We start from the raw sequence: 109,485 nt of genomic DNA on the forward strand, positions 1-109,485 counted from the left end.
TCTCCCGTGTCTAAAACGATGTTGTTTCCCGCGTGGAAAAGCGAAAAGTAAATGATCCACGGCACGAGCCAACCACGATCCTTAGAAATTATCAACGGCTATCAATTCGCCACGTCATCAATGTTCCACACACATCCTAAATCATTCACGGCTAACCTTATTCGTCGACGATACAAAAAAAAAAAAAACAACCTCAAATATTTCCGACATTCCCCATACTACCCCTGCCACATCCACCCATTAGTCGGTTCTTTACATGCCCATTTCCGTCATTCTATATAATAATTTCACACCAATATTATTTTCAATATAAAATCCTTCTATTTGGCTCTCTCTTTAGCAACCTACCAATAATCAACTCTCTCTTTGGTTTCCCAAAAGTATTATTATTCATCAATGGCAACTGGTTTAATCCGACGAGCTATCTCTAGGGTTACGTCATCATCATCACCAGCGGCAAGGCTACTCGTTACCCGAGCCTACGCTTCGGATGCCAAACCAGAATCCAAACCTAACCTCAAGTCATTTCAAATTTACCGATGGAGCCCCGACAACCCGGGTAAACCCGAACTCAAAGAATACAAAATCGATCTAAAGGAATGTGGGCCTATGGTTTTGGATGCCCTAATCAAAATCAAGAACGAAATGGATCCATCACTTACTTTCAGGAGATCATGTAGAGAAGGGATCTGCGGTTCATGTGCAATGAACATTGATGGTTGTAATGGATTAGCATGTTTGACTAAGATCTCGGAGGATAACGAATCGACGGTTACACCGTTGCCACATATGTTTGTGATTAAGGATCTGGTTGTTGATATGACTAATTTTTATAATCAGTATAAGTCTATTGAACCATGGCTTAAGAGGAAAACACCTGCATCTGAGCCTGCGAAAGAGATACCGCAGAGTAAGAGTGATAGGGCGAAATTGGATGGGATGTATGAGTGTATTCTGTGTGCTTGCTGTAGCACATCGTGTCCTAGTTATTGGTGGAATCCTGAATCTTATCTTGGTCCTGCTGCACTCCTTCATGCCAACAGGTAATGTTTTTGATTCTTTGTTTGATTATTGATGTGCTGTATTTTGTTGGTTGTTATATTCTGGTTGGTTTTGGATGGAATATGAGTTAATGATACCTATAGTCGGGGCATAGAGTTAGGTAAAAAATGTGTTGGTAGGAGGTACCTGTGGAATTAGTCTAGGTGTGCAAGCTAGTTGGGACACCATGGTTTTTTTGTTAAAAGATACCTATGGTTAGTAAAGATTGTAACTTTGTTGGAAGTGCAACAAAAATAGGGTACATATGCTTACATGTAATAGGTTGGCCATAAGTTTATTTGAATCGACTGTATCAGATTAAGAGTGTCGTGTTCCCTTTAGATACGAAATGAATCTCATTTCTATGAGGTGAAGGTACATGGTAAAACCGTGAAACTTCCATGGAAGGTTTGGTCATTGGATCTTATTATGAGTTATCTTATCATTAGACAACTTTTAAACATATTAATTTTCTCTACCCTCCCCAGACCCCACATGGTGGGATTATACTGGGCTTCTTGTTGTTGTTGTTGTTGTTGTTGTACTAATTCCGAATTGGTTCATTTAGTTATTCTTGTTTCTAACCCATGGCATCTCTTTAATTTGACTCAAAATTTGTGAATATCCGTTCAACATCTCGTTTTACACGTTACATACATCCCTCAGCTTTTTGACTGTCATGTGATTATTATTTTGGCCGTGCTCTTCTTCGGATAAAAACCCTGACTAATGTGCAGAGAAAACTTAGGTTTTACTCTCCTTTGCAATAAACATTACGCTCAGCACTCTCATTCCCGCTGCTGCCTGCACCATCAATTGACAACTAACTAATCTTCCTCGACCACTCCACCCCTATAGTGCTGATCCTTCCTTTCTGGAACAATCAGTTTTTCAACTCTCATATTAGCTGCAGGGGTAGGCCTTCGTTAAGTCTGGTGGGTGCTCAAGCACCCATTTCTCAACTGATAGTCTCTGTTTCGTATAGGAAATTAATTATATGTTGTGCACAGAGACGCAGTGAGCATCCAGAGCACAAAAGAGGGGTTGGGTGCACTGGTTTAGAGAGCGGAGGAGAGGTCGCCGCATGTGTTGTGTCTGGGGATCGATCTTACTATTAACAGGATTTTGTTTTGTTGTATCTTCCTTTTATATTTTCGCATTTTACTCTCTTTTTCCCTTAGTACTCTGTTCATACTTCTTCTTCTTTTTTTTTTTTTTTTTTGGGGGGGGGGGGGGTCCTTATAGACTTTTTCCCTTTCTTTTTCTGCTTTTTGCGTATCCATATTTCTTTTTTCTGTATCACTGAATAGGAGGGGGAATCCTACTATTGAAGTAGGAGTAATTAAAAAGATTCTCTTTAAGAAGCGTGAATTTCTTTTCTATAAAAATATACTCGTTAGGAGTCATAAATTTACTATTCTGTGTACTCGGTTTTGTTCGTTCGTTTAAATATTGAATCAAATCAAGTCCTTCTGTAAAATTTAAAACGAAACCAAATCAAGTCAAAGAATATGTAGACTGTTTTTTAATCGATTCGTTTTGGTTTTCGTTTTGGTTCAATCTTTTGACTTTTTTTTGAATCACTTTAGAATTTAAGTCTTGTGGCAACCTACATTAAGAGGCATTAGAGCACCCATGATACTAGAATCCTGGGTGCGCCACTCATTAGCTTGTAAGGTTCAAAGTTTAGTAAGTGTTAGAGCCCTTTGTTATTCTTTTTAAGTGTGGAAATTTCAAGTAAGGATGGAAAAAGTTCAAATCACGTTCTGGGCTTCTTGTCATTCAAAAAAAAAAAAAAGACAGAAAAAGTAGATGAAAGGACCTTTTTCTATTAAGTTCTACAAACTTCGGGATATATCATGTCAAAGGGAATATTAGAGGGATGCTAATTCCTAAGGCCCAACTCAAGTGATGTCTTAGGTTAGCATCTTGTCCAAAACTGCCTTTGGAGTTATATGATTTATGTGCTCAGCTATGTAGAGCATTGTTTGCCTAGGTCATTTGCATGATGAGGGAATAAGAGATTTGGATTTCTGAAATTTCAGTACTTGCTTGACCCTCTTAAGTGTTTTGGAATGGTTTATACGTTCAACCACATTAACCCTAAAACCCATTGGTATGTATGTTAGCTGCTGCTTATTATAATCTATACTGAAAGGGGTTTTCTTCCCATACTTGCCATATTTGATAGAGGTTTATCTCTTATTTTGAATGTAGATGGATCATGGATAGCCGTGATGAATTTACTCAGGAGCGCCTGGACGCAGTTAATGATGAATTTAAGCTTTATCGCTGCCATACCATTCTGAACTGTTCTCGTGCTTGCCCAAAGGGATTAAATCCTGGGAAGCATATTCAGAACATCAAGCGTCTGGAGATGGCATCTTGAGCCAGCAGTTGTAGTGTTCCAGTCTCTTCTGATAAGATTGATTTTGAAGGACCAGTAGGAGGTTGTTTCTCAAAATAATGTATGCACAGATTGTAATGTACTCTCTCAGATCTTTTTTATACTTGAATTGGAGATGAAAGGTGCATCTCTCCTAAATATAATACAGTACTATCATTTTCAAGTACATTTCTCCATAGTGCATGAAAGGTGTGTTTTTGTGTTTCCTTATAAGATAATTTTACATAATGTGTATGTTCTTTCAAGGAGGATTTTATTTGGGTTGTTCATCTGTGCTTGTCTACTTAATAGGAGCACTATCCCTTCTGCCAAGGTGGTGATAACTTGAATATATAGGGGTCGTTTAGTTTGCAGTCTAGTAGGGAATAGTAATGCAGGAGCGTTAGGCATTTGGACTTTGAAGCTAACAATTGTTATGCGGTGAATAATATAAGAGGAATTGTCATGAATGCCCATGACAAATGCAGTCATTGTTATGTGGTAAGTAACAATACATGGATTGTTATGTCGGAATTGCCTAATCTAAGGCCATTTTGGTCTCTAGATACTCTTTTATATGTCTTGCTTATACATGCACTTTTCTCACTTTTTATCTTGTAGAAAATAATGCATAATATTTCCTATAAATTTTACCGGGATCAGTAATTTGTCTGTTGGGAACTTGGTACGTGAGAGGTGAGTATGCCTTGCAAGTTTATTTTTCTTGTTCGGGTTTGCATGTGGGGAAGGTTTTGCTTATTTCTGAAGCCAAGTTGAAAAGTAAACGTGAGTTCAGACTGTTGGTAAATCCTTTTATAAGTATATGATATGTATATATTAGCTCAATTTTGCCTGCAAAATTGAAGAAGAAAAATCAGCCGCAAGGTTTAAATTTATTTATAGTTTATGGCTTAGCAATTAAGAGACCAAAGCAAATAATCATAAAACTGTTGATCGAATTTCGTTCGTTTCCCAAGATTTGAATTTTTATAGTTGAAATAGATGCAAAATGGGTGCATTTTTTCAGACCTGCATTGAACACCAATCCTAATTTTTTGGACAAACAAGAGACGAAAAGAAAGGAAACCCCACTCACATTTAAGAAAAGAAGGAAAGGGCCTGGCACTCGCCAAAAGTTATAGTTGCTCATATGAGAAGTATGACGATTTGAATATACATTAGATTGAAGATTGAAAACAGTAGATGTAATACTTATATTTGCACAAGCATCGGATGATCTCCAATTAACTCAATAGTTTTTATCTTCACGAGGTTTGCTCAAACTCCTAAACTAGAATAGTATATTTGTACTATATAACAACCTCGCTGTAATGAGAACCAAAATCAGATGCTATATTGTGTGCGCCGAAAGAAGAAGAAAAAGAATGAAGTTGTTAGTGGTAGCTAGCTTTCTGGTTTCTATGGTGATTATGAGTACAATTGTTGGAACAAGCACTCGCCTTCCCTTTCTCGTAGATATGCAAACTGTGGAACCATCTCCATACATCACAGTAACAGGTCACTTAGAGCAATCCATTTTCTTTTACCCTTTTTCACATTTACCATTATGTAACTGATAAACTAATAATCTTACCACTTCATTCTTCCATATAATATAATAGGCTGTAATAACAACTGCGATATAGCTTGTTGCTATTGTGATATCACAAAGCAGCCACCTCTCTGCGTCCAGTGCTGCCGCGAAGAGCGTTGAGTCCCTGTATTTGCAGGTAATATTACTACTCTCTTCACGCAAATATTGCTCTCAAATTTGTATTGGCCTAACCTAATGGTGGTCAATTGAATCTTTTTGCCGATAAGTTACACTGTGCATAGATGGAAATATTTCAGTTTTATATACTATCAAATCAAGGAAAGCTTTTAACTCAAGTTTGTATTGGCCCAACCTAAAGGTGGTCAATTGAATCTTTTTGCCGATAAGTTACACTGTGCATAGATGGAAATATTTCATTTTTATATACTATCAACTCAACGAAAGCTTCTAACTAAGTGAAAAAAGAGCGTTGAAAAAGAAAAGTTTTAATTCATGGGTTCGAATCCAGCTGTGACAGTTTAGCATTTTCGTTAAAGTAGCTCATCTCAAATTCAAGAAAACATGGTGATTTTGCACCACTAGTTATATGACAACCAAATCAGTGGATCTTAAGGCATGCGAAGTTAGAGCATTTCTAATTTTCTTTTAGCTGATGAAAGAAACATAATGTTTTCATTAATTTGATATGTTTCATGCGATAAAGCAGAGGCCTCATTTTTTAGCATTTGCAATTTTCTGACAGGAGCTCTGCTCTGAAGTTACTCAAGTACAGCCAAAACGGGCAGAAATCTATTGGCCAACGAGTGGAACCAACTCTCTTTTAAATATGTTGTTATATACGTCGGACTTAAAGACTGCATATAGGAGATGTAAAAAAAATGTAGTACAGGATTTGCTTGCTCTCTTTATTTACAGCATTCCTTCTTAGGAGAGCATGAAGCTCCCGAAGTTAAGGCATCAAGGAAACCCTGAATATGACAAAAAATTTAAGAACGACCTTAAATTATTCCAGATTACTTGCCTCAGATTTGTGAAATGAGGAGGGTATTATGGATTTCCAATGTTTCTCAAAATATAAGCAAGAGAAAAACGAAGCTAGAAAGTAGGCTATCTCGCTCCATACAAGGGACCAGCTAAAAAACATTCACGACAATACAATAGGCATTAGGTACTAATAAATTAAAAACAAAAGAGGCAATTGGCTATCTCGCTCCTCCTAGAAGCAAAAAAAAAAAAAAAAAGGTTTCGGAACTACATCCTGCTTCTCAAAATTGAAGGGTATTCCACGTTAAGTATATTCGGTTCCAGAAAAACAGGCTCATTATTCATCATCATCTGGTTATCCCCAGTAAGCATCTTTCATCCTTGTGAAAACAGTTAAGTTTGATACAACTGACCCAACATATCAACATCACCTCATTGATGACTTAAAACTTTTTGAGTTTATGAGATACGCTATAAGTACTGAGCTAATGTACTAAAGATACACAAGAAGGTAAAACTCACTAAACGATTACCAAAATTATATCCTCCTTGTAAGTCCAAGGAACACAACAGCCGAAGCAATCTGAACTTTTAAATCTGCAAGATCAATATCATGACCGCCTTCAACAAGACCCCAACGGTCAACCTGAAAGAAGCCAGAAAAAGTCAGCACCTAAGCTTGAGCTTGGGTAGTGCAAAGTGCAAACATCAATTATGTAGAGAGATACAACTAAATGATAGATAATAAAGGAAATTGACAGTGTACAAACCTGCAAATCTTCCTCAAGCCTAATCAACTCAATAGCCTCTTCAATCCCCAATCTACCACGGAAAATTCCAAGTGCAATGACTAACGAATGTGCAGCTGAGGCGATTGCATCAATTGTTGCCAATTCACAATCATCTGTTTTCTTGAGAACGCTTTCAATGGCACTAACAAGACCATCATCTTGCTTGCCACCAAAAAAACTGGTATGAACGGCTGGTTTGAAGCCAAATTCTGACTCTACCCACTTTAGAAGAGGATCAATTTTCTCCACTTGTCGCTCTGTGAAATTTCGAATTGTCAGATTAATATTAGGAAAGTGCTAATATTATGAAACCTGAATGCACTGCCAAAAACAAACAAAAGAGTACTGCAGGCTTGCTGGTAAGCATATGAGTCTAAATCTTTTGGCTCTTGTGATAATAACAGTGCTAAAAGTAATTTGCTTCACAGTTGGTCAAATAGATGGAACTTCGGAGCACAAAGCTTCTACCATCTTATAGGAGGACGTTACAAAATCCTAGGATCACTAGAATATGTAATATGCTCTATCGGATACTAAAGTAATTTGTTTTATATCATCGTGGGAAGATTTCTAAAGGAGAATTCACTGGCTTTTAAAATATAAAAGACGAGGAGACTTGAATAGAATGACATCAACATCGGTACTGATATTCATGCTCCACAAATTCGTTGCCCAGCTCCATCAACACTGAAGTACAGCATAACTTTAAGCAACATTGAAAAATATGTGGCCCTCAAATGATGTTTCGTTTTATCTTTTGTTTTGGGACTAGAGTCACAACATTAATTCCTTCGAGCAATGTGAAAATTGTGGTGAAATCCTCATATTCAATCTCCCCCTTCTCCTGTGCTACAGCCCTTTCCTGAGTCACCTCATAACTCTGACCTGTGGATCCTGTTAGGTCTTCATTCTTCCTACATAATATCAGATCCTTCAAAAGTCAGAAAACGACTGGAAACACAACCCCCTGCCAAACCATGTCTGATCACTCTCCTCCTCACGCTACCCTGTAGTCCCTCTTGGTAAAACTTACAGTTCTAGGCTTCTAGCACCCTTTGCCCCATCACAATTTTTTTCTGTTGATTGAATTAAACCTTGAAGAGAGTTCATATTTCTACCAGGAAAGTAGTGTGCTTTGTGGGCCAGTAGTATACTGTTAAATGAATCTCTGGTATGGTGGGCGGTTCACGTGTAAATGGAGCAAAAGAAGAAATTCCGCAGCACAAAAATCAGCGCTATTATCCTTATTGTCATGTCCTCCAATATTTGCACTAGCTCTACTATGGGGCAGAAGAATTCTGCTTTCACAAAATGCTCCTAAATGCTAGTAAGATAATTTGCACTATCAAAGATTGAATCGTTGATGGAAAAAAAAAAACTAGTGGAGGTGCATGCAAGCTACCCTAGACACCACAATTATTAAAAAAATATATTAACCATGTAATCTCAAGATGCATGAGGTCTAAGATGTTTCTTGATTAAGATAAGCAGACAGAGAGCATTTCTAGATACCAGGGTTAGGAGCAAAATCAGAAAAGTTCACACAGAGATTAACAAAGGCTGATATAAAATTTAGACTCCCATTACTTCTTGATGTTATAAACCATTTGCTCCTAAAGACATAAGTTTGGAACAGTTTTGATAAGGAAAGCAAAATATTGAGAGCACATTCTGAGAACAGATAAAAAGAATTGCATTGCAAAAATAACATACCAAGAACTCCGCTCGTCAGATCATTATCCCCTGGAGCACGATAGAATACTAAATCTTGAGGGAATTTCTTCATCAAATGTTCAATTATCTTTTGACGCGTCAGTGGAACTCTTTCTAATGCAGTACATGAAAGTTGCATTAATGGCATAGTAAAGGGCCTGATCCCATCTGCTTCCTACACCAAAAGACATTTCAGGACAAGGTTGGCAAAACACATATTTAAACACCAAGTAAAATGGAAGTATCATATTCCCTGGATACTCCCTCCATCCTAATTATGTGACGGTGTTCTGATTTCGAGAGTCAAATGAATTATTCTTTGACCGCAATTTTTTCATATGTCTAATATATTTTGAATTGTCAATTATTGGAACTTCTATTACTCTTTACGTAGTTCCAAAATATGTCAATTTCTACAAACACTGAATCAGAAGCTTTGGCTCTCTTGGAGGCTGCTAAGTACTGTTTGTCTTAGCATATGTACTCTTTCATACTGGAAACAGACTCAATGATGATGAAGAAGATAATAGATAGAGAGTGAAGACCACCATGGAATATTGCATTTGTGATAAAGGAATTGCTGGACACAATTGACAATGCTGATGTGGAGGTTCTGCATATTATGAGAGAAGGAAACCAACTAGCAGATTATCTAGCCAATGTTGCTCTAGATGATGGAAAGGAGGTGGCCAATAACTTGGCAGAATTGGACTCAAAGGGGAGGAGGATTCTTAATAGTGACAAACTACTATGTCCCTATCTGAGAATCAGGACTAAAAGAAGATATTGATGCTGGAGACTGTTGTAAGGATGTGGAGAATCATGTCTCATCTTGCTCAAGTCCTGTGGGAGGAGAGTAAGGTGGGAATTTTTTGTACTAATCTTGTTTTCTTTTTTGCAGGTTACAGAAATGGAACTTGGATAATGAAAGAAAGAAGGAACAGTAGGAGCAGTCTTTTCTCTGCAGATATCTGTGTCATTGATCTTGCTCATCATGGAAATGATATGACCCAGTTGTGGCTCATTAGACTTTTTAACAATGCTTCTTTGATCATTGCACATGAAAGGATAAGTGAGCAGGCAATTCAGTGCATCACCTGGGTATTAGAAATAAGTCAAGACTGGCTATCAAAGATCATATTTTATCAGGACACAGCTTGGCTATGGTTTACTAGTGGAGGTTACTGCAAATGGAGTAGCATGGTGTTACAAGGATACAATCTTACCAGAATCTTTGATGAGGATGGCATGATTGTACCAGAATCTTTTAACTCATTGCTATATGTTGCAGGTATCCATACAGGATATATATTTTGCAGGATTGTGTCAGAAGATGTTGAGGTTGAACTATCCATCAAATCAGACATGATCTGTATATTGGCAGATCCTCATGTAGTGGTATTAGCACCTTGTGCTCATTCTACAGAGGAAATGACAGTACATGGACCATGTTCTGATGGGGCTGAAGATTTGGTTCTCAGGCTTGATACAAGATACGTCAATACATATGGAAGATATTACATGCTGATCTACACAGAGATCTCACTCATATACAATATTCAGCTGGGGTATATTGTGCAGTATATTCAGAAGTACTCGAAATTCACCAGGTCTTTCGTGCTGATGTTCTTCAATGAAGATTCCAGTACAAAGGCTCTCTACATGAAGCATGACAGTGGCAGAGCCACATGCATTCCAGGAGTGTCAACCGACACCCCTTCGTCGAAAAATTACACTGTGTAAATACATAAAAAGAATTTTTTTATGTATATATACTATGTGCTGAACCCCTTAATTTCTTCGTATATTTACTTTTTTTATAGTTTGACACCCCTTAGTAAAAATTCTAGTTCCGCCACTGGTGCATGAAATATGCAAAGATGAATGGAATATATACATGCACACTAGTCTTTACTTTATGTACATTTTTAGTCCATTTGTTCTAGATTTTAGTCCATTTGTTATAGTTGTAAGTAATATCAACTTGGGACATCTTTATCCTAGGTTGATCACTAGTCTACCTTTTTGCATTCTATTAGCCATTTGGACACTGCTGTAAACACTGTGGTTTGAGGAAAATCAATAAAACAGCCCTAGGCCTTCAAAAGCCTAGTGGAATTGCCCTTAAAAAAAAAATTGTAAATTTTGTTTCAGAAAACTACTTCCTCTATCCCGTAATACTTGTCATGTTTCACTTTTAATTAATACCAACATATTAAGATATATTTTTTCAGCACGTTGATATGAGAAGAAGTGCAATAGATAGCACTTCCCGTATAGTTTTTGAATATCTAAATTGTAATGTTGAAATATTAACTTAATCTAATCCAATTTAGTTCCGAAGATTAGTCAAATTGACCCTTGAGAAGCGAAATATGACAAAAAGATTCTATGTCCAATTGTAGGGTCAAAATTAAGAAGTTTGAAAAACGAAAAGCGTCACATAAATTGGAAAAGAGGAAGTAAACAGTATCCAGGTATACACAGAGAAATCACATGAATGTTACTTCCGGTCATCCTAAATGTGGTAATGAACTACAATACATACATGAGAAAATGGAAAGAAATCCTGGATTTCTGACCTGGTATTCCCATTCAGCAGCAATAGCCTTAGCAAGACTGAGTGTGGGGCATTTAAGAGGGCGTTTAGAAGGGGTTTTAAGAGTACGATAATCAAGCATTACACTCCATCCATTTCCATCTTCAGCTTCTCTAGTCGTCACTTTCTGATAAAACCTCTTCCCAACAATTGATCCTGTCATAAACGACATTGGCATCGTCACTGATTCCGCTTCACTCTTTTTCGGACCCTTTATAATAATATTATCATTGGTCTGAGAATTCGGGTTGGCGGAGAAAGTGAAACAGGATGATGGGTCATCGGATTCGGGTTGTGGGGAGGTTGCTAACTTACTCAAATTGCGAGTTTGGAAAGGGGTTAGGGTTCTACTATGGAAGGTAAATTTTGATGCTGTAAGAGTTTTTCTAATGATTTGAGCCGCCATAGATTAGCTCGGAGTGAAGATGAAGCTTTACACAGAGTTTGGCTGATGTTGAATTTGCTACTGCTCTCAGCACAGCACGAGGACGATTCTGTTTTGGGCTAGGCTCAATATAACATTTAGGCCCAAATTAATTCTTGAGATGGTAGTCATTCACAGGGCTATTCACAACCAAAACCAAATCGAAAATTTAACCAAATTGAATAAAAAAATTGACATTTGGTTTGGTTAGGTTTGATTTGGTTTTAAATTTTAAAAACCGATAATATTTAGTTTGGTTATGGTTATATTAAAAAATAACCGAACCAAACCGATAAACTATATACATAAATTTTATAATTATTTATATGTATAATATTAGTTTTTCATAAATAATTATAAATATTTTATACCTTTTAATCATTAATTTGATTTTTGGTCTACTTATTTCACGTGATTGTTAAAGGCCCATGTGTTTTTAAGAATATGTCCAAGCTCATGTCTTTAAGTCTTTTTACTCTTTTAAGTGTTAAGTGTAAACCTACTAACAGAAGCTCACGCTAGAGTCTAATATCTTTAACTTAAATTTTTAGCCTTTCTTTGTCAGCCATTTGATTTTAGGTTGTTTTTTTTTTTTTTTGAATTTATATCTTTCTTTTTTCTTGTCTGAATGGGTCCTAAACTTCTAATATTTTTCATATGAAAAGGACAGAGGTTGTAGATTCGGAGGTTCCTATAGAAGATACTTCAGTAACATCAGCATTTGCTGCAACTCAAGCACATGGTAATGCCTTAATATTTCTTCCGTAGGTAATCCTCCTAAAAAGCAGAAAAGAACAACTCCTTGTAGTCGAGACCCTAGCCTTTGGGATAATGATAAAAAAAACATCTGAAGTTTTGGATCATTACACTAAGTTTTTTTAATAAAATGGGAGAATTGAGGGCAAAATGCAAGTACTGCCCCAAAGTTTGGGATCATTACACAAAAAAATTTTATTTCATATATTTTCATTTTAATTTTAGGTAGTCTTTATGTTTAATTAATATGTATGTTTGTAACAACAACTAAAAGCTCCTATGCTCTACTTTATTTCCAGGTATGTGTATTAAGATGATAAAAATGGTGCAATCACTACTTAGTTTTTAGCTCTATATGTAATAGTTTAGTAACTTTGGGTAACTTGAGTACGACACTATCACTAATAGTGAAAATGTTTCTATAATGTATGTTCCACCTTAAACGATAAATAAAAGTTATCGTTTGAACAAAAAAAAAAGACATGTCTTTTTCAAATTTTTAATGTTTTACTGATAAGTCTCATGGCTGCTAGTCATAAACTGAAAAATCCAACCAAACCGACAATAACCAAACCGGTGGTTATTATTTTATTTGGTTTGATTATGGTTTTAGACATTTAAAAACCGACTAAATTGGTTTGGTTATGGTTTTAATCGATAACCGACTCAAACCGAACCATGAACACCCCTAGTCATTCATACATTTTTGGACAAGGTGCTGAATAGTCACTTTTTAAAAGATATTACTCTCTCCGTCCCAATGTAAGTGTCTTACTTTCATTTTTTATTCGTCCCAAAAAGAGTGTTTCTTTTCATATTTAGTAAGTTGACACTTCATACATCCTAAATAACAAGTTATAACCACGAGATTCAAAGGACATTTTAATATATTATACACATCTTTAATTTAGAACCACAAGATTCAAAAGTATCTCTTTATTTCTTAAATTACGTGCCTAGTTAAACTAAGACAATTGAATTGGGACGGATGGAGTAATATTTAATTACTCTTTTGACAAGGACATAAACGCCCCCAAATAAAACACAGAACAACTTCTGGAAACGTTGTTGGAATTCGGAAGATTGACAAGAGGAACTCAAGAAACGATGAATGGAGTTCAAACCTTTATAAGTTTCTGTGTTTCAAGTAGCAGTATTTTTGTTGAAATTTTATTTTTGCATTGAAGTGTGGCTACTTTTTTATTATTTGTTTTAAACGATGGCTAAAAATTCATAATAGAGATTACCTAGGTTGGTTGTTGAAGTTTGTCATAATTTTCAGAGAAGTTGTGGAAACCTCTGCTCGTTATCCAAAATCCCTCGATCACCTCTAAAATAATGGGTATAAAACCACGTGTATTTCCGTGGTTGGATTGAATTAAATGGATTTTTATGAGTTAATAAGTTTACCATTAAAAAAATAGAGTTTACATGACATGCCAACTAGGAGAGAAGAAGAGTTTTATGATGTTTAGTATATTCTGAGGAAAATAGTGATAGTTTATTTTAGTACTAAAAGAAACAAAAGTGATTTTGTAAGGCAATTCTCAAAACATGAGTAACCATTTAGGAAGTAACCCAAGAAATGGAATGACAAAGTTCCGCGAGATCAATTTCTTTTACCCTAACCTTTATTTGTTTAATCCAACAAAAATAAAATAGTTAATCTCTCTTAAATTTATATACGTGTAAGCAGGGGAGAATCTATGTAGAAGCTTCACGAGACCAATATGCATAGGTATTTTCTGCTCGTACTCTGTCAAATTATAGTAAAGTTTAAGATATCGTCCCACAGAGATTGGAACCACCTAGGCTACAAATTTGTATTATTTTTGTTACTATTTGAGAGGATCAAATTGATGAAAAGAGAGCTGTTCAAAAGTCTTGAAAATTATAATAATAAAATAAGAAATATTTTGGATTTTTCTAATAAAAGATAGAGGTTAGGATATTTTGAATCGACAAGATAAAATTATTCTAATAAAATCAAGAGTTTATTATTTATTTCTCTGTTTAAAGAATGATTGCTTATTTCTAATATAATCACTCCACATAACAACAATATGTTAATAGCACCACTCTCGCTTATACTATTAATTTATTGACAAGTAGTTAGTGACATTAAACAATAATTAATTAATAACACCTCTTTCGATTAGTGTAGTTAACCAATTAAAGTAATGGCTTCAAACAAGAATTATCTTAGTTGAGTGCACCAAGTAAACAAAAGCCTCTTCCGATTAGCTTTTGCTAAATCAATAAACTTATTTGAGTCAATCCCTCCGTGAGAATTAGGACTTAAAGAAATGAGACAAAGATCCCTTAAATCAATAAATTTATTTGAGTCAATCCCTCCGTGAGAATTAGGACTGAAAGAAATAAGGTAAAGGTCATCTACTTATTTGAGTTAATCCCTCCGCGAGAATTAGGACTAAACGAAATAAGATAAAGATCATTTAAATCAATAAACTTGTTTAAATCATTCTCTTCTCCCGAATAAGAAACAAAATAACAAGATAAAGATTTTTGTAAAGAGATATAATCATATCCAATAATAGATATAATTAATATCAAATACCTTGGTGTATAAAGATGATAAAGAGAAAATCCCAACATAAGAAGATAATAAAATAAAGATGTTTATTATAATAGTTTCATCAAACTTCATCTAGTATCCCAACCAAGGAAACTTACTCCATTATGGAGTAGAAAAACTAAATAGAAATAAAGACTAAGAGAATATTTTTACTACAAAAAAGAGCCAAGAGAGACACCAAGACTAGTTCTTGTGTCCTCTTCACTATTGGGTGCAAATAGGATGAAAGATTGGTTTTTTTCTTCTACAAAACATATGCCTATTTATAGAAAAATTCCTAGAAGTCTTGGAGAGACATTGCAAGAGAAATTCAATATAATAATATTTTCTTGATGAGAAATTGGCATGGCAAATTATCATGCAATCTTGAGAAATTGGCATGGCAATTTATCATGAAATTTTGGTGAGAATTTGCCATAACTTTGTTTCTCTTGACTTTGTGTAGTCTTTGGTGAAATTGTCACGGATGCATCCTCCTTTCTTGGCTTTTAGTTCTTGCTTCTTCTCTTTTTCCATGTATTCTTTTCCTGCAAGATTTATTAGAAAAGTGTGAGAATATGATATAAATTATTCATGTTTTATTTTTAAAATATTATATTTTTATATTGAAATTACATGAATAATTTATACCCATCAAAGCTCGGGGATGCCACGCCACCCGAACGTCTCGGTTGAAACTATATATATATATATATATATATATATATATATGTCTTTATGCATGAGAAAGCGTATACATGTCTATCGTGCCATCCGAAGTAGCATGGTGCCACTGGTAACTATTCGGGTTTTACTTTCCTGTGATGCGAGTTCAAACCCTATTTTGGTGCATTTTATAAAAAACTATACTTTAGCCTTTGCAGCATCCAGGACATTAGTAAGTGGGCTTTTTAAAAAGAATAAAAGAAAATGGTTAACTAGAATCGAACCCTTAAACCTCTCCGACCTTAAAAGTGAAACGAGCCAACAGACTAAGGTCTTTCTTGCTTACAAAATTGATGTAAATTAAATGTCACTTATTTCGTTTTAAATACTTTAAAACCCTAACTTGAGACAATAAAATACGCTTGAGTAACACCAAATCAAAAGGCTAAAACAAGCATATAAAATATGAAAGAACAACAAAAACGTAAATATTCGTCGAATAACACACACCTTAGCCAACAATTAAAAAAAAAAAAAAACCCTAAATCCTAACTGAAATTGAAGAAGAGGAAGCAAGTTCTTACTTGAACAGAGTACAAATCTTCACCAACGACGGCAGAGATTCACCGACGAGGGGATTTGGCCGGAAAAATCGCCACTGAAAAGAGATTATTTGTGGGCATTTTGATATGGAAGGTTTATGAAATGGGTTGTCTGTATACGCTGCGGTGGGGAATTAATTGGGGTGGGTCAGGTATTTTTTGTTAGAGCGGGCTAAATGGGTGGGTGGAGTGGGGAATTAATTAATTTAAGTTAATTTTATTAATCACCAATGAGAGACTGTCACGTGTTTAATGAAATGGGTCTGTGAAGAGTAAGGGTATTTTAGAGCCCAAACATTAACGTGGAGGATATTTTTGAGTTAAAAGGTGGATGAAGGGTATTTTAGGTCCTTTTTCAATAGTTGAAGGGTATTTTAGACCCTTTTCCGTGAGATATATAAAGTTCTCAATTATTGTGGTTTATAGTACTTTCACGTAGTTTTCAAATATGTAAATTTTATTTTGAAAAAAGCTTAAAGATTCCACATTCGAATTCACGTTTAAAATTAAAAAGTTTGACTCTAAATCCAAACAATGCCACATAATTGGGACAAAGTGAGTATGTTATTACTAATAAGTGTGATGAAGTGATAAGGTTTCTCTATCCTTGACTAAGGGTTTCGTTTTTTAGCCTGAAAATAATTTATTTTGTAGTAGTGTGCGCTAAAATCTACATAGTGGATTATTTGTATACACTACCTACACACTTTAATTGTATAGATAGTGCATAGATATGTATAGATAGGTATATTATATGTAGTATATATATGTTTAATATAAATTATACACTACTTATATACCGTGTAGATATACTGTAAATTAGACAACCAAAAGGTTTTGGCTGCAATTTAATAAACTACGATCGGTTGTTGGGAATCTTGTATTTTAGGCTTGGATGACACGCACCCAAAAGAAGAAAAGAACATGTCCTCAGTTGACTAATCAAAACACCTTGCTTCCCAAGTTTTCCCACCTCCAAAGCTCTATAAACTCCTATATATAAACATGGTCCATTATCATTTCTAAAACAAATTCAACCATTTAAGCTCACAAGATACTCAACCAAAAATGAAGAGAGAAGGTCGTCAACATGGTATGGTTCGCACATACCCAATTTTACCCTCTCCATGGAACCCAAAACCCGAGGTCAGGTACATCAACAAGTCCAATTCACCACCAACAGCTGGGCTTTTCACAAAGGTCCCAACTAAGCCCTCTAACCATTCCAAGTTTACAGGCAAGTTTCTATTACTTTTTTTCTTTTTCTTTTTTTGTTTGTTTGTTCGTTTTAGCCCTCCCCATGAATTTTCTTCTTGTCTCACTTTTTTGGCGACTCGAACTCCCGGGTTGGAGGTGAAACATACTTATCATCTGAGTAACCCTCTTGTCAATTTACAGGCAAGTGTGGTAGGCCCAGGTGCATCAGTTGCCATATTCATCTAGCTGGAAAATCAAAGGACAAAACTAAAGGCACTCAAAAGTTAAAGAGACGTGGCGATGTCGTGTCGTTGGTTACGTGGAGGGTTGTTGATGCTAGGCCTGGGTTGAATTTTTCTGGGTTTTCGGCTACTGGGCTTTTGGATCATTTGGATAATACTGATTATTATTCTTATTACATGGATAATCATTATGATCATGGAATTTACTATGATGCCCCTGCTGAGATTGATGATTGTGAAGATAATGGGGTTGATGATGATGATGATGGTGAAGAAGAAAAAATGAGTTTCATTGAGGTGGGATTTTTGTGGGAAAATGTTGAAGAAGATGGAGATTGGTGTGTTGTTGAAAGAATCTAATTCGGTTCCTTTCAATTCTATGTAATTTGTATTTACTATTTAAAAAATGTACATTTCTGTAATTGTATTTACTGTCAAATATATTGTAACATTGATATGGCATTAGTTTGTGTGAAAATTGCAGTTTCTTGAAATATGCATTCACCTTAATTGTTAGAAAAAAAAGACAATTTGATGCTTCAGCTTTAGAAGGGAATCGACTGAATTCATGCGTCCTAGTACTTTTTATTTAGTAGTAATATATAATTAATTCATTCATTGTTAAAAATGTTTTAATATAAACTTTAGTGAATCCATCTGTTGATATAGATTTAGAAACATGTTATACGAGATTTTTCATTTCAGTTGTAGAAAGTTGTAACCAAGGGCGAGGGAGGAAGGGTCAAGGGGTTCATTTGAACCGAATCCTCTTATGCGAAAAATTACATTGTTTATACATATTTAAAATTATTTTTATGGATAGATATTAGACGTTGAACCCCCTTTAGCTTATTCGTGTATTTACTTTTTCATATTTTAAATCCACTTAGTGAATATTTTGGCTCGTGGTAACCATATCTCTGGCTACACCTTTTGTTGACTAAATATCCGCCTAAAATCTGCCAATATTTTTAGTCAATGACTTAAAGTTTCAGTTTCATTCAGAAACAGAAATACAAATCTCCAACTATAAAGTATTTTTGGTTTATCTATGTGCGGTTAAAACTTTATTACACTATCAATTTAAGTAGACTTTCCTTTCAGAAACATCCGAAAAATAAGTACAATCTGATTTAGTTCCAAATTAGGCATCCTATTTTCTAGCTACCAATTTTATAGGGAATTCTACATAGCATAACTAACTCTACTACATATTTATATATAGTAGCTATAGTTTAAAATAATTACATTCCATAGCTAAAAGTTGTATGTTAATGACACTTATTAGCAATTAAGGTAAAAATACAGAACTCTCTCCTCCTCCTCCTCCTCCTCCTCCTCCTCTCTCTAACGTCTACAACTCTCTCTCTGTCTGTCTCTCTCTCTCTCTCTAACGTCCCTTCTGCTCTCTCTTCCATTTTCTCTCTCCTTACCGCCACCACCATGGCCGACGTCACCACCATCCTCAGCTCCTTCCCCTTCTTATCGATCTCAAGAAATAAGGATGGAGGAAAAAGAAACAGAAGTTGGGGAAACTTACCAGAACATCGATCTCAAGAAATAAGGATGGAGGAAAAAGAAACAGAAGTTGGGGAAGCTTACCAGAACATGGAGAAGAGCAAAATGAGCCATTATGTATCAATTAAAAATGGTCGAATTAAGACACACCACCTCATTTTTCCTCCAGATCTGTCACCACCATCGGCACTGCTCCTTCCCCTTCTTTCTTCGGTCATCATCTTCTCCAGATCTGTTGAATTTTATTTTTTGTATTCAGTATTTGAGTGTATTCGTTAGTTGTTGTTGAGTGTATTCGTTAGTTGTTGTTGAATACAGTGAATTTTGAAGTGTATACAAATGAATATAGTGAAATTTATTTCTTTGTATTCAGTTTTTTAGTGTATTCATTAATTTTTTTAGTGCAAAATTCTGTGTTTTGGGGTGTATTTTGAAGGATTTTTTTTTTTTTTTTTGTATACAATCGGTTTTAAATACAATGTAAAAGTAGCTATAGATGAATACATTTGACATGAATACAGTTGAGTTAAATACATATGACTTGAATACAGTGAAAATAAATTTTGAAATTTTTTTATTCGCTGTATTCATGAATACAGCTAGGCCGTTTTATGAATACAGCGAGTCATTTTTTGAATACAGCGGGGTAACTGTAACTACGAAATGTAAATATTAAAACTATAGCTATAGTAAAATTTAAACCCCAAAATATAGTCATTTACGTAAAACTCCTTTTTATATACTGAACATTACAATAACGTAAAAATATGGATGATGGGAGAAAGGGTTATGAATATGGACGAAATATGGGGCACATTCATTAGAAGTAAATGTTTTGGGTAATCCTAAAACGTGACTCTTCCAACTGCAATTCTTGGGACTAGCATCTCAATCCTCTCTGTCACCATCAAAATTGTTGATGACATCCCATACTCTCGTCTTATATATATCCTATAAACAAATAGCAATAGGTCATCAAGCAGAAAAACCCAAAAGCTTGTTTTTTTATGGCTTCTTGGAATTCAGTTCCGCTGGAAGTGTTGTACAATGTTTTGGGATGGGTTGCGTTTGTCTCGTGGTCCATTAGCTTTTATCCTCAGGTCATTTTGAATTTTCGTAGGAAAAGGTAATTTTGTGCTTTTCTTCTTCTCCCTGATTAATTTTAAAATTCTTTTATTCTTGGTTGCATTCAGTTTCTGACTATTTTTCTTCTTTTTTTAGTGTGGTGGGGTTGAATTTCGATTTCGTGGTGTTGAATTTGACGAAGCACTCGTCTTATCTCATCTACAATGCTTCCATGTTCTTTAGTTCTGCTGTTCAATGGCAATATCGTCATCGATATGGCAATAACGAGGTTAATTAACACCCCCACCTTCCAATCATTTTCATATGCTTGTGTTTGATACTATGTTGAATTACCTTAACTGTGACACTGTTGCTGAGTTATAATTTATTATATTTAATCGGTTACAAAAACTGAATTGGTCTTTGTAATATTTGGCTAAACACATTGAGCTATTAATTAATTAAAAAGATGGCATTTTTTAGTCTTTTTGTATAGAAAATACTTTGTTAAGCCAAAATAGTTTATGTACTATATTAACATTGACCAAAATATGGAGTAACAATATAAAATTTAAGTAATACATAAATTTCTAAAGATTCACAAGGTGCACAATTTAACTAATTCATTAAAGGCTTAATGTCAAGTTTCCCTTCTACTTTATTTCTTTGTTTTAAATGGAACTCAATGGCTTTTTTGCTGATTAACCTTCCTTGTTTAACTTCAGATGATACCTGTAGCTGCCAATGATGTGGCTTTCTCTACCCATGCTGTTCTTTTAACAGCGTTTACCTTGTTTCAGATTTCTATTTATGATGTAAGTGTAACTTTCTGGTTTACTCTTTTCAGCTCAAATGTATTTTATTTTTGGTTCTAATAAACATGTATTTCTTTTCAGCGTGGAAACCAGAAGGTCTCGAAAATTGCTTTAGCAATTGTATCTGTTGCTTGGTTAAGTGTTGCTATTTGTGTGTTTGTGGCTTTTCCTAAGCATTCCTGGCTATGGCTAGTGTCCTGCTTCAAGTAAGACACCTTCTTTTTAATCCACAATTGCTTGTACTTAACATTCATTTTTCATGTTTAAAATTTTCATAAGCTCTGTACTAAAAAGTTAATTGATCGATTATTACTAGTTTTTTTTTTTTTTTCAGTCTCTTGGCACTTGGGTTGGGGGGGGGGGGGGGGGGGGGGGTTAAATTTCACGTATGGCCACTTAACTCTACCTACTATTACATTATAGCCCTGATAAAATTATTTTTTGCCAAGTTAAATTAATTGTACTTTATCTAGTATAAAATAATATCTCACACTTCTTTCTCTTAATTGCAGCACATTGCAGGTTGTTATGACAGTAACCAAATACATTCCCCAGGTAATAAGCTTAATCCTTTGATATTCTTTCTTTTCTTTTCAACAAAACTCACACTTTCTTATCAAATGCTTCCAATTTTGTTATGTTCTATTTTAATTATTTAATGATATGTCTATATTTCCTTGATTAATTTTTGGCTGTGAAAAATCGATAGGCTGTTATGAACTTCCGGCGAAAGAGCACTATTGGTTTTAGTATTGGCAACATTTTGCTGGATTTGTTTGGAGGTGTAACAAATTACGGGCAGATGGCAGTGCAATCTATAGATCAGAGTCAGTTTCTGTATTTCAATTATATAGTCTTCGTTTATTTACTTTGCTATTTCTATCTTTTTCCTAATATAGTATTTGAACTCATTTTTGTCACAGATTCCTGGGTGAACTTTTATGGAAATATCGGCAAGACTTTGTTGTCATTGGTAAATGAAATGGTCATCTATTATTTATCTACGTACCCTCGTGATCAAATCCTCTTGTTTCTAATTCTTGCACCTAATTACTATTTATATGAGGCTCTAAGAATTATGTGGTTTTGATCAAATGAATGTTGCAGGTGTCGATATTCTTTGACTTTCTCTTCATCGTGCAACATTATGTGCTATATCCTTCAAGGAAAGAAGTTGCTTCTCCTAATGTTGATGTGGTAAGCGAGCATCCAATACTCAAATCTTCCGATAATACATACACATAATATGTATAATTCATGATTTGATGAATTAAAAAATGAAGTGTTTCTACATTTAAATATTTATTGTAAAATTCGGTTTAATAGGCATAAGTATGTTGAGATGATGTTTATTTCACGTATTACTCAGGAGGAACCAAGGGACATTGAGAGACGGTGATAGCTGCTCTATTTTGTACAACAGTTATTAAGTGGAATTTGATTTTACAAATTTCTCCAAACACAGTTCCTTATGGTATTATATATGTGGGACATTTGGAGAGAAATGACAATATATAGATGTTTACAAGGACAAATGGAACTATAGAATGTGAAAAATATACAAGTCACTTTGGTGTAAAATGCACAATTTGTATGATTCCAGTACTCTTACTTGAGTCAAAACACAGTTAAAGAAGATGTAGTCTATGATATTTTGTAAATTCGCAGGCTTAGCCGTTTTGCCATCATTAACAGTTGGAATGTTTGAAATCTTTAAGCGTTTTTTAAGGATTTGGTCTATTATTTCAACTTTAAACGTAAAATAGAGAGACCGAGCTAGGGCTTTTTTTGCGTGGGGGGGGGGGGGGGGGGGGTTGAGGGGACCTAGATGGGGCTTTTCTTATGGGACCCGTTCTGGTTTTGGTTGAATGCGACGCCTTAAAAATCTCCTATTTGTATATCAATTTTTTAACTTCACAAAATAAATTATCGCTATTATTTATATCAGAAAATTAATTCAAGTTAATAAGCTATTAATAATGTGATTGCAATCAAATTAGTTGGATATTGTTATATAAAATTTTATTTACTAATATCAAAATGTGAATAGTATAATTCAAAAATTTAAAATAGTTCTACTATAAAAGATAGTCAATTTTTATTTTTAGTTTTATAAAAGGTACTGCTAAAAATACTTTAATCCATATATTTTTTGAGAATGATATAAATACTGTAACCCATCAATTTTCTTCTCATCTGCCATATACGAGTCTATTAATTTAATCATTTAATGGTATTTCATTTCCGACCTATCAATTATTTTCCCGCTATATAAATAAAATATTCTTGGGGTCACTTGTTTCAGTAAGGAGTAGATCAGGCACGGAAGTGAGGCAAACGAATTTTTATTTGACCGCGGTTTTTTCATATGTCCATTAGATATATAAAGTTCTCAATTCTTGTGATTTATAGTACTTTCACGTAGTTTTTAAATATGTAAATTTATTTTGAAAAAGCTAAAAATTCCATATTTGAATTCACGTTCAAAATTAATAAGTTTAACTCTAAATCCAAACGATGCCACATAAAATTGGGACAAAGTGAGTAAGTTATTACTAATAAGTGTGATGAAATGATGAGGTTTCTCTATCTTTAGTTAAGGGTTTCGTTTTTGAGCATGAAAATGATTTATTTTGTAGTAGTGTGCGCTAAAATTTACATAGTGGATTATTTACTACACGATCTAAAATAATCGTCTTTAAATTTCGTGCACCAGATGATTGTATATACATTTAACAAGCTATGGAGAACTTATATAAATGCTTCCTTCAACCAACTAGTTTATCAAATATGACTGAAGTATACACTACCTACACACTTTGATTGTATAGATAGTGCATAAATATGTATAGATAGGTATATTATATGTAGTATATATATATATTTAATATAAATTATACACTACTTATATACCGTGTAAATATACTGTAAATTAGACAACCAAAAGGTTTTGGCTGCAATTTAATAAACTACGATCGGTTGTTGGGAATCTTGTATTTTAGGCTTGGATGACACGCACCCAAAAGAAGAAAAGAACATGTCCTCAGTTGACTAATCAAAACACCTTGCTTCCCAAGTTTTCCCACCTCCAAAGCTCTATAAACTCCTATATATAAACATGGTCCATTATCATTTCTAAAACAAATTCAACCATTTAAGCTCACAAGATACTCAACCAAAAATGAAGAGAGAAGGTCGTCAACACGGTACGGTTCGCACATACCCAATTTTACCCTCTCCATGGAACCCAAAACCCGAGGTCAGGTACATCAACAAGTCCAATTCACCACCAACAGCTGGGCTTTTCACAAAGGTCTCAACTAAGCCCTCTAACCATTCCAAGTTTACAGGCAAGTTTCTATTTCTTTTTTTTTTTAATTTATTTTACCCCTCCCCAGGAGTTTTTTTTTTTTTTTTTTACTCTCTTGATGACTCGAACTCACAACTTCCGAGTTGGAGGTGAAAGGTGTTTACCATGTAAGCAATTCCTCTTGTCAATTTACAGGTAAGTGCGGTAGGCCCAGGTGCACCAGTTGCCATATTCATCCGGCTGGAAAATCAAAGGATAAAACTAAAGGCACTCAAAAGTTAAAGACACGTGGTGATGTCGTGTCGTTGGTTACGTGGAGGGTTGTTGATGCTAGGCCTGGGTTGAATTTTTCTGGGTTTTCGACTACTGGGCTTTTGGATCATTTGGATAATAGTGATTATTCTTATTATATGGATCATGATGATGATCACGGAATTTACTATGATGCCCCTGATGAGATTGAGGAGATTGATGATTGTGAAGATAATGGGGTTGATGATGATGAAGAAGAAAAAATGAGTTTCATTGAGGTGGGATTTGTGTGGGAAAATGTTGAAGAAGATGGAGATTGGTGTGTTGTTGAAGGAATCTAATTCGGTTCCTTTCAATTGTACGGAACTTGTATTTACTATTTAAAAAATTGTTACCTATCTGTAAATTGTATTTACTGTCAAATAAATTGGAATGTTAATCAACATTGATAAGGCATTTATTTGTGAGAAAATTGCAGTTTTTTGTCATATGCATTCATTCGCCTTTACTGCTAGAAAAGGTGACAATTTGATGCTTCAGTTTTTATTTAGTACTATATAATTAATTCGCACTCATTCTAAAGTCACCAATTATAAATTTTCAATTAAGATTTAGTTTGTAGTTGTTGGCTGATTCATATAAGCATCTTCCTAATTCTTTTATGCCGACAAGTAAAGATGATGGTGTCGTATAAGTAAATGATCGTCCACGACTACATTTTTATTGTTATCCTAAAAGATGCACCGAATAACCGATTCATTGCTTCGTCAGAGTTTATACATGGCGTTTCTATTTTGTGCGCCCCTTCCGTCAATTAGTGTTATCCTCGAGTTGTTTAACAAGCAATCAAAGTATGACCAAAGCGTACAGTCTAGCAGTAACGGTGACAACTCTGAGGCCTGAGATTACTAGTGCTAGAATTAGCTGACATTATTTGTTTTCGACTGTTTAATGAATAGAGTATATTCAGGGGCTTCTTGAGCATTAGGCCGATAAGGCCATTACCTTAGGCCCCCATAATTTCGGGGGCCCACTTTTTCCTATTTGTATATATTTATTATGTATTAATTATTTTTAATTTTGATTCTTTTTTAAAAAGGTACTACTACTGTTGACACCCAATTTTGTCCCGCCTCTCTTCCAAAATACCTAGTTACGCCTCTAATATTTTTAGAAAAATTAAAATATATATATAGTCATTTTTTACTAAATTATCAACTTCTCATCAATACCGGCACTTTATTATTCTGTTGCAGTTACTATTATTATTATTATTATTATTATTATTTATTACTATTATTATAATTCACAATTTTATCATTTTTTTTTTTTAGTATTTTTTTTACCAGCTTACGCACACGCATCGCATTTATCTTTTTTGTGTAATTAAATAATAGTATTTATTTTACTGTGGATTTTCAAAATATTATTGCACGGCTATTACAACGCCATCTTTTTTTTATATCCGAGCATTAATGATTGCATATCTCATATTGAGCAATATTTTAACACAAGTTATTTAAACAGGTCTTTATTTAAATTTAGAAACCAAACTATTTTTTGTGCACGTAGTCCGTATTTTTGACTTACCGGACCCCAAATCAAAGTCCGATTAACTCCTAATATTTTTTGGACTAGACCATGTTTTTTATCTCAATTTTTAGACCAGTACATGTTTTAATTCACTAGTCCATCCTTTTAAAACCCGGTCCACAAATGGACCGGGTCCGATATATTTTCATCAAAATAAGGGAAACCTAAAAAGGGTTCCCCTCATTTTTTTTCCTCCGCCGCTCCCTTCCTCTTTCTCTCTTCTCATTCATCATCTTCATCATCTTCATCATCTCCATCCCCCACCCCGCCGTTCCCTTTACCCCACCACCGCCGCTCCTTTTCATCACCTCGTCCCCACCTCGCCGACGACCCCCACACCGCTACCCCACCACGCTCCTCTTCCTTTTTCCCCCGCTCCTCTCCCCCTGTTTTTTCTTCAACACAAAAGAACCCCCCAAATCCCCATAAATAGTAGGGTTAGAATCGCAGAAAGGGGGAAGAAACACAGTTCTTGAACCCCCCAAACCCCCTACAAAATAAGTTTTTTTTTTTTTTTTTGTTATCACCTGAAACCCTTCTGAAAAATACCAGTCTTCAGACGCACAGAATTTCCCAAATATCAATTTGTAGTTCGTTGTAATAATCGAGTCAAAAGATACGTCAAACATATTTTTTTTTATTTGATTCTGTTGGTGTTGGGAATCTGAGCCTCGCGAGCTCAGATTTGGTAGTTTCGAAGGTAGATCTGAAGCCCCGCACCCTATTCGCTGCACCCGAAGCAAACGAATCCGAGGGACTTGTCTCCTTCTTCCGCATTCGGTGTTGGGCCAAAAGCCCAGCTTAATCCCCGGGGTCGTTTCCTATCAGGCCTACTCACAGCCAAATAAATGAAAGTGAAATTCTGGGTCAAAGCCCAAATGAAATAGCAGCAGCAGTCTCGAATGGGCTGGCCCATTTGATATTGTTGGCCTCTTTTATTTTATTTTTCTCGTGCATTTAACTTGTATTTATGCAACTGATCCTTTATCCTGTTTTATTCTCTTAACTTAGATGGGCTTTAGGGTATTAGTGGGGCTTAGTTTAGCAATGGGTAATTTAGTTTAAGAAAGACTAATAATTCATTCCATTAGTTTATTTCTCTTCCTTTTCACGTTAAATGTCTAATATTTTTCCTTTGGGAATGATTTATTTGCAAAATGGTATGACCATATATATCCTAAGTAAAAGGAATCATACTTTTGTCACAAACATTTCAAAACGTTGTTAATACTCAAATATAAACTCTAGTACATTCATAAATAAATGTTCAGTTTGAATCAATCTTGCATTTAATTAAGCATAGTCAATAAAAGATAATTAAAAGAAAAAGAAAACTCATTTCCTTTTGTTTCCCATTGGAAAAATAGTCTAGATTTTCTACATAGTCATATTCACATCATACTATTTTAGTCAAAGTTCAAATTTGCGAAGTCTTCTATTAAAAACTATTACTCATATGCAAACTATTTTTTACAAGTTTTATTTTAAAAAATAGTGTTAGTATTTAAAGATCATATCAACATATCTTTAAGTGTTATTTAGCCTTTCAAATCTTCTTTTGCTAAGCGGCATTTGAAATTTCCTTTCTATGTAAATTATCATCTTTTTCTATCAATCTTATTCTAGCTAATATTTCTCCTTTAAAGCCTTATCAATATCTATAAATATTATTTTAAATAACATTATTACATTTTTTATCTTTTTTTAAGCCTTAGCAATAATTTATATAATATTTTCTTAATATCATATTCGCGTTTAGTCTAACTAATTAACCTAAGTTTGGTCGGATAACCGTAAGTTAACGGATTCTAAAGGATGCCTAACCCCTTCCCTTTAGGATAATATAGAGCCCTTACCTAGAATCACACTGGTTAAGCAGACCATTAACGGAGGTTTAGTTTTAGCTTTACCTTAGTTAATCTCTAGGTGTCCTAATTCACCGTTAAATTAATTAGGTGGCGACTCCTTAAAATAAATAAACAATAAATAGGAATCACCAATACGTCATACTCCCTAAATATAACCCGGGTTAAAATGGGGTGTGACAACTACTTTTTGGCCCACTACACACCTAATATATTTAAAAGTAATATTTTTTACCCCTTTAGAGCTGATGTGGCATAAATAAAATTTATAATTCAAAAATAGGCAAGTGAAGTCAAAATTAAAAAATATATTTTTTTAAAAATTATTCCTCCACCACCACTGCCCCCCCCCCCCCAACAACCCCACCCCACGCCACCCCCATCTCTTCCAGCTTCAAACCACTGCCACCCCGCCCTCCCTTCTCCTCCACTTTCACGCCACCCTCTTCCCCCAAACCCTTTTTCTTCATTTCACCAACACCACCCTCCCCCCTCCCTCCCCACCGCCGTTCTCCTCCCCCTCCCCGGTCAAACTCCACCACCAAAGCAACAATCCTCCATTGGTATACTTGTGAAATTTCCATTGATGTAATTTTTTTGTAGCAGTAATTTATTACTCCGTCCAAAATGGCACCAAATCTCTAATCTGTTGGTGCCATTTATTTCTAATCTGTTGTCCCTCAATCCTCCTTGCCATTCACTTTAAAATGAAGAAGTCAAAATTAAAATGAAGAAGGCGGAGCAGTGGTTCCTCCTTGGCAGTGACGGAGACGACGAGCAGTGGTTGCAGCAGTGAAGCATGAAGGGCTTGGGGAGTCGGGGCGCGGGGTGGGGGGTGAAATGGAGAAGGAGGAAAAAGAAAATAGTGCAAATTAAAAAGAAAAAAGAAAAAGTACTAAAAATAATAAAATTTATTTTATTTCCACGTGGCGCTGACGTGGCATGCGCGTGTGGAACACCACACACTGTGAAAGTGGTATAATACCTTGCAGGGTGGTCTTAAATTCACTTTTAAGATGTTAAGGTGCGTAATAGGTCGCTTGTATAGTTTAGGTGTGATATCGACATTTTGGGTATAGTTTAGGGGTGTTTTGATGTATTTTGCCTATAGTAAATGTTGAACCCCTTTAACTTTTTTAATTTACTTCTTCATACTTTTGAACCCCTAGGTAGTCCTATAATAACAGTGACATTTAAATAATATTTTGTTATTATAGGAAAAAAGATGGACAAAATCTAATTTTTCATTTTTAATTGTCAAATCCTAAGCTTAACTGTACTTTGTATAACGAAAAAAAAAAAAAACTCATTTAATGAGTGTGTGTGCGCGCGCTTTTATTAAGTTAAGGCCTAGCATTAGAGTTTCGCCTTAGGCCTCCAATATCATTGAGATGCCCCTGAGTATATTAGAAAAGAAATAGCAATGAATAGAATGTATTAAAATAGAAATAGTTCTGATATTAGTTATACATAGATTTACTATGTAGAAAAATAGTATTGAATAGGGTGTGTATTATTATACATAGGTTGAACACTAACAAACAAAGAATTAAATAATATTAAAGCTAATGCATGTGTTATTTTCTCTAATACCCTACCAAATGAACCCTCAATGTACGAGTAAGTACCATACATACACACTTGTGATCACATCAGGACAATATCTAAAACTTGCTTCGCAAAATGGATTAAGAAAGTTAACACATAACCTAAGCTGGTCTTGTAATTCACAATGTAAATTGTTGTGAAATGAAACTACGTTTTAAAGGGGAAATACTAGTTACCGTGAACTCCAAGGTTTAAATATTTCTAAACCTCTAGATAGCTTTTATACAAGATTTTGGGGAGATTTTGGAGTTGCTTCTCCTTGATCATATTAAGAAGACACATTCATACACCTCCAAAACAATCTCTAGGAAGAAATGCTCAATTGAAACGATTTGCAAGGAGCGAAGATTTGTGGATTTTTTTAGCTAGTCTTCTTTCTTGGATTCTTGCAAGAGTCGTTCCTCGTCAAAGATGCAGAAGCTGGCTTCGAGACTAAGCCTTGCTTTGAGCTGGGATATGGCATTCTTCCACGTTTGGGCAATTGAGCTTGTGTTACTGGAGTCTGCACCAAATTAAAAACATATGAGCCGCTAAGTAACATATATATAGAAAATAAAGTAGGATTTTATTTGCAGAAAAAAATGTTGATCACAATCAACATTGACCAAGATAGGATACATTTTGACAAAAGGGGACACAAAAGTAGCTTGTAGGAATATCTGAATAATGAAGATAATAATACATACAATGTAGTGGTACCTTTTTTGTGGGAACTTTTGCTATTTCCGTTTCCTTGTAGAACTCAGGCAGCGGGCGAGCTTTGAAGCAAAAGCTTTGTTGAAGTTTTTTCCTAAGATCTGTTCCTGCTTTCTCCTGCAAGCAAAAGTGCGTTGTTTGTTGTTACGAATTTGACTTTATATTGATCATTTGCAATTTAACATGTCACTCCATGTTAGAAATTATGGTACAAAAATCTACACCGGAATGTGAAAGGGGAATTAATTAAAGGTGTGTAACTTTGTCTCTTTCCATAATGCATGATTCACTCTCTAGAAATAGTGATGGTGTACTAATAGGTCTCTGATAATTTCCTGTAGGGTACAATCAGAGAAGGAGAACTTTGACTTGGGAGACGGGGGACATTACATCACATCTAATATTTTCCAGGAAACAAAATACTAACAGAAACAATCTGCATTTGTAAGCCATCAGCATGAGTAAAAAGTTGAAGGACTCGTTGAATGATGATATATTTATCTATAGCAGTGCTGAAAATGGTTAAGAGGCATTTTACACAGAATCTGACTCATTCATGGGGATATATCTGGTGAAAAGAATTAAGATTCTCGGCTAAATGTCGTAGTTTTCTTCCACTTAAACATCCTATACCAATATTGACTCCAAAGCCCAAGAATACAACTTATAATCAAATCCTTTAACTTCTCAAAGTCTCTTACCTAAGTAAAGTGGTTCAAAGTTCACACACTACTTTTCTCTGTTTTCCTTCTTTTCAAAGTAGGTAGTGCAGTATTCATGTAAAGAGAAAATTTTTACAAGCCATAAAAAGGAAGCTTTGCATTAGGAGTTGAACCTTTAATGTCGTTTGTTGTTGAACTTTCTTTTCCTCCTTGGCATTGAATTTTTCTTCAAGCTTCTGAAAATAGTTGTAAGTACAAGATATGAGCAAAGGAGTTTTCATAAATGTAAATGAGAGAGTCCACATAAAATCCTACATGCTATATATTTAAATGTACACTTGCCTGTTTCCTTCGTGCAGCTCTTTCTTCTGTCCTCAGGGAGAAAGGAGTGAATGAAGTTGGTGATTGTAATTTGTTCCGGTAGGCCGTGAAAGACTTGGAACTGAACAGGCAACACCAAATGTAAGCGAGGTCCAACAACGCAATTATATACACACCAGTATAGTCTTGTGGACAAGAACAAAATTATGCCTTTGTGAAGATTGATAATAGAAACAATTGTCTCTCAGATTTTCTTTATAAAGTCTACTTGTCCAGGAGAAGCGTTCAACTGTATCCGCTAAATCCACTTATTTTGAAATATAACTCTTGGCTCAAATCTCCAACTAGCAGATTTTACAAATTAAGAGAATAGCGTTCTACTACGATTCATTCAAACTACGATTCATTCAAACGTACAACCGGGGTCATTATGTAATAGACACTTACACAGAAGACAAAATGTTCCATTTAGGCCCTGGTGTTTTACTTCCTGAAGCTGAGGGATGAATTGGTGTTTTGATCCTGTAAATAGGACTGTGTTAGCGGTTTTGTCAATGAAATGCTTTGCATCAGAAGCTTGTATACAGTTTTAATTAGACAATGTAGGGAAATATACCTTCTGCTTTCTGAAGATGGCGTTGTCATGGGACGATTGAATGCACCATTTGATGTTGTCTGCAGGTGAATAGTGAAGCAAACTTTAAGCATACCAAGAAAGACTATTAAAGGATTACCATTTAGAAAAAGGAGTTTAAACAAAGGGAGAAAATTTACCTTAGGAGTTGCACACTTCTTAGATGCCTCGGTAGTAGGAGGAGCAACCTTTGAACTTTCCTTCTTGATGAAGGGAGGTGGAGGAGGTATCTTGTGTGGCTCTATGGCAGGAGTAAAGTTGACCAACTTGCTCAAAGATTTCGGGGTTGATCTCATTTCTTTCGTCAAGTCCAAGTTAGTACTTGTTGTCATTGGAGTGAAATGGTTCTCTTTATCGACATCAAGAGGAATGTTATGTCTAGCAGGCGAAGGCGGAACTTTATATTTCTTGGAGTAGACTGCTGATTTGAATGAAGAAAAAGCAGACTGCTTTTTCTTGCTTGTCACTGATGCAGCATCATCATCAAGCATAGAGCTGGAGCTCTGCTGAATCAAATAAGATAAATCAGTTCCATATAGTATTGGAAATCCGTATATCGACCAATCAATTAGGCCTAAATCATAAACTAATGGTGTGTTTGGTATGGAGGAAAACATTTTCGGAAAAACATTTTCTTTAGAAAAACAAGTTCACAAATAAGGAAAATGACTTTTGCAGTGGAAGTAGGGAAAACAAGTCCCATAGTGACATTCCACATTGATTGTTTCCTCTCTACCCTCCAACATATCCCACCCTCACCCCGATACCCCACCCTCATTCTTCATAGTGTTTGCTTAGATTATATACAAATGATTTTAAGACAATATTTGTTGCTTACTTACCACACACCAGAAAATAAGTAAGAAACACACTTATTTTCGTGGAAAACATTTTCCATCATACCGAACACACCCTAAATATGCTTTTCACATAGACTGAGTTTCCAAATGGTATTAGCAAAGTTTAGAAAAATTCAAATGAGGCCAAATGACTGTAAAGAACACATTTTTACCTTCCTATTCAGCAAAGGCTTCTCAGTATGAGATGTTTCACTAATCTCAGACCCTGAAACTGTTTCTTGGGTTTCACCATTCTCAATCTGGTTTGATGGTTCATTCTCTGTAGCTTCAGGAGTACCAGGACCCTCCACTGAGCCCTCATTTTCTCTCTTCTCCACGTCAGCAACTGAAACTGAAGCCTTAACTATGGAATCTGTTAGACTATCAGGGTTCTTATGGACCTGTTCTTGATTAGCTTCTACATGGGGTTTTACAGAATAAGGGGATGATTTTTTGGTGATTTCAGAATTGGGGTTTTCTTGATTGGCTTGTTGTTCAAGCAAAGCTGCAGCCTTTTGGGCAGCAATTTTCTTGTAATGAGCTTCAAAGAAAGCTTTTTTCTGGGCAACAGAACCTGGCTTAGCATACCTCTCAGCCTCCTCTACATATCTTTTATGAGAGGAAAAAGTTGACCATTTTTCCCAATCTAATGACTCTGACACAAATCTCCCAAAAGAAATTGACTCACCGAGTGCATGAACAGAGTTTCCCTGTACACACAATTCCATGCCCAAAAAATCAGTAAGAAAGGAGAAGAACACTCTTAAGTCTGTTGAACCTTGAAAAAAAAAGTGGGGTTGTTTGTTTAGATACCTGTTTTACTTCATTGGGTATGGCAGAAGCATAAGAGAAAGCATGCATAAGACAAGCTGAATCTTCCATCATTAGTCTGCAAGAATGGAACCTGAAAAATCAGCACAGTTATTATTTTTATTTATTGTTATGCCGTTATTTAAATTGATTTTTTATGGCATGCAATCTTTCCTATCTGGCTGTCTGTTTTCGATCTGAGGATTTAAATTTGAAATTCAAATGAAAAAAGGGGATAAAATATACAGATACACGTTGTTGAAGAAAAACCACTCATAGAGTAAGAAGAAGTTAAAGGTGTCATTTTTTAAATTTAGGCCAAGTGCTTTGGTTTGTGGAGTTTCTTTAGACTTCGGCTAAGGGAAGGTTGTCTTTTTCAACTGGAATATGGGCCCCACATTTTTTGAACTTAATTCCAGTAACGTTCGAATTCTGTTTATTTCAGTCTCGTTTTATGTGATGTTATTTAATTGAATATATATATATATCCCAAAGTATTGAAATTATCTTCATGTTAAATTTCCATACGTGAATTTTTATTTCTTTCTCCTAATGAGTTTTTATTTTTAATCAAATGTGGTGACAAGAAATCCTTTTTTTTTAACCTCACTTAAGAGATTGCAATAGGCATGTTGTTGTTGTACACGATAAATTTTGTTAGTAAAGATAAAATTAAACCAACAAGCATTGGGATGGAGTAATGAGTGCTTCTTCATCTCCCTTGTTAGGGAGAGCTTTACCTTCTATGTATGGGGCTTTCCGACGAACTGAAATTTAATTGGATATTAATGGCGAATATAGTACACCGGATGCAAAATTAAAAAAAGAAAAGGGACAAATTCAAGAGTTAAGATAAATAGTTTTTGAAAATAAAGATTGTGTACTGAAATACTAAAACAAAGGGTGTTACGTGAAATTGAACGGATGCATTACAAATTTTGAAAAGGCGTACTATCATCGCTCGATTACGGTGTCTAAACTCCAAAGTCAATGTTTAGTAAATCCTACGTATATTTTACCTAATTGTAGAGCATCCCACTATATGGTGGGACCAGGGAAAAAATTTCAAAAAAAATAGATGGGACGGATTTGACGTTTTACTAATATTTGTAGTAAAGAACACTAATTCCGGTCTTCCACGCCAAATTAATTCCCAATGACGTAACCTGATTCTACAAATTACGAAGTTATTATACGAGATCTAGGTATAAATTTAGAGATCTCATTGTTATGTTCAGAGGCAGAAAAACCAAGTTTTAAATTAATATTTGGTGAATTTGTTAAAAGACTGATACAACATTTGAACAAAAATTATTGAGCTCGACTAAACCCGTAACGCGCATTCTAGCTCAGATCCTGATTGTAATCGTTTTCATTGGTAGGAGAATTAGATGCGTGTTTGTTTGAAGCAACAGTTTTGTTTGAAGCAACAGACTTTTTGCAATGTAAGATGCTACAGGCTGAACTACCAGCTGTTATAACATCATTCTTCCAAGTAAAATAGGAGTAGCTGTTTAACTTTAAGAAATCACGCATAAAGAGCCATATCAAGAAGCTAAATGTATCTTAATCAGCTAACAACACTCTAATTATGTGCTTTTAACAAATTGGGAATTTAGGGAGGTTGCTACCAAACCCCAATATTTTGGGGGAGATCTGATTTTATACTCATACAAATGTTATTAATTGTATGATCCAGTTTTCATAATAAATCAATAAAGAAAATATAAGAAATTGATCTATAAAATACAAAAGTTCTTTGTAGACTCATTATCTTCACTTCAGATACGACCCTACTTTACAAATCATGCGTCTGCCATCGATTGAGACAGTGCCTGAAAAGGGGTTTTCAGCTAATAGTGTTATCTGTTCTCTAAGCATTCAAACATATCCTCGTATTTGGATAGAGAAGATGCTCTTACTCTCATATAAGTAAACCGGTCATCTGTAGAATTAATTGCTAAATATGACATTATGTTGCCATTCCAAACAAATTTTATATAGTAAAGATTCACAATAAGATGGCTAGTTTTATGCTGAATGTCAATCTACCGCAACCTTCCTCCTTTATCCGAGCTTTGATAGCAACAATGAGAGCAATCTAACACAAAAGGGTATGAGATTGATAAATCAACCAAGAAAGATTTTTAGTAATTTCACTGAATATGGGTAATTCTTGTGGAAATTTTACACCCGAACAGAAGGAACGAGTACCCAACAAAAAAGACAGTTCAATCTTTATCACAATTCCTTTTTTTCTGAGGTTAAAGAAGACACTGTCAGATGACAAAAGTAAAAGAAAAGAGAAGACAGATTTGCCACGTTTAGTGTTCCTTTCGTCTCATCAAAGCATGTTCTGCAACACCAACATGCTTCTCAAATCAAAATTACAAAGAGCCTCCTTTATGTTCCTTAGAAACTAATGACCTCTTTTGAATTGCTAGTTCAATCTCTAGATCATGTCGGAAGAATGTTCTCCTACTTAAAAATAGTGTGGGTCAACCATTTCATGGCCACGTCTAATGATCATCTTCGTCTAGGTGGATCCCGGCTTAGTCCATGTTTCTTCAGAGTTCTGATGTAGTTCCTCATGAGGGTAAATTTGTTACTTCCAAGATGGTAAAAGTAGTCCCATGTAAAGATGCCAGTCTTATGCAAGTCATCAAATAATAACCTAGGTTCAACCATGTGAAGAGAAATGAGAAATAACAATAAATGAGACTACATTGTTAAGACACAGAATATTTGTTTACCATTATTACCTCACTCCATAATTTCCAATAGGTTCTGCAGACATAATTCCGACATGACGCCTACCAGATATTACCTAATACACAAGTTGGAAAAATTTAAATAGTGCAATTCTTCTTCCAAGAACAAAATCGAGCAACAACCAGAACATATTAAACGCGGTTTGTTGATGGAACTCTGTTGCCACTATAACTCATGGAACTGCAAATCATCTGAACAGGAAGAAAGATTGAAATTGCTCCTGTAGTTACCTTCTCACCGCAAATCGATCTGATCTTACTATCAACAGCGGGGCTATATATTCTCAAATATTCAGCTGACAACTTATACAGACTACCGTTTTCAAACTCCACCTCCACCTGAAAAGATTCATCAACTGATAAGACAAGTCGAACCCACTATACTGGAAGCCTATTCAGTAAACAAGTTTGCACTCTGAAGAATCCAGATTGATACAACCAGAGATACATTAAACCAGTCTCCAGAATTCACAATAGAACGTGAATATAAGTAGATTCATGATTCACATTTCTTGGAAAGGCAGCACTCTAGCACCACCTTTCTCCAACTATATGTGGAACCTTTTTTCCATTAAAAACAGTCTAACTGTCAGAAGTTTTTCATGAGTTTTGCTTAATTCTTCCCCTATCAAAATAATTTTTCCTCATGAACAAAAATTAGGAATCTCGTGTGCAGTTTAGACAAATGCTACATACACATCATACTTGAAACAGGAAACAGTAGAAGAAAATATTTATCTTCAGTGAAATACACAATTAAGGCCTCGAGTGTCCATATTCCTCTAAACTGCCACCTAAAAAGCTTATAATGTTACTATGAGTACATCACTATTGACAGATTCGCTGAAAGGAGTACAGGTTCTATAATTTCCTAGAATACAGAACATTGGTACCTCAAACACAATCCTTTGCAACTTTATGTATCAATGAGATAAATGTGCAGCAAAAGCAACTCAATAAATTAAAAAAAGAAAAAAAAATGAAGTGTCTAGCATGGAGTATGTTCCTAGACAAGCCCAAAAGATGATGGTTTTGAGTAGTATCCATGTTTGATCTTCGAATAAATTTCCATCAACCCTACTGACCAATAACACATCTAGTATTGAAGAGGCAAGTTGCTCCACCCAACATGGACCAGAATGATTGAAAGCAATAATTCGAATGCAAATTCATTGCTACAAGTGTAAACTAAAAGCAAGGTTAACATTTTTCTGTTCAAAAATAATATAACATGGTATAAAACCATTCATTTGCATAAATCATTTCGTTAAGGGGTCAATCAAATACACATTGGATTGTTCGATTATGAGCTGATACCAATTCAGCAAATGTAGTTCCCCACAGCAATTCCATAAATCAATCTTTGAGACCACAAATTTGGCAACCACACGAATCGATTCTTAACCTATATGAAATTCTTGTTTAACACAACTCAACCCTTGAACAAGAACGCCTATTGTAATTAGACAAACCCAATTTAACTCTTTTTATGAGACCATTATAAGGTAAAGGTAGGAACTTGAAGTCTCCAACATCACAGGTTAAGCTAATATTTTCTTTTAAAAGACTACCAAAGTACTCTTATCTTTGTACAAACCCAATTTAACTCCTCTTATAAGAACCTTATAGGCAAAAATTGGTACTTGAAGAATACAACATCATGGGAAAAGGATTTTAAGTACTCTAAAATTTTCAAGACAATCCATAAGTTGAAGAAAAGGTAAAGATTAGAGAGACATACAAATTTAGGAGGTTGAAGAGCAAATCTGGTGAGGCGAGGACAGTCAACTGTAGTTTGTATGCTTCGAATACCTCTGTGGATCACATTCATTTCTTCTCCCTTTTCTCCTCGTAGACTCCGAACGACTATGTCTGTGAGGAGGATCCGAACATCAACAAGATGGGTCGGGTCCCATTAATCATGATGCTGACCCGTTTGATTGCAAAGATTGGCTGTTAATCAGCCGGCCTTTTAATGCACTTTATTTCTTTTCAGAAAGAAAATTTTGCCTTTCTTTTTCTTTTGAGAAGTATAATACTAATAGATGTAGTTAATTATTACAAGAAGCATTGTTTTATGTGTGTAATTTCGACTGTGCAAGTATAATAAATGTTCTAAATTTTCTGTTACATCATTCATGTCTTCAATTTTTTTTGTTGTCGTTATTTCTATGATTTTAGCTTTTACTTATTGAATTAGGAAATATTGTGTTATGTGCGTAATGTTGATTGTTCATGAAGATATATTTCTTTTTTTTTTTTTAATAAAGGCCACTAGGCTTTTTATCACCTATGGCTTATTTTATTAATTTAATAAAGCACCAAAACAGAGATAGTCTGAAACAAAGCAAAAGAGACAAACTAAAAAGTAAAAACAAATTGAGCTAGCTATATACGTCAATTTCTCCTTTGTCTCTTTATATGTGTCTGGGACACATGGAAAGTGAATGGCAGGTAGCATTGGAGAAGCCAAAAGTTCCACAAAGTTCAAGTAATGCTGAACATTTCACGCTTCTTATTGCCGGTTGCAATTCCCAAGCTTGTAAAATGTGATTCACTATGTCCTCTACGCCAACCCCATGCTTCACCTTGAGCAAAAATATTTATCACTCTTCTCTCTCACAATCTTCATCTTCACTTCTTGGGTAAATGTTGGCCAAGAACCAAATGTAATTTGTTCTCCTTCTTACGACTATTGCACCGGTTTCAATTCCAAAGATGGCATTTGAGCTCCATCTTAAATATCTTCACCGGTTCAAGTTCATTTCTGTGTCAACAAATGTTCGATGTATGGATTCTTGTACTTTTAAGCTGAAAGTTTTCCTCTTGAAATGTCCTCCTCTGGAGATCTCTAATGTAAGTGGTTTTATTTTCCATCTCCGTTTGTGAAGTTTCTTTTCCTGGCTTGAGATTATACTACAATCAATAGGTGTTTGAGCAAGGGAATGAGCATCATTCGACACTAATACCACGCCTTGTTCATTGACCTTCCGATGTATTATATTCCCATGCTTTTATGGTCGATGTTGCGTGGTTTTCCTTGTGCAACCTTCTTGATTTCTTTTCATGGTTTTGCTGCTTCTTATGTAGTATCCGTGCCTTTCTTCACACTGTTGGTATTGTTTCTCCTTGGTTTTGCTGTTATTATACTGATTTGTGTTGTGATCCATTGGGATAATCAGTTTTCTCCATTTGTGTTTCCTTTTTAGATGCTTTTTTGTGCTAGGACCTGGTTTTGCTGCTTCTTGATTTTCTTTCCTGGTTCTGTTGCTTCTTGTGACTTTTTTGCACTGTTGTTGTTGCTTATCCTTGGCTTTGTTAGTGTTGTTCTGATCCATTGAGATAATCAGTTTCCTCCACTTAATTGTTCTCTGCTGCGTACCTTCCATGGGATTGTTTTCATTACTTGCTGAGCTGCAGATGCCTCTATTAACATTGAATTACCTGTAAACATTAACAAACAATTAGTATAAACCACCTTTCCATTCTCCTCCCATAGGATTTGAATGTAATAGATTCCTCTGCTCCAAACTTCATCTAAGACTGTCCGCTTTAACATTTCCTGATCCTTAGGTAAGGCAATTGCAACTTGTCACTGTTCACTATTCTTTTGCCTTGGCAGTCCATCTCTTGAAAAGAATTGAAAAGTACATCTCCATTATCCAGAGCTAAATTAGCTAAATGATCTGCTAATTTATTGCCCTCTATATATATATGCTCAATCACCACAGTTTTACCCTCCATAAGCTTCCAAATTTCTTCTACCATGGTAACAATTTGCCAAGGTACCTCCCAAGTCATCTGAATGATGTTTCTTAGCAATAAAGAATCAGTTTCAATCTTGATTTTATCCAATTGATTGTTCTTCAAATATCTAAGAGCTTGCAGAATAGCCAGCGCTTCTACCTCTGTATTAGTACTCATAGGATCATTCATTTCTTTAGCCTGAGCTTGCACCACATTACCCATCTCATTCCTTACACAAAAGGCCCATGCACTTCTCCCAGGATTTCCTCTTGAAGCTCCATCAGTGTTAACCTTAATCCAACCCATTTCTGGTAATTTCCACTGAACTTGAATAACTTTAACCTTTGAAGAGTATCTCTGTAGAGCTTCCACAACAACACTCCATCTATAAGGTGCATATTTGAAGTTCCTTCTTCTCACTTTCATAAACTGAATCAAAGTATGCATCACTTGATAGATGAGTTTAGTGATTGATACTTTCCCATCATGTCTCATGGTATTTCTTCTTTTCCAAAGTTCCCAAATAATAATAGCAGGGACGGCTTGAAGATATATTTCGAGTGGTTAGTTAATGAGAAATTAAAATTCTACACTGTATGTATTAGACTTGTGTAGCAAATACTGAACTGTATGTATTAGACATGTGTAGCAAATACTGCACTATATGTATTAGGAAATGTTTATTTGAGTTCATGATAGTGTCAACATGTTATATTTGCGGAAGTGGACGACAAAAATAAGAATAACAATAGCAATAAATAGTAAAATAACAATGATAAATATATTGTGATTTATGTTATATGCGAGAGTCAATAAGAAAGAGTTAATTAGGTTGCAGTGCAAACATAAAAATAGTAAAACTCTGTTGAAATTTTCATATCTTTAACTAACATGATTAATATGACATGACTAGTAAGGAGTCATGATCTAATTAAATTTAATAGTTTCAATATATAAGATTCTTAACATTAAACTTATTCTACTTTTAAAATTATGTGTTCCATTCTAATACAGTATGTGTTAGAACTTTAAGGGATTTTCACATATAAATCTATATTTCATATCGAAGCTATTGAGAACTCATTGACGATCTGCTTGCATCTGCACCTAGACCTGACAATCGCAAGAGGCTAGTTAAACATTTGCACCTCATATCGTACAATGGGTTAGAGCAAGCATCACAATAAATTTATAGACATTACGATTAAAATTTCACTAAGCTAAAAGAAATATAAATTATAGCCCAAGCAACGAAGAGGAAACTTGCCTCCCTGTAATTCCTTTTCCTTTTTCATTTTAGGGGAACAATTATACTAATAAGAAAATGAAGAACAGGGAAGGACAAAGAAAAGTTGCGCAATTATCAATTGTATTTTCTCAAAAAGAAGAGGTCTTCTTCTAGTTGATTGACAGCACATGAGAAAATTGAATCCATCCATTGCTGTAGAGAATCTTGTTCTTCTGCTGGTGCAGCTACAATATTACTTGATGATTCAGTAGCAGCTGATGTTGTTGACAAGTTGACAGATTCTTCCAAAGAAATTGAAGGGCTGTAACTATTGGACATAGTTTTGCTGCTTTTGTTCCATAAGTCCACATTAAGATTTTCACACAACATATTGTGGTACGTATTGTTTGGCAGTGAAATATCAGTAGCATTTTCGATGAAGTTTTCTGTTTCATTTCTTTTATCATATGTGTCTGTTCTTGATAACTTCTCTGTATCATCTGGTTGTTTTTGGTATTTTTCCTTGTCAATTGACTGGTGAGTTAAAGGGTCTATTCCCATAAGCTGTAATCTCTTCTTAATTCGGGTGTTCCAATGGTTCTTGATCTCGTTATCTGTCCTCCCAGGAAAATACGATGCTATCTTAGACCACCTGCATAAATTGCATATAATAGTATCAGAATTAGTCGACTCAGTAAATTTCAGATATCGAATGATTAAACAAAAAAACAGTACATGTATACAAACCTGTTACCAAGACGAGCATGAAGTTGTATAATCTGATCCTCTTCAGCTTCAGATAGCGCTCCTCTTTTCAAATCAGGTCTCAGATAATTAATCCATCTCAATCTGCAACTTTTTCCGCATCTTTGCAAGCCTACACCACATATACACGACATGTTAAAAATGACGATCTTTTAGGCTATTGTAGTCGTTATAGTTACTTAAATTTTTAGATAAGATGATCACACATTTCAATATCGTAACACAGTAGGCAAAGGTTCTGGTTTCGAGTTCGCACGTGCTTAATTGACCCAAGAAAAAGAATCAGGCTCGCACATGACAGAGCAGAAATTAATAAAATAAAATACCTGCAAGCTTGGGAACGGTTCGCCAACACTGAATGCCATTGTTGAGTATAAAATGGACAAGCTTATGGTCTTCTTCTATAGTCCATGGACCTCTCTTCAATCCCACTCTATCACAACAAGGCTGCCTTCCCATTTTTAACTCTTTAAGTTTATATGGAGAAAGAAACTAGTAAACAGAGGAAGAAGCCTACATATATAGGGTACTAGTGCTAATTATTACTCCTCAATCGTTTCTCTTACGAGAAGAATTAAGTTTATATTCAAAGCAAAGAAAAGATGCGGACAGATCAGCAAGTGACATATAACAAAAAAGATGTGCTTCTTAGGAAGGGAAATGCATGATTGAATGGGGAAAAAAGAATTGTAAAGGTGATGCGCATGGAGGATGTGTTAAATATATTAATAAAAGTGGCCAGCCACCATCACTATCAAACATTTCCATGGCAGCTCCTTAGCTAATCATATGAGTAGTATACTTAAACAATCGATAAAAGTAATCTTCTCTTTGTGCTTTTTCCTTTAAACTGGGGTGGTTGGTTCGAAGTAGAAGAAATTTTAATTTTTATATAAAACTCTTATGTTATTTATATATAATATTTGTGGTTTTTGATATAAAATTCTGCATAACTAATACGATAACTCATGGTTTTCGGTATTAACGGAAGTTTAATTTCAAAAAGTAAATAAAGAAAAAAGATTTTTGGTGATGAGAAAGTTGTGCTCGATGCTCTCTTTCATATTTATCTGCTCTAGATGGTGGTTTTCTTTCTTTGGTTTTTTTTTTTTCTTTTTGGTTGGATGACTACTATGAAAAAATGATGACTACCGCTACTAGAAATGGAGATTTTTTCCACCGACATTCAGTGGGAAATTTGTGCTATAAAACATGATTTTGCCACCTCATTACACCGAACCAGTTCACCGGGAAAACAAATGATGAGAAACAAGTTCTCATTAAAACGTTGAGAAATTTCTTATTTTTTCCTTGTGAAAATACTACTATTTAGGTTTTTTCCACTGACATTCAATGTGAAATAGCCACCTAACATTTTTCAGTGAGAAATCAGTGGGAAAATAGAGATTTTTTTAGTAGTGCACTCCCGCTCTCTGGTCAATCCATATTGATGCTAGAATATGGAGAGCTATTCCCGCCATGCACCCGAAAGAGATGAGAAAGACTAACCGCTATCCTGCTTGATTAAAACTGAAAACCAAATGTTATTTTACTATTGTTTCGATTTAGCTTATACAGAAATTCATATACCATCTTATACGGGATATAATGTGGGATAATAATACATTTATTAACGATCAACATAAGAGCACCTAAACACAAAAAAGATACCTAAATTATACAATTTCTAAATAACAATTCAGAATGCATAAGTAAATCATTATTATTTATCGCATAACATTCCTTGTATTATAATAGGACACTTGTCTAAGCATATAACTCCCGAAGTCTTCCTTACTAACATTTTCTGATGCTGCTAAGATAGCTGGTTGAATTTTAATACTCAATTGGATGAGATTCCCTTGGTCCCTTAAAAGCTGGCTATTTTTTGTCGTTGTGGCCAACTCCTTTTGTCCGTCCATTCAATACAAATTCAAAGTACTAGTACTAAACTCTAAAGGTGAAGATACAGAAGATACACCATATTATCAATTGCAATTATTATGTTTAGTGCTTTCGTTAGTTACGAATTAATAATTGTATGTTACATATTTTATGACTTGAACCCTTGACTCTCAAAAACCAACAAATCCAAACATAACACGTAAGAGGGTAAGTGAATAGGCCTTCCCAAATACTATAAGCACCAGTTTGCAATTATCGCTAGTTCAAAGTTCAAACAAGAACTAGACAAAGTTAAATAAGGAATCTTTTAGTGTAGAGTTTCTTTTTCACTTAAAAATTGCTATATAACGGGTTGATGAAATCCATCTATTAACGATAATACGGGAACCATATGTGATGATTGATTTGATCCTAAAATTAAAATGAAGAGTTTACACTATCAGTGAAGATTAATAGGTTATAGCAAGCAACTCGCTTTATATTGTAGGTTACAAATTCACATTTGCAATAGTGAATTATTCTAGTTGGCTTTTAAATAGATTAATAGTGTAATGTAATCAGACATCAACATAATATGACGTTTAAACCCAAAAAATAAAGATACTTACAAAAACAAATTAATGCTATACTTTGTTGCATGCCACAAAAGGGGATTTGCCGCTGAAGTAGAAGATCCACAGAAGATAAAAACAAAGCTCTGCTGAAAGTTCGACTTTACTGAGTTTTTTTTTTGGCGGGTTTTCCTATCCGGCTTCTGGAATCTGCTTTGAGGCCCGACTAATTCGACTTCATGCCACGAAGTCTCACTTTGGGGGAGTAAACGCTCCTTATCAAAGATAACTTCATTTTTAGGACTGAAATTCGAAACATCTGATTAAGAATGAGATACTTACCACCCACCACATCCTTTGGTGTTAAAATTTGAAATTCTATATAATTAAGTTAAACTTACTCATTTAATGAGGTGAAAATACATGATAATTAATCATGATTGTGAGAGTACACTGAATATGTTTTTATTGTGTTGTGGTTGTAGTTATGCACAAACCACATATCATGTATTTATTGGCTTAATGTAAACCTTGAATACACGTGAATTTCTACCCAATGCATACTGAGGAAATAAAACATAAATAGGAATATTAGAAGAGATAGGAACAGAAACATGGTGGGCCAAAAAGGAGGAAACGACCCTATCTATGAAGAGTTCATGTATATTATTTATAGTTCTCCTATGAAAATAATCATATTTTGAAATAATTATGTAATGGACTATAAAACATTAAAAAAAAAAAACTTCTATTCTTTTCGTTTGTTTGTCAAGAAAATATAAATATTCCTAGCTACCTTTTCTTTTAATTTCCTTTTTTCTCTACATGCCAAGCATAGCTTAAGAGCAGTCAATTTTGAACATTGCAGCAGTTGGCTGCTTCGTCAAAGGTCCACTCAAGCAAGAGCGGAATCTCAGATTAATTTTTTGAGGCCATTTTTTTAAAATTAGTTGACAATTTGACACATCAAAGGGTCCATTAATGACTCTTTAAAGCAATGTATGTATGTATTGTTTTCAGCGAAAGGAACTAATATCTGTACTTAAAATAATTACTATCAAATTTAAGGAATCAAACAAATATTATTTCAAGACAAACTATCAAGAGAATATTGAGTTCATGTAATATATTATACATGCATGCAAGTTAAATGCATATTCTCTATATCGTTATGAATTACTCACGGCACGTTCAACTAACGACCGCTCGTTTATTTGTGATTTCTGCTCATGAAGTGAGCACTATCTCCCATTTTCTCTTTTTAAATTAAAGCTATGAGATAATTCCTCCTACCCATATAACTTGGCCACATTATTAAAAATATATGTCCCAAATTACTTGTTCATTTATAAAATCAAGATAAAATTAATTAAATATTTTCCATCTTATCCTTAGTATTAAATGTTCTTGAAAATAGTCAATATTGATTAGAATGTATTTATTGGAGAGAGATCGGGGTAAGGTAGTAAAATATATCTTTTATTTATAATTTCTTAAGAGGCATGCAAAATAGAAAGTGGTCAAGTAATATGTGACGGAGGGAGTACTTGTTCATTTACAAAATCAAGACAAAATTAATTAAACTTTTCTCATCTTACCTCCTAGTATTGAATGTTCTTGAAAATAGTCAATATTGATTAGAGTGTATTTATTAGAGAGAGATAGGGGCAAGGTAGTAAAATACATCTTTTATTTATGATTTTTTAAGAGACGTGCAAAATGAAAAGTGGCCAAGTAATATGGGACGGAGGAAGTATTACAAGATTTAAAAGTATTATTAATTGTCTCGCTAAACCCATCAAAGTTTTCCAAGGAAATTAAATGGTGGATGATCTCATGATTGCGACTATTAAATGACATATCCATGATATAACAATTACTCTCTATCTCAATTTATGTGACTTTTCGATTTTTGAAATTTAATCTATATAAATTTTAACCAATAAAAAATGTATTTTTCATCTATTGACATGAAAAGAATTGCAATTATACCACTTTTCGTCTAGTTTTTTATATGTAAATTTTAATTTCAAAATATTAATATGATCTAATCCAATTTAGCTTTAAATATGAATCAAATTAATTCAGCGAAACGAAAAGTATCATTTAATGGGACGGAGGAAGTACCAAAAGCTCTAGAGTAAAAGACTAAAGTTTCTTCGGGCTTATGGTATCGACATGATGATCTTGAATCAAGAATTGCATAGCCATGTTTTTGTATGTGTAATTTGCTAATTGTAAAAAATTTCCCAATTGGCCAATAAGAAAATACCTTGGGCACGGCCGCTAGGGACCCAAAACGACAGTAACAAGATGTAAATTAGTAACAGTGTGAGGAACAAAAGAACAGAACAAGTACACGTGATGGCCTATGGATTCAAATAGGACTGGAGGAATCTTAGGATCGACATTGTCTCTATGCAAACTGCCATTTTCCTGGGAAATTGTTGGGGGAGTTACTCCAAATTCATGGGAACAAAATTAGGACACACCCCTGATGCTTCCAGAGAAAAGCAAGCATCTTTTATTCGTATATCTTCTTTGTTTGTTACACATTGATTGCCTAACAACAGTAAAAAACATAATTACATAATTAAGTTGATTATAAGACAATTCTACGTAAAAATTTTATGATAAAGAGTAACTGACAGCCTAATAAAAAAGATAACGTACTAGAATAAATTAAACTACTTACAATGGTAGTGTAGCAATTAATCTTTACAGTACTCAATGTATATTACTTAAACTAGTCAACTTATACGCGCTTCGCGCGGTCTTAAGAAACACCATACAATTTATATATAACAAAACAAAAAAAAAAATCTAATTGAGATAGAAGAGATAATCTTTTTCATGTATATGCATGCAAAATATGATTCAATATATAGATTAAATCACAAAAAAAATTATCAGAATTAGAGCTTAAAAATGTGAGTCTATCATCACAATGATAAAGAAATAGTACCCTATAATATATATATATATATATATATATATATATATATATATATATATATATATATATATATATATATATATATATACACACACACATCACTCAAAAATTAATTATCCTAATATCTTGGAATTGTTTTTATACAATATCTTTTAAAATAAAAAAAAAATCAACTAAACATGCGTTCCCCTTGAATTACTGAGCAATGTTCCTTTAAACTTCCTCTCGGGGAAAAGATGATGTTGATGAGTATATATACATCAAACTTTTCTCTTACTTTTGTAATACCAGCTTCTCTCCATTTATGGTCCAAAAATCTATCGGTTTCAACAATATGAAATAAATCAATATTTGTTTAATTATAATTTCAAAAACTTGAATTATCATCGTACTAAAATTTTAAGAAAATAGACTCTAGAGAACAGAGAAGGAAAAGTGACAATACCTTTATATACATAAAAATTTATGTTGTGTAGTTTCAACAAATTATTAAATCCCTTGTACTATATCTCAATGACAATTTTACTTAAATTTATCCACATTATTTATATTACTCCACGCGCATCAGCACCTGCAAATTAAAGAAAATGAAGAGAGCAATAAGAGCAAATTATCATGAACAATGGTAGTTAATAAGTTCTAAAAATATTTTAGATGATTGATGAAAAAAGAAAAATGCTAAACGTTACATAACTATTTTGAGCATTTAACCAGGAGGAGTAATCTAACGTGGGAGAGGTAAAGAATTTCCACCTTCCTTTACAAAAAATAGTAAAAAAAAAATAATAAAAAAAAAAGTTAAATAAATTTCTTGGCTAAAAAAAGGTGCAGAGTAGCTTTAATTTTTTGTTATCACAATCCATACTTCACAAAAATACTAACAAAAGCTGAGAAACAAATTGATACAACTGGAATTTTGTGAGATAATCTAATGAACCTTGTTTTGAGATAAAAAGCACAAAAAGTACTGCGCATTGTTATCGATCTCCTTTGGAAACTTCAATGATGTTGCCCCTACTTCTGCTTAAAATAAACGAAATATAGAGAAAGTTTACTAATTATCATAACAGGTCAACATTCAAAATCATGAAATGCCAATTAATAAAATAGACTTTAAAGAAGAGAAGGAAGAGATTCTTGTGAAAAAAAAAAAAAAAAGATAAGGAACTAATTTGTCTTAATCTTAAAATCAAAATCAAAATAATTACCTACCATCTAATCTACAATTTTATTTTCTTTTTTCCTTGACCAAGATGATTCAATGTACACAATAAGAAACCACATAACCAATCCAAACGACCGATTCATGTTGATCTCCAAGATATCTTCTTCTTTTTTCCCCCTGAAATCTCCAAGATATCATCTTTAACCAAAATCTGATTAGTAAGTAAGGTTCATTTTAACTAATCGGAGAAAATTACAAGTAGCTTATTTATTATTCCAGAATACATCTAAAACGGATTTAGGGAGCCACAGAAGATGCCATAATAAGTCTAAATAATTAGCACAATACTAAGCAATGTAATAGATCTAAGAATCAATTGATTTACAGTAAATTATTGACTATCATATCTTTGAAATTTTCAAAACAATACCTGGAGTTTTTCCTAAAGCATTAACAGTTTGAAAATTTTACTTGGATGATAATATTTGCGGGATCCGTACTCAACAATACGACGACTTTGATTCATACAAGAAAATTTATCAATAGAACTATCTAGTAAAGATATTTTAAAATTACCTGATGGAATGTAACGTCATGAGGTTGTCACCAAGCTTAGTTGCGGAAGCTGTTGGCGCCTTTTTTTTTTCCTTTTGTTATTTTTGTATCACGAGTAATGAAGATATCTTGAGTGCATAGTTGGAGAGAAGAAGAGGAAAAATTGGAAGAGATGAAATTGCAATAAAAAGGAAACTAAAAAAATAAAAGAATGCCACAAAACAATACGTGGTCAAAAATTAAGAAATATCAAGAAATGAAATCTACATTGTAAATATGGGAGGAAATAATTAAGTTTAAGTATGGTATATTTGCAAAATTCATTTGCCAAATCTTGATGTGATTGTGATAGCTGCCCTCCCACCTTGTGCAAAGCTTTCTTCGATTGAATGATCCACCAATGTTCTTAGAGTAAGCTTCTCTTCTTGAAATACTGGAGTTGTGCTGCCATAAATTAGTTTGTGAACATTTGTTTGTGTCTAAGCCTGTAAGATTTTATTAAGTGCAAAAATTTCCAGTAGTGCAACATTAATACCTCTATATTAATACCTACTAATAACAATTAATTATAGGGAACGGAAAGAGATTTCACGTCATACGTTTTCTGGCACAAGAATTGGGAAAAGCAAGTCATGCGTCATGCGTTTTGGCACATGAAAATTAATTATATTGAGATGAGTTTTCTGGCACAAGAATTTCACGTCATGCAACATCAACACATATTAATGAAGAGGACAACTATAGCGGGAGGTGAAAAGTTGATTAATTATATTGAATTTAAAGATCTTTTGGGCTGTTAAAATAAAATATAAATAGATAAATGAAGGGAAAATGTCAAAAAAAGGAGAAAAAAAGATAAATGGATTTCTAGGCCATAAAGAGGTGTCACATCACCTTATCTATACCTAGCTTTATATTATATATAGATCCATAAGGCCGATACCAGATTCATGTATTGAAATAGGGATATTTCTATTGTTTGGGTCAAAAGCATAGTTCTTATTGTTTAATTGTATCTAATGTTGTTAGCAGTAGAACACACGAGGCGGCTTTGGTGTTTGCTCAACTGTCAACTTCCTAATCAACTGCGGTTCATATTGGTCAATCCATCTAATGAGTCCAATAGCTGCCTTAGAGCATATTGTATATGTTGCTTAGTCCAACAAATAATAATTGTTCTTGGCTAAATTATTTAAGTTATACACACTCAAATTGTAAAACTCAATAATTACGAGTCTAGTCAATTCTTCGTTTTGATTCGGGTCAATAACAAACATATTCGTTCTTCAAAGATGAAATTGCACAAATTTCCCTTCAAGTGGGCATATAGTTCTTTAAGGAGCAAAAGTCATGTCGAATAACTTGTGAAATATTATGATGCGAATATAAGAGACTTTTACATGGTGTAGCTAATATATAAGAGGTATTTAAGTATAATAACTATTTCCTCTGTTTCAATTTATATGAACCTATTACTATTTGGGGAGTATTCAAGATGACTCTTTGACCACGTTTTCCTTACATTTTTTCTAAATAATTTGAATTAAAAATTATCATGACTTATAGTACTTTTTATGTAGTTTTTAAATATATAAAATTTTATTTTTACAAACTTGAAAAATTTATGTCAAAATTTAAAGTTAAAGTTATAAAGTTTGACCCTCGTACTGCAAAAAGGTTCACATAAATTGAAACGGAGGGAGTATATTTTAATTTTATTTCAAACTGTAGCTGTAAAGTATTTGTATTTACATCTCGTAGCTATAAGGTATATGTATTTGACTGACTTTATTTTTGGCAAACTAGATGTTAGACTGTATGTGTAGTTTGATTGATCTATATAAATATGTAGTTTGGCTGACTATATTTTGGCAAAGTAGAATATTTGACAGTATGTCTTGTTTGACTGATCTATATACATTATTTGGCTGACTATATTTTGGAACTATCTATTTGAAATACACCCCATTACACGTGAATTGTAATTACAAAAATAATAACTACAGTTGGTTAGAAGCCAAAAAACTATAGCTATTTATGTTGTTATGGCCTACAGGTAGGGGTGTACATGGACCGGGTTGGTTCGGATTTTTTAAAGACCAAACCAAACCAATTGCATCGGGTTTTTTAATCTATACACCAAACCAAACCAACAAAAGTCGGGTTTTTCAACCTCGGGTTTTCTCGGTTTTTTCGGGTTGCTCGGGTTTTTCGGATTTTTTCCGGTAAAGTCTTCATACAAAACATATAATTTGTACTTCAAATATTTCTTTAGTCCTAGTAAGATACGACTATCTAATTAAGATATTTATTAAGAAAATAACACAAAACGTGATGAGAGATGACATTGTACTAAAATATTCAACGAAAAATATTAATGAAATTGCATAAAATAAAATTGTCATAATCTAAAAGTACTAAGTCATGCTACAATAAATACAACTAATTTATAACGCATGTAGAAAATGATCATAATCTTAAAGTACTAAGTCATGCTAAAATAAGTACGACTAATAAGTATTAATTACATGACTAGATATTAAAGAAAAAAATAAAATTAAGTTATGTATTTTCACTTTCTAAACTAATATAAAACTAAAGAATAAATATCAAAATTATTATCATTCTAGTGTTAGATATGAATTTCTTTTGTTAGCATTAGTATTGATTTGATTTTTGTTGAGTTTTATTTGAGTTACTAATATTATTGAGCTATAAAACTTATTAAACCATTCAAAATTCTAATTCCAAGCTTGAAATAATATGTTAAAAGACAAAAAACTATGAAAAGTTAAAGAAACATTTATAAATTACATTATAAATAAATATAACTATGTATAAAATATGTTTGAAATTTTATCAATGTAATGTCGGGTTGGTTTGATTCGGTTTGACTTTTTTTAGCTAAAACCAAACCAAACCAATAGTGTTCGGGTTTTTCTTTTTAAAACCAAACCAAATCAAACCAAACCACTAGTCAGGTTTTTTTCTCGGTTTGGTTCGGATTATCGGTTTGGTGCGGTTTGTCGGTTTGCTTTGTACACCCCTACCTACAGGGGACAAAAGTTAAAGACCAGCACCAAATAGGTCCAAAAGTGTCAATGACCCAACTTTAAACGTTTGAAACAACGAATTGGGCTTAACAACAGTTTGGGCTTTTGGCACCAGAGGCCCAAAATGGTATTATCAACAGTCACGATTCATGACTCACCAGCTGCGTGGATCAGCCACCACGAATGTGGTCCCCGATCACGTCTCAAAGCCGGCTGCCGCCTTTTTATTTTTGGATATAATTCGACATAAAACCGTAAAAGGGGCACTGTCTTTTTATTTTTATGTTTTTAATCCTCTTATATAGTTGTTTCTTTCTAGACAACCTCATCAAAATCTCAATCATGACACATGCCACCTAAATGACACTTACTTAATGTAAATCCATTTACATGTCTATAATGACACGTCTAGAATTGTAACCAAACTTTTTACTCTATTACTCCTTCCCTTTCTATTTACGAGTGTGGCTTAACTTGACTGAACACGAAATTTAAAAAAGTAAAAATTATTTTTAATCTTTTAATTTTAAATTAAAAGTGTGTGTCATATAAAATAACTTTTTGAATTTTATGACCTTAAGCATACTATGTCATTCCTATAAGAGAGTGTCAAATGAGAATGTTAGAATTAAAACTTTACTGAATATATAAACGTAACATTTTTTATTTTTATTTTAAAAAATAAGACATAAAAATTAAAACACGGGGAAAGATGTTATGCAACATATGAAAAGCATTTTAAAAGCCTAACTTTGGCCAAGACTCTACCTTAAGGTAGAGTTTGTAACTTTGTCTGAAGCAGACAAAATTCTGTCTGCAAGCCTAACTTTGGCCAGAACAGGCCTAAGTTTGCTATAAAACTCTGCTTTTTTTTTTTTCGACTGAGCCGAGATTCGAACCCCAAACCTCATGATATTAGGCAAGGGCAAAAATTAAAGACCACCAATTTGAGGGGCAAAAAGAAAAAAATCACCCCAAAATAAGGGCAGTCCTGCGAATTGCCCAGCCTTTAATAAGTCAATGTAGTCCAGTCACAAAGCAAAAAACGAAAAAAAGGGCGTTACTCTAAATAATAGAAAACCAAAAAAATAAAGAAGAAGAAAATGCAAGTGAATTACTAACTTATTTAGGTATCTACTTTATTGTTTGTTACTACTAACTTACTATTACTAGGTCTTCTAAAAAATTGAAAATCCACTAGCTAAACTAGCCCAATAAGCCGTTTTCGTCATTCTAATTTATTAGGTTTTGATTATGTTATTTTTCAACGACTAAAGAACGGTCTATAAGGAATTATGTGTCGCAATGATGACACTTTTTTATTCAACAAAAACAGCCATATAAATGGAATTTTGTACGAGCATGAAAGTGAAAGAAACAACTGAAGTGGCAGTTGATGCTATTCCTTTTTCCTATTCCTTTTTTAAAATTCTTTTTTTGTCTATAATTTGATTAGTATTGAACATTCCTTTCTAGGGGGAGTTTCTAGTAAACCATAGAAACTAAATAAATAAAGAGAAGTTTATTGAATACGATGAAAAGGGAATAATAATTGAAATAGAAATAAAATAAATCAAAAGAAGGAAGTTGGAACAAAGTGGTCGACCTCATAACTGGTTTCTAATTGGTAGAAACAATACAGAAAATTGACAATTTGACCAAATATAAGTCTGCTACAAATATGCTCAAAAAAACAATAGAAGAAGAAAAAGATGATGATCATAATCATAATCACCATTTTTGCTCAGAAACAGAGTTTCAGCGAAAGGGGTTGCTAATTTTGATTCATTAACATACTAAGTGTGGCTTAGATTCTTGTCTTGGAAATGCAACATCATCGTAAAAAACGTGCAGTTTTGCCAGTAATACAAATTCCAAGAAAATCTTTGTTCTTGTGTACTCTTCTTCTTGTCTGTTTTGTTAGCGGCTTCATTTTTTCTTCAATTCGTCTCTTATTTCGAGGTAACCACCTCTACTTCTCTCCTAATTCTATGTTTTCAGTTAATTAACAAGTCTTTAAACTACTCTTTGTTAAATTAAATTAAATTCATTTCCAAAAACTGCTCTTTTTTGGTCGAACTACCTGGTTTTTACATTAATTATTTGTTTACTTTGTATGGGAGCGGTTAATATTTATATTGGGATATGATGATTGATTATTAATCAACCTTAAATATGATAATTTGATTATTATTATTAGATATAAAGTACGTACCTTCCATTTGTGAACTTACAGGGTTTCATCCATGGCGGCCTGAGGCAACCACAACCATAAGCCGTGTTAAACCGAATATTCCAGTTATAGAAACCGTTGAATTCCCTGATGAGATTATTGCTTTCCTAAAATACCCTTCTTCAACTCCCTTATTTACCAAACATGACATATACTGTATCTACCTTACTCCTAAATCTTCTCAGCAGCTCAAACAATCACCTGAATTAGTTGAAAATGATGAATTATTGGGCCAACAGCTCGTTCGTTGTCCCCTGATTAAGCCACGTGGAGTGCTGACGTCACTTTCTGTTGAGCCTAGTGGCTACACCCTCTCAGTTGGGCCCATACGCCGGTGGTATTCGTTGGCGTATGAGGCCCTGATCGATCGCGATAACACCACTATCGTGTTTGTGAAAGGGTTTAAACTCCGTGGGGGAAAACAATCTGACCCGTCGAAATTCAAGTGTGTTTATGGTTGGGATGTTAAGAAACATCCCAAATTCGTGTTGCAATCGGATGTTGTGTCCGTTGCTCAAGAAGTTGTTAGGTGTAATACTCCAATGAGCATACTGAATAGTCCACAGAGGTATCATCAGTCCATTAAGGTTTCTGTTAGAATGGTTGGTAAGGAACCTGTAGAGTCGATAGCGAGTCCTAAACGTCGTTTGCAGCTTAACTTGCCAGGTCAAAAGCAGCACCACATGTGTGTGTGCACAATGTTAAGGAACCAGGCAAGTTTCTTGAAAGAATGGATCATGTACCATACTAAAATCGGAGTACAGCGTTGGTTTATATATGATAATAACAGCTTGGACGGTATTGAAGATGTCGTTAAGGTGTTATCAATGGATGGAAACATAAACCTGACACGTCATGTTTGGCCTTGGATCAAGACTCAAGAGGCAGGTTTTGCTCATTGTGCATTACGAGCAAGGGATGTTTGTGAGTGGGTTGGTTTTATGGATGTTGATGAGTTCTTCCACTTGCCTACTGGCTTGTCATTGCTTGACATATTGAGGAACCAATCGAAGAGTCCTCATAATAATGTTGCTGAGTTGCGGGTCTCATGTCACACGTTTGGACCATCCGGTCTCAAACATGTCCCGACACAAGGGGTCACAATGGGGTACAATTGCAGGATGATTGCACCAGAGAGGCACAAGAGTATAGTGAAACCAGAAGCATTGAATTCAACATTAATCAATGTGGTTCACCATTTTCATTTGAAGTCTGAGTTTACCTCTGCCAATATGGATAGAAGTGTCATGGTGATTAACCATTATAAGTATCAAGTTTGGGATGTGTTCAAGGAGAAGTTCTACAGGAGGGTGGCTACTTATGTGTCTGACTGGCAACAGGACAGAAATGTTGGGTCCAAGGATCGTGCCCCGGGTTTAGGGACACGAGCTGTTGAACCACCGGATTGGTCTAGTCGATTTTGTGAAGTTATTGACACTGGCCTTAAGGATCGAGTAGCAGAGATGTTTACCGACCCAAGCACTGGCAAGTTACCCTGGCAAAAATCACTGACATGACTCCACAACATGAAATTATTTAGTATCAAAGGCAGCATAAATTTTTGCCTTTGAGGATACAGGGGGAGCTCATTTCTTTTGCTATTTTATTTGTACACGAAATACTCGATATATTCTTTTTGTACATGAATTTACGTCATAACACAAAGGTAATATGAAAATGAAAGCTGAATGTTCAATGTACCTGTACTTGTATCTAGTGAAAGTCAAAATCATTTTTAGTATCTCTATGACATTGCTTTGTGATGCTATGACGATTATTAAGCCAATAATTGAGCAACGACAGAATGTTAGTAGGTACTGGGAACATGAGATGACTTCTTTCTCATATGATAAGCTTTTCAACTCTTTCATCCAACATTCTCATATCCTTTCTGGAGGCATAATAATAATAATAATAATAATAATACTCCAAGCATTCTTCATGTCCCATATAATAGTACCATTATCTTATTCGTGTCTGTCTCTGCTTGTATAGTAATATACAATTCCTTGGGCCACCATCAACGTAACGGAAGTTGCTTCATTATCTCATCATTGCTGATCCTTTGACTTGATCAGCAAGATGGTGGCATGGACAACAGCAATTCATGAGTTTCAAGTTTCAACCATAAAAATTGATATAACAACATTACAGCTAGCTATGGATAATGGAAAAGAAATTACAAAATTTATGATCCACGGCTACCTCTGTTAATGGCTCTTGATGCCATGGCCCTCAAATTTGCTCTGGCTAGAGCAAGAGAGCTCCTGTACTGCTCATCAGCAGAACTTCTTCTCCTGAAGGTTTCCATGAACTCCTCTCTCTGCAATCTTAGAGCCAATGCAGCATCCTCGTCCTGGATTGGTAACTCCCTCCTCGAGCTAATGTCTCGATTTCTGCTTGGCATTCCAGAAACTCGGACACTTTGTCTTCTCATGGCACGAGAATTCCTTCTTTCTTGACTACTAGGACCAGATTCTGTGCTGTTAAGTGCTAGGACTCTTGTAATGTTAGAATGAGTAGCAGCAGCTCTTACTGGACTTTGACGTTTAGCTTCTCTAGTAGTCAAAGCTCCCGCTGCTTTTCTTGCTTCTACTTCTTTGGGAAATAGAAGTTGAATTGTATTCCAGAGAACTGTGTTAACAGTGCATGATCTACCATTGCTGAAAAAATCAAGTTTAACAGGAATGAAATACTTGAAACAATTGAACAACCAAGTGAACTCCTTTATAAGCTTATTTAATATAACATTTTTATGGTACCTGATAAGCTGCCTGCACTTGGGACATTTCTTTCCACATTTATCAGCAGCAGATCTCAGACACTTTTTACAAAAACTACACACATAATTTTACCAAATTAGTCAGAGTGAATTACTGAAAATGTCTACGCATATTGATTTATGAATCTAAGTTGATGAGGAAGTCGTTAAGATTATACCTGTGACCACAAGGAGTGGTACTTGGTTCAAAACAGATCTCCAAACAAATCTGAAAATTCAAAGAAATCAATTCTAAACCAAAATAGGAAAGGTGACAAAAAATAACCTCTCTATCGATAAATGAAAAGGGTCATGAAGGTTCAAGAACTGATTGTAACTCTTACAGCGCAAGAAAGCTCTTCACGAAGTCGATCAATGGAGGGAAATGCTGAAGAAGAAGATGAAACAGAACATTTCTGTGCCTCCGATCCTTCAGCTCCTTTCTTGTCTGCTTTCTCAATGGATTTTGATTCTATCTTCTTACTAGAGGATGAAACAGAACAACCCTGTTCTTCCGATGTTTCACCTCTTTTCTTGTCTAATTTCTCAATGGATGTTGATTCTGCCTCCTTTTTCTCGCTTTCTGCGGAGCACATCAACATCAGGACAGAATACATTTATTCATAACACAAAGTCTTCCTGAAACTCATGATTTACCTTGTTTTGCAGTGTCATCTTCATCAAGATCAAGAACAGTCGCAGTTATGGGGCTCCTCTTCTGAGCCCTTCTTTTCCTGAAAAGATCACAAATTTTAAGCATTTCCCAACACCCCAACAAAGAAAAGAGTGACTAATAATCCAATCAGACAAAGTTATCCTTCGTTTATACAGATACAGGTGATCCATCCAATTAATTGATTAGCTTCACTAAGACTCATCCAATAAATAATCAGAGGCGGATACAAGATTAAGTCTATGGGTTCCTACAACAACCTCAAGTTAATAAATACAACAATATATACGGGTTCACAGTCAAATATTTATAGGTATTTAAGATATTTCCAAACATATGTACTTAGCAAGAAATTACTGCGATTTGATTTTTAATTCTTGAATCCGCCTATTATTTAATCTAAATGGTGCAAGTACCTTCTGGAATTTGTTGGGGGAGTCTTGAAATGCAGCAAATCAGAACGTTTCTTGTGTTTAGGAGGGCGATCGGGGGTATCTTCAACAACAAGACTGGCAATGAGAAGAGCTTCTTCGTCCCAACCAGCCATAGCAGCAACAGATCGGAACTTGGGGCTGAATAACCCTTCAACTTTCTCTCCATTATTGTTGCCTGCTTCTTCGTTCACCATCCTAATTTTTTTTCTCTGTTTTTTGTGATGAAGCTTGTTCCGAGAAAGAAGAGTCTAGGGTTTTAAGTAACGGTCATATTTCTTTTGATTTCGTGTGGCGTAACGGCTATGTTTGCGCTGATCAGGTGTGTTATGGTACATGCAGTATGCTGTACTCTTCGTCTAATTTTTTTTGTTTCTTTTACCAGTGCGCTCTTGCTAATAATATTCTTGTCGTGCAAACTTAACATGATCTATTTTTATTTTTTTTGTTTCCAGTCGGTATCTGATACCCGTATTAGAGTACGACTATGAGCCCGTTTGGATTGGCTTATAAGTTGCTTATAAGCTGATTTTAGTTTTTTTGAGTGTTTGGCTGACCAGCTTAAAGTCATTTTGTGCTTAAAATAAGCTCAAAAAAATAATTGGGCTCGTTTGACTTAGTTTATCTAAAGCAGCTTATAAGCTGAAAACAACTTATTCGCGAAAACGCTCCCTACCAAGAATTTTTTCATACCCAAGACTCGAACCCGAGACCTCTGATTAAGGGAGATGCAGCCTCATCTGCTCCACCACAACATGGTCTATTTTTAGTATTAAAAAGGCTGTTATAGCTTTTAAAAAAAAGTTAAAAGTTGGTTTTCGAATAACATAAAAAAAGAAAATTATGTAGGGTGTCTTAATAACCATGAGCTTTAAAAAAAAAACACACACACATGCTATAAGCGATCTTTTTCATCCACGGATATTTCGATCTAAAACCAATTAGTGATTCATTCGCACACTAATCCAAGAGGGATCTAGGATTTTAACCATAATAATTATTTATACATATTATGTGAATTCCCAAACCAAATGCAAGGTCTAAGTGAAAGTTACTAGGTTCTGCTACATAGTAAATCCGTCGCGGTATAAACTGGCAAAATGACAATGTTGACTGAAGTGAGCGTGTTATAGATAAAATCAGACTGAAACAAAAATCTCTTGAATTTTATGAACTGTATATTACATATCTGCGATAAAATATGATGATTGAATCACATCAAAGCTGGTGGTGAAATAAAGGAGGACAATAAAGAACCCAGCCAGACCAACCTACAGACACAACCTGATGGGAAAATAATTGAATCACATGCTGATAAAAGACGTGAATACTCCGTACAAGTTGTTCTAAACAGCTTTCTACTCTTCGCAAATGAAGGTGGTAACATTACACATCCAGCAAGGCATATAAGAAATCTTCAAAATTGAGGCATCAAAGCCAGGTCAATTAGTAGATCTAGCAGAACATTCTGCACGTGGCAATATCGTACACGAGAGGGTTCTGTTTGAATCCATAAGAATATTTTCTTTAGTGTTTATGAGAGTGTTTCCTACGATGATGGTACATTTCCCCCTTTTCCCTACTTCTCTTCTCTATGATCCTAAAAGCACATGAAATAACCCCAATGGCAGCCATGGGATAAAATGTTTTGTAAGGAGCCAAGGCTAAACCACAAATATAGGAATAGTATCCAGCAAGAAGATAGGCAAAGCTCAGGTTTATCTCCCATCTTCTGATGCCTGGAAAAGGAAATAAGAAGAAGTTGAACTCCGGCTTTGAGTCACATACACCATGCAGCAAAACACCTATACAAAGTACAGAATCCAAGAACCACGGCAAGCTCTGACTGATCCCCATTCTCTGTGTGCAAGCAAACACCAAAAAAGAGAAATGTTATGCTACTTCCAATCATTTCGAGTGGATACTAAATAATGAACATGAGACGAACGATTCTGACTACCTTTGAGATTACAACGCACGAGATGAGAGGAGGGAGAAAAGTAACAAGGACTTTAATTGTTCTTCCTCCAACTATATCTGGTAATCATTCTTTTCTTTCCTTTTCTGTATATATCTTTCCTTTCTCTGGTGTGGGTTTTTCTTTTTTATTTTTTGTGGTGGCAAGTTTTCTTTTTTGTATTTTCTTTTTTTGGATGGGGAACATTGCGATTCAAGGTACAGTTTTATCACACGACTAAGCAAAATAACAACTTCAGATGATTGAGTTTTGTGGAAAGAACATATCTATATAGTTCAATCTGACAGTACAATTGCTATCAATGAAATTCATTATGATCGTATTAATGAAATTCATCATATATTATATGTTGGCCAAAATTATATTCACCAAACCTCCGTCTTAGCTCCCAGATTCTAGCTAATCTTCATCAAGCCATTGAAGCTAAGAGAGAATTAAATATCTCAGATTTAAGTGTCATCTAAATTATAAGTTACAAGTGCCTCTTCTTAATTACTTCACTTTACAATGAGAGCTTTTGAGGGCGTCGAGATAAATTTTGTTCAGTTGACGAGCAATATCATATCCCTTATTCCATTTTGGCGCACCCATAAGATTCCTTTACGAATAGAAGATAGGTATCATTCGTAGAAAACCATCTCATTTTGTAGGTTTTCTGTATTTTGGTAGCTTGTATACTGGCATGTTTTTAGCCCAAACATTAATAGCGTATATTACTTTATCAAAAAGACTATGAGAACATTTGCTTTATCAAGCTATCAGTGCAATGTAATGAAGTTCCAAACTGACAAAAAAATGTACACAAGGCAGTAAAATCGTTTTGGTCATAAAGGAAGAAAAGAAATACCTGGATCCATGCTATAAGTGAAGGGACAAACATAAGCGTTGCAAGAAAGTGCAATACAAGCAAGCCATGCCGATGATTGAAGATCTCTAATTGGGTATCACCATAGCTTTTTACTGAGTCCAGACTCTTGGTATTACTCTCCTTCTGAGGATAATGCTTGTTGATCTCACCATCATACTGGGGTATGAACTGCTCCAATCCACTCTCACTTCCGTTCCCAGATTCTATTAACTCTTTAGTCTGGGTATGGCTGCGAAATGAAGCCATCAAAAAACTGTTTACAGACAAGAAGAACTGGTTTTAGACTACCTTTGTCATAACAAAATATCAAATTATTAGCAGAGCCAAAAAACTAAATAAACATTGTAGAATAAAAGTGATGAGTAATGCTGCATATTTCATTTATGAAAATAAATGTACTCAGAAAATGCACTACAAGCATAGAATTTGTGTTTTCCAATTTTCATTTTGAATATATGTCTCATTATTCCTAAGTACTTTCTCTTTTTTCCCCTTATCCTTTTCTTTCCAGGGGTGAATTACTTAGACCACCTCTCTGGTCTAGTGGAACTTATTGGACCTACCCTATAGTTTGTGAACTATATTAAACCTCCACTCTAGTTTTATATTTCACCTTCCCCCACCCCACCACCTTTTTACAGTTAAGTAATTACAGACTTTTCCTTACAAGACTTTCCCTAGCGTTTTAGGGCCTCATAAGCAATGATAAGCTTTCTGTCCAATATTTTGCCACCAACATTATTGCATTTACCTAAAACCTATGGGAGATAAAAAGAGAAATTTGGATAAGTTTTATTACTGGAGGCGAATTGCTGCTTTCAAGCTTAACTAGTTTAGCTTAATAATACTATGAAATTCATTTTTATTCTTATTAGCTCTTCTAAAACCAATTAGGTGAAGTTGCCTAAGATTTATTACACAATGGGGCTATTTTGGTAAAAGTAAGTCAGAAATCAATGCAACTAACTTTAATCATTACCGAGGGGAGGTCTATGATATTTCCCAGACTAGATGGGAGGTCTATTAAGTTTTGCTAAATAGAGGAGGTCAAAGTAATTGATTTTTTCTTTTTTTTCACTTCATTTTTTTTACTCCAACCAACTGGCACTTCATGGCTTTTTGTTTGGTTGCCTTCAGCTTTGATCAATTTCCTTGTCACATTTGCTCCTAGTATCAATTTTGATGTGAAAAGTCACTTCTCCCACAACCGCTGCCCCCTCAAAATAAACAAAAGGAAGAAGCAATTATTTTTAATTCATTATTTATTGAATTCAATGACTTGTGGTCAAATATTTTATCTATTCAATGGTTCTGAGAAGGTCTAAATACGGTTAGGAATCAGCACATAATATTGGATACGGCAAAAAACTTTGGTCTAGACAGGAGGGCCAAAATATCAATGGTCAGGAAATGGCCCTCAGTTCTACCAACAGCTCCAACTGAATAGTAATTTCATTTCTGGAAAACCCAGTCAAATTAATACGCAGCACAAGACCGCAGAAAGTGGAGAAATGGCACTACTTTGCAATGTACCTGGACAGGGCATTGTGGCAACACACAGCATGAGAAAGGACCAACAAAAGAAGACCCAATGCTGGATGAGCGAAGCACACTAGGGTCAAAGAGACAAGTGTCATAACAAATAATGGCTTGAATCTTATGATCCTGACTACCTGTTTCAATAATGAAAACTTATATAAAAAATAAGCACATCGACAAAAATTTAATTAAATCAGGAATTTGACAACCACTAAGATTAGAGGACCAGGAATGCAGGATACACATCCAATTTTATTTCTGAAATATAAGTAAAAAGCCAGCCTTTTATAAACTTAGGCTTTTGCAAGTTACAAAGTCGCAAATAAACTAACCTTGGATGACAGGAAAGCAGTGAAAAGAGAAGAGAAGTTATGATCCCGTGTTTGCGACCTGCAAGAGATTATATTGTCGTTAGCGCAGTTGGTATTGGATTTCTTGCATTCATAAAGGTATCTGTTGAATTATGTGACTACCTTAAGAAAAAGTTTAAAATGTTAGAGAGTAATCACTTTTATTTATTTAAATCCGCAACACGCCCCTTACATGAATGTATTTTAACTGTTTATGGGAGGTGGGCAGGGAGTAGGGGAATTAGAAATTGCTCTTAAGATTAAGACTAAATTTCACCAGCACATGCAACCTTGATCTATGACTTGACTAATAAATGATACCAGTCACTTGTATGAAAATCTTTAATAACACAGATATGGTATATATATTCAAAAGAGGAACTAACCGTTTCTTGATGAATACATGTAAAGATGCACTAACGTAGAATAACAATTGGGAGGCTGATACCAGCACAACCACCACTCCATTTGCACAAAAGTAACAGATTGTTGAGACAATGATGAAGCTTATGGCTGGAGGAAGGGGTAGAGAAATGAGGCAGGAAAGCACTAGAGCAAATAAGATAGGTAGCAGGGCCAAACATAGAAAGGGCAACGGAATCCGCAAATTTGATTCCACAGCTGAAAGGAGTGAAGGTATAGGCAGGTCAAGCTCCCATTGCCGTGCTTGCCGCATTAAAGCAAAAAAGACAACAGCAATTGCAAAACCAGTAATCTGCACAGGCCCATGACAGCAAATAACAATGAACGCAATAATCAGAAAATGAACAAAGAAGCAATAACTAGACAAAGGAGCATAGTAAAAAGATCAGCAACAATTATAAGAACTACAGACATCCAAATAAAGAACAAACCTGATACACTACAAAAGAAGGGACACAAGGAAACTGAACCATTGATGATATTTTGATATATTAGTCAGGAACCATGCAAACAACTTAGATATTTAGGCTCTTTGTTTCAAGAGAATGGAATGATAGATGAAGATGTTACTCATCGAATTAAAATTGGATGGTTGAAATGGAGAAGTGTTACTGGTGTTATGTGATCGAAGGATGCCTAGTAAAGTGAAAGGTTAGTTCTACAAAATAGTTATAAGACCAGCAATGTTATATGGTAGTGAATGTTGGGAAACCAAAGTCGATATATCCACAAGATGAGTAATGCAGAAATGTGAATGCTAAGAAGGGGTCATACAAGATTAGATGAGATTAAAATTGACGACATTTGTCAGAAAGTGCAAGTAGCACGCATTGAGGATAAAATAACAGAAGATCGATTGAGATGGTGGTCATGTCCTGCATCGACCGACAGATGGACCAGTCCATAGGTGTAAACCATGGTGAGAGATGGTGTTAAAAGGGGATGAGCTAGACCTGAAATCACAGCAAAGGAAGTTCTCTCGAAAGACCTACATTTTCTTGATATCAATACAAACTTAGCAAAAAGATAGGGTACAATGGAAGAAAAAGATCCATATAGGTGATATCTACTGGTGGGGAACAAGATTTAGTCTTGTTAGAGAGTTTCTAATATTTTTGCTATTATAACCGTTATTATATATATCTAACTTAATTTCCTTTTATTTGGTATGATGATCACATGAGTAGAATTTAAATGGAAATATTGATGATTCATATAGCCGACCCCAACTTGTTTCGGACAGATAACGAGTTATAAATAGCTCAAACAGCAAGAATTGTGAAATGTTGAGGACTAATCTTCTAAGGTATAATGGTAGAAGGTATCCCAACTTAATGGAACATGGAAGAATCTCTTAAATATGAAATATTAGAATTGTTGGGCATCACAATCAAATTGGAGATTCTGTGCCACCATCAGAATTCTATAACGGTTTGAAGCTAAGTCGCAAATGAAATGTAAGAAATATACACATGAAAAGAAAAGTCTCAGACTGCATGGTATACAAAACCTCCAGATACCCTATGAGACGGGTTTAAAATTGCATTCACCTCTGAGAAATATAAAAGCAAAAATCTTTTAGCTGCAGCGGTTACATTAACACCAATACTTGTTTTGTACGAACAATGTGGATCAATCTGCACATAAGATGGAAAAATATTAAAACAAAGTCATGAAAGAGCTAAAGAAACAAAGCAGCAGTCTTTCAACTTTCTAACCGAACAAGAAACTAACGGGTCTGTTATAATACCAGCAACAAAACATTGGTCTTTTCTGACCCTAGACTGGAAGTCCAGAGTGCTGGAGAGGAATCAACAAGAATTGTTTCTAAGAACAAATTAGGAAAAATATGAAGACCAGATGTGGCATCCCAAGCAAGTGCTACAGGAGGGAAACAGCGAAGTTTGCACAGCCCTACATCGAAAAGAATAAGTTACATTAGCAGCACAAATAAATAACAATAACTGAGACATTCAATCTTCTATATGAAACATTCAGTCGATAAGGTTAAAACTCAGCTGAATAAACTAAAGAATTGCTTTTGACTTGGTTACTTTTTCTGCAATTATATATGAAGGTGGCAAGTTAAAAGTGCACCTGATACAAGTGATTTTCCAGTTATTGCTATTATACAACAACTTCTATTTAAAAGTCCCTTTGATGGGGCAGATTGAATAGCAGTTAAAGGGAGGTGAGAAAACATAAACCTTCTTACATTGGTATTGCATTTACTTAGCCAAAGGGATGTGGAACTCACACTTCAAATTCCCTCCAAGAAATTCCTCAAACATCAATTCCACCAAAATTTATGGGAATTTGGAGGGATTGGTGGAAGATGCTGGCAAGTAACACAATACCAAGTAAAATAGTACAAAATGCTTTACTGATTAACAGAAACAGTAGAAGACGCTTTATTTTGTTAAATAGAAGAAACCCTTACTGTCAATTTCCATCTCTCCAGGTTCATCATCAGTGAACTCTGACTTTCTTATTCCACAACCAGTTGTTTTGACAGATAATGTCACAGGCATGAGGCCCAAGCTAACAGAGAATGTCAGATTGAGTGCAAGAGGATGATCCTCATTCAACATCATCTCCTGCAAAATAGAACCGAAAAATAACGTATTAAAAGGTAGATATAATTCAAACTTTTTTTCACCCACTCTAGTTAAGTAAGATCCACCCTACACAAACCTTTAAAGAAAACATGGACCCAATCAATGACCCAGAAGATAAGACTGTTTCCCCATCCTCTGGTTTGAAAAATTGCCCAACTCCCATGGAAGTGGCTGGTGGAGGTCTTCCTGACAGAGCCTGAAGATCATAAAGTTGTCATGAGATGAAAATCCAGGATCTAACCGCAATTAAAACTCGACACAGGAAAACAGAAGTTTCCATCTAAAAGTTTATTCCAAGAACAAATTTGCACTGTGGCACTACAAAAACTCATGAATATATATAAATTACTGCAAAGAGGATCTGTCAGCAACTCTACCATCAAAGGCAGAAGAAAGATGTGATTTCTATTTATAACACATTGAGAAATAAGAGGTTCTCCCAACAGATCCTAACTGCCCCAACCCCTTACTCTACATCCATTTCAAAATTTTAATATGCGGCTCTCTGCAGTGTCTGCCCCACTACCAAGGTGATTAGAAAACGTCAGTCAAAAATATTGAAGTCGATAGACTAGTGAGGATAAATCTAGCGAGTAATGACTCATGAGTCATGACCATGGACAGACAAATGATAGTGAATGTATTTACATAAAATATTTTCCTCAAGAACGATTAAAAAATGAAGCACAAACAACATTTCAATGAGTACCTCCAGCTAAAAGCAATTACTCAAACAAATATTTTTGAAGCCATATGAGCTATACAGGTCAGAAAGTTAATGCTTCGTCAACCACTCATAGAAGATTATACACCAAATAATTGTTCGATGTGGTGATCCCAATGAAAATTTGGTCTCTGTATTTGCAAAAGAACCTTCTAGTTTCTTTTTACCTTGATAAATGATGTAACAAGCATCATTAAAACTAGAAGACTGGTTTAAAAATCAGAAAACAACAAAAAACAGAAGATCCTACTATTAGTCAGTAACCAATTCCGGGGGCTCAACAACAAACAGGCAAAAGGAAAAGTATGAACTGCAACACCATGGAACTTCTGAAGCATTTCAATTTTTTTTATGGCACTATATAGTAAAATCTTTATTATTTTCAATAAAAACCTCTCATTTAATCATGTAAGAAAGAGGAGGAGGCTATATGTTAGTTGGGGTTGCATGTGCAAGGATTTTGAAAAGAACACTAATAATCTCTTATTGCATTGCAGGTTGGCTTCATAGCTCAGGATACTTGTTTCCATATTGTTTAACGACTCATCTATGCCATCAAGTTTAATGAAGGAAGCAACCATGCGCTGTAGAATGCAGAGGAGTTGAACTGAAAGAAAGGTACCTTGTATACATCACTGTTACACTTATATGGAAGGTACTTGTTTCCATATTGTTTAACCTCTCATGGAAATGAATGCAATAGAAATTGGCTTCAAAACAGTGAGAACAACCAGAAAGCTTTAAACATCTTTCTTTACTATTTTTTGGTGTGAGGAGAGAATTCCATGCTGTATAGACAGATGGCAAAACAGGATGTATGAATGTGGTCAGGAAAGAAAGAAGAAGATACTGACAGACGTTTCTGGAGAGGAAAAACTAAAGGTTTGCTTAGCATTTCAGAGAGGACACTGGAAACTGAAATCTTAGGCTGCTTAACATGGCACAAGCAAGTGAAGGTCGTTTATCTTTTATTTATAAAGTACAGAAACTAAAGTCCTATATTGAATTATTAAAGATTTAACGGGTAATAACATCTAGCAGATACAAATTATTACAAAGAACTCCAAAGAAACTAGGTATCATGACTAAACAGAAGCTAAAGCATATTTGAGAAACCCTGTGAACAAGTACCAGGCGAGGTGCCACTGAAATGGTCAGAAATTTGAAGCCACGCATATCCTCTGGGTGCAGCCAAAACACAGCAGAAGGAGGTGCCTGCTCAGTCTGAGTACCTGGTTCAACCTATTGCAAAAGCAACACCTTTAAGAAGCATTTCAATTAAACTAGCTCATATAACATCTCATTTTAGAGCATTTGGCTGACAGTGGACGCGACCAAGTACCTGCTTCGGAGCTGGTCCAGATGGAATTTGCACCATCTTCGATGTAACTTCTAAAACCCGTTTATTAATCGGCAAATTGGAAACTGAAGTTCCTTTCTCGGGCCAAAGGTGCAATCGTACACCGGAACATGGAGAAAGATTTGTAACAAAAACAAAATGGTTTTTGCCATTAGACCCCTGAGTATGCAAGTAAGATAAAGTTATAAACTGGACATACAGCATCAAGTAAACTTTTTATAAAACGATAAAAGGAAGCTGACCAACTTCTCAATGTCCAACCACCGCCTTCTCCCGTCCATTGCTAAAACCGTAACTGTGGTTGTCTCGATGTATAAATCTCTTTCGAGTGCATCATCACTCCAATGGATGTTACTAGGGCAAGCATACATTCTGTGTGTCTGCGATCCTGCACCACAATTCACCTTTTAGAACAACAAATTGGTGCCATATACAAGAACACGTTTAGCATGGAAATGCATTTTCATATACTTTAAACACTGTATAAGGATCATCCCTTTTAATACTGTAGATACAGAGAATTGAATTGAGAATACCAGATTCAGTTTCTCCATTCTCAATTGGTATATGAGGCAGCTGTGGCTGCTTTAACCAATCAAAATTTGGAGGTATTCCACTGTGAAGAATTTTTGTGAAGATTGCCAGCCTTTTTTGAACATCAGATACAGGTTGACCAGTCTCCTGGTCTATCAGACTAAGAAGAGTATGTGATACCTGAAAAAGTTGATATTGAAATTCAAAGCTATTTGACTACAAATTTAACTGGAGACTCTTAAATAAATTATGACTTACTTGGACAACGAGCTGATTACACCACAGGATAACCTGGTGCTCCATTGATAACCACACATTTTTCACGCCTGTGCTACTAATCATAAAGCCATGGGTAGGAGGCACAATACCATCAAGTGATTGTAGCTTTGATCGGACCTAAAATGAAAAGTTATAAAAGCTAAATATTTAGTGAAGCAATGCATAGTTGTTAGCTGATATGAAGGGGAATTGATGGGGCGAGAGAAAGTAAAACAGCCAAAGAACAAAGTACACAGATAGAAGCCGGCGATAGGGTCTGGCCATTGAAAGAAAGTATAACTGTTATACAGAGACAAAGGCAAAGGAGAACTCGAAGTGAAGGTAGGCAAACCAAGAACATTAAAAGAAAAAAACTGCTGTAAACGAACAGTGAGCAAGATGGAGACAAAGCTGTAGAGCTACTTCCCCCTACTCGCTAACAGAGCGGTGCATTCAACAGCAATAGCATGACAGTTACAAAGTTAAACCCCTGAACATAAAAATATTATGTTTATCCAGCTTCCTCTAAAAGTAACTAACAATCATTCACTTCAAAAGTACTTTGATTGAAGAGGAGAATTGAGGCTTCCTACTGGAATTGCTAGGAAAAGAAAGAAGGGAAAAGACATGATATCGGTTATAAGCCTTAAGTTATTAGTTGCCAACTATAGTTCAGATTTTCAAACTTCTGCATATACTTGAACATGTATAAGCAAATAGAACAAGTACCTGGTAATCATGATAACCACCCGAAATGGAGACAACAACAACATGAGAGAGCGGTGGATCGGACAAATGCCCTGATCGAGAAGTTTGGACCTCGTATCCTTTCCTCCATGCGTAATTTACTCGTGCATAGTACTGACCAAGAGATGGCTGCAGAGCCAGAGGAGGTGATCTGGGAAAGGCATCACAAAGAAATAGTTATTTTATAGCATCAGTGTAACCACATAATAGCTTCCAGGAGTAAAGCAACTTACTGGTGTGGAGAAGAAAGTGTCAGAACGGTTTCAACAGCAGATATCCTCAAATGTGGGTGGACAATCGCAGCTCTAGCAACAAAACCACCCATGGAATGACCAACTAATATCACACTTCTCGGAGGACTCCTAGACACAGCAGCACCTTCCTTAACTCGTGCATCGTGGGACTCCTTATAGTGATCCAAAATCTAGTGGCAGGAAGATGTAAATAGAAACACAGACATGAAAATTACAAGGCATAAAATGGGACAGTCAAATGTCCTACACATAGACATTGCATCAGTCAAATGTCAATAAGGAGCTATTTTACTTGAGTAAGAAAAGGTATACCCTGTGAATGGCATATACAACATATTCTGTGTGTTCTTCAAGAATTCGACCATCCATTGCAGAATGTTCACCTTCAAGATCCACAGCAAACCAGTCAAGCATGGATGTATATTGATAGGGTAAATGAGCGCTGGTGACATCAGAATCTACTCCCTCTCGGAGACTTAGAGAGGCTTCTTGGTAAAAACTGCGTTCAAGAGGACCTCCTTGATAAGCCCTATCAGATTCTGCAGCCACAGATCTCACCTGTAAAAGCATTTGAAAAGGATTAGGAACAAAGCCAAAAACAAGAACAGCTAATTCATTAACATACCATGCACTCATATTATGATGCCACATACATTCACATAACAAGCAGTTAGTAAACAACCTCTAGCTAATAGCACGAGTGCAACCTCCACACCACTTTCTCTAGAATAAGTCAATCAATCAACAGTTGTCGCACCAAGTAAACTTTTTATTACGCTATTAAAAGAGATGGTTCCGAACCAGGTTTGTTTAAAATGGATAGAAGACAGCAAGTTGCCCGATTGAAACAACTTGATTTCCAAAAATACAGTCCTTGAGAAGCTCTTGGCTTAGAACCCGTTTGGCTTAGTTGATTGAATGTAGCAGACATTAAGTCTTAAAAGCTCTATTAAGTGCTGAAGTTGGTTAATTAGCAGTTACGTTTTGGGGTAGAAGTGCTGAAAACTGATAGTATGTCGTTGGTATGTTTGGTATCAACACTTATTCTGTTAAAAAAACTTAAATGCCTTTAAATCTGTTCACACTTGAAAGAAGTTGATTATTGCAAGATTCTTAATTCCAAATTGATTCAAATGCAAATTTATTTATGTCTTAATTCACTTTAAGTTTTAAATTGGTAAGATAAGATTATTTGAATAAATATAAGTTATTTTATGATAACTGGAATGGCAGATGAAATTGAAACGCCGTGTTCATTTTGGCTATTAAGCAATTTTGGTGCTTACCTTAGTATCAATTGATTGATGTAAGCCCCCACCAGAAAAGGAATTATTATAATCTTTTACTTGTACCATCGTACGTAAACCAAGAATATTCAATTGGTTCACATAAATACCATTTACTTAGACTTCATAATTAATACTACCTCTGACCGGTTTAATATCATGTAGTTACAGAGCAAACAAATATAACCTTTTCATATCACTTTTGTTGTCCCTAACACAACTAGAATTACTTTTTATAGTACTTATATAGTGTTAGCATACATTAACCAAACGAAACTTGTGTTATGCTTTTAGAGTGCCAAAAGAATATAGAAAACAGTTCCAAGGATATAAGACTTTTTCTGTGCTTTCATCAACATCCTACGTTCTGTATACGCTCATCTGTCATGACGACATGCACACATAATCTATTTGGAATTGGTAATGCACTAAGACATTCCCATATGGAAGATTTGAGACAATAAAGAGAGACATATGATGGCAATACTATTCTGAAAGATTTTAGGACATAAATAAGAAACTTGCCTGTTTGTAGCTTCCACCATTGCCGGGGATAAAAAGAACAGGAACCCCACTAAGCATCTTAAGATGATCGTTGAAATCAATCTTTCTCCATCCTTCATGGTATAGATGTAGTCCGTACTTTGTGGAAGATACATTTTTTGGTATAGGTATGGGAATGTAAGTAGGGTACATGTATGTCATGGTACAACCATTAGATATAGGTTTTATCATGCTATAAAGACCAGCTAGACCTATACATATAGCAAGTAAAACCAACGCAACCACTCTGATTTTCGCTCTACAACCTTCCATGTTTTGGCTAACGCTTCCGCCCATCCACTTCATCTTGCTCCTTCAATGACCCACCTAATAAATTAGCAAACTTGCCAGAAAACTTAGCTAGCGTTTGGCTATTGATTTTGGATCAGATTATGAAAAATTATCTTCAAATATCTATTTGGCCATGAAATTTTATCAGATTTTGAAAATTTATCTTCAAAATATTTTCAAGGTCCAAAAACGCTCGTTACATAGATCTTTCACCCAAAAAGTGAAAAATGGAAATGGGTCCTGGGTTTTTTTTTATCTTTGGGAACTTTCAACAAACAGGTTATGTGCATTGAAGCTTTCTACAGTACAAAGAAGAAAAAAATAGGAGGGGCATAAAGGTGTACCTGATTAGAGATCTAATAGCAACAAGAACCGTACTTTTTACAATCTTGAGACCAAAAAGTGTGCTTTATCTACTCCATAATGCCTTTCCAAAAAAAAAAGGGAATGAAACCCAATTTTAGGAAAGGCGTGTGTCTCAGTGTAACTACTCTGAACTGAAATCTGAAATGACAAAACTCAAGGCAATAAGGAATTAATTGTACTTCATTTATTTCATGTACAAGAAAGATGAGCTCACCAGATCTTGTCAGCGTAGATCGGGAGAGAGGGAAAAAGATTTAAAACACAGAAAGAAAAATGGAAAGGGATAAGAAAAGAAAGTGGAGATCAAATTGGAAAGTGTTTAAAAAGCAAACAATTGAGTGATTATTATCATTTCAAGTCTGTTAGTTTGTGATGTTTTACCATTTTCGTCCTGTCCTGGGAACTTTATTTTGTGTTGTCTTGATACTCTTCTCATCTTAATTTGGTGGATCATCTTAATTTGGTGGATAGTACTTTTCACTTATTGGATATCAAACTTGACTATTTTTGGGTTGTTATTTACATTTAACGTTGTTATAATTTGTTATTTGAGGGTATTTTTAGAAGTATTTGTAGAGCGGATGCTATAGATTTGTATAAAAAATATAAATTTTATTTGCGTCATGTATTTAATTCTTTAAATTGTAATGTTTCTCTTACCGCTGATTTGAGTCTTAGTCTTAACAAGTTAGATTTTTTTTGCTATTACATGTCATTGGGTTGATGACAACTGGGTTATGCAAAAAAAAATTATAAGCTTTTTTATATGATGAAGGAAAAGGTCGTCACGATGAAAAATTTTTAGCGGATTCAATGTCTACTATTATGAGATTTTTTAACATTTATAGAAAAACACTTTGTATTGCTTTAGATAATGATTCTAATAATACAAAGGCGATTGGTCTTTTAAAAAGAGAACTAAACCTTCCGCTAAGAAATATTTTTCATGTAAGATGTAGTTGTCACATTTTAAACTTAATTGTTAAAGATGGTCTTATGCGTTTTGACGATTCTATTCAAAAAGTTAGAGACGCGGTTGCGTTTCTTTTTTGTAATGCTAATAGGGGAAGAATTAGAGATTTTAAGAATGCTTGTGTGGAAAATAACCATAGACCTAGGAAAATTCAAATAGAAATTGAGACTAGGTGGAACTACACTTACATTATGCTACAACAAGCATATGAGTATTGGATTCCCATACAACAAGTTCACAACAAATATAATATTAATAGTGATGATTGGTTAAATTTTACGAATTGGGAAGATGTTAAGGAATGTGTTGAACTCTTAGAAAAATTTTATAATGCAACTCTTGCTTTTTCTGGACAATTCTATCCCACGGTAACCGGAGTTTTAGCCTACTTAGCGGAAATAGCTAGAGTTTTACAAGAATATAAATATAAATCCGGTTATCAAGCGGCTATTTTTGATATGACAACAAAATTTAAGAAATATTTTTTTTCCATCCCAACTTTATTTATATTGGGTTCTCTTTTAAATCTTTGTTTAAAAGTGTCTTATACTAAAGCATTGATTGGTCAAATTTATACATTTTTAGAAATTGAAGAGGGAGTTCAACCATCTTTAGCTGAAGCCGAAACCGCTATTGATGATGAGTTTAGAAAAGTTTTTATTCATTATTCTAGTTTGGAAGAACATGCTATACCCGTTGATCCACACCCTACTACTTCTCAAAGTAGCAAAAAGGACTTGTCGGGTTTAAAAGTTTTACATTCACATCCAACTCCTTCTTGTAATGCAAACTTTGATGAATATCACTTTTATTTAATGCAGCCAAATGTGGATATCAAGGAACTAGATGAGCTGGACGTCTTAGCATGGTGGAAGAAATACAAAGCAAGTCATCCGATACTCTCAAGAATGGCTCGAGATATCCTTACGGTTCAAGTATCAACCGTGGCTTCGGAGAGTGCATTTAGCCAGGGAAGACAACAAATTGGAGACCATAGACACTCATTATCCGGCTTTAGCTTGCAAGTACTAGTGTGCATTCGCGATTGGATTAGATCGGAGCGACGCAACCAAAACTTAGAAGCGGAGAAAGGCGAAGAGGAAGAGATTGAAGATTTGATAGCAAGTGGACCGGACCAAATGGAAGACTTTGAAGATATCTCCATGGCCGAATATGATATGGGGGAAATTAACCAAATGATTGAGAATTGGTGATTTTATTATTCTACTATTTCTTTGCAACTCATGTATTATTTGCAAGTTAAATAAAACTACAACTTGCAAATAAATGTTATTCAAGAATGAATAAAATATATGGATCATTGAGTTTTCTTCTATTTACTTGTGTTCATATTTTTACTTATATTAAGTTAGGAATATACCTAAAATGTACTAAGAATTTACTTATAATATACATGATACATCTACTTAAATTAAAAACTAGAAAGTTATATACTTGAAAAATAACTAAAATATACTACAAGTTATATAAGCTAAGTATATTGATATATATAAGTATATTCTTACTATATTTTAGGTATATGTAGTATAACTTAAGCATATAACTTAATATATATATATATATATATATATATATATATATATATTATAGTATTTATTAGTATATTGTAGGTATATTTACATATGTTATATAACTTTATATATATATATATATACTATACAAAAAACAAAAACAAAAAAGAGGTTTTGGACGTTTTGAACTGGACCGGTTCCGGTTTGGGGTTTCAAACCGGTAAACCAGAATCGGTGTCAGGTTCCGGTTTTTAGACCGGAAACCGGCCAGTTTTATAACCGGTTGCCGGTCCGGTTCAAACCGGTTGACACCCTTATTTTTGGCAGCTAAAATTAAATTGGATTAGTTCTATTTTTATAAACTAAAAATATGTTCCAAAAAAAAAAAAGTGCCGCGTCGTTTAGTTGTTATTTTCCTCATACCAAATTGGTAAAATAAAAAAAAAATCAAATATTAGTTAAAATTTACTTAATTTGAATTTCGAATAAAATAAAACTAATGCAAGTACTTTAGTGTGCGTTATCCCAATGAATGCAAACATTCATTTCTTTCGTTTTTGTTATGTAATTGCTTGGAATGTTAATCAAATTGACATTGAATAGGACTCAAAACCAGGAGATAACGCATGTGGCAATTCGACAAAGACAGCACTGGAAACATCGATCTCCTTTGGTCACTCCAACAGAGACCATTTCTTGGATACAAAGTCATTAGTAGACAAGCTGCGTCAACTGTCACAGGTCAAAGACAACGTAAAATACGAATATTTAAAATTTGGAAAAATTAATTTCAGTCCGATTGAACAGAGCCTTCAGAACTATCTCCTTGAAAATACACACACATGAAGAACTTTAAATATCCTGTCAAAAGATCTTTAATGCCAAGTACTGCTGAAATCCAGCCATAAGTATAACGTGTAACACTAAGCAGAATACATCTCTTCCATTATCTGCAAATGACAGAGAAATCTCTTGATACAGGGAAAAATGTTTACAAGGATAACACATACATGCTTAACTCTGAATAGGAGGAATACGTGGCTCAAAACTCAGCTAACCTATTTTCTGGCAAATCACATCTATTTTACAAAAGAAACATCCCAAAGAAAAAAGAATGTGCGATGAAACTTAAAATCCATATATGGTGAACCTCAAGTCACAAGGATCATTTGCCACAAAGATGCTGCTATACAAGACCGTCTATCCAACTCAATACGAGAACTCGTGACCTCGAAGTGAAATGTGCTTCTTAACCCAGATGGCAATATCCTCAGCACAAGCCTGAGCCTGAGGGGTCTTGAGAAGCATGTCAAGAGTTGCAAACTCATGAACAGCATCCTTATATTCAAGAACAGGAGCATCAACATTTACTTTCCGGAGTTCCTCTGAATAAGCAATAGCCCGATCTCTCATCCAGTCAAGCTCTGCTACAATTGTCAATGTTGGGGGCATTCGTTTTAATGGAGGTCCTCCTCTCCCAGCAACGAGTGGGTTAGCAGCAGGGTGATCCAAATCAAACTCTCCTTCAGGTAAAAATAATTTCCAGGCAAGTATGCACATCGCCTTGTCATAGAAATAAGAATTTGCTAGCTTTATCTCGGAATGAGTTGGAACATTGCCAATGAAAAATGGATACATCAAGACCTGTGCCACCACCTTGACTGGGTCCAAAAGATTACCTGCTTCTACTGCCTTCCGGGCCACATAATCAGCTATATTTCCTCCACAACTCACTCCAAGGAGAACACACCTAGTTGAACATATGAAAACAACAAAAAAGAATTACAAATATAGTAAGTTATTACTTATATTTAACAGAATCACGAAGAAACAAAAAAAGGAGGATATTTAACCTGTCATGGTATAAGCACAAGAAAGTATTATTTTTTTTTTTTTGATGAAGTAAAGCACAAGAAAGTATTATTTAGGCGTGTACAGAAACTTTAGGAAACCTAAACATGAGAAAGTGACTTGATTCAATTATGGATCACATCCAGCACAAGTTACTCATCGAACCAACACAAATCTACCAGCTGTATCCTCCTCATTCCATGACACAAACTGATTGCCTCGTCCTAGAGAATTAGTTCTTAGGTCTTTGCAGGCACCTGCTCCATTTTTCCAAACATATACCCCATGAGGCTGGAGATATGCTACATTACCCTCATAGATTTAGACGAATAACCACTTTCTAGAAGACGCCCCCTCCCCCCCCCCCCCCCCCCCGATCTTAATGGATAACGGAGTTTTCTCTAAATAGACCACTTGTAGGCTAAAAGACATCATCATTATTAAATAACAAATGGGAAGGTAAAAAGGAAGAAAGAACTGGCAGATATACCCTAACTAGCAGGGACACAAACATGAAGGGATATGAATCTAAAAACTTGGGAACACAAGAGAAATATAATTACTAAGGAAATGTCTTGCTTTAGAGAATAGTGATCAAACTGATTCTCTCCAATACAACATAGACAAAAATATTTTTTTATTTAAAAAAATATATATATATAACTGTAGGATGTAGGGAAAATTGCTGTTTTGGTCCCTTATTGTTGGCAAAGTAATTTTAGTACTTGTGATGGGGTTCTGGGTTGGATGCACAAATTCTTTTTACATGGTGCAGAGCCAACATTTGGTAAGGCCATTTCTCAGATTAGTAACTAAACCTGTTAACCGGTTTGAACCAGACCGGACCGGTAACCAGTTAACAATACGTCCAAAACCTCTTTTTTTTTTGTTTTTTGTATAGTATATATATATATATATATATATATATATATATATATATATTATAGTATTTATTAGTATATTGTAGGTATATTTACATATGTTATATAAGTTTATAAGTAAAGTTTATATATTTACTGACTAACAGGCTAACAGCAAGTCAGCAATATAGCATATACGTGTATATATATATATATATATATATATATATATATGTTTAAGTATACTATATATAGCAGCCCAACGGCTACAATTAAAAAAAAACCGGTTGACGGGTTTATTAGTAACGCTTTTCAATCATTGCATTTCGTAGGTTAGTAACTTTATTTTCAAGTCCATATTTGAACCAAAAATTCTAGTTACATGTGAGGGGAGGTGTTTAGTTGTATAATTGTCCCACATGGATTTTCTAAATGAGTTTATGTCTAAAAGGGTTTTTAAAATGTCTTGGGTTACACCCACTTATTACATTAAATCTTAAATTGGATAATCAAATTCTTCCACAAAAAGATGTTACATCAAATTCAACATAATATATACAGTATAAGCATAATTCAATCTAAACTTATAATTTTAGAACGACCAAGAGAAAAAAGGGGTCATTTATAGTAGGATCCAAGATAGTATGACAAACCAATAAGACCACAATAAGCTTACTTCATTAACGTTATAGATTTAGAAATAACATACAATAGAATCAAATTATGCAACAATCTTAAATAAATCATCTTTATGAGAAACAAACTGATAAAGGTTCATAAAGAATTCAAAACAAGTACTGAAAGACAAACCAAAACCAGCAGCATCAAAAACACTTAGTATTTTTTTACAGGAAAAAGAAAAGAACACTTCTATTCAGAAACTGAATCCAGTCATACCTAAAAAAATTAGTAGAATACAGGAAAATCAGCACGTGCATATCCTCCTAGTAAAACATTTTCCCTTCCAGGAAATGATATAGTAGCTATTTAACAGTATAACTCCTAATATTGCCCAAAGGACCACAGGAACAATGACCCATTTACAAGACAAAATGCACCCGTCTCTCAATGGAATTCAACGCATAACCACATGATATCATGAGAAAAAGTTAGAAATTTGGCAGGTAAACATTCCACTAGTCATGAGGCCCACAATTACGCATTTACATAAAAAACATTGCTTGGTATCTTCCTAGTCATCGCTGCAGCTACTTTGAATGAATAGTTCCGCAATGTCCAGTCTAATAATATGGATTCCACCCCATTATTCATAATTAGACTGTGCTATATTAACTTTTCATTCTTCGCAACTATACCTGTGTCCACATTTCTTATCGAATCTCAAAAAATTACTCGTACTGAAACAGATAAAAAGAAATCACATCTAAAGCTTCCACGTGAAAAACTAAAACTAAGGCAACAACTATTGAGTAAGACAATAGGACCAAAACTAACCTCGACGGATCTCCATGAGCAGCCAACCAAGGTTCCGCCATTGATGCTCCAAACGCATCCGCTATATGCCCATGACTATCCGATTTCTTCATATCTCCTCCACCACCACGTCTATTCCCCAACGACTTACTACATTCAGCCAAATTCGCCTGTTTTGCTAACCAATGCAACGCTTTCAACCCATCCTCAAACGCTCCCGGATATCTATTCTCAGGCGATAACCTATACCCGACTGCTAAAACAATAACATCACAGAGTTTGGCAATTCTCCTACAAAAGAAATCGTTCGATACCGAATCATTACTCCCACTCACAAATCCACCACCGTGAAACTGTAACATAACCGGTAATTTCCTACAATTTTTACCCATAGGAGCATATCCTCTATAAACCCCATTATCAGATTTCAATGCTAGATCATCGACATTACATGATCCATAACTATTTCTCCTATGATTGAAACTATTCCTATAACGATTATCATTCACATTATCAGTTGTAGCAGCACCATAGCTGTTTCGACGTGGATCAGATCCTATCAAAGCCGTAACCCTAGATCGTGATTTGGAATCGGGTTCGGGTGACCCGAGACAAGTTTCGGGTAGGAATACACGTATAGATACGGATGTAGTTGGATCTATATGTATGTCTTTGGTAGCTACACCGTCGCTAAAAGAAGGATTTGAAGCTGTAATGGATTCTTCATCGGGACGTGACGTCACGCCGAAAGAGGTGACGACGTCATTGTTGGCGGCGGCATTGTTGTCAATGCGGTTTTGTAAGCGATGTTTTAAGATGAATTTGAAGAAAACACTGTATAATTTCACGGCCACGCTTGGCATTTAGCTCCACCGGTTTATTCCAACTCTCCCTCTCCGTTAGGGTTCCGTCACCTTCCTTTTCCTCCAACCCTAGAGACACCCTTTTCTCTTAATTTATCGAATGATTTGTAATTAGTGGTGAATTGATCTGGACATTGTTGAATGATGAATTGAATTGGTTTTGTTTTTAGGGTTTTTGGATTGTGGATTGGGAAAAGGAAGATGGGGGTTGCTTAGATTGGGAGGAGAGGTGAAAAAGGCTTTGAGATACAGTGAAGCAACAAGTAGTAAAATGAAAGGCAAAAAAAAAAATGGAGTGATATAGCCAATCGAAACAGCAAAAAAGTTTGTGGAGGTATGATTAGGTGGGTGAAGAATAACATAACAGCATTTCTAGAAAATTGGGACAAATTAATCGTGGCGTCTGCGCTAGATTTGTTTGTCCCATATATACTTAATGCGCTGATATAAAAATAATTAAATGCATCCGGTAATACATGTCTTAATTACTCTCTCCATTCCAAAATAAGAAATCACGACAAAAAATAATACTCCCTCCATTTTTCTACTATATTAGAAGCACCGGATGGTGCCCTTTTCGTCGTCTGTTTGTGGATCCAAAAAAATTGTGAGCTCACATATTAAACACAAACCATCCAATATTAAAAAAAAAGAAAAAAATGTGGTCCTCATATTAAACACAAACCAACCAATATAAAAAATAAAAATAAAAAAGTAAAAAAAGTAGAACCCACCATCTCCAAATTCACGGAGAAAAAAAAAGTGGACCCCATATTAACAAAATTAGGCAATATAAAAAAAAGTGAATCCCATATTAAAAAAATAAATAATGTCAAAAAAAAAACGTGCAGACTTTGTATTCGTAGCAAACACTAATATAATAAAGTTTTAGATACGGAGCACAAACTATAATGTTATATTAATCGTGTTTTGAACATTAAAAAAAAAGTAGAAAAAGATGGAACCCGCCATCTCCAAACTCACGGGAAAAAAAGTGGGCCCCATATTAACAAAATCAAGCAACATAAAAAAAAAGTGAATCCCATATTAAAAAAACAAACAATGTAAAAAAAAACGTGCAGACTTTGTATTCGTAGCAAACACTAATATAATAAAGTTTTAGATACGGAGCACAAACTACAATGTTAATTGTGGGCCCACATATTAAACACAAACCAACCAATATTAAAAAACAAAGTGTGGTCTCCATATTAAACACAAACCAACAAATATTAAAAAAAAAAAGTAAAATAAGTCGAACCCACCATCTCCAAACTCAAGGGGAAAAAAAAGTGTACCCCATATTAACAAAATCAAGCAATATAAAAAACGGAAAAGGGCCAAAATTACCCTTAAACATTGGGAAATAGTTTATCCATACCCTTCGTTATACTTTAGGATCAATTATACCCTTACCGTTATACTATGGGGTCAATTATACCCTTATGTCTAACCGCTGCCACGTGGCATCATCCTAGCCCTTCAAAATTATTTTCCCCTCAAATAATTTTTTACCCACTAAAATAACCCAACCAGACCCGAATTTTTTTTCCAGCCAAGGGGTAATGGGTTGGGTCCGTATCACTTTGGCTGGAAAAAAAAAATCGGGTCGGGTTGGATTATTTTAGTGGGTAAAAAATTATTTGAGGGGAAAATAATTTTGAAGGGCTGGGATGATGCCACGTGGCAACTGTTAGACATAAGGGTATAATTGGCCCTAAAGTATAACGAAGGGTATGGATGAACTATTTCCCAAAGTTCAGGGGTAGTTTTGGCCCTTTTCCGTATAAAAAAAAGTGAATCCCATATTAAAAAAACAAACAATGTCAAAAAAAAAAAACGTTCAGACTTTGTATTCGTAGCAAACACTAATATAATAAAGTTTTATATACGGAGCACAAACTACAATGTTATATTAATCGTGTTTTGAACATTAAAAAAAAAAGTAAAAAAAGTGGAACCCACTATCTCCAAACTCACGGGGAAAAAAAAGTGGACCTCATATTAACAAAATCAGGCAATATAAAAAAAAAGTGAATCCCATATTAAAAAAACAAACAATGGCAAAAAAAAAACGTGCAGACTTTGTATTCGTAGCAAACACTAATATAATAAAGTTTTAGATACGGAGCACAAACTACAATGTTATATTAATCGTATTTTGAACATAATAAGACACTTTTTCGTCGTCCGTTTGTGGGCCCAAAAAAATTTGTGGGCTCACATATTAAACACAAACCAACCAATATTAAAAAAAAAAAAAGGTAAAAAAAGTAGAACCCACCATCTCCAAACTCACGGAGAAAAAAAAGTAGACCCATATTAACAAAATCAAGCAATATAAAAAAAAAGTGAATCCCATATTAAAAAAATAAACAATGTCAAAAAAAAACGTGCATACTTTGTATTCGTAGCAAACACTAATATAATAAAGTTTTAGATACGGAGCACAAACTATAATGTTAATTGAGGGCCCACATATTAAACACAAACCAACCAATATTAAAAAAAAAAGTAAAAAAAGTGGAACTCACCATCTCCAAACTCACGGGGAAAAAAAAGTGGACCCCATATTAACAAAATCAAGCAATATAAAAAAAAGTGAATCCAATATTAAAAAAACAAACAATGTCAAAAAAAAAACGAGCAGACTTTGTATTCGTAGCAAACACTAATATAATAAAGTTTTAGATACGGAACACAAACTATAATGTTATATTAATTGTGTTTTGAACATTAAAAAAAAAAGTAAAAATAGCAGAACCCACTATCTCCAAACTCACGGGGAAAAAAAAAGTGGACCCCATATTAACAAAATCAAGCAATATAAAAAAAAAGTGAATCCCATATTAAAAAAACAAACAATGTCAAAAAAAAACGTGCAGACTTTGTATTCGTAGCAAACACTAATATAATAAAGTTTTAGATACGGAGCACAAACTACAATATTATATTAATCGTGTTTTGAACATAATATATAGTGTATATATATATAATCACTATTCAAAGATAACTACATACACATAGATGCACTATAATCTAAAGTGTTGGGCGCACGGGCCTACGCCATCTAGTTTATATTTAATATAGATGAGTTTTTGGAGTGTGAGAAGCCCTTAAGAAAGACACTGGTAAAAGGATAATTTGTATTCTTAGCTTTTTGCTTCTTCCCATAATCAATGTTGGAAAATGTAAAATAGTTGTACAACTCGTTAAGAGAAGGGTTATTTCAGAAAAATAGAAAAATTCATCTACCGTGAAAAAAAAATGCAAGAAATTTATTTAAATTGGGATGGAGGGAGTATTAAAGAACTATTTTTTTAATAGTGCTCAATTTTCAAGAAACATCCAATAAATTATTAAATTAGTAAATTATACCTTATATTTATTGTTTTTCTTAATGAGTGTGAAAATAAGCTAAATTAACACTTATTTTGGGATAATGGGATAAGGTTGCTAAAAATATCACTTTCTATCCTTAATGTTTTACTTAATCATGGTAAAGTAGTATGGTTTGGTATAAAGATGTGGTGCGCCTAATTTTTTACTCCCTCCATTCCAACAATAACAACATATCCAATAATGTAATCCCAGCCCTCAGCTAAAGTAAAAGCAAATGAAAGCAGCTCTATGTCTTAGATAAAAAGGTTTTTATAACCATACAAATATTATGACATACAGTACAAATTTCAAAGTCGGATAATCACCTTCTCTATTTTTATTTTTTTTTGGTTGGTAGAAAGGATATATGTTCATTCCACAACATTTACTGACCCGAATATTAATAGGCGGATTAATACTTTGTACTGTCACTAAGAAGGTGGTCTTTCTATTTCTAGTTAGTATATATTGCTTCCGAGTGTCCCTTTTATCAAGTTAATGCAGCTGCAGGCTTGCAGCGAACACACGCAACAAATTGTATGTCATTACGAGATTGCATGTCATTTACTGCATTGTTTTTCAGTATACAAAGTGTCAACGCTTATGTCCATCCACTTGCAAATGCGTAGGGGAAATCGAAAGTTAAGCTTTAAAAAAAAAAAAAAAAAAAACTTTCAGAGCAACAAGCTGCCATTCACACACAGATCATATGCAGTCAGTCACTCTTTCCAACGGATCAAGATCCATTACAGCAAATGAAAAGGGAACTTCTAAAATATTCATTGCAAGCAGTGTGAGAATTCAAAAGAATTACTACTAGTAACTTCTTAAATATTGCAACTTAAAATTGTCTTGCTTTGAATATGCCCAAGATTATCTACAATGTCAAAGCATATATTAAGACGGTACAGAGATTAACCTAAAAGGAACTTTAGTCATATACCTGAAGTATGATGATTTTCCAATCTCATCACACCAAGCTCCAATAAAGCAAATACCAAATTAACTTTAACCAAACTTAACTCCAGCGACGCGTGGACTGCAGACTTTAAATCTTGAGGTTCTCCGGTTACGCGACTCCATATGTACACAGTCCTTGCCTCAATATATGGTATCCAACTCAATTTGTGTTACCACAAAGTGAGACCTGGGAAAGCAAGATTTTCAGGATGTATCGGACCCCACCTCCTTTTCACAGTTTCCTTCCTAAATTAGCATGCTGGTCAACTGCTCAAGGGAAAAGCAACAGCAACAAAGATATTAAGTCTTTAGCCAGATGGTGGATGATGTGTTGTCCTACGAGAAACTAGCACTGGCTCATTGCTCATTCCAGCAAGCTCCTCTAACCGCTTCCAAGTCATTTCACGTTTCCTCTTTACCTCCCCTTCTTGGGCCTGATCTTCTTCGAATTTCTGCAAACACTCTTCAAAGAGTTCAGAATCGATATCAGAAAAAATCTTGCGGACATTTAATGTCAAGCTTTGCACCGCCTGATTCCAGTGGCCTCTAGCATTCTTCTCCAATGCAGGGAAGATTATCGGCAGTATAACTTTACGATTTTGTTTGATTAGGTTCTCAACATGATCATTATTCCATAGGAACAAAGCCCTCTCAGCCACCTGAAGATACAAAGTTAAAGATAGTTAAAGAAAAGGAGGAAAACGGCATTGGCAGATGTTCCATCACTAAATTGATCCAGTCCATCTTATTCCATTAAACAAGCACACTGTTTTTCCAGTTGATTGATCATTTTTCTATTTGATTCACAGCGATAAGAACTTCGCCAATATGTCCCTTCACAAGTTTTACGGTTATTTAACATCAAGTTGTCCCACCAGGCACAGCTGACAAACAGCAAATTAGAGCATCTCCAGCAGGCTAGATTTTCCCCTTTTCATTTTTAGTATGTTTGGAAGGAGGGAGTTGCAAACACAGGCAGGAAAAGACACTTCTATAGAGAAAAAGAGTTGCTTACTCATTCCTAACTAGGCTGATAAGCAGCAGCAAATTGTCTCCTGCTCAAGAACTAAGGGATTCTGGAGAACTCCATTCCTCCTTTCATGTTCTCCATAGATCATGTTTGAACAAAGTTCAACTAGATTACATTTCAAATTTTTCTGAGTTTCCCGCGTAGACTATGCACTGACATACCCGAATTCTCCAAAAGGGATAAGATCACAACAATGACAATGAACAATATCGACTCATTCTCTATGCTCCATATGAGGACTGGTGCTATTTATTTTATTTTTAAAATAGAACCGGTGCTTATTACATATCAAATAAAACTAGTCCATAATCATTCTTCTGCTTGCATTTACCTCATGAACATTGTTCTTTTTGCGAGTCAAAGATGATAAAATTGGTCATTAGTAAAACTCTATTGCTTTTACAAACATGATTCCATTGCAAAGTCAGGCTTAGGATCGTGACAAGGTTGCATGATTGCATACTTTATTGCTGGTGCACTAATACCTTGCTGTAGAGTTGGTATGCTGACAGAGATTATTTTTCAGGTGCTGAAAGTGGGAGATCAATGGAATCTCAAATAACCAGGTTCACAAACCAGGATTATGGCATTATGGCAATTCTTGACATCAATCCCCAACCTCAACAAGCTTCATTCAAAGTACAAACTTGATGCAAAATAAAGTTTGCACTAGATTTAATGAAGGGATAATCATTCATCTCCAACTTGATATTTCTGATTGATCTTTTGGCATCTGAGCAGCTCTCAACATAACTTGAAAATATTGACATTTATTATTAAGGTTGATCTATTCCAATGAATGGAGCAAATCAATTAAAGATCAAAGCATGATTTACTCAATCACTCCAACTGAAAAATCTGTCTGCTGAAATTGCATATCTCAATGTGTATCTAACTGATGCCACGAATAACCAACGTTAGGAATGGCCAAAATGGAATAGGTAATAGTGATTTTGATGCTTTGACCCTAAAATGGCAAGGAAGATAATACCAATGACGTCAAGGTTCAATGATGGAAGATAACAATACTATTGCGTTTGATCAAGGAGGTATTGATCATCTCAACACTATGTCAGGCATCCATACATATAACATCTCACTCGTGCATGTGCTCGCTAGTGTCACCATAAAGTTGAAAAGGCTTCAAAGGAACTTTTAATGTTATACAGACAACGTAATAAAGCTCCATATGAACTGGGCAGTGGTCACATCTCCAATAAGGTGGTCTTGTAGGGGAGTGATACAAGAGTGGCACACACAAAGGGAGATGGAGGACCATAAACATCTCATGACCCTATTGATGTGGAACATCACAAAGAGAGAGAAGAGTTTGACGACAACATCAATTTTAGAGTTGGGGATGCGATGATACTCTGACAGTGTCCTTCCAGACCTTGTACAACACATTCTTTTTTGAAACTGAGACCTTGTACAACACATTCAGTTAGAAGATATGGCAATTCATCATGTTTAGAGGACACGAGACCGCAGAGCTTATTAGCATAGGAGGTTCAGAGTAACTCTACAAGATGTGGAGATAGAATATTCCAAAACGTGATGGCATACTCTAAAAGCAAAGCATCACATAGTGCAAACAGGGCACCTGGAAATGGAAGGGAAGAGGGAACAAATTGTTCTCTATGAAGTCCTACTACCAGAGGTTACTTGAAAAGAGACGATGCATGAATTGTACACCTGTCATTTTAGATTCTCCGAACGTCAGAAAGATACTCAGTTCACTTGGTTTGGAAGTAAGGGTTAACGACTTTAGTGGCTGAAAAAATGGAGAAAAAGGAAATTACCTTATGTAACCTAGAACTTCGGCCCTTGCAATGTTACTTTGGAGAGAGAAGAATGGAAGAATATTTGAAGGGATGAAAAATGAATTTGCGAGGTTATGGGCATGGCTCTTGATCTTTTGTAAATTTTTGGTGCACTTATAAGTTCCCCGTTAGTTCCCCGTTAGTGTAGATGATTGGACAGAGAACCACATTTTTCTATGGGTTGTCTACTCTTTTGTACGCCACTTCGTATATCCGAGTTTTCCAGATAACATCAATGAACTTATAACTTTGTTCAGAAAGAAAGAAAAAAAAAACAGCAATGGACTATACACCACATTCCTATTTCAACCTGAACTGATCGTGACTGATCAGCAACATGGTCTGAAAGGCCATAAAACCATGATAGATGTGTCATACCAGCACCTGACATCTATTTAAGTTAAACACATACCCCGCATAGCAGGTCTTGTACTAATGAACATTTTATTCAATATCATATTTAGCCAGCATACTGAGGTTCAGTCTGGCAAACCACCATTTATTTCTGGCAAAGAGCAAAGGACGAGGAATAAAATACCAAATAACTAAAACTACTAACCTGAAAGTGTGAGCTGCTCAAACAACGGCTGATCTGACGAAACAAAGGCACCATACAGCGTTGGAATTCCGGAGACTGAGTAGCTTCTAGAACCTCCTCCAGCTCACCTAAGAACATTACTTCCTTGGAACTGTTTGTGATAGGCCAATATTTCAACAAACCTCTTATGACAGTATCAGCAAGCTTGCAGTCCTTTTCCACAAATTGTGTTATGCAGTAAGATAACTGCTGATGATACATTTGTATACACTTTGGTTTATGAAGTGGAATAAGAGCTCGAACAAGGAACAATTTGTGCTCTTCCTTCAGTGGAAGTGCAAATCCATTGATTATGCTGCCCAAAATTTCTAAAAGTTCTGCTATTCCATTATGCTTCTCAGTTTCAAATATAAACCGGTAAAATATATTGTTGATTGATTTCCTAATGAAAGGGCGGTGCACCATGAATTTTCCATATATGCGGTGCAGAACAGTCTTCAAGTACTCCCTTTCTCTTGGATCTTCTGAATCAAAGAGATCTAATAACCTTAGAACAAAAGAGTGATCAACGTATCGCTTAGCCAATTTTGCATCCGTCTCTGGCGATGCTACAAATCTGAGAAAGAACTCATACACAATTTGCAGATGCGGCCATGCAGGATCCATCAGGGGTTCATCTTCGTCTAAGTCAAAAGCTTCCAATACTTTGTTTTCACGAGGTTGAGGAGTAAGAGGCCTGAACAGATTTGAAGACACCATTTTAATTAATTCCTGAATGACAGTTTCTGTGAATTTTCCATTCGCAGAACTAACATAATCAACAAGCTCCACTAATGTCTGCCGCTTGATGTCTTTTTCTTTCAAGTTTTTTGTTGGGTCAGTAAAGTCAAATAATACACAGCACAAGTTCAGCTTTTTGATGAACAAGTTTGGCTTCTCAGCACTTGGTACATCTTTAAAACTAGGCAAGTTCTCAGACGGAAAAACCGCTGCATTTCCATTCACCGTAGCATTTACAGCCTGCGGTAGCTTATTTCCATGATTCGGTCCTCGAGTTGAAGAAGTGACTCCTGAAACAGTAGTGGCACTCGAATTTCCTGACCGTGAACTAGACAAATCGCTGCTTCTAGAACTAGTTGAAGCATTTGACGGTGATGCAGAGCTTCCTCCATCACGATTTTCTGCTGACTTGGAAGGCTTCTTAGGGAGCCTATTGAGTATCTGTTTGAACATCACTTGAAACTAAAATCTTCTGGTTGTAATGTTTTACTGATAGAAACACTCTCGAAACAGAACGTTCATCAATCTGAAAGGTCTAAGCAGCAAAACAAAGATGATAAAACCAATTGTTACCGAGCCAGTGAAGATCTCATACACCCCAAATCCTTATCTTCCACCACCCTCAACCAACATACAAGCTCTATATGAAATCGTGCCTGACAAGACGAATAAATCTCCTTTTCATCTGCAAAAAATAACAAAAAGGCAAGTAAAATGAAGAAATCCAAGGACTCTACTAAAGTCAAATGTCTTGTTTATCATGGAGAAAAGAGCTAAAAGATCAACTCTTGTTAATTTCCCTTCTTTTTTTCCTCTTGACAAAGTAAGTCATTTGTATGATTAACAATTCCACACTAAAATTCCAGGGATCAGCCTATAAAATTCATAACTTTATATGATGCCCACTCTCATTTAACAACATGAAAGGTGTATTCTTGGTTTACTAGGTAGTACAAAAGAGCAAAACCCAGATGCAGAAAAATCATTTACTTAACAAACAAAGCATCAAAACATCTGAATCAAAACTGAAAGTCTTACCTATCATTTAATGCCATTAACCTTTGTTCTTCTTTTAGCTGTTCAGCTAGGTCAAAGAATATTAAGATCTGGACTATGATGTACAAAACTCAGAGAACATTCCCTTTCAAGAATAACCTGAAAGATAGAAACTTGAGGGTCAATAAAGATCAAAATGAGTTGTTAATGCTTACATTAATTATATAATTTTGAGTGATGTAAAGATTGAAACTTTACAGAGTTGGGTAAGTGATTGAAATCTAAAAACAGGCCCAACTGAGTAAAGATAGGAAAAGGGGTTGATGGATTAGAGAAAAGTAAATCTCTGGTTGGTGTTGCTGATGTTAATGATGTGTTTGGTTAGCTAGAATTATTCTTCATTTTTGCTTCCCATTTTCTCCCTTAACTTTCCTTTTTTTATATCCCTTTTTTCCTTGTGTTTCTTTTCTGTGTTAGTTTCTTAAATGTATCAAATCTGAATAAAATAGAAAGGTACACCTTAGATTCATGATCAAACAATACAAAAGATTTACCCCCACTTTATTTTTTTGATTTGTTTCAAAAAGAATATATTTTTTTATATTTAGCAAGTTTTTTAATTTTAATAATCTATATGACAGGTTTAAGACCACAAGATTTAAGAACTACACAAATTTTAACTTAAGATTACAAAATTATTTATTTCTTAAATTTCGTACATATTCAAACTAAAACACTTAAATTATGTCCGCTGAATATAAAGCTAATGCCGAATTTGATTAATTTAGAATTGAAGAGTTATTCTATTGCCATATTCTGTACCCTTGTTTCTTTTTCCTCACAGATTTCAACATCAAAACCACTTTGCCATATTATTCTCACCTTTGGGTTTCTCCAGATTTGGACAATTTTGTATTTTGACAAATCTGGCCTTCAGAGTCTTGTTTTTTAAACAGAAGTCCTAGAAGTGAGGGTCGAAAATGAGATTTGAAAGCACAAGAATAAAGCGTATTGATCGTACACGCGCTTCAAAGTGTGGGCCAAAGGCCAAGTAATTTTTGTAGGAAATGTCCGTGTGTTTATCCCACTTTAAAATGGACTCCATACAAATAAAAGGGAAAAAAAGTAGGAAATTTACAATCAGGTAAAAAGTCGATAATATCTCAATTATAACAAGCCTTGAATTCTGATTATGGTTTGAAACTGATGTAGCTTCTGCCGATTATGCTCCAAACTAATCCCCCACCCAATCCCCTTCCTCTATTTCTTTTCCTAATTAAATTATTTCATACATTAACAAAGTGTTCAAATTTCATTATGCCTAGGGTCGTTTGATAAAGTGTATTAGGTAGAATTATATTCGTATAAATTTTTAGTACAATGTTTGGTTGTTAATTTAAGTATAGTACAATTAATACCAATATTATTTATGCATCATATTTAGCCCCCGTTTGGCCATAAAAATTATTCATTTTATTCCGAATTTTTTTTTCACTTTTTTCCAGAATCAGCGTTTGGCCATGAAAATTCCGAATACAACTTCAATACCAAAACCTCAAAAAACTTGTTTTTCAAAAAAAATTCACTTTTTTACAACTACATTTCACCAAAAACTACAATTTCAAAAACTATGGTCAAACACAACTCCAACTCCAAAATTCCAAAAAAAAATGAATTTTTTTTGATATCTATGGACAAACAGGGCTTTAATATTATTCTTATAAGTATATAGCAATCTATGGCATTTGACAACAGTATTATTCTTGTTCTTATGACATCCTATTCAATAATATTTAGAAATTATGCAATGCATGTTAATTTTAATACAACAAATCAAATATCAGAATAACTAATTCCAACAAAACTTGTATTCGTACCAAACGACCAAGTGTAGAAACATGAGGGCATTACTGCTTGCTATATTACTTGGAGATATGGGAACTGGGAAGAATGTGGATCAGAAATTAATCATCCAATTAGAATCAAATAAAAGGACATGCAAAGGTTTGAGATATGATCGTATCCTCCGAAAGATAAAATCTGGATGGTCCATATTATTACTAACATTGTTAGCTCACGCTTGAAGATTTTCCTCCATGGATTTTTTAACTGTTACTCTATGTTTCTTGCTTTCAATCATTTTGTGAATTTTCCAAGTCACTAGACCTCCAACTTAAAGTGGAGGCACTCTATTTCTTCCCATAATGTCATCATATTTTTGATAAGGTAAGGTTCCGATAATGTCATCATATCAGGCTGGCTTGTGCTAATATGTAAAATTGTAGGACATGAAAGTGGTCACTCCTCACCTATCAGAAGCAATTAAGCAAAAGGAGCATTCACTGAAGATAATGACAATTAGAGGAAACCAGATAGAGAAAGGGATCCTACACATGGAAGTCGGTGGAAGTTACTGTCATTGGCCCCATTATCCAGGAAATTACAGACCGACAATACCGGCCCTAGCACTCAAAAGTCAACATGTCAATATCCAAACATATCTTTTGGAAAAACAGATTTATGTAAAAGAAACAGAAAAAGAAAATGAGAGATTCTTTTGGTAAAAACAGATTTAAGTAAAATAAGCACAAAAAAATCAGTCAGATTTATCACCAAACAGCAATTGAATGAATATATACCATATTATAGAACAAACGAACACATAGATTACTTCAACAGTAATTGTAGATTGAATTGTTACAGAAAAAAGAGAGAGCCCGGAGTACGAAGCATCCATGTTCAAGCAGGGTCCGCAGAAGGGCCGCCGTCCAAGGGAGTGTAACATAGGCAGCCTACCCTGACGCAAGCATCAATGGGCTCGAACCAGCACGGAACCAACTTCACATTACTGTAAGGCTCCCTTCGAATTGTTACAGAGTAAACAAAAAAGAAATCAATCAGGAGCAAGAAATATTGCTTTTCCCATCGGTATACGGCACACAAATGTCTGAAGCAGTCATGCCAATCTCCTGCAGAAGAGCATTATGCCTATAGCCCACGTTGACAAGCCGGGTAACCACATCAAAGTCTTGGCTCGGCCGTTATCCCCCTGGCTGAGCAATGTTCTGGTGCTCAGTTCCCTCTGCTTCCCCAACTCAAATGAAATGCAAAAGATAAAGAATGATACACTTGAAGCATGAAGAATGCAGGAAATCACACAATCAAACGGAAGTTAGTACGAGGAGGGTATTCCAACAACAAAAAGGTTGACAGTACAAGCTTCTGAGCAATCTCTTCAAGACCAAGCAGACATATTACCCAATGTTTGATCTCAATGCTCCATCAAAGCAGTTTCAGTTTCTGACAATGGTGCTGCAACGGAACGACTCTATTAGAACATTAAATTATAGAAAGTCTGGTAGAGAAATAAAGAAGGCATTGCGGAAGATATCATAGGCAAATGATGATGGGTCCCAGAAAGGGCTTTTACTAACAGGTATAAAAACAAACCTGTTCTTTTTTGAGAGTAAGTATAAATGAGAAACGGTAAGTTTGTCGAACATGCATGTGGTAGTTCTACTTAGACAAACAGGTTGCCTTTGTGGATCAAGAGCAAAGAACAGAGCATGGATCTTCTAGAAGAACGACGATTTAAAACTTCCACACAAATACCAAGGAACAGCCTGAATAAATATGCACTGGGAAGAAAGCAAAAAAACCTGACTCATTCTCAACAAATCTCTCTCAAAGGGCAGTGAACCAAAGAGAGTTATTTATCCAGTAAGAGTTTAACAGAGAACATGTTTAGACACCACACAATGTCCAGATTAGGACATGATTTCAAAACCTCATCATCCAATGTTATCAGTTACAGCATAGAACCACCATTCAGGGATATAGTGCGAAGGTCTAAGCATCGGAGAATCAGCATGGGAAACTAACTGTTGAAAAATTAATTTAAAACTACATCAAAATTGTCAAACCGATCTATTAGGTAAAAGATGCAACAAACATACCAAGTAAATCCTCATATGAATCTGCTAACAATGATGCATCCATAAGAAGAGGAGGTGAAAATACTTGATCCTGAGCTTCCTCCATATCATAAAATGACCTATGTGCATCAGAAAAGGAAGAGCTTGAACCCATAGTTGACAGAAAACCATCATAGTCATCCACAGACTGCAGATCATTTAATAAGTCAGGTATTCCATCAGACTTGATGTTCATATGATTATCTGGAGCACCAGTCCCTAAAAACGATGAATCTGGTTCTGATACAAACAACTTTTTTCTTCTCAACAAGTTTGCCCGATCACCATGCTGTGAAAACCCAAACCCTGAGACAGGCTCAAAGTAGTGCTCAGAACTATCATCAGAACGACTGTCTTGAGATGATCCTTGATGGTAAGATTGGGAGCAACGTGCAGCTTCTCTGACAGATCTCTTCAGATTTTGAACAAAGCTTGTATCATTATCTGCAAAAATACAGAATATATTTAAAAGTCCAGCAATTAAGAAATCAATGTATGCATTCGGAAGGCAGAACAAAAACCTTGTGCAGGATTGTCGAACGAATTATTTAATAATTGCTGATCCAGAGACTTCCTCTCAGACATATTTTCAATTTGGCTGGTTTGGGCCGAGATCTGTCGCTTCTGTGCACCACCTTTTCCTGAAGAATTTGGTGTTACACTAAACAAAGGTGGGAGCTTCAAAGTGGAGGGACTGGCTGATGTCTTTTCAAATTGCATGGATGACAATCTTAAGCTCATCTCAGCTACTTCATCAACATTGTGTTCCTGTAGAATTATGTTGTTTAGGTTTTTCTATTGTTTCAAAAGGTAAAAGGAAGTCCCAAAAATGCTTCACAAAACATTACCAATGTCCTCCCACTGCTCTGTGCTTGGACCGGTGAATGTGATCTACCCTGAAGCTTGGCCGTTCTAGAAGAATCGGATGAAATACTACTGACTTCTTCTGTAAGTTCTAAAATTGAATTCTGTATGGATGGAGCAACTTCCTTCAGTTGATTTATGAGTACCTAGAGATCAACGAATTTACATCACAAACTTTCAACAGTGTAATTGTAAATATTTTCAATTTAACTGTTTTATATGCTGAGAATGCCAGGAAGAACTAATTCCAAACGTCAGGTAATCAACTGAAGTCGTACAGGAGCAGTTCGGCAACATTTGAAGCTGAAATTGGAAAAACATTGTTTGAAGTTGAAGTTGGAATAAAATGGAAGTTAAAGTTGATTTTGAATAGTAGTACGTTTTTAGGAAACAAGCTTCCAGAAGTTGAAAATTTGTGTGGATGTTAAGGATTTGAGCACCTTAACTTGAAATATAGGTCCAGAGGACAACTTCAGCTTGAAATACTTTTTCAAGTTGAAGTTCAAGATTTGCAAGGTTTACAACTACCAAAAAAAATGCACATTTTCAGCACCTCATGCAGGTGTGAAATAGATAAAGGCCACTTTCCAGATTTGACAAACATGTCCAGTACACAACAATTAAAGACAGGGGCATACGGATATCCCTCTGTCTATGGATAATAGAGTAAAGAGACAAGAGTGATAAAATCAACATAACTAGGGGAATAAGAAAATTTTAAAAAGTTAGGACAGGGGACACCACGGTGCAATTTGAAAAGAACCATCCAATCCACAAAACGGCCCCGCTGGAAAAAACAATGTAACCCAGTTTATTTGTAATTTTGTACCAACGTGAAATTTAATTTTTTTTTTATTTTTTTTTTTGAGATGGTAACAAACGTGGAATTTAATTTTCCTTATGAAGAAACAATGATACTTAAGGGAAAGATGCTTCCCACCTCAAAAAGGAGAAGAATATATTCAATCAAAAATGTGGAAGATAGAAGGACTTAAATTGAGAGTGTCTAGTTGACAAACCGATACTAGCAATTATATATTTGAAGCTTGACTTGCAAAATACTGCTAGGTCAAGATAAATTATAGCTTGACCAATTCAAACTGTTTGTTTTTCTTGTTGGTGGGGTGATTAGACGGGTACTTTAAATAAATACCCAACTATCCAACTATATCAACCACCTTGCTTTCACCTGAGTCCGTGTAAAATAGTTCATAAGTGCAACCAAATTAGACTGAATATCAAACCTGTATACTAGCTAGGTGCTGCTTATGTTCGGTAAGGGTTGCAGCCAAGGACTCCGCATGACCACCAGTACCACCATCATGTGAACTCCTCAAAAGCTCTGGACCCTCTCCATCATTTGCTTTTGCCTGCAAAAAGTAGTGGTACCAGAAAGAAAGTACGAAATGAAAATCAAAGACAGATTCAAACTGTTAAATTAGTTACAAACTGTAAGGTGTAAACTTTTTTGTTTTGTTTAATGTGTTGAGAGTCTCCCGTTAACTACTTGTAAAGTCCAAAATATGAACAGACATGGTGCTCGACGACATCGCAAAACAGTGGATGCATACTGCTTCGGAGCATTGAAAGCTCTTGCACCATATTTATACCCACCCTAAAAAAGGTTTTGCTTCATCTGGACCACTTGAATCCATATAACAAGAAACCCATTCCAAACATTTATATAAACTGCCTCACAATATTTTAAGCTTGAAATTTATGGAGAGAAAAAAAAGAGTTCTGACAGGACTTATAGAATCTTGAGTCGAAGAAATCAGCATACCAGTTGAAGGGACTGTTTATGAACACGTTGTAGGGCATGTGTCCAACGCCTCAAAACTTCTGCTATATCAACAGTCGGATGGCCTCTTGCAATTCTCTCATCAACTCGAGAAAATGTATTATCGTCTACTTGAATATGAGAAGAATCTGAACTCTTTACATGCTTTTCTCTATTCACATCTGCTTGTGATCTTTCAACTTGGTCTTTATTATCTTGATGTGAAGAAGCCAAATCGGTTGGGGGAGCTACAGAGCTTTGATCCATAGCTGCGAGCAAAGCTGAACCAGAGATGCGATACCTAAATGATAAAAATTAATAAAACAGTATGAAGGCAAGGCCAGGTTTTAAAACCAAGAGAATATGGAAAGTGATCTTACCTATGCTCACGATGAGCAATAAGATCTTCTATTGGGCCAGAGGCGAGAATCTCATGCTGATCTGTATAAATATATATACATAATACAAGTAAGTGCCAGGTATACAAGACTCTATTATAATAATTGCAAGCTCAGTGAGAGTAGCACTCTGCAAAAGCACACTAATTGCATAGCTTTATTAGGATATAATTGACAAGTGAGATACTGATTGAACGCACTCTTGCGAGACAGCAAAGAGTCCCACAAACGGGTAGCTCTTTGAACCATATGCGAGCTCTGGCTTGAGCTTGATACAAGTTCATCCCACAGTTCACCTTCCAGCTTTACTTTATTTCTCACATCCTGCAGCTTTTCCAGTTCTTGTTGCAAATAAGCCTGAGACCAAGGAGATCCAAGATGATCCTCAGAAACGATTATTTACCCCCGTGAATAAGGGGCTAAAAATCCAGCGCCAAGTCTTCAAAGAAAGATAACAAGATTATTTCACCTCTTCGGCACAAAGCCCTCGAAATTCAGCTGTCAATTCATGAGCCAAATTAGACCACAGGGCCTGTCTACGAACTGCTGTTTCTGCATTACTCAAAAACCTTCTTCTTTCAAGAGCAATCCTAGCCTATTCACATAGAGGCAGCAATTAGATCCATCCACTAGAAATAATTTCTCATATCAATCTTGATAGTGTCTACACTACATATGAATTTAAGCTTCAAGACTAGCAAAGCAAACAATCATAATAACAATCAATGCCTAAGCATAGACTACTGGTAAGCTAATTTGCCAATGTGATACAAGTAAATAGCTTCCACATTGGGAAAGAAAACCGAGTCAAATCATATGCTACCTTATATCTAAAATATGCAGAAAACTAAAACCTTGGCTTCAGGTGATTAGGCGGTTAGATTTCAAGGTCACAAGAACCCTAATATTGAAAATGGGTCTGTTTAAAAGCCTGGTGAATGGAAGGAATCAGAAGAGAGACCTTGGTTACAGGAAGTAGTGTGGCTGCATGTGAGAAAGCTACGTCTGTTAATGATGCAGGCAAGGGGTTAGAAGCAACATCACCAGCAAACATTCGCCTATGAACCTCCCTCAAAGCATGCAGTGAAAGTTGCCATAGAAGTTCAACAAACCTGCAGTAAATATGTGAAATATATAATGAATATTAAGTACATGAAATGGCTATAATGTTACTCTTTACACATCAGCATGCAAAGTTCACCTTAAAGGGTATGAATCAAATTTATACGAGTATGATAACGGAAAATGAAGCAGGTATTATCTAGCTCTGCCACTTACAAGAGGAATCATTTCCCCCTCCAAAAGTACTGTGAAATTCAATAATTAGGTAAAGGCACCAAAAAGTTCATCAACATTCAATAGAATTATTATTCAGGCAGGCCACGGCCTAGAATGAGGGCATTTCAGTGCTACGCAGGTGCAAGAACTTGCTTATGGGCCCTTATGAAAATTCAAACTTCAAAAAGCTCATCTACACCCTTAGAAAAGCTATGGTGTCTGTAGGACCATTATTTGCAATATCTAACCAAATTACTTTCCGAGTTTAATCAACTTGCACTAAACTACCATTTGCAACAATAATACCAGGACACAGAAAATCAAATGATAGCTCAAAATAATTAAAATGAACTAGAACCAGAGTGGTCTATCAATTGAACTTGGTATCAATGAGCCAACCTTGGTCCACAGCATGTGGCAAGTGATGAGACCCTCGAATTACTTCTAGGCAGTGCCCCTTGTGATTCCAGCTCACTTATTATCCCTTGTACAACCTACATTTTCCAATAAATAAATAAGCTTTCACTAGAAAAAGACTTACTCTAGACGAATCTATACAAATCATTTGTATGCATTTCAATTTATTCAAACTGAAAAGACCTATCTGCTTAGGAAAAAGGGCAAATTTTCAAAAATATACAGCCCAACATAAAATATCACGCCACTTAGCCCAATATACAATATCATACAACATTATACCTGGGGGAAAGCATTATACATAATGTATCAACCTTGTATAAATGTGTATAAAAGGTGTTTATACAAAAATATAGCCTAAATCGGATAACAAACTCAAAATATGCGCTACATGGCGTGAATATTTTCTCCCAATAAAGGAACTTCCACTAGAAGAAGACCTACTCTATACAAATCATTTCTATCCATTTCAAACTGAAAACACCTTAGGAAAATCATATTGTAGAGAAGGTAAAGCATAATTACCTTACGAAAATCGCGAGATTGTGCCGAATCAAAAATTGGCCAAACCTTATCAAAATCCTGTAAAAAAAAAAAAAAACAGTACAAAACATAGTAATTGTAAGCCTAAATCACATATGAGCTAAGAAGTACATTTCGATAAGTCTCAAAAAAAAAGAAGCAATTAATTTACCTTAGCGGATTGAGTAGGACCTCTAAGAGAAGATAAGATAAAGTAGAGAAGCTGTTCGCCCAATTTAGGGTTTGAATGGCGAAAAAACCCGACCCGAGGTGTACCGTTACCCGCTCCGATTCCGATGATGGATGGATCCAACCCTAATAACAAACAGTTAGTGTACATTGCACTTTCCAATTCAACCTCTCTTTCCTTTTCTCGGTCCATCGTCATTCCAATTTTGCTTCAACTCTCCGTCTCTCTTGTCTTTTTGGTTTGTTGGATTTGAATGTTTAATTTTATGTGATTTTTTAAAAGAGAAGTCCTTCTAGATTAGTCAATTTAACAGAAGGGCCTGGCTGTTGGATCACATGGGATAGTTTGATTCTAAAATTTGGGGTGTACTTTTAAATTTTCTGGTTCTTTTGTGGTGGATAAAAAAAAAAGGAAAAAAAGAATTCGTCTGTGTCTTTTTGGTTTGTTGTGGTTTGAATGTGTAATTATGTGAATTTTGAAACGGAAGGGCTTGTAGATTAGTTAATTTAACGGAAGGGGTCTGGTTGTTGTTGGATCAAATGGGAGAGTTTGATTCTTAAGTTTGGGGTGTACTTTTAAATTTTTGGTTCTTTTGTGGTGGGGTCGGGTTGGATTAAGAAAAGGACGGATTTGCGTTTTTAGCCGATTGAAGAAAATTTTGAAAATCCGTGGGAGGGATGCTTCTAACGTGCGCCGTTGAAATCATGAGCAATTATATTATTCTAAGCTTGCTGGCCGACGCGATTTCGTCATCCGCTACTTCAGTAAAGTAATCAATTAATCATATGATAAACTAGATGGCCTGAGCCCGTGCACGGGCCCAACACTTCGGATTATAATGTATCTATATATATTTAGTTGTATTTAGATAATGATAATATATATATATATATATATATATTATGTTAAAAATACGATTAATATAACATTGTAATTTGTACTCCGTATTTAGAACTTTATTTTATTCGTGTTTACTACGAAAATTTATTAATACTTTTTAAAAGAGAAGACTTGTTTAAAAAGAAACCATTTTTCTCTCTTTGAGATAAAACAATAGCAATATTTAAGCATCAGTTGACACTTTCAATTTTAATTCGATTAATTTAACGATGTAAAATACTTATTATTTTTTATCAAATTTTGATTTAGATAATTCTAATTCAAATTATTAAATTAATTTTACATGTTTAAAACGAAACAAAGTAGAAATTGATTTTTTCCTTATTCTAAAAAGTCCATCATTATTGATTTAATTGTTTGATTTTCTAAGCATTTATTTTTTAACATTGTTTGTTTTATTAATATGGGATTCACATTTTTTTTTAATATTGCTTGATTCTGTTAATATGGGGTCCACTTTTTTTTTCCCGTGACTTTGGATGTGGTCAGTTCCACTTTTTTTTCTTCCTTTTTTTTTTAAAGGTACAACGGACGATGAAGCATGGGTCTAAACCCGTGCTTTATATAGTTTCTTCTTTTTTTATTTTTATTTTTTATATTGCTTGGTGTCGTTTAGTATGGGGCCCACCCTTTTGGACATTATTAGTTTGCATTATTTTTATGTATACAATATATATATATACACTATGTTCAAAACACGATTGATATAACATTGTAATTTATGCTCCGTATCTAAAACTTTATTATATTAGTGTTTGCTAAGAATACAAAGTTTGCACTTTTTTTTTTACATTGTTTATTTTTTTAATATGGGATTCACCTTTATATATATATATATATATATATATATATTGCTTGATTTTGTCAATATGGGATACTATGTTCAAAACACGATTAATATAACATTGTAGTTTGTGCTCCGTATTTAAAACTTTATTATATTAGTGTTTGCTACAAATATGCATGGTGTTTAATATGGGGCCCATAATTATTTTCACATTTATTAGAGTAAGAAAAAAATGAAAAAGTAATTAAATTCTATCTTATTTTAATATATAAGTATTTTAAGTATGTTATTGTACAATAATTTCATTTGCTCCCACTAATGGATTGATACGCACGCGGTAATGAATTCATCATTATTGACTTAATGAGATACTTTGAAAATTACATGAATATTGTTTGATTTTTTAATATGGGGTGCACTTTTTTTTTTGACATTATTAATTTGCATTATTTTTATGCATATATATATATATATATATATATACACTATGTTCAAAACACGATTAATATAACATTGTAGTTTGTACTCCGTATCTAAAACTTTATTATATTAGTGTTTACTACGAATACAAAGTCTTTTTTGACATTATTTTTTTTTAATATGTCAAAAAAATTGTTAATATGGGGTCCACTTTTTTTACCGTGAGTTTGGAGATGGTGGGTTCCACTTTTTTTTTATATATATTGCTTGATGTTGTTTAGTATGGGGTCAATATATATGGGGCTCACAATTATTTTTTTTACAATTTTTTTTTATGGGCCTGTTTAATATGAGACCCAATTTTTTTTTCTTATATATACTATGTTCAAAACATGATTGATATAACATTATAATTTGTGCTCCATATCTAAAACTTTATTATATTAGTGTTTGCTAAGAATACAAAGTCTGTATTTTTTTTTTTTTGACATTGTTTATTTTTTTAATATGGGATTCATTTTTTTATATATATTGATTGATTTTGTCAATATGGGATACTATGTTAAAAACACGATTAATATAACATTGTAGTTTGTGCTCCGTATTTAAAACTTTATTATATTAGTGTTTGCTATGAATACGCATCGTGTTTAATATGGGGCTCACATTTTGTTTTTAACATTGTTTGTTTTTTAAATATGGGATTCACTTTTTTTTTTCAATATTGCTTGATTTTGTTAATATGGGGTTCACTTTTTTTTTCCCGTGAGTTTGGATGTGGTGGGTTACACTTTTTTTTAATACTGGATGTTGTTTAATATAGGGCTCATAATTGTTTTTTACAATTCTTTTTAATACTGGATGTTGTTGAATATGGGGCCTACAAAAATCCAAAAATCCAAAAATCCAAAATTTTGATATCCAAAAATCCAAAATTTTTATACCTTATATCTAGCCCTACGTATATCATATGTGTCCAGTACTAATAAGTGTAGTTTCTAAAGGTCTAATAGATTAGTACCTAAGGCCCTGCCCATAATAATATTAAGTCAAATATACAATTCTCTACTAAATCAAATATAATATAGGGTTTTCTTACTTCTCAAATCTCACGTTAGTGTCACCCATGGCAGAGTTCTTTGTTATTTTTCTAGGTGACTACTTAGATTTTATTTTGTTCATTTTCACTTTTCCAGAATGCTTTTATTTGGTATAGATTTACTATGTTGGACATGACTTGGATTTGTTAATCCTAATTTGAACTGGAAGGCTTTTTCTACTGAGCAATTAAGATTTTGTAACGACCCGTTTGGTCATTATAGTTCTTTTGGCACTTTCGCCCGCTCCCGAGTACTGATTAGCTCCTTTTGATCCGATGGGACCATTGACACGCTTTCCGAGGTGTCTAGACTGGATTCGGGTAACTTTGGTGAAAATATAGGCTTAAAAGCGAAAGTGGTTGACCCGAAGTTGACTTTTGGGCAAACGAACCTTTTTTGGAATTCCGCCAATTCCGAGAGGTCCGGTCATTTAGAACTTGTGTGTGTGTTTGGTTCGATTCCCAATGCATCTAGATTCACTTCGGGACATTGGATGGGAAATGGGAATTAAGGCATCGGTAGTTGACTCGGTCAACGAGACCTCCGTGGGGAATTCCGAGGCCACAGGCGCGTCCATAGCGCGTTTTTATGTGAGACTAGTTATCTGGTATGTAAGCAGATAGCCTCGGGAGTTAGTTGAAAAATCGGATCGAAACGAAAAACTTAGGCCAAGTTTTGGTGTCTGGTGTCCGCTTTGGCGGCACCAGCACCGCTGGGGCGGTACCCCTGCCGCTGAAGCGGTCCCAGCCATTTTGGCTTGACCGCTGAAGCGGTCAAGTGGCCAATGGGGTGGTCCAGTTACCGCTACAGCGGTGACGAACAGTAACTGTTCATTTAATGGGTTTTAAATGAGTCTTAGACCCTCATTATTTCATATCTCAATATTGGGGCTTGGAAAAGCTGTTCTTGGAGACAAATTGAAGGAAATCTTGGAGGTAAAACCTTGTCTAATCCTTTACTTCTCTTTAATCACAAACATTTTAGACTTTCCCCTTCCCTTTTTAACCCCTTAGAAATGGAAATTGAAAGGGGGTTTGGGGAGATTTTTCTCTAAGAGTGTACTTGATAAATTGATGATGTTAATGTTAAAATGTGATGAGTCTAAGCTTAGTAATCATATATCTTTCACTTTTAACGTTGAATTTCGGATTTGGAGAATTAGGGTTCATACCCAATTTGGGGGTTTTTACTAGAAATCAGATTAGGGGATAATTCTTGATCTAAATCAACAATTAATGAGGGGGTTATGATTACCTAGGATTCAATTTGGTATTTTACCCGTGAATTTCCCATCTCGCCCTTTGGGGCCGTTTCCCTAATTTTTAGGGTTAAAATTGACCTAATTGATATCATAGCAATATTAGTATCATTATTCATGATTTCTAATTTAGAATTCGATTGTGCTTAGACTACTTTGGTTCTGAGCTTCAAAGAAAGGAAAAGGCGAAAAAGTGACTTGTTGGTGTTGCAGTTCGGCAGTCCATGTAGGTTATGGTTTACCCTTGGTGAGACTTAGTATAGTGAATCACATATTTAGACTATGATGTCGGAGACAGCATGTGAACCTTTGGGTGTGAAGTTAGGATGGACATTGCCTTAGGTTGGGCCCTGATATGTGTTGGGACTAGCCATTCCGTTATATGTGTTTGATTGTTTAATTGTGTTGGCTTGATGTCATGTGTAGTTGATAGATAGCGAATGTCGCTTGTTGTCCTGATTCTGATAGGATTGACATACCTGTTGTTGGTACTTGTACTTTGATACATTAACTCAAGTACCCACTGTGGGTACTTGAGTTATTGATATATATATTGGCGTACCCACTGTTGGTACTTGAGTTATTGATATATGTTGGCATACCCATTGTTAGTATTGTGATGTGATACATCGTTGGCGTACCCCATTGAGGTACTTGTGATATTGAGCTTGCTTGTTGATGATTTACATATGCATTGCACGCATTCTCTCATATTATCATGCATGGCCGATATCCGGTATCGTTGATTGAGCGAAATTGATATTTGATAAACTTTTTTACTTGAGTGATTGTGAAAAAGGCCGATGTCCGAAGATCAATTCCGAAATCATTGTTTATATGAAACTGATATTTGATACTCTTTTACTTGAGTGATTGTGAAAAAGGCCGATGTCCGAAGATCCATTCCGGAATCGTTGTTTATATGAAACTAATACTTGATAAACTCTTTTACTTAAGTGATTGTGAGGCGGCTGATGTCCGAGGTTCAATTCCGGAATCGTTGATTTATGAAACTGATATTTGACAACTCTTTTGAGTGATTGTGAAGAGGCCGATGTCCGATGGTTATATTCGGGCATCGTTGTTGCGTGGCCGATTCCAATGTTATTTCGGAATTGATTGTAGTGCATGGGCTCCGCGGGTCCCCCAGAGTGATGCCGGTGAGACCCCCCTGTGAGCAATTAGCCAGGGTCCCGTCTGTCTGTTTAGCAAAGATCCGGGACGGGTGGCACTCAGAATTAGGGCTGCATATCGGTCGGTTCGGTTCGGGTTTCAAAATTATAGATTTAACTTATTGGTTATAGGTTTGTAAATATATTAAACCGTTAAAGAACCGTTAAAATATCGGTTAATGGGTTATCGGTTAATCGGTTTTTGTATGTTATCGGTTCGGTTATCGGTTTAACCGTTAAGATTTCACACAACAAAAAAATGGCTTGACCACAATATGAACGGTGACTGGTTAAAATTGAGGTAATTGGCAGGTTTATCCCGCTTAATCATGATTTATAATTGACAATGGGTTTCAACCCACAAAAAGATCAAGAAATTGATGTAGTTCCATATATGACTTTTCTTCATTTGAAAACTAATACTGTTAAAAAAAAGGTTATTTTGCCACCATCTTTCAAAAGGTTATATTAAAATCACTCCTAACCCATAAACAGAACATAAACAAGCAACAATTGAGTTTAAATCTTAACATACATCATATGCAAACACAACCTGAGACTTCTACATATACAGAACATAAACAAGGCAGCAGAGCATCTTAAGTGTATAACCAACAAAACACAATACTATGTTTCAGCCTTAATACTATCAAGAAGGCAGGTTGTTAATTATCTTTACATTTCTCCATCATTCTACGGTCTGCATCTTTACAGGGGTTAGTAAACTACCTATGAACGCCAACCCTACTGACAGGACCATAATTAAGCTATAGATTAGAACTTAGAAAATAACCCATAGAACAGCTTCTAGTGGGCACTGGGCAGCAGCGACAAAGGCAAAACAGTGCACAACAACTTAGTTAAAGGGTAAAAGTGTAATTAATTAAATTGTTATCGGGTTATCGGGTAACCCGTTAACAAAAATGGTCAACCCGCGACCCGACCCAATAAGCCAATAACTCAAAAACACCACCCGAAACCCGAACCGGTAATCCATTAACCCGAACCATTAACCCAATAATCAATTTGGGTTATTGGTTTAACCGTTAACATGCACAGCCCTACTCATAATTCGCGAGTCTCGCTGGGTTATGCTGCCGAGACGTCGATATTTCCGTCCGGAGTACATGTGTACATCTCATTTGCATAGCATGGCATGGCATCACATTCATACCATTATTGCATTGCATTATGACTTGAGTGAGATGTCGTGATGATTGTATTGTGATGGATTGTGTTGTTAATTCGATTGTGTTGATTGTTCCAGGTTTAGATATACTTAGACTTATTATATTGGGGTTAGATACTTATATAGGTGTTGATGGATACTCGGTTACGATTATACTGTTCCATGCGTGATTGGTTTACTTGTTTATCTGCATTATTTTCTGAATTGTGTTAACTATGCTTAGTTGCCCTACGATGCCTACCAGTACTGTTGTTTGTACTAACCTGCACTTGTTGCATTCTTTTATGAATGCAGAGTATCAGGCCGGATCTACTTCTCTGACTCGTGGTTGATCGACTCCTCGGCTTCTACTTGAGTTTTCCAGGGTGAGCATGGCGTCCGCTGACCTCAAAGACTCTTCTATTGTTTATGTCTTACTTTTCGTTCAAGACATGATTTGAGACATTTTATGTATTATTATTCAGACCAGAGTTATTTGGATTTAGATGCTCTTGTATGACCAAACCAGATATTGAGGTGGATTCGTTTACTTCCGCACTTATCTATATTATATTGTGAGACTTACGTCATTTACTTCTTCCGCTATTTTATTATATTTATTGATTGTGAACGTTGGGTTAATGGTTCGCCTACCGAGGTGGGAATGGTAGGTGTCCGCATGACCTAGGCTAAAATGGGTCGTGACAGATTTAGATTTACCTATGTGGAACTAACATATGAATTTCGTTCCTAATAAGTTTGCCTCAAGTCTCAAGAGTCAAATCCGAACATCCAGAATATCCAAACCGAATAATCGAAAATCGAACTTACAATATCCAATCCAATCTGACCTATTTGGATTGTAATTTCTTCAATCCGAAACCCGAATATCCAAACCGAAAATTTCATATTCAATCCGATGGCCTGAATGCCCACCCCTAATCATGCATGTATTGATAGTTATAACTTATAAATATCTGGTACTGGTACAAATAAGTTTTTAACATTAGTATTGCGTATGAATTACTTACTTTACAAATAATTTTTGTCTTTAAATACTTTTATTTTTGTAATTCTTATTTCATATTTTTGTTGCATAATAAATAAAGTATTGACGATGATTTACGCATCACATTAAAATGGAGTAGATGAAAGGGAGGTTCGCTTCCGCTATCTTGTGTGATAAGACTGTATCACCGAGACTTAAGTTTTATAAAGTAGTTATTAAATCAGCTATGTTGTATGAGGTGAAGTATTGGCCAGTCAAGACCTCGCACATCCAGAAGATGAAAGTGACAGAAATGAGAATGTTGAGATGGATGTAGAGGCATACTAGGAGATATATGATTAGAAACAAAGATAATCGGGATAAGGTTGGATTGACCTTCGTGGCAGACAAGACAATGGAAGCAAGACTGAAGTGGTTCGGGCATGTGAATAGATGATGCACAAATGCCCCGCTAAGTAACCGTGAAAGGTTGGATATGATAGGTCCGAGGAGAGGTAGAAGTAAAGATAGGCCGAAGAAGTATTGGGGAGAAATGATTAGACAGGAGACGACACATATGTAGCTTACCGAGGACATGACCCAGGATAGGAGAATATGGAGGTCGGGGATTAGGGTAGAAGGTTAGTAGGTAGTCAAGCGTTGTCTAGTTTCCTTATCAGTATTATTATTATTGTTATTACTCTCATATTATCTTATCCTTCAATTTTGTTGTTACTTGTTTCCTTTGCTTCGGTTATCATATTATTTATCGTTGCTAATGTTCCTTTTTGATGAAATGAGATGTTGTCATTGCAATAGGGCAGCTGTAAGGTGCCTTATTACAGAAGCAAAAGCCTTCCGGCCTTTGAAGCAAAAACATGTTAGTCTCCATTACATTAAAGCTATACTAATACCATAGAGCTAACAAAGTCCAAAAAAACTGACAATGCTATTAACAGGAGTAAGAAAATTCCAGCTAAACAAACACTAAGCATTTAGCCTTCAGCGAATGTGGAGTTGATATCCCATCAAAACACTTGCGGTTTCTTTTATTGCTACTGTTCCTTTCTCTATTATTTTCTTCTCTACTATTTTTCCGTTCCATACATGATTTCATCCGCCTTATTAGAATTTACCGGAAACAACCTCTCTACCTTCACAAGATAGGGGCAAGGTTGCGTACACACCACTCGCCCTAAACTCCACTTGTGTAATTACGTCCGATATATTACTGCTGTTGTTAGTCTTGTCAATCCTACGAGCTTATGAGCGAATTGAACAATATAGGAAGATTTGCCAATGTGATAGAACAATATGGCAAGAAATATAGTATCAAGTGTCGTAAGTATGAGAAAATTCGTGAATAATTTAAAACACACGTAAAATTTATTTATCTAGCAAGATTAGTGAGTAATTTAACAAGATAGATAAAATAAGGATTGTATTAAAATTATGACCCACCACATAACTTGTGAACAATGTAATCTTTAATAAGACATGTGAATAGTTTAATAAAATATATAGAATGAAGATTGTGTTAAATATGCCTACCTAACATAATTTTTGAAAGCGTAGTATTCTGTTGTTCAAGTTATGTAATACCGAAATTATTTTTGTGCATATTTCTTGAACAAGAACTTTTTAAAAGCAACAACGCAAAAACTATTTGTAGACCGTTACTTTTCTAGAGAAATTAACTTAAATAGTCGTCCACCAAACTGTTTAAACTAAAAATAATTGACAGAGGCATAATATATGTATACCGGTTAAAAATAAAAAAAATCAACTCGACCGGTTATCTATGAAAAATCCCTATTTCGGGCAATTGGCGCGAATGCCCTTCAAATGCGCTGGTCTTTAATTTTTGCCCTTGTAATGCGTGGTCTTTAATATTTGCCCTTCTGAGCTAAAAGATAATAAGAAAAAGACGTTACTACCCCTACCCATAACATATAAAAACCTGAAAGTCTGTAACGAACCCCAAACATCCAATTAAACCTATCCATCATTCCAACAACAAACCTTTCAATCGTTCCATCGTTCCAACATTTCACCGGAGAAATCTCCATTGATTTTGCTGCTACAACGTCGGAAAAGGTAAATACATAATATATAGCGTTTCAATTGAACGTAATTCAACTCAATTTGATGCTTTATTAAGTTTAGATTTGTTAATATTTGAAAATAACAACAAATCATCTTCTATGAACTAAACAACTGATATTCAGTTGAGATTCAACATTGCGAATCATAATTTTACTCAACAACATAGAATTGATCAAATTTATTGCTTTGTTCTGATTTTGATTAGTTTATACGTTCCATTTGATTAGTATACAGTGCTCAGTAACTTAGACTTGAAATTACAGTAACTTCAGTTGACAAAAAATAATCAAGCAAAGTTCTGAACAAGTATGCCGGAGGAGGCAGAAGTTCGCCTTGCAAAAGAACAAAGTATGCCGTTAGAGTCAAACTTTCATTTTCATAAGCAAAACATCAAGTATACAAGTGTTAAGAACTAGAAAATTATGCCGGAGGAGGCAGAAGTTTACTTTACAAAAGAACAAAGTATGATGTTAGAGGCAACTTTCATTTTCATAAGCAAAATAAAAAAAGTACACAAGTGTTAAGAATTAGACAAGTCTACCGGAGGAGGCAGAAGTTTACTTTACAAAAGAACAAAGTATGCCGTTAGAGGCAAACTTTCATTTTCATAAGCAAAACATCAAGTATACAAGTGTTAAGAACTAGAAAAGTATGCCGGAGGAGGCAGAAGTTCACTTTACAGAAGAACAA

General features: G+C 34.9%; 14 protein-coding genes across 20 annotated transcripts; 5 read left to right on the forward strand and 9 right to left on the reverse strand.

The window, feature by feature from the left end:
• The first annotated feature begins 319 nt into the window (after nucleotides 1-319).
• LOC132621603 (succinate dehydrogenase [ubiquinone] iron-sulfur subunit 1, mitochondrial) lies at nucleotides 320-3,614 on the forward strand. The gene is made up of 2 exons (XM_060335933.1): nucleotides 320-1,043; nucleotides 3,259-3,614. Exons 1-2 carry the CDS (start codon nucleotides 397-399, stop codon nucleotides 3,428-3,430), a joined length of 819 nt encoding a protein of 272 aa, XP_060191916.1. The 5' UTR covers nucleotides 320-396; the 3' UTR covers nucleotides 3,431-3,614.
• Nucleotides 3,615-6,284: 2,670 nt separating this feature from the next.
• Nucleotides 6,285-11,575, reverse strand: LOC132622747 (uncharacterized). The gene is made up of 4 exons (XM_060337411.1): nucleotides 11,053-11,575; nucleotides 8,471-8,645; nucleotides 6,737-7,014; nucleotides 6,285-6,612 (listed from the first exon to the last, which is right to left on the reverse strand). The coding sequence occupies exons 1-4, from the start codon at nucleotides 11,473-11,475 to the stop codon at nucleotides 6,505-6,507; spliced, it is 984 nt and encodes a 327-aa protein (XP_060193394.1). The 5' UTR covers nucleotides 11,476-11,575; the 3' UTR covers nucleotides 6,285-6,504.
• Nucleotides 11,576-16,904: 5,329 nt separating this feature from the next.
• Nucleotides 16,905-18,009, forward strand: LOC132622260 (uncharacterized). The gene is made up of 2 exons (XM_060336836.1): nucleotides 16,905-17,329; nucleotides 17,491-18,009. Exons 1-2 carry the CDS (start codon nucleotides 17,161-17,163, stop codon nucleotides 17,889-17,891), a joined length of 570 nt encoding a protein of 189 aa, XP_060192819.1. The 5' UTR covers nucleotides 16,905-17,160; the 3' UTR covers nucleotides 17,892-18,009.
• Nucleotides 18,010-19,909: 1,900 nt separating this feature from the next.
• Nucleotides 19,910-24,060, forward strand: LOC132623201 (cystinosin homolog). Its single transcript, XM_060337933.1, has 9 exons — nucleotides 19,910-20,175; nucleotides 20,271-20,403; nucleotides 20,840-20,929; nucleotides 21,011-21,135; nucleotides 21,442-21,484; nucleotides 21,639-21,756; nucleotides 21,853-21,902; nucleotides 22,037-22,126; nucleotides 23,932-24,060. The coding sequence occupies exons 1-9, from the start codon at nucleotides 20,057-20,059 to the stop codon at nucleotides 24,043-24,045; spliced, it is 882 nt and encodes a 293-aa protein (XP_060193916.1). The 5' UTR covers nucleotides 19,910-20,056; the 3' UTR covers nucleotides 24,046-24,060.
• Nucleotides 24,061-24,110: 50 nt separating this feature from the next.
• Nucleotides 24,111-24,963, forward strand: LOC132623202 (uncharacterized). The gene is made up of 2 exons (XM_060337934.1): nucleotides 24,111-24,279; nucleotides 24,435-24,963. Exons 1-2 carry the CDS (start codon nucleotides 24,111-24,113, stop codon nucleotides 24,830-24,832), a joined length of 567 nt encoding a protein of 188 aa, XP_060193917.1. The 3' UTR covers nucleotides 24,833-24,963.
• A 4,478-nt stretch (nucleotides 24,964-29,441) lies between these two features.
• LOC132623662 (protein WVD2-like 7) lies at nucleotides 29,442-33,845 on the reverse strand. Of its 3 annotated transcripts, XM_060338451.1 has the most exons (10): nucleotides 33,766-33,784; nucleotides 33,523-33,613; nucleotides 32,883-33,419; nucleotides 32,011-32,376; nucleotides 31,853-31,911; nucleotides 31,684-31,758; nucleotides 31,258-31,357; nucleotides 31,089-31,151; nucleotides 30,257-30,370; nucleotides 29,442-30,059 (listed from the first exon to the last, which is right to left on the reverse strand). In XM_060338451.1, exons 2-10 carry the CDS (start codon nucleotides 33,592-33,594, stop codon nucleotides 29,919-29,921), a joined length of 1,527 nt encoding a protein of 508 aa, XP_060194434.1. In that variant the 5' UTR covers nucleotides 33,595-33,613; nucleotides 33,766-33,784; the 3' UTR covers nucleotides 29,442-29,918. The 3 variants fall into 3 exon arrangements, with proteins under 3 accessions (XP_060194434.1, XP_060194433.1, XP_060194435.1); XM_060338450.1 differs by having other exon boundaries at nucleotides 33,523-33,845; XM_060338452.1 differs by having other exon boundaries at nucleotides 32,011-32,373; nucleotides 33,523-33,844.
• Nucleotides 33,846-35,649: 1,804 nt separating this feature from the next.
• LOC132623549 (uncharacterized) lies at nucleotides 35,650-38,363 on the reverse strand. Its single transcript, XM_060338328.1, has 4 exons — nucleotides 38,032-38,363; nucleotides 36,522-36,629; nucleotides 36,282-36,346; nucleotides 35,650-36,193 (listed from the first exon to the last, which is right to left on the reverse strand). The coding sequence occupies exons 1-4, from the start codon at nucleotides 38,119-38,121 to the stop codon at nucleotides 36,046-36,048; spliced, it is 411 nt and encodes a 136-aa protein (XP_060194311.1). The 5' UTR covers nucleotides 38,122-38,363; the 3' UTR covers nucleotides 35,650-36,045.
• A 2,800-nt stretch (nucleotides 38,364-41,163) lies between these two features.
• Nucleotides 41,164-42,746, reverse strand: LOC132622701 (myb-related protein 315-like). The gene is made up of 3 exons (XM_060337352.1): nucleotides 42,357-42,746; nucleotides 42,013-42,142; nucleotides 41,164-41,917 (listed from the first exon to the last, which is right to left on the reverse strand). Exons 1-3 carry the CDS (start codon nucleotides 42,487-42,489, stop codon nucleotides 41,401-41,403), a joined length of 780 nt encoding a protein of 259 aa, XP_060193335.1. The 5' UTR covers nucleotides 42,490-42,746; the 3' UTR covers nucleotides 41,164-41,400.
• An 11,074-nt stretch (nucleotides 42,747-53,820) lies between these two features.
• Nucleotides 53,821-56,193, forward strand: LOC132622048 (glycosyltransferase family 92 protein RCOM_0530710-like). Its single transcript, XM_060336564.1, has 2 exons — nucleotides 53,821-54,177; nucleotides 54,452-56,193. The coding sequence occupies exons 1-2, from the start codon at nucleotides 54,042-54,044 to the stop codon at nucleotides 55,963-55,965; spliced, it is 1,650 nt and encodes a 549-aa protein (XP_060192547.1). The 5' UTR covers nucleotides 53,821-54,041; the 3' UTR covers nucleotides 55,966-56,193.
• Nucleotides 56,194-56,298: 105 nt separating this feature from the next.
• On the reverse strand, nucleotides 56,299-58,763 carry LOC132622049 (uncharacterized). The gene is made up of 7 exons (XM_060336565.1): nucleotides 58,299-58,763; nucleotides 57,867-57,943; nucleotides 57,554-57,792; nucleotides 57,389-57,438; nucleotides 57,211-57,285; nucleotides 56,654-57,111; nucleotides 56,299-56,517 (listed from the first exon to the last, which is right to left on the reverse strand). Exons 1-7 carry the CDS (start codon nucleotides 58,508-58,510, stop codon nucleotides 56,492-56,494), a joined length of 1,137 nt encoding a protein of 378 aa, XP_060192548.1. The 5' UTR covers nucleotides 58,511-58,763; the 3' UTR covers nucleotides 56,299-56,491.
• Nucleotides 58,764-59,458: 695 nt separating this feature from the next.
• Nucleotides 59,459-72,849, reverse strand: LOC132625198 (uncharacterized). 5 transcript variants are annotated; one of them, XM_060340028.1, is made up of 20 exons: nucleotides 72,834-72,849; nucleotides 72,431-72,590; nucleotides 71,778-72,108; nucleotides 70,279-70,524; nucleotides 69,946-70,136; nucleotides 69,695-69,863; nucleotides 68,966-69,103; nucleotides 68,710-68,887; nucleotides 68,416-68,561; nucleotides 68,156-68,332; nucleotides 67,945-68,055; nucleotides 66,166-66,285; nucleotides 65,912-66,068; nucleotides 65,222-65,385; nucleotides 65,022-65,108; nucleotides 63,435-63,763; nucleotides 63,031-63,088; nucleotides 62,693-62,832; nucleotides 61,139-61,412; nucleotides 59,459-60,173 (listed from the first exon to the last, which is right to left on the reverse strand). In XM_060340028.1, the coding sequence occupies exons 3-20, from the start codon at nucleotides 72,099-72,101 to the stop codon at nucleotides 59,841-59,843; spliced, it is 3,342 nt and encodes a 1,113-aa protein (XP_060196011.1). In that variant the 5' UTR covers nucleotides 72,102-72,108; nucleotides 72,431-72,590; nucleotides 72,834-72,849; the 3' UTR covers nucleotides 59,459-59,840. The 5 variants fall into 5 exon arrangements, with proteins under 5 accessions (XP_060196011.1, XP_060196010.1, XP_060196012.1 ...); XM_060340027.1 differs by lacking the exon at nucleotides 72,834-72,849 and adding an exon at nucleotides 72,667-72,820; XM_060340029.1 differs by lacking the exon at nucleotides 72,834-72,849 and having other exon boundaries at nucleotides 61,139-61,388; nucleotides 72,431-72,824.
• A 3,032-nt stretch (nucleotides 72,850-75,881) lies between these two features.
• On the reverse strand, nucleotides 75,882-80,352 carry LOC132621390 (probable carboxylesterase 16). The gene is made up of 2 exons (XM_060335640.1): nucleotides 79,124-80,352; nucleotides 75,882-76,707 (listed from the first exon to the last, which is right to left on the reverse strand). The coding sequence occupies exons 1-2, from the start codon at nucleotides 79,963-79,965 to the stop codon at nucleotides 76,167-76,169; spliced, it is 1,383 nt and encodes a 460-aa protein (XP_060191623.1). The 5' UTR covers nucleotides 79,966-80,352; the 3' UTR covers nucleotides 75,882-76,166.
• A 3,675-nt stretch (nucleotides 80,353-84,027) lies between these two features.
• LOC132621389 (serine/threonine protein phosphatase 2A 57 kDa regulatory subunit B' theta isoform-like) lies at nucleotides 84,028-89,925 on the reverse strand. Its single transcript, XM_060335639.1, has 4 exons — nucleotides 89,732-89,925; nucleotides 89,516-89,632; nucleotides 87,719-89,162; nucleotides 84,028-84,965 (listed from the first exon to the last, which is right to left on the reverse strand). The coding sequence occupies exons 3-4, from the start codon at nucleotides 88,928-88,930 to the stop codon at nucleotides 84,615-84,617; spliced, it is 1,563 nt and encodes a 520-aa protein (XP_060191622.1). The 5' UTR covers nucleotides 88,931-89,162; nucleotides 89,516-89,632; nucleotides 89,732-89,925; the 3' UTR covers nucleotides 84,028-84,614.
• Nucleotides 89,926-92,057: 2,132 nt separating this feature from the next.
• LOC132621666 (AUGMIN subunit 6-like) lies at nucleotides 92,058-99,327 on the reverse strand. Its single transcript, XM_060336005.1, has 13 exons — nucleotides 98,879-99,327; nucleotides 98,710-98,766; nucleotides 98,167-98,261; nucleotides 97,451-97,601; nucleotides 96,959-97,084; nucleotides 96,690-96,846; nucleotides 96,472-96,532; nucleotides 96,095-96,392; nucleotides 95,556-95,681; nucleotides 94,296-94,457; nucleotides 93,969-94,215; nucleotides 93,430-93,891; nucleotides 92,058-92,785 (listed from the first exon to the last, which is right to left on the reverse strand). Exons 1-13 carry the CDS (start codon nucleotides 99,092-99,094, stop codon nucleotides 92,745-92,747), a joined length of 2,199 nt encoding a protein of 732 aa, XP_060191988.1. The 5' UTR covers nucleotides 99,095-99,327; the 3' UTR covers nucleotides 92,058-92,744.
• Nucleotides 99,328-109,485: the final 10,158 nt, after the last annotated feature.

Source organism: Lycium barbarum, chromosome 12 (assembly GCF_019175385.1).
Source record: "Lycium barbarum isolate Lr01 chromosome 12, ASM1917538v2, whole genome shotgun sequence".
NCBI lineage: Eukaryota > Viridiplantae > Streptophyta > Magnoliopsida > Solanales > Solanaceae > Lycium > Lycium barbarum.

Coding starts and splice junctions, on each gene's coding strand:
- LOC132622260 (XM_060336836.1), top strand. CDS start 17,161: ATGAAGAGAGAAGGTCGTCAACATGGTATGGTTCGCACATACCCAATT. Junction 17,330..17,490: donor TAACCATTCCAAGTTTACAG/GCAAGTTTCTAT, acceptor GTCAATTTACAG/GCAAGTGTGGTAGGCCCAGG.
- LOC132623549 (XM_060338328.1), bottom strand. CDS start 38,121: ATGAATGTGATCCACAGAGGTATTCGAAGCATACAAACTACAGTTGAC. Junction 36,630..38,031: donor CTCTTCAACCTCCTAAATTT/GTATGTCTCTCT, acceptor GAATCTTTTCAG/GTGGAGGTGGAGTTTGAAAA. Junction 36,194..36,281: donor ATTGGAAATTATGGAGTGAG/GTAATAATGGTA, acceptor GGTTGAACCTAG/GTTATTATTTGATGACTTGC.
- LOC132621389 (XM_060335639.1), bottom strand. CDS start 88,930: ATGTTCAAACAGATACTCAATAGGCTCCCTAAGAAGCCTTCCAAGTCA. Junction 84,966..87,718: donor TGAGCAGCTCACACTTTCAG/GTTAGTAGTTTT, acceptor TTGTATCTTCAG/GTGGCTGAGAGGGCTTTGTT.
- LOC132621666 (XM_060336005.1), bottom strand. CDS start 99,094: ATGACGATGGACCGAGAAAAGGAAAGAGAGGTTGAATTGGAAAGTGCA. Junction 94,216..94,295: donor AGAGCAGTGGGAGGACATTG/GTAATGTTTTGT, acceptor ATAATTCTACAG/GAACACAATGTTGATGAAGT. Junction 92,786..93,429: donor TTCATATGAGGATTTACTTG/GTATGTTTGTTG, acceptor GTTCCGTTGCAG/CACCATTGTCAGAAACTGAA.
- LOC132622049 (XM_060336565.1), bottom strand. CDS start 58,510: ATGGTGAACGAAGAAGCAGGCAACAATAATGGAGAGAAAGTTGAAGGG. Junction 57,286..57,388: donor ACCACTCCTTGTGGTCACAG/GTATAATCTTAA, acceptor TTATGTGTGTAG/TTTTTGTAAAAAGTGTCTGA. Junction 57,112..57,210: donor AAGTGCAGGCAGCTTATCAG/GTACCATAAAAA, acceptor TGATTTTTTCAG/CAATGGTAGATCATGCACTG.
- LOC132621390 (XM_060335640.1), bottom strand. CDS start 79,965: ATGCCAAGCGTGGCCGTGAAATTATACAGTGTTTTCTTCAAATTCATC. Junction 76,708..79,123: donor GCTCATGGAGATCCGTCGAG/GTTAGTTTTGGT, acceptor ATGTTCAACTAG/GTGTGTTCTCCTTGGAGTGA.
- LOC132623202 (XM_060337934.1), top strand. CDS start 24,111: ATGAAGAGAGAAGGTCGTCAACACGGTACGGTTCGCACATACCCAATT. Junction 24,280..24,434: donor TAACCATTCCAAGTTTACAG/GCAAGTTTCTAT, acceptor GTCAATTTACAG/GTAAGTGCGGTAGGCCCAGG.
- LOC132621603 (XM_060335933.1), top strand. CDS start 397: ATGGCAACTGGTTTAATCCGACGAGCTATCTCTAGGGTTACGTCATCA. Junction 1,044..3,258: donor GCACTCCTTCATGCCAACAG/GTAATGTTTTTG, acceptor TTTTGAATGTAG/ATGGATCATGGATAGCCGTG.
- LOC132623201 (XM_060337933.1), top strand. CDS start 20,057: ATGGCTTCTTGGAATTCAGTTCCGCTGGAAGTGTTGTACAATGTTTTG. Junction 21,136..21,441: donor TGGCTAGTGTCCTGCTTCAA/GTAAGACACCTT, acceptor TCTTAATTGCAG/CACATTGCAGGTTGTTATGA. Junction 21,757..21,852: donor AGTGCAATCTATAGATCAGA/GTCAGTTTCTGT, acceptor TTTTTGTCACAG/ATTCCTGGGTGAACTTTTAT.
- LOC132622048 (XM_060336564.1), top strand. CDS start 54,042: ATGCAACATCATCGTAAAAAACGTGCAGTTTTGCCAGTAATACAAATT. Junction 54,178..54,451: donor AATTCGTCTCTTATTTCGAG/GTAACCACCTCT, acceptor GTGAACTTACAG/GGTTTCATCCATGGCGGCCT.
- LOC132622701 (XM_060337352.1), bottom strand. CDS start 42,489: ATGGGAAGGCAGCCTTGTTGTGATAGAGTGGGATTGAAGAGAGGTCCA. Junction 42,143..42,356: donor AACCGTTCCCAAGCTTGCAG/GTATTTTATTTT, acceptor TATGTGGTGTAG/GCTTGCAAAGATGCGGAAAA. Junction 41,918..42,012: donor CATGCTCGTCTTGGTAACAG/GTTTGTATACAT, acceptor CAATTTATGCAG/GTGGTCTAAGATAGCATCGT.
- LOC132625198 (XM_060340028.1), bottom strand. CDS start 72,101: ATGAAGTGGATGGGCGGAAGCGTTAGCCAAAACATGGAAGGTTGTAGA. Junction 66,286..67,944: donor TTTCAGTGGCACCTCGCCTG/GTACTTGTTCAC, acceptor TATGATCTTCAG/GCTCTGTCAGGAAGACCTCC. Junction 62,833..63,030: donor CTGCTTTCCTGTCATCCAAG/GTTAGTTTATTT, acceptor TTATTGAAACAG/GTAGTCAGGATCATAAGATT.
- LOC132622747 (XM_060337411.1), bottom strand. CDS start 11,475: ATGGCGGCTCAAATCATTAGAAAAACTCTTACAGCATCAAAATTTACC. Junction 8,646..11,052: donor CTGCTGAATGGGAATACCAG/GTCAGAAATCCA, acceptor CTTTTGGTGTAG/GAAGCAGATGGGATCAGGCC. Junction 6,613..6,736: donor GGCTTGAGGAAGATTTGCAG/GTTTGTACACTG, acceptor GGCTTCTTTCAG/GTTGACCGTTGGGGTCTTGT.
- LOC132623662 (XM_060338450.1), bottom strand. CDS start 33,594: ATGATGGAAGATTCAGCTTGTCTTATGCATGCTTTCTCTTATGCTTCT. Junction 31,912..32,010: donor AGAAGTGTGCAACTCCTAAG/GTAAATTTTCTC, acceptor ATTCACCTGCAG/ACAACATCAAATGGTGCATT. Junction 30,371..31,088: donor AACAACAAACGACATTAAAG/GTTCAACTCCTA, acceptor TTTTGCTTGCAG/GAGAAAGCAGGAACAGATCT.